General features: G+C 42.4%; 3 protein-coding genes across 10 annotated transcripts; 1 reads left to right on the forward strand and 2 right to left on the reverse strand.

Moving 5' to 3' along the window:
* Window positions 1–2,209: 2,209 nt before the first annotated feature.
* GSX1 (GS homeobox 1) lies at window positions 2,210–4,097 on the reverse strand. The gene is made up of 2 exons (XM_086884194.1): window positions 3,659–4,097; window positions 2,210–3,224 (listed from the first exon to the last, which is right to left on the reverse strand). The coding sequence occupies exons 1-2, from the start codon at window positions 4,044–4,046 to the stop codon at window positions 2,869–2,871; spliced, it is 744 nt and encodes a 247-aa protein (XP_086740320.1). The 5' UTR covers window positions 4,047–4,097; the 3' UTR covers window positions 2,210–2,868.
* Window positions 4,098–42,824: 38,727 nt separating this feature from the next.
* LOC111923261 (protein POLR1D) lies at window positions 42,825–59,458 on the reverse strand. 2 transcript variants are annotated; one of them, XM_086881699.1, is made up of 3 exons: window positions 59,057–59,458; window positions 52,203–52,277; window positions 42,825–44,156 (listed from the first exon to the last, which is right to left on the reverse strand). In XM_086881699.1, the coding sequence occupies exons 1-3, from the start codon at window positions 59,080–59,082 to the stop codon at window positions 43,871–43,873; spliced, it is 387 nt and encodes a 128-aa protein (XP_086737825.1). In that variant the 5' UTR covers window positions 59,083–59,458; the 3' UTR covers window positions 42,825–43,870. The 2 variants fall into 2 exon arrangements, with proteins under 2 accessions (XP_086737825.1, XP_086737826.1); XM_086881700.1 differs by having other exon boundaries at window positions 52,203–52,273; window positions 59,057–59,164.
* A 173-nt stretch (window positions 59,459–59,631) lies between these two features.
* Window positions 59,632–119,300, forward strand: LNX2 (ligand of numb-protein X 2). Of its 7 annotated transcripts, none has more exons than XM_086881695.1 (11): window positions 59,656–59,852; window positions 66,799–66,946; window positions 92,415–92,928; window positions 100,766–101,004; window positions 102,041–102,240; window positions 105,810–106,181; window positions 107,676–107,822; window positions 110,039–110,216; window positions 111,949–112,180; window positions 113,913–114,071; window positions 116,895–119,300. In XM_086881695.1, exons 3-11 carry the CDS (start codon window positions 92,528–92,530, stop codon window positions 117,028–117,030), a joined length of 2,064 nt encoding a protein of 687 aa, XP_086737821.1. In that variant the 5' UTR covers window positions 59,656–59,852; window positions 66,799–66,946; window positions 92,415–92,527; the 3' UTR covers window positions 117,031–119,300. The 7 variants fall into 7 exon arrangements, with proteins under 7 accessions (XP_086737820.1, XP_086737821.1, XP_086737824.1 ...); XM_086881698.1 differs by having other exon boundaries at window positions 59,660–59,852; window positions 66,799–66,905; XM_086881696.1 differs by lacking the exon at window positions 59,656–59,852 and adding an exon at window positions 59,972–63,460.
* The last annotated feature ends 2,596 nt before the right edge of the window (window positions 119,301–121,896 follow it).

The following is a 121,896-nucleotide window of genomic DNA, read 5'->3' on the forward strand; positions in this document are numbered from 1 at the left end:
GGTGAGCAAGGCGGTGCCACTGCCTCATCACCCCTATCACTGTGATGAGAAACTCTCACCATCTGCCTCTGCTCAGCCTCAAAACAGGAGTGTGGGGAGGCACATTTTGTGCATCAGCTTGTGCCATGGAGGAAGAGTGCTGGTGGGAATGTGCTGGAAGACAGAGATGTTGAGAGCTTCAGCACCACCACCACAATACCACTCCAACAGCAACACTCAGACACTCAGTGCTGGTGCTCCTTGCATCTCACTGCCAGCCAACTGGCTCAATCCCATGCTGCTGAGCAGGCACAAGGAGCACACGCAGGCGCCTCTGCGGCTGCCGCTGACTTCAGTGCCAGTGCTCTGTAAGAGGGTGCCAGACCCCGTGCTAAACCTATGTTCGTCTGTTTCTGCCTCTATTTTGCAATGACTTTTCAAAACAAGTCTGGTAAACGTGAGCAGGATGGGATGTGAGTGCTGGAAAGTCTATGGGGCCCTGCTGTGCCAATTAGGGTCCTCTGAGGGGTCTTTTCTTTTGAAACTGGTCCACTGGGGAAGGACGGGCACACAGGGAACATTAAGGGGCCAAGCACCAGGCAAGACTGACTGACTCTTGTATCAAAGCCAGATTTTAGTCTCAAACCTGCCAAATTCATCCCCAACAGTCCAGGGAAAAAGAGACAGCAAGATGCTGCCCATGGGGTGTCCTAACTACGAGCTTGCCCTGCTATCCCACCTCAGCTGGGTAATGTGGGAAGCCAGCAGAAGAGGAAGCCAAGACAGACAGGTAAGAGGTCCAAGGATCCCAGGAGTCACTGGGTGAAGGAAAGCCACCAAGGAGCCTCAATGTTTTCTCCATGTGCCTCAGCCTTGATAATGCAGTTACCAAGTGTCACCAAATCCTTGCAGCTTCCATACAGGGTAACACAAATCAGGCCAGTCACAGCAGGGTGAGAGTACTGCCTTGTGCCTGTCCTGCACTGTCCTGTCTAATGGTTTCCCCCCACCTCACATCAGCCTGAGCGTCCTGAGAGGTCCACAGGGTGCCGTGGGCTGCAGGGGCACACTTTCCACTCATCTGCGGGCTGGAGCTGCAGCAACTGGTAGGTCTCCCAGACCCACACAAGTTGTCTTGGGAAGGCTGGAGTGTGACATGCTTGTTTTACGGACAGGATTTGGTGTTGTCCCAGCAGAGGCACTTTTACCTGCCCTGCGTTTACCCTTGCTCCCGTGCCCAGGGATCTCAAACCCACAGCTTCCCTCACCAACTTCAGCCTACGTGTGGAGCAGCACTGACCTTCTCCACGGAGATTTCCCATGAGGGACGACCTCTCCCTGGCTCTTCCCGGTGTATGTTTTGGACATGATGGGATGAAAATTGGATCCCACCCCGGTATGAGCAGGAGCCTATGGTAGCCTAGGGACCCCAGCACGTTCCCCGGATTGCAGGGCACGAAACCCGCCGTGCCAAGTGCTGCAGCCTCTGGGGGAGAGTCGGGGCATCGTTTGCCTGTGCAGGGACGGCCGCTGCAGCCGCTGAAGATCGTCCCCGAGCCCGAACGGAGCGGGAGTCTCGGCTTTTCCCTGCGGGAGCGGAGCGGCGGCCGGAGCCCCGGGCTCTGGGGGTCCCGCACCCCAGGAGATTGATGCCAGCCCGGCCCCGCGCCACCGCTTGTGGCACCCCCGGGGCTGCGGGACCCCTCGGTTGCTTCCGACGGGGCCCCCCGCCAGCCAGAGGGACGAGTCGCCGAGGGTAAAAAGCGGCAAAGCGCTGCCGGGAGCGGGGCTGCCGGAACCCGGTGGTCGTGATGGGGGAAGCCCCAGCAGGGCCGGTCCCGGCACCGGCCCCAGCCCCGGAGGGTTACCGGGAGCCTGGGACAGTCCTTCCTGCCGAGTGCCGCCGGCAGCCGGGTGTTTGTATTGACCTGCAGCCGTAGGTCTTGCGGCTGGGATGGCTGTGAAAGGTGTTCAGCCCAGCCTCACCCCGGCCCGATCTCTACCTTCTCGGGGGAGGACGGAGAGAGCCCCCGGGACAGAAGGAGGGGGTCCCGTGCTCCCCGTACCTTCAGCTCGACACGGAGAAGGGAACACTCCCCGTCATCTGCGCTCGCCGGGGCGGGCAGGTCCCTGTGCCGAGCTGCGGCGGAGAGAGGGATGGAGAGCGACGGTGCTCCCAGCGCACGCCCGCGGACGCCGAGCGGCTGCTTTCTACTCGAAGTGAAGGAAATACACCACCAACGAGCTTTTATTGTTAGCATAATCATTATTATCATTGCCATCATCGTTTCTCTGCACATAAATAAATAAATAAATATTTCCCACGGGGAGGGAGTGGGACGGAACGGTACAACCCCAGTTGTGCGCCCGGCAGCGACGAAGTCAAAACAAAATAATTCTGTAAAGGGAAAAAAAATAAAATAAAAAAAAATAAAAAAAATAAAAAAAATATAATAACCCAGCCTTCAACCCACCCCGTCCGTCAGCCCGCTTTTGGGCACCGCCAGGTTACCGGAGGGAGCCCGGGACAGCATCCCTCCAGGCGGGCGCACCGCCCGTCGCCTCGCAGCATCAGCGCACTCCGCGCCCGTCTCGCTTCCCGGGCTCGGGGCTGAGCCTGCGGGGACACAAGTGAGGGAGCACTAGAGGGGGGACGTCTGGGGTCCTAGGGAGGAGTTTATTTACAGCAGAGTGCCGGGACACCCGTCCTCATGGGCCGGGGGTCTAGAAAGGCGAGAAAGTCCTTCGTAAATTACACAAATTATACAAAACAGTATAAAATCCTTCGGCTGCATGTCAGCACCGGGGCAGGCAGGACTCCCTCCCCTGCTTTGGCCACAGTTCGGAGTGGGAGTTCACAGTGCGGAGCCGGGGTGGGTGCGCGGGTGGTTAGGGGGTGACTGCGAGACCTCTGTCGTCCTTCCCCGAGGAGGACGGAGACATGCGCAAGTCCTCGTCGTCCTCCGAGCACTTAGTGGTGGAAAGGGACGAGCATTTGCAGCTGTGGCCGCCCCCCCCGCCCCGGTGGGAGCTACTTTTGCCTTCTTTCTTGTGCTTGACCCGTCGGTTCTGGAACCAGATCTTCACCTGCTTCTCGGAGAGGTTCAGGTAGGTGGCGATCTCGATTCGCCGCAGTCGGGAGAGGTACATGTTGGAGGCGAACTCCCTCTCCAGCTCCAGGAGCTGCGTGCTGGTGAATGCGGTGCGCATCCGCTTGCTACTGGGCAGCTGGCTGGACGTGCTGTCTGGGAATGAAGAGGAGCGCACCGTCAGGACCTGCCGGGCCCGCAAAGCCGGGCACTCGCCAGTCCCCGCTGAGCCCTCCTCGCCGCCCACCCTGCGGGGCCGCAGCCCTTCCTCGTCCCCGGGGGGCCTGCGACCCAGCAAGCCTCTGCCAGGCTGGATCCGAGCCCACGAGGGTACCGCTGCACCCTCTCCCCGTACGCACAGCCTGGCTCGGAGGCTCGGCGGGCAGCAGGGGGCTTCCCCAGAGCATCGTCCGGGGCACCGACGGGGAAAGGCGCCGGGATACCCCCTCCAGCCTCCGTGCGCAGGGCAGGCACCCCCCGCTTCCCAGGTGCCTTGGGCAGGGTCCGCCGGGATCCCCATCACCTCCCCGCGGCGCCCACCGCCGTCCTGCCCGCATGCACCCCCCGCTCGCCGCCGCTGCCCGCCTTACCCACGGAGATGCAGTGGAACTGCCGGGGGTCGGGCAGTGGGTAGGCGCCCTGGTAGAGCGCCGGTGCGTGCCCGACGCTGACTGCGGAGACGGAGTGCTGCTGGCGGGCCAGGGGCGAGTGGCAGTACTGGGAGCCGAAGGGAGGGAAGGAAGCCTTGATGAGGGGGATAGCGGGCGGCGGCGGGTGCAGCTGGGAGGCGGTGACACAGAGCGGGCAGACGCAGAGCAGCCCGGCTTTGCGAGCGTGGCAGGCGCCGGCCGGCAGCCCGGGCAGCGGGTGCGAGGGGTGCACGGCGTAGGGGAAGAGCGGTGGCGGAGGGCTGCCCTCCCCCTTCTTCTCGCCCGCCTCCCGCAGCACCAGCGAGTCCACCAGGAAGGAGCGCGGCATTGCCCCGCGCAGCCCCCGCGCAGCGCCCGCCCGGCGCCGCTGGCCAGCCCGAGTGGTGCTGAACGGCGCCCGCCGCCCGCTTTAAATAGCGCCCGCGCCATGTGATGGCGGCGCCGGGCGCTCAATGGGCTTTCTGTGGCTCTTCTCTTGGCATTCACGCCGCACGCTCCCTCATTATTTCCCTTGTTAACTAAATGAACTGCATAATGTACTCTATTCTTGTCGACCCCACCCACGCCGTAGCAGGCGGCCTCTCCCCTCCTCTCTCTTTGGCGGGGTTATTTTCTCATTCTCTCGCGATTTAATATTCTTTTCTTTCTCTTTATCGCTCTCCTTCGCTTTCAGCCCAGCTTTCAGCCCGCTCCCACTTGTTTATTTTGCCGGCTGCAGCCGCGGTCTCCGCCGGCGCCAGCTTCCCCTGCCAGCCCCCCGGTGCCTTTCCCACCTGTGGCACCAGGTCGGCCCCCCGGTGCCGACGGCCTCTCTCTCTTCCCTCTCCTCCGGGATGTCTCGTCCCCACTGCCTCGTCCGCCGCCTTCCCCAGCCCCGCGTCTTTGTTCCCAGCCTGGGTCCGGGACCTGCCACTTGTCGCTGTCGCCGCCGTCGGGCGAAACCCGCGGCCGCAGAGATGTGCCAGCCGGTGCCCCACCGGCAAGGACATCCGGGCGGCCTCTGCGTGCCCGTGGGTGCCCGGGCACGGCTAACCGGGTGCGGAGAGCCACCAGCGTCTCGGCTGCGCTGCTGCGGGTACAGAAAACCCGACACGCAGATACCGCTCCGTGCCGGCGGCACCCGCGGAGGGAGAAGAGGCGCTCGGCACATTCCGCGTGTCTTTACAGCCTCTCCCCGTGCCCAGTCCCCGAGGAAACACCTGCCACCGCACCGCGACACACACGTGCGGCCGCCCCGGCCTCGGCCACCGCCAAACCGCGCTAGCCCGACCCCGCATCGCCGCGCACAAGCGCGCCGGGAAATCCCCGGGGCCGTGGGCACCACGGGGAAAAGGCTCATTTTCCCGAGATTCAACCTAAACACGGCGGCGGTGTCCGGGTGTCTCAGCACAGGGATCCGCTGAGTTCACAGCGGTGCCCAAGGCGAGCGCGCGTTGGCCGGAGCTGAAGCGCGCACCGGCGCTGCCCCGTGCAGCCGCTCCCCGCGCCGCGCAACCTGGAGCTCGCTGCTTTCGGAGCTGAATAAGAAATGCCAACAAATAAGAAAAAAAAAGAAATTCGTGAGGATACGTATTCTACACCGATTTTCCCGTTTACTATACGGGCAGTAAAAAGACAAGCGCACCCGCCGATCCCTGTCAAAACGTGGGGAGATTGCTGCCTGCAGTAATCTCCCCTCCCCGAAACCAAACGGGCTTTTTTAAAAGGGGTGGGGGGAAAGAGGGGAAAGGAAGAAAAAGCCTTGAAAGCGGTGTATCCGTGTCTCCGGGCTGTGCAGAGGTTGTTTTGCCTGTGGTCACGTTTCTTATAGTAATCCATGGGAGTTTTGCCGAGAGACTGCTGATGCCTGAGCCTAAAAATGTACTGATGTGCACAAATGAACGGCGAAAATCACAGAGCTAACAAAAACGAATGTTAATAAAAACTCGGTCCAGCAATGATATAGAAAGTATTCCCAAGTGTCCTTTCCCTGAAAGCGTTAATAGGGTTTGGATTTTTCTTTTCTATTTTTAAGGAAAAGGTATTTTAAAACATTTAAAATACCCGGAGCCGGGTCCCGGGAAGGGGCATTTTTCCCCGCTGAGAAGTGGCTCGCCACCGGGGGGTGATGGATTCAGCCTTATTCCGAGGGATTCCCGCTGCCCAGGGGCTGAACCCCGGGGCTCCGAGCCGCAGGGAGGCAAAGGGTTAACAGCTTCTGAATGCACACCAAGCCCAAAGCTACTGGGAAAGAATATCCAAAAAAATAACCAGTTTTTTTTTCCAGCCGCTGGACCTTATTGAATGTCATTGAAGAAAGTTTTGAATGCCAGATAAAGAGAGGCGAATTAAAGTGTGTGACAGCAGAGGATAAGCAAACACAAAGAGAACTCTGTCACACTTTGGGCAAAATCCGTGGGCTTTTTACCAAGCCTCTTCGCTATGATTGAATTAAGTAATAGGAAAACATTTTCTTTCAGTTTAGAGCCATTAGACAAAAACTTCAAAGCGAATAACACTTTTTAATGTGCAGCTCGACAATGGAATCTGTTTTGTGCTGAAATGTTTAAATGGTTTGTTGTGCAACTGTGGGCTGAAATAACCTAGACTGCAGCAAAATAGCATCCTTCAGGACGTTTTATGAGCGCTTGAAACTAGCAAAGACCTTTAATCCCAGCGCTTTAAACTAGCTCCCCTCCCCGTCTTTTTGCGTCCCCCTCTTTTTTTGCTTTTTGGGGTTTGTTTTGTTTTGTTTTGTTTTTTTTTAATAGAGGGACTTCTGCTCGTATATTTGCTGTCTCGAAACGATCGCCGCTGAACGAAAAGGGTTCCGAGAGAGGGGGAAAGAGATCCTCCGGCGGGGTGGGCGCTGCAGGCGGCTCGGGGGGCGCGGGGGGAGCCGCTCCCGGGGCTGCGGGCGGCTCCCCCCGGAGCCGGCGCTGCTGAGGGGGGCGGCCCCGGCCCCGCGGGGCTCCTGGCGGGACACGGCCCCCGGCGGCAGCGGCAAGTGCTCCGGACGGAGAGAACGGTACCTGCTCCCCCCGCGCCCTGCAGCGCTGTCACACCCCCGGGGAACGGGATGGGGAGAGGGAAGGGTTAGGGTGAGCATCAGCCGGGGCACCCTTGGTGAGGGGAACGGCAGGGATCGCTGTGGGGGATGAAGGAGAGCGAGGGCAGCAGCGCCGGCACCGATTGAGCCGTGCCTTCTCCCCTGGGGCTGGGTGACTTACGGCACGGCTGCCTGAGAGGGGACAAGGTGTCACACTGCCCCTGCCTGGGGCTGCGCCGACATCGGCTGAAAAGAGCTCCCTCATCACTTTGAGGGACCAGCCTTCATCGCCTTTGTGATGAGGCCCTCACTCTCCGCCGTGCTCGCCGTTTCCATCCGTCTGAGGGTAGGAGGTGCCACGCACCATCAATCCCTAAGTAAGGCGTGGAGAGGTGAGTTAGTTTGGGAGCTGCGGGGAGGTGAGGATGAAATCCCGCTGGAATGAGAAGGAATTGCTATTTCCAAGGAGACCGCGTCATTGGTAGCTGAGCAGGGCTGATGATTTGTCAGTGACTGTAATATTCCCCAGCCTAGCCCAAGTAATTATTTTCTGATGGCAAATACCAAAATGTGAATCAAGGCCAATACTGAGCCACAAGGCACACACCATGTGAAGGATTGTCCAAAGAATGTGCTTACAGTGGACAAGCACACCCAGGAACAAGCCTGTGAGATAGCTGTGAATCCCTTCAGTTAACTTGATTACAGAATGATTCTGAGTAACCTGTAATAGTTTTTAGCTTATTTGGTTTACTTCTGGACTCCAGTGATCCATAATTCAAAGGGTTCCAGAAACATAAGCTATGTCTGTGTTTCATTTCAATTTTTACAAAATAAAGCCAAAACCACAGGGGGTTTTGTTGTGTGAGTTTTTCTTTATCTCTCGTCTGTTCAATCAACTCCTCTCAAATTTATAATTGTATGAATTTTGTAGCCTATCAGCAATGGTTTTAAAAGGGGCTTTTTAAAAAGGAGAGACTATTTACAAGGACCAATATTGATAACACAAAGGGGAATGGGTTTAAACTGGAAGTGGAGAGATTTAGATTATTTGTTAGGAAGAAACTCAGAGGGTATGTGAGACACTGGAACAGGCTGTCCAGAGAAGTTGTGGATGTCCTATCCCTGGAAGTGGATGATCAGTGAAACTCAGGGCCAGACTGGAAGGGACCCTGAGAACCTACCCATGGTCAGGGGAGCTGGAATTAGATGATCTTTAAGGTCCCTTCAACGCTAAGTCATTCCATGTAGCTCTGACCTGCCCTGCCACATTTCCATGTGGTTCATCCAGTTTCATCTGTTTTCCATCACAAGCTATCAAGACAATAGCTTATCTTGCCAGTAAAACCTGTGCCACAGGACCAAATCAAAGCTGCTTGTTTCTGTGACCTTTATTTTCAATTTCCATGGCAGATACCTAATGTAGAGTTTTGCTTTTAGATCTTCTTCAGTCTCATTTGTTCCTAACAGGGTTGGTTTATAAGAGATTCTTGCGCTCATCTTCTAAGCAGACAGTTTGTTGCTCTGTTTCTCCTCCTTTATTTGACCTTTCACTGAGGAGGCTGTTTCAAAGAAGTAGCTGGACATAAATAATAACAATAAAAGTGGGAATATGCAAAACCAAACAATTTAAAACAACCTTTTCTTTCATAGTGAGACCACATGTCAAATTGCTGGTGACATGGTAGGACAGAAGTATTCAAAGGATGGAGAAGTGCTTGAGAGTGATGAGGACAAGGAAATGCAAAAGTGCAGTTGGATATTAATTATTTAGATGTTGTTAAAATACAAAATTGTTAGAAACGCCATCCTTCAACCTCAGAATCCACCCTATTTCTCAGCCCTTTTTTATTGCCATCTTCTCCTTTCTCCAAACTTCTCACCTTTATGTATTTCAAGTCCTCTACAAAGTGAAAGTTTTAGAGTTTGTCAAACTGCTCTTTGAGAATGTACAAGGGGAAAGTCTGTCATCTTGTTTGGTAAGAAACTGTATCGTATTTGTTGTTTATATGAAGCATTTGAACAATTTCCCATAGCTGATGTACTTCTTTTCAGGTTTGAATCACACTAATGTGGATGGTATCATCAAACCATATTGATCTGCAGCACGAGTACTTGAGGCTGTGGGTACGCTGGTTTCAGTGCTGGCTTCTTGTCCCCTTCTTGGCAGATTTGGAGGGTCTTTTAGTGGGTGTAGTTACTGCTGAATGAGACATCTGGTAAGTGCATTCTCTGATGGAAGAGAGAGAACTAAAGGTCTATTAGATTCACTGGCAAAGATCTTCGATGTCTAAGCCAAGTTCTACAGGAAGACAACAGGAAAAAAAGCAGATTTTTTCCTATAATTTTAAAGAGAATACCAGAGAGCTGAAGATACTAAAGCCAATAAAGCCTACAAGCTCCCAGGTAGAGTCCCTCAACACACAGAAGGCATTTCCAGTTGCAGAACCGTGTAGCTTGGTTCCTTCTTTGATGCTGGCAAATACATGTTCCTCAAGTGTTTATCACACATGAACATGAAATGATTATCTCAAATGATTGTTCAGCTTGTGTAAAGCAGACCTCACCAAGGTATGTTAACTCATTTAACTTGCCAGTCCTGGAAGTAGACTAAGAAAAGGAGCACTCTGAACTGACAAAATAGTTTTCTTATTTTCATTACATTTTTGAGGACTTTAACACCCCTTTTGAACACAGTAGAGTATCCAGAACATATTAGGTTAGGTGTTTGTGTCTGTATGTCTGGACATGAACTGATATATATATATATATAGATATAGATATAGATATAGATATAGATATAGATATAGATATAGATATAGATATAGATATAGATATAGATATACTTTTTAATATATTTATATAAATTTATATATAAACATATCTAGTATGTATGATGGATGGCTACAGCGGTACACAACTGCACTGTGGCAACTGTATGAGAAATAATTTCCTGGAAACTGAGCCATCTGTTGAACTCCTTATATTTGCATGCAAATCTTCTAGTTTTCAGCAGATTGTTTTTTAGAGAAGCAAAACAACCACTACTTAACAAAAATGACATCAGGGATATCCAAGCCAGTACTTGACAAACATGTGTAATGGCACTGCATTTTTTTATTTTTTTTTTTTTTTTTTTCTATTTCAAATGCAAGTAAAGCCTGTGAATTTCTTCCTTCTGATTGTTTGTTTTGGTAAGTATAGTGACCTAACACTTCCAACATCCAAAGCTTGGATTTGTAGTTGTTATAGGCTGGCCTACATTAGTAACAGACCTGTGAAGTTTCCTGCTCAAAATGTGAGTATCACAAATCTGACTTCACGCCCTTTTGCTGTTAGATCTTCATCTTCCACCTTTGGAGAGTGGTCTCAAAGACTCTCCTGTCCTATGCCCCTGTGTACCTGGTGCGTAGAATCACTGCTGAGCTACTGCTGGGGACGTGCATGAGCAAACAGGCTCAAGGTTTCTCTCCAAAGAGCTCAGTTTTTGTCTTATATTTTGGGAAGATAGCCTAAAGCTGAGTGCTTTGAGATGAAAAAGATTATCCCAAAATATGGGCCTCATGCCAGTGAAGTGCAATGGGAAGGCAGCATACTCCAAAGTACAAGTTGTATTTCCTGGACTTCTGGGATCCCTCAGGCTTGTCAGACCCTTGAACTTCAACTCTTGCAGTTTGTGAGGAATACTTAATCATGAAAGCATAAATTCATGGCTGTATAAATGCTGATCATCAGCCATTCAAAATACTGTTTCTCCCCTATAGGAAACAAAAGAAACTAAGCCAACTTTTATTTTTTGTGTAGTTGTACTGTGGCTACATAAACTTTACTCAGTGTGTTACCTGCCACTGCACCTATTACAGACATACAGGGAATGCACTATTTTAAGAGGAGTCTGCATAAGAGCTGGTCTCCCTTTGTGGTCAGTGGGAGGAAACATGTACATGCACAGAAGGATTCATTTAACCTATAGCAGAAACCTTCAAAGTTAAAAAAAAAAATATAAATATCCCACCAGAAATACTTTCCAGGTGCTATAAAGGATCCCTAAATGCCTACCCCAAATGCACGTGCCCAGGTGAAGCCACAGGTGTTCTGTCTCTGTACTGCTCTGCCTCAGCTGTTGCCTTCTCTCAAGGATGCAGGCTGAGACTCCTTGGAGCATGAACTCTCCAGAAGCCATGGAGCTGCACAGCATGAGCTGTGTGGAGCCTCTCTACTCCCACTTTTGAATCACTGAATCTGACAAGGAATCATTGTTTTTCTGACACCTCTTGCAGCTTGTATAGACAAGGTCAGAGCCTTTTAACTCTACTTCTGTCCCAGAGTATGGAAACTAATTAGAACCCTGTGTGGGTTTGGTGTTCCTGTCCCAGGAGACCAGATCAATCCATTAGATTTTAGGCAGGCATTGCCCCTTTACCCTGTGTCTTCTAACTTTTCCCTCCAGTTTTTCAACTTCAGTCCTTCCTTGGATGATGTTCTTACTTTTCCTTCTCTTCTCCATAGTGTCTATAATTTTTTTCCATCACCATCTTCCCTTGTTGTCTTTCTTTTCTCCTCTTCAGCCATATCAGTCTCTCAGTAAATGGAACAAGTCTTCTAATAGCTTTTCATCCAGAAGTGTGAGAGAAAAGTTTTGAATCTGAAGTTTTCCAATTATCTCCTCCAAAAGATAGAACTAGAAGGATTGATAGAGTCTTTTCCAAATTTTTCACATTGCCCAGATGCAGGGCTAGAAAAAAAACAACAACAAAAAAACAAAACCAAAAATAAACCAACAAAACCCCCACATAGATGAGGAGACTGCTGTCTTGGTCACAGGCACATAAAAAGAAGCAGTAGGTTAAGCTCACCATAAAGAACAGGCTGGGAAGAAAGGAATGTGGTAATCAGGAAAGAGAAGGAGATAAATTCAGAAATTTCAGTAGATGTCAGGAGACTAATTGTTCTCAGTGGTGAATAAATATTTAGATCAAATCTTCAGTACCAACTGAAAAAGCTCAGCAATTGCACAAATTGTCCATTCTTCTCAAGAGATTTTCACCAAACTTCCACTTGGTCTCTTTTGACGGATGAGATATTCTGTACCAAGATAAAGCAGACTGAAGTGTGCCTGCCATGATTTTCCATCTCACCTGTCCTATGGACACCCTCTGTCTCTTACTTCATCAAATCCCTTCCAGCAGTATAATCAACCTCACATCAGGGAAACTCCTTCTCCCTTCAAAAGGGAGATTTTTTTCTATCACTGGTGGTCCCCAAAACTACATCTTCCTTTTTGGAACTGAGGCAGAGAATGAAGACTCCTGCTTCTGTGTTGCTGCATGCATCAGCAAGGCTTCTCTGCTTCTTCACAGAGCAACATGACTTAGATCAATGGTGAAAATCTCCCTTTGAAGGGAAAAACCTTCAGGGGGCATTACAGTAGTGGTTGCATGTGATGGTCAAAAAGAGCATGAGAGTATGTGTGTGTTGTGCCTGTTTGTTCAGGACCTGTCTGTAGCTGAGATGTTCCTTCGAGACATGTTTGCAAATCTAAGTCAGATGCCAAAAATACTTTGCAGACATGACAAAAAATCCCTGCCCAGAAGTAAGCTGAATACCCAGTGAAGGGTGCTACTATGGAGTCAAAATCATGACAAGTGTTTTCCACTCTCTGAAAACTGAAGAAATAACAAAAATGCCAGTAAAGCCTTTAAAAAATGATTGTCCAAACCACAAACACAAGCACAAAGATGCAAGCCCGAGTCTGAAAATCACCATTGTGGCCTCCATGAAGCCTTACCAGCATGCAGAATTTGATTCAGCTGTTTGTTAGCTCAGGTTATTTGCCAGGGACCAAAACAACACTGTAATGCTCATTCTACAGACCCCTGGTCACTCCAGTGTGAATCATCACAGGTCTTGTCACATCTCTGTCACAGCTTGGAGACTCTGTTTGAGGGTTAAAGAATAGTTTCTTGTATGTTTGGATCATATTTCATCTGGTTGTATGGGCTTCTTCAACCCAGGCAATGTGGGAAAAGCTGTACAAGTTCAACATTCCTTGTACATGTCCCTTTGGTGGCCCCTTCAGTTATGTTTGGAAGTGAGAAATGGGAGGATGAGTTATCTCTGCTGCAGCTCCCATGAGATGGGAGGAAGGCTGCCAAGATGTGGAAGTGCACAATTGGCTCTTGGAACTGGGAACTTGGAACTGGGGCTCTACTGCCTCCAGTTCCAACAAATATTATTTTTACTGTTTAGAATTTTACAGTAAACATGAGGGAACAATCAAGAATTAAATAATAATATTTAAATTGTTATGGTAAAAATGAGGGAATAATCAAGAAAAATTTTCCCTTAGCTGTGGAAAAATGTCCCCTGCAGAGTCTAGCAGAATAGCTCAGGAGAGAGAAGCACATATTTCATTAGAATTAAAAACTAACAAAGGGCAACAACCAAAAAAACCAGCCCATTCACTTAACATATTTTTAAAATTACAAATTTAGAAAACGTTGCCATTTATGATGCATATCCCATTTACTTTTTATTTTTTGAATCAACATATCATACCTGCTCTGTCACTCTGCCCCCCTTCTGTTGTTTCACATCCTCTCCTGGGCAGCTGGGCATGGGGGATGGCTCCTGACATTTAGCCACCTCTCAGCATCCTGACAGGACCAGTGCTGAGAGACTGTAGGCCCCCACACAAGTGAAAAACTACTACATCTGTGCTTCCTTGCCTCAAATTAAACTTTATTTCTTAAGTATTATCACATCTTCAGGTTCCTGGTCAGAGGTGTTTTGAAGTCAGTGGAAGAACTGCCATTGCTTCCAATGGCTTTTGAATACCTATGACCTTGCAATATTTTCCAGGGGTTTGTTGTTGTCCCCTCTTCCATGAATTTGTTTTGTGCTGTTCTCCACACTAGCTGAGTAAAAATATTCAGCAGTCTCTGATCCTCCTTCCACTTCATGGTGTATCTTCACAAACCTCCATTTCCCATTCTGACATCAGGGAGCGCAGCCCAGCCAACCTCTTCACACCCCAGAAGTGTCAACAGCAGCCACAGAAGTTTCTGAGCTGTGCTCAAACTTTAGAGGGGCTTCAAGAGTAGATACATCCTGTGTGATTAAATCCCAGGTAGGAGCTAATGTCAGGCAATACATCTACTTATTTTTGTGTTTATGTCAGTGTTTTTATAGGGAGCAATATTTCAATTATCTTGAAAAAACCCCCTGGCCATCTCCTCATATCATACTCAGGTTTGATCAACAGAATGGTTTAACCCTACGTGTGAGTAGGGTGCCTTCTGGAAAAGAACAAAAAGGGAAGCTTTGCCCAAGAGGGATATGAAGGGGGTCCAACCCATAAATGTGGCCATGAGGACCTGAACCAGCTACCGGGCCCTGCAGATGCAGCAAAGCAGAGGCACTGTGGATATCCAAATCACGTCCAGAAGATGGCCCCTTATCTGAAAATGACCTTAGAAGAAGGTGCTGCAGATACTTCAGGCTGCACACCTGGCCCTGCTAAGCTGCACTGCTGCTGGGGGAGGTGCAGCCCCAGAAGACAAAGGTCACCCATCCATGGGGACGAGCACATTCTCTCCATAGCCATGCCCTCCAAATTCACCTTGCTGTGACTTTGTTTCTAAATTACTGAGTGGATGGAAAGCTGAGCTGCTATGGAAGAACAGTACATCTAAAACCTAAATACTGTTTATTGTATGCCTAAAAACTGTCTATGTTTTGACCACCTTATTAAAAAGATAACAAGGATCTGGGTGTTTAAACCCATCTTTCTCTGCTAGGACATCACTGACAACCATGAATGTGACTTGCACAATGTTCATATCAGTCCTGGAACAGAGGAAGCCACAGTCAATGTATGGCCTGTCCCTACCTACCTGCACAGCTGTGTTTATCTCCTGGAAGGTCACTTCTATGAAGACTCATGTCCAAAAAAAGAGTATACAGCAGAGTACATGTAGCTCACTGCAACATGCTTTGGTTTCTCCGGGAGGACAATCGCCCTGCCCAATGCCAGCACAGCAGGCTAAGTCCCAAAGAGACAGTAATAAGATGCCTGAGTCATGTTTGTTAACTCCTCATGCCTTAGGGAAGTGTGTACCCAGAAGCAGGAAAGCACTGAAGAACAAGGATGTTAGAGCCCAAAAACCACCACAGTCTCATTTTCACCTTATGCAGTGCAATACACCCACCTCACTACACAGACCTGATGAAAATAATGGTAATCTTTAACCTTTGGTAGCACTAGGAGTAGGACAAGGCTCTGAATTTACAGGTTTCACATTGGCTGATATTTTACAGGCTTTTTTATTAGTATCATTAGAATAGAATAAATATGTGAGAGACAAGGACAAAAGTGCAATGCAAATTATTGATATAATTAATAAAAGGATAATTGTCTTTCTATGGCAGAAGATGAAAACCAGACACATACATATTCTTGAACTTCTCTTCTGCAAATGTCTCAAAGGTCCCTTTGTCCACTTTCTAGATTGCTCATAGAAATGCCTTTCTCAAGCAGTGATTATTCACGGTTTCACAATGGACATGGAGGTCACTATTGGAATCAAAAAATTAAAACCTCCAAATTTTTCTTTTGCCATTAACTTCTAATATGGAACAAAAAAAGTCTTTATTTCCTTCAATAATAGATAAGGGTCAAAGGCTACACATTAAAATCCCCTCCATTAGGCACAGTCAATTGAATTTTGAAGTTGGGTTTTTTATTCTGAAGTCTTGGTTGGGAACTAAATATAAGAAAAAGTCACATTTCCTGGAAAAAAAAAAAGCCTGAGGACAAAGGGACCTGCTGATGAGTGTTCACACGACTCCAGGCTACGGCAGCACTGTGGACCAGGTTGGACTCTCAGCTCTGAGGAGGCAGTGATGGATGATGGCCCAGTGTGAAGGCTGAGCAGTGATAAATGAGGCAGCCACGCTGAGCACACTCAGGGTAGCACGGTAGTTTTACAACACTTCATAAAGCAGCACTGGCTGCTGCTTTGATGGACAAAACTCATGGAGACTGGAGAGGAAATATCAGCTGCCTGTGACAGGCCACTGGGAAGGTCTGGCTGGCAACAGAATGCAAGGAAGAGTACCTCTGCTGGTGCTTCTGCTGGGAGAGCAAGAGCAGCCATTCTGCAGGAAAAGACAGTTCATGCCTTTTCCCTGTGGATTGCCATCCACAGAGGGGCTGTAGGTCAAGATTGGTGAGCAGCACAGGCGACAAAGCCTCTGAGGTATTTTGAGCCTTGGTCTCAGACACATAGGTATGGTGGGACATTTGGAACCTTGCTCCTAGATTTTGGAAAGAGACAGATGCCAAAACTTAGTGGTAAAATTTCAAAGAGGTTAACTGAGTTCATTATTTCATCAGTCTTCTGAGTGAACCTTCCTCATTGAAGATAGATGGCCTCAATCCTGTGAGAGAGGAGGATGGCCAGCTGATACATCTACAGTCGTAGGGGACCTGTCTCTGTGACCTGCAGCTCTGCAAGAGCTCCAGCCAACCTCAGTTCCCTAGGACCGAAAACTCAGCCACACTCTGAGTCAGAGTCACTCTCTGCCCCTGGGCAGTGACTGTTACCACACTGCAGCTTCAATACCCAAGGCTGAAAACTGTCCTGCATGTGCCTGACTTTCCACGTGTGAGCACCTGGTGTAAAGAGCACGTGTGACTCAGTCGTGTCTGTGGACTCACTCTGGTGCATTTGAGGAGGAGAAGCAGCTGGAGAATGGACTGGGCAAGGGTCAGGCAGGAGGAGATGGCAGGGAGGAGTGCACTGAGCCAGCAGTGTTGCCTAGGCAGGATGGATGTGTGGTGGAGATGTGAGGACTGTGGCCTGGTACAGGAGATGGCCTGGGCACCTCAAGAGTCTGGATCAGAGAGTGGTTCTGTGAAGAAACCTGTGACAGAAACATCATCAGTGGCCTGTGAGAATGGCTGACAAGGGGCATGGAAAGAGAAAAAATGCAGGGAAAACGACTGAAATAGGAATTGTGGTGCTAAGAAGATAATGGATAGTCGGAAGGAGTCAGATGAGGCCAGAAGACATTAATGTCATACCACAGAATGGAAGTTCTGCTCCTTCATTGTTCCTAGGAACAGATAGATGGGTAAATATGCCACAAGCTCTGAGCTTGGCTTGATACGCTGGGCTCTCATGCACATCCTGCAGAGCATTCTCTGTGCAAAGCAAGGGAGAAAGAAGCACTTCAGACCCATGAGCTGCTAAATTGCAATTCAGTGCAAGTGTTGCCCTGAGGCTGCCAAAGCTGAATGCAGAGGAAAAAGAAACCTGGATTCAGTCCCAGGCAGGGCATGTTTGGTCTGATGCAAACAAACATGTTTGTACTGATGTGGACCTCAAAACACAGCAGGAAACAAAACCAGACCCCAAACACGAGGACATTAGCCCACATGACTCAGACCAAGCTGTAAGAAATGCCAGTGGGGCATTTACATTGGCAGCTTTGCAAAGCAATGGGACCTCAGAGCTACAGCTGCTGGCCACTGCCTGCACCCTGCTCTGCACCCCTCCTGCTGCAGGCCTCTTGACCTGCTCCTCTCTTTAACTCTGCAGTGTCCCACATCGAGCTGGACATTTTCCCCCAGAATCCCCAAAGACTGGCTGTGAGGTTTTCCTTTCTTTTTAACTTGTATTTGGAGAGACATTGTGGCCTTTTGTTATATGGTGCCTTTTGGTCTGTGCTGCTGTGATAAAGCCTGTACCTGCAAACTCCTTTCTTTGCATTCTGGGGAGTTAGTTCAGTTTTCCTAACAAGACAAAGTCTTTGTAGGTTCAGGATCTTGTTCAGGTTCAGAATAAGGATAGACATCCCTTCTGCATCTCCTCTCAAAGATAAGCAATATAGACAGTTCCATATCTCAGAGAGCAATGTGATTGTGATAATAAATCTCAACTTTTCTTCTTTGTTTCTGGTGTTTTCTACCCAATAGCAGCCACCTTTTCAAACTGTCCTCTGCAGTTTGGACAGTATGAAATATGGTGTTATGGCTGTTTCTTAGCCTACTTCATGTAACTCAGAACTGTACAACCAGGACTGAGGAAAATTAGAAATCAAGAGATACTCACTGCATCTGCCAAACATGGCAAATGATAACTGGTTTTTTTCGCTGCTGTCCAATTTGCTGTGCTGATCTGGAAAAAAGAAACCCATGTGGGACTATCTGTCATATTGCAGACTCCCTACACAGAACTATTTTCCTGACTCTGTGCTCCCAAGTCTTCTCCCTGCCTGCTCCTTTTCATGTGGTGCTTCCTTTCTGTTACCTTGGACACAAGGTGTGTATTTGTAGCTACTCTGTTTTTCAGCTGCAGGAAAAGTCCAATCTCCAAATATCAGTCAGCCTCTGAATTAAGTTTACTTTCTTCTCCACTTCTCTGTCTTTACCCCTTCACTTTCTCTTCCCTGCTGTGGTCTAAAAATAAAAATTAACAAAAAAAATTAAAAACAAAAGGGAAAGTTATATTTGGCTTTTGTTACATAAACCAAAAAAAATGACACATAGAAGAAAAAAGCACAGCTCTCACTACTTTCACCTTCTCAAGTGATACCACACCCAACTCCTATATTCTACTGAAAAGCAATTGAATCTGAATGGAAACTCCTGAAGATAATTTTCTATTTTTTTATATAGACATCTTTGACAAAACCAAAATGTGTCCAAGGAAGACAAGCAAGAAAGATTTACATTTAGAACTTGCAGTGGTTTATCCTGTTTTTATTATTCATTGGTATGGAATAATGGATATTATGAAATATTCCATTTTGATAAAGTCAAAACATAATGGTTTGACATTTTTATTCATTATGATGTTACTGTAGCACATATGTTTTATCATCACCTAACATTTTATTACAATGCTTTATCTTTATTAAAGTTAAATGAATTGTTAAATGAAAAGGTACTGAATTACCAAAGTAAAATACTTTTGATGAAACTTTCCTAATGAAACACAAACTCATCTACCCTCACCAAGGCCATGTGAACTGATGACATGCTCACTACAGCTTAAAGTTTGGGTTTTGTTTTAATTATATTAATTCCTCGTTAAATTTCGTTGAAATGGGATGTGCAATTAAAGCAAACAAGGGTGGTCATGAGGCCTTTTTCATGGGTTTGACTGAATGTGTTTAAACTCCTGAGCTCAGGCAAGCCTTAGCTGTGCTCTGTCACTGATGAGGCTGAACTGATATGTAGAAAGGAGATGTTTCCAGGGTCTTGTAAAGATGAAACATGAGTGGCTGAAACACATCATTCTCCCACTGCTCTGTCATGTGTTCCTCTTCTTGTCTTTCAAGTAGAAGCCTGTATAGTAAAATCCTTGTTTACATGCCCCTAAACAAAGAGCCTGCTTGTACAACACAAGGATACATTTGGGTGGTTTTCATCTGTTCTGTAAACATTTACCTGGACCAAAAGGAAAGCCAAGTATTGAGGTGTTTGGTTGGGTGGTTCACATGGAGTGGTGGAATAGTGGCAACAATTAACTAGGCCAGACTATCAAAGAATAGAGTCAAAACTCTATGGAAAACAATAGAACATTTCTGGCTTCAGTAGGATTGTGAGAAAAGATCCAAAACGTTTTGGGTTTTGTTGTTCGTAATAGTTTGTGGCTCAGTGGGAAGACATCAATGTACGGTGAACTTTGAAAAATTAATTTTCCTGCCCAAGAATTGTGTATTACTTCTCAGATCAAGACAACATTTGTACAAGTCTGACTGTATGAAGCAAAGTGAACTCATTAGCTGGTGAGATGGAAAGTCCAGGGAGGAGCCATAAGCAAATTACTATTGAATTTCTTCTTCATTAGAAGAAGAAACAGAAGAAGAAACACTTTTCAATATTCTCTGCTCCATGTGGCTTTTGAATGGAGTACAGATGATGTAAGATCTTTCCTTTTTTTCCCTCACAGCCTGTGATGCCAACCTGCCTTATGCACTTGACTTCACCTTTTAGCCCTGCACAGGTATCAATCATTTGATGAGACACTCAGATCTGCAACTTCTTCTTCCAACTTCATCCACAGTGTTGATCTCTGATTGACTTTCCTACATTTGCTCACCTCTATCTGCCTTGGCACAGAGGAAGCCAAAAAAGCTGGCTATCATAACAAAAAAACCCCATATCCTCTCCTTTCCACAACAATCATACGGTATTTCATGAAAGACTTAGCACAAAAATTCCACTGTTTTCTTTTTTTTAGTTCAGCTACCACAAACAGAAATTATTAAAACTGAGGCTTTCACTCTAGAGGTGCATTAGTGTCAGGGCTGGAACCTTCCCCAACTCCTGTTCATACTCTGGGAGCCCTGTAAGTGAGCTTTTAGTCTTTACTGTGCATTCCCTGTAGACTCAAATTGTAGAGAGAGCACCAATATTTGGCTATTCCCTTCCAAAAACCCAGAGTAGCTTCTATTCCTTTCCATGTCTCCTAGAAGCAATCCATCTACCTTAGTTACACCCTGGCCCTCAAATTTTACAGCAGAGAAGATTCACTGCCCACCAGAGCTGTCCACCCTGGAGCTTTAGCAGCAGTGCCTGGGCTCTGTGGCTGCTGTCCTTGAGCAGAGATGCTATTTATGGCACTAAAGGGAAAGGTGAAAGGATCATAGTCATCACTGTGCTCATTTCCACCAGACTTTGGTTCCACTTCCTTTAATGTAGGGTTGTGACAAGACATGAAATACTGGGCAGATGGAAGGTGTATTTCTCTCCGTTGTCCAGCTGTGACTCTCAGAGCACTTTAAATTGCTGAAGATGTTGCCTTCATGAATCTTACATTCTTCTCCTTGCTGATGGATGTGAGGATATGTATAATACCCCATTGTCTGCCATCCTACATGATACAGGCACTTGCTCTCTACTGTACTTGGGCTGGTTTGTCTCCTCATGTGTGAGTTTATTATACACACATACTGTCACCACCAGAATGAGACTTGTCTATACTCTGCATTTTTTAACTACAGAATTGTTAAAATGTTTGGGGCTCATTTTTTGTTGTTGTTTTTTTTTTTTTTTTTTATTGGAACTTAAACTTGTGAATCTAGCATTTTTGGAGAAAGCTCAGATTGTTAAGGAATCAGCAGGACACATCACCAAGCTACAATAGGTTCACTTTCATGTGGATGCTGTAGCAGGCAAGCCTTCATGGAAAAACTCTGAATGTGAATTTAGCTAGTTTTGGATAAAGACGCCTTTCAGCGTCAATAAACACCATGAATGCAGCCACGGTAGAGTTACAACTTAATGAGATGAGGGGAAGTGCACAGGGTCAGGCCTCATCTCCCGGCCTCTGTCATGCTAATCAGCTGGGCAGCCTGCAGCTGAAAAACTGCTGGAATTTTTATTTGCATTTCATTTAGTTGGAAGGAAATTGACCCAGATGGTCCACAAAGGCAATAGAAGGCTGGCAAGCAGTCTAGTGCTGCACACTTTTCCGAGGGGCTGCACTTGTCCGCCCGTCCCTCTTGGAGCCCAAAACATAAAAGATTAAAACAGCGTAAGGGAATTGATTTCATGATTTTTAGATAATTTCCCTAAGATTCCAGAAAAGACCTAAAAAACCTAATTCAATCAGCCAGGAGCTCAATAGTAATTAAAGGGAAGAAAAGCTGAGATAATGAAAGAGGTGGTGGGGATTTTTGCTGTTGCTGGTGGGAACCTTTCTTAATTAGAAAAAGTCTAAAATCTAAATGATGTTAATGACGACAAGCATGAACATTTATTGCAAGACACTGTATTCTTGGTCAGTTTAGATGATTGATTGCCAAATCTGATAAACTTCTTTAGAAAAAGATAAAATAATTTGCTACGCATTTGTCCAAGCTGAGTATTTCCATGCGCTTGCCCAAATGAAGCATATTGGTGCCACTGTTATTCCTTTAGCCAAAGCTTGGATGTTTGCATGAGTGTTGTTTGATTCTACACCATCTGCTTGTGGTTTCACTTATTTTGCTCTGAAAGCTTAGTTAAAGCTCTGACAAAAGTAAGGCCTCTTCAGATTCCACCTCGTTTTTCACTGAATTTTTAGAGATTACAACGTTTCAGAGCAAGCGCAGCAACCTTACGGGCCTGATGGCATATCCACTAAATTGGAAGATATAAAGAATAACTGTAATCATATTATATAGAGCATTTCCTAAGAGCAAACCTTCAGAGAGAAATTGTCGCTACGCCCCAGGAGAGCACGAAGCTGGAAGAAATGGCTGGGGATCCTTTATTTTCTAGTGAAGATACCACTGTACCCTGTGAAGGTTCTGCCCTTTACCTCCACCCTTCCCTGGAAAGGGGCAACTGACTGGTCTTCCATTTCCACCAGCATTACTGCAGTCCAGGTGAAGCTTCTGTCTTTGCAGATGTCTAGGTGGCCTCAGTCCACAGTGCCTCTTGTCTGGACAATCATTGGAAAGGAGTAAACAAGTCTTCCCAGTACAGGTCCTGGGCTACACCACCAAGGTGACCCAAACATAGCACCTGCTTCCTGCTACAGTCGAGACAGAGACCAGGTCTTTGTATTCCAGGGAATCAGTGACAGCCTCGAGACATCTCAAGGACTGCTCCTTCCCATCGTTAAGACAGTCACACTTGATTTTATAGTTTACACAAAGAACTTGTCCTCAGTCCTCTGTGCAAAGCATATTGGGATGATTTCCATTTCCAGCACAATCAGCAGTCCCAAACTGCTCCTAATGTCCCTGTTAACATTTCAGTATCTAAGAAACAATGGAAGAATGACAGAAGGTCATTAGCTCCTTTTGTTGATCTGGTGGTGGTCTCTCTAGTAATCTAGGGAAATTTATAGGACAAATATTTATAAGGGAGACAGGATTTATGTGGTTCTGAAGACCAAATTACCAAGATGAAACACCTTGAAATCTTACCTAAGAGCCATAAGGCAGTATGCACAGCCACTGTCCACAATGAAGGTGGCTGAAAGAGTTTCAGGCACTGCAAGTCCTTAAATTACCTCTGAAGAGATCAGTACTTTCCATGTGGCTTCCAACACCCCAGCTTGCCCTCCACTGTAGAAGGGAAGGATGCTGACTTTTTGGAATGTCTCAGGGATTGAACACGCTGCACAGGTGTTTGTTTACTTGCTTGGAAGAACAAGCTGGTTAACACTTTTATTTGCACACATCCTCCTATCCACTTAGGAACCGAGGGTAATAGGACTTGGTAGAAAATGTGGAGTCCTGGAGTATTCAGATGATGCACACTAAACCTTGAAGCACATGAGAAGCTTCTTAAAAATGTTTAAAAGAGCTCTTCCCAGTGGGGGTAGCAATGGATTCGCCACAGGATGCTCCCCTGGAAGCGGCAGTAAGCTCAGCAACGTCACAAAGTGAAAGACCTAGGAAGATCAGGTCAGAAATTCAACATCACTTGGACAAACTTACTCACAGATACTGTTGCTTTTGTCTCCTCAGAGATCTTCTCAGTGCAGATACAATCCAACTTTGCAATTGGATAGGGAGTCAGAACTGAATGGGGCAAGCCCTGGTGCACAAGCTACATTTTGACTGGTGCCTGAAATCCAGATGTAAAACCAAAATTGCCTTCTCTTCATACGGACAAGGCAGAAGCAAAAATGTCTGAGGCAAAGGCAGAGCTTTTAAATTGCAGCTGTACCACTGCTGACCCAGAGCAGTCTCACCTGCAGTGGGTGTGACACGCTCACCACCAGGCTGCCCGTCCCACGTTTCAGTGTTGCATGGAACCAGCACTCGCTGTCTGGGGTAGCTGTGGTGTGCACATGGGCTGAATTCACTGCCCCACAAACGAGGGCAGAGGCAGGCTGGGCCTCAGGAGCCACACTCATAAGCCCAGAAGGATGGCTACAGGGCACATGGTTGACTGAGCTTGCTCTCTGCCCCATCTTGCTCATGAAGCACATGCTGAAGGTGCTTGGATGAGCAGAGTAGAAATGGAAGCTAAGATATGAAAAAAGAAAAAAACCCCAAACAAACTAACGAAAAACCATCCGTAAAAGACAGTAATTTCTTTAGAAATAATTCATTATGGTTAAAGAGCTTTGCTATCACCTTGGCACATTTCAGCAGCTATCACTAAAAAGGGTAACCAGAACAGAAGCCATAGCTGCTGGAGAAAATGGAAAGATTCATTTCAATTAAGCTAAAATAAAAATAAAAGCTATCAGATAAACTAAATGCAGTTCTGGATTGATGAGTCCAGTTGTCTCTCACTGCAAGACTCTGAACTCTGCTGGTTTCTAAGTATGTCTCAAGGTGTTTCAGTATCCTTACCACATTTTCCTTAAAGACTGCAAAAGAAAATTTGTTATTTATACTGGAATCCTGAGAAGGTCTCTGGCAAAATTTTCCAAAAAAAACCAGGGAATGTTTACTCAAATATCTAGCAAGGAGAGCTCCAGACTGAGCTGGACTCTGACTCTCTCCCTCCCTGCTCAGAGGTGATTCATGCTGCACCAGGGCTCTGTCTGGGGCCTGCACACCTGTGAAGGTGCAGGCAAAATAGAGAGCCCAGTGAGGACAATAATAATAATTATGACAGTAAGTCCAGAAAGGTGACAGACAATGAAAAAACTGGAGTTTTTTCATTGCTCTAGAGTATGTTGAGGACTTTCTGACAATGTTTTTCAAGTGTCTCAAGACCTGCAGTAAAGGAACAGAATGCTCTTGCTGCCCACACAGGACAAGAAATAATCTACTTAGGGGCAGTGCAGGGCTCCCACAAGACACTTGGAACACTCACTAACAGCATGAACAGCAAGGGGCTGGAGCTGTGCTGGAGAGGTGTGTGCTGTCTAAACAGCTTGCAGAATACTACATCTAACAGGTGAGGGTGGCTGTACTAAAAGGCTCCTTGAAAACCCCTCCAGCCTTATTTTTGTAACCTTTCAGAGTGAATTAACTTTGATGACTTCAGCTCTCAGGGTATCTTTGGTTTTATTCTGTAGAGTCACCTTACACCCTATGTAAGGGTGTCTGTGAGGATTCATTCCTCTATAAAAATAATGTCAAGTATGGGTCTCTATTATGTGGGTAGAGCTCAGTTAAACACATTAGGTCTGCAAATTTTTGTCCCAAGTCTGAATTTGATTTTTGTGAACTCAATAGAAACGGTGTTATAGAACTGATAAAGGGAAATAATGGCAAAAAAACCTAAATTATTTTAACAGAAGAAAAACCACACTAAACAGCTCTGCAGTTTAACTTAAAATTCAACGGAAAGTTAATTCATTAGTAAAGTCACTCAAGCTTAACTAATAACAGCCTGAGCCAGGAAATCTAGTGATTTAAAGTAAACCCTTAGCTGCGTGCATAACTTGATGCATATGATGCCAGCTGCAGAAATTGCCATTTCAAACCTCGCTCTGGGTTGGCACAATGGGAACAAATAGCTCTCAGCTGCAGGTGAAGCCTACCAGACCTTTCTCCTCAATCTTTGTATAGTGTCAGTTCTTCTTAAAAAACAGCCATTAAATTATCGCCATTGTCTTGGGGGAATGGTGATTGATGCCTCTCCTTTTATGCTAACTGAGCTTGTCTCTCTGCTCTAAATGGCCTCGTCTTCGGCACGGATGTTGGTAGCACATCATTAGGTTTTGGAATGCTCGCTGGAAGCTCGGCAAACAGGGGTGTCAGATACACAGCTCTCAACTCTTCAGTGCAGAAAGCCACGGACTCCCACCTGTCGGGGGGTTTAGCAGGGAGTGCCCTTCCCCCCGTGAATGTGAAGGTGACAAGGTAAAACACCAGGGATCTGTGCTCCTGCTGTGTCCATGGGGTGTCATCCCAGCTGCCACAGGTGGCCTGGCAGGATGAGCACGGCAGAGTGGGAGCTACTGGAACTCCCAGGATGGCAGCGGGGACAAACCCAACCATTTCAGGTGTTAATGCTGCCCTTCAGGTGCTGTTGCGTTGCACTGAAAGCCTGAGCATCTCACAGGTGTGTTGGTCCACTGCAGAGGATGGCCTGTGCTCGTACACAGCTTGTGAAAGTGCAGGCATGCACCTTCAGGGAAGGACTGAACAGGGAGGAGAGAACAAGGAGAAAGAGAAAGCTCTAAAGGTCTGTAAGGACAAAAAGCCTGATCTGCTAAGCCCCTAGCAAACAGAGATCCTGCTGGCTGTCCCTGTGACCCTGGGTGCTTTGTGCTGTGATGGAGTCCCCGGGAAGCACGGAGAGGTTCCAGAGGTGACCCTCAGGTTCCTGCAGGCAGAGCAGGTCAGCTGCCAGGGTCAGGAGCAATCTCCCTGATGCACCTCTGTGCTGGCCTGTGCTGGGACTGGGATGGAGCTGGGAATCAGACCTGACAGCACTGCACTTTGGGATGAAGGGAGTTTTCAGTCTGAGCTATGATTGCAGCTCAAGTAAGTTGTCTTCCTACAAAGCAAGAGTAACTGTGGGACACCCATCAGGTGACTTCTGAGAGCAAATTTCTGTGGGGCGGTGGGATGTCTTGACAAGGAGATTAGGTGGGCAGGGAGGACAAAGGTAGGAGTGTTTGAAGATACTTTTATTGTGTGAAAAATCTTTCTTCTAAAACTATAAATCTTGCAATAAAAGGACCAGGATTTACATCTCTCTGGTGCCACATGCAGCATCACCCTTCACTTCACTGGTTCTTCACTGGTTCCCCCTTTTCCTCCCTTGCCGATTTTGATTGCAAGTTCTTCAAGCAGGGAAAGCTTCTTGCAACATATCTGAATCAGCATCACATGCCTCTAGTGCTGACTGCAGTTTATCAAAATAAAATGAGGCTTAAATGCTTTATTTTTTCCTTTCTGCTCCTCAAACAGCCATAGTTCGAATTAGCTGTAATCTTCACAGTTCATAGACTTCAAACATCTAAGTAAAGACAGCAAGCACTAAAATAAATAGGACACATCAAAATTTTTACTTAAATGGATGAAAAAACTTGTCCTATCAATTACACATCCTACCTGGGGAGTGTGTGAGGCTTACCTATGTTTCTGTTCTTCAGAGATCTGCAGCCTGAGCTCAGGGGATGTTTCCTGGGCTCTTATTTTTAAGCAGCCTGACTCAGGACTACGTGTGCTGCAGCCACCAGAGCATCCAGCAGATGTCACATGGACAAAATCTCTCCCACTGTGAACCTTGTTTGAACCAAAGCTGCCCAGAGGACTAGTGAGACCAGAACTAAGGCTAGTGAGATTACTATGGTAATATGGTAATATGGTTCAAGATATAAAACAACCCTCTATATAGTGCATAATGTAGTTTCCATTTATCTCATTTAGTATTCTTTTTCATTTTCTTTTTTGGAAGAAGAGAGATTGAAAACTTTATTTCTCTCATGCTTTGACTATTGGATGCAGCTCAGCTCTCTCCATCACAAGAAGGATGTAGTAAAGTCAGAAAACATAAAAAGGCAGTGAAAATGACTCTGGGGTGAGGCAGCCAGTTCATGTGGGGACACTAAAGAGGCTCCTTAGTTTAGAGGTGAGAGGGCTGAGGGGTTATGTACAAAGTTCATAACTCTGTATGTAACCCCAGAAATGTGATTGGTAAGGTAAACTTGGAACTGCTGTTCAGTAAATCCCTTCATGCAAGTGCCAGAGAGGGCTGAGGGAAACTTGGGGAGATGGGTTTAAAACAGAGATCAGTGCACGGCTGGTAGCAAATACCTGGAAATAGCGTCCATGGGAGGCTGCAAAGCTCCAAACAGGGTTCCAAACAGGACTAGACACATCTGCACACAGCAGGCTCTTTAGCTGGGGTTCAGGATCTCTGCAGGTACCTCCCACTAACATCCCATCACCCCTGAGGCTGGGGGTTTCCACAGCGAGGGATAAAAGTCCTGTGCTCTCCCTCACAGCAGTTCCTACTGCCCACAACAGAGGAGGAGTAGATGGGCAGAGGACCTCTGCCCTGACCCATTAGGGTGTGTTTCAAGCTCACCTTCTGCACTTTTCTTCCCCAAAGGATTCTTGCTCTCCCCAGAGCCTAAAGAAAGCTCTCACAGCAGAGGGACCACCTTGGACTGGCAGGAAAGGGGAGCATGCCATGGACTAGAAGGTTCTCACGTCTCTCAATGTGGTCCTGGAGCTACTTTTATTCTGCTCTGGTGGTCAGAAACAATACTCTTTTAATAGCAACACTGTTTCAGAGTGACCCTGTTTACAGCCAGCTCCAAACAGCTTTTTGCAAATGTTTTCCCAAATACAAAATAATCAGTCTTCTTTGGTGGCATTCAACTCCTTCATCATCTCATTCCTTTCCAGAGATGTGAGGGCAATATGGTTTGTTAGGGTGTTCATGGACACAGAGTCTGGCAAACATGTTCCTCCATGAAGAGTCACAGTAGGAGGGATCATCTGGTGAATCTTCAAAGCTCCAGGAATTGCCCAATTGGACATTAGAAAATAGTGTCTCTAAGATACCAGTTACGACCCAGTCACAAAACATAAAAAAAAAAAATAGAAAAATCTTGGAAATGTGCAAAGCAATAGACAAGGAATCTGCAGACAATCCAGAGACTGCCCAGTGCTGAGCAGAACGCTATGGGGGAATAATTAAGGCAAACAAAATCCCTCTACAGATAATTTTGCAAACAAGAAAATGTTAAATAAGCCAGCTCTGTTCAGGACTCTTCTAGATTTTGGAATCTTGATTTTGGACAAAGTCAGAATAATAGAAAATAATGACTCAAAGGGCTGTTTTAGATTTGGTTTGGTGGGTTTTTTCCTTAAGTTTGCATTGCTTCTTTTGAATGAACACTATGACCTTGGAAGATTTCTGTGAACCACAGAATTCAATCAACAACCGTAGAAACCTTCCTTCATATCTCCATTTCTACACCTAGCCTTTCTGTAAGATGAAGTCTTGCCTTTAGCCAACACCAAAGACTTTCCATGTGTTGTTTCTGCTTCTTCCCTTCATCTTTGAGGTGATGAAATACATAAAATCATAATTCTGTGAACTTAGAAATAGAAGCAGAGTCTACACTTTTATAGACCTACATGAAGGGGATTTAACCTGCTCCTGGACTTTCTTTTGAACATTTAAACTCATCAGTGATCCCCATATGAGCTGCTGTGTTTACTGAGTCCATTCATTTTATGGATTAGAGCACTGAGCTTGCCCTGGTTCTGCATCAGCTCAGAGCTGGATGCATTCTGCTGGAAGCTCCTGAAAAAGCATTTTAACTTCTTCAAAGCTCCTGAGAGTATTGCTTCTCCAAGGGGACCATGAAGAGCTAGCTGTGCTCAGAGGGAAAGAGGAAAAAGGGTGGGTGTTGGGATGAATAGGAATCCAAACACAGCACAGGCTAACATCTCTCTGCTCATTCTTTTTGCTGTCTTCCCCCTCTCTCATACTCAGTCCCCCATCTCCATAGGCACCCACCCCCTCAGCCTTTAAGGTGAGCAGGGACCCTCTCAGTTAGGAGCTGTCATCCCCAGCCCATGGGCCTGGTGTCTGGTCTGTGAGAGCCCTGGAAAAATCAGGTTTCTCCACCAGGTTATCTTGGTTTATTCCAATTGGATTATGGAGACTTCTGCCCCGTCATCACTGTTCCTCTGTTCTGTTTTGTGTTCACAGGGATGAGCCTTCAGTCACATAACCTAATACCTCTAGGCAGCTGAATCTCACTCCTAATGCCAATCATGAAAACAATTTCTTTCTGGAAGGCTGTGCTGCCAAATACTCGGATCTTGCATGATAACTTTTATTGACATTATAAAACCACAGATCTTCCTAAGGCAAGTTGTTTTTGAAGATCTGTGTGGCCTGCCATTTGACTAAAGTTTGTAGTTTGACTCATGTTTGTAATTTATTTTTATTTCACTCTACTCTTCCCATTGTAAATAAGCCATGAACCTCTGCCAGGCAACCAAGGTGACCAGTCCAATCCAGACTCACACAATGGCATCCCAGGGGAAAGACAGGGACCTTGGTGTCTGCTCTCGACCCCTTCCCCAGAGGGCAGGACCTGCCTCTCTGGCCAATCTGGACTGCCCCTGCCAGTTTACACTCAGTGTCCCCCTTCTCAAGCCCACAACATCATCTGGGTCAGCCACATGCAGGAACATCTCAGGGTCCTTCTTGCTAGGGCTGAGTGAAATCCCCAGGTTTCCAGTTGTTTGATGTCTGAGTCCACGTTGAAGACTAAACTGAGACTTAAACCTGTGCTTATTCTGCTTATTCTCTAAAGGCCTTTGGTTTTATGTTGTGTTTGCAGGCAGACTAAACACTAGTTGTAAAACATGATCTCCAAATGCAGAAGAAGGTTTATTTCCTAATACAGTAAAAGCTGATCACTTCCTTCTCCCCGACAGTGCAGTTGACCCTGAGCATGGCAAGAGTCTAATGTAAAGCAACAAATCCCATCCCCACCTGTCTGTGTGCTAAAGAGATTTAAATATTATTTATCTACCCCTGAACTTTGCTATGCCCTGTTGAACGGATGACTTGGGGCAAGAAAAAATGGCCAGTGGGACTGTCTGCAAGCTTCAACTTTTTTTGTCCTCGCTTGAGAGAGGGAAAGCTCTGATGAATTCCATCAAAGCTCTTGAAAAAACTGGACAAAACTGCCACTCCAGCTATAGCCCACACTTCAAATGGCCGTGAGATGGCCTTTTTCTGTATGTTACATAGTTCAAGGAGGCAGTGAAGTGCTCAGTGGAAGATTTTGTATGGGAACTTTAACTTCCCATTCCATTTGACTTTTGGTCTTTAAAATACAGGTCAAATCAATGAATTTAATGAAGGCCGTGGAACACAAAGGCTTTGCCTTGCATTTTGACCTAGATAAAGGAGAGTCAGTCCAGGTCAAAAGGCTTTAGCAGCACTTTAAGTGGTTAGTACACAAATGTGACAGAGTGTTTAGACTCTGGGAGACTTGCAAGACCCAGTGACAAGCCGTTAAAAGTATTTGAAATAGCTGCTTGAATGAACTTTGATAAGGTACCGCTATTGTCTTCCATTGTCTCTTTCTTTTCATACCAAAACACCCCCAAAAGAACAAGAGTCAATGAATGTATAATGCAGTCCCACATTTACTGGATTTGGGGCTTCTTTTGGCCCTTTGGACTTTTTTTGTGAACGGTTTATGCCATTTTCATTCATTTCCTCACATTAAGCCTTTCTCAGAAGCCAGTGATTAATGTGACTTGTCAGTGAGAGCTTTTAAAGTGCAATGATACTTTCAGAAGCTATAACATGTCAATCGAATCTAAGATTAAGAACAAATTAAGAATGAATTTACTCTTAGGGAACCTTCCTGAGAGATGGAGCTACCGTAAGTGAAGGTGGTGGTGGCACTTTCCAGCTCCTACCTCACAGATCCAGACATCTGAGGCAGAGCTAGCTCAGAGCAGCAGACCTGTGTATTAAATTCTGGATTCATACCTTCCCCCTCACTGGGATTAAACAAGTCGGTGAGACCATCAGGCACTTAACACACGTTCACACACTCTCATGCAGGCATTTAAATTGTGTGTTTGAAATTACCTTGTTGGTAAAGGTAAGTTTCTATCATCAAAAATTAGTTTATTTTAATGGTGGAAAGTGTCCTGTCAGAAAGCACAGGATCTGCCAGATCTGCCAGAAAGCAAATTCCCATTTAAATATGTAATTATTCTTCATTACCAGAAAGCATTTGTCCAAGGAAAACTGGTAAAATGTGTAACAGTTCATTATGCAGCACCAAATTTGTCTAGAAAGACCAAAACCCTAGTTAATTTGTGCAAGGCAGAAAGGTTCAGTTTTGTTTTGCTTTTCAATTTTGTTGTAAAAAGTCTGCTTCTTGAAAGCTTTCCAGGCCAGAGATCAGGTTCCCCCTTTATAATGGGAGCTATTAATGCCTGAAATGGGCCGCTCTAAAGAACCACATGTCCGTTTCACATGGTTTGATAGCTCCAAGATTTTGCTCACTGTGCTTTTGGGACTTTTCTCAGTATTCTCTATAGTGAGATTTTTATTGTATTTTACTCTTTTGTCTGGTTTTTGTGTTAGAAATTTTTCCCTTATTCATTGACCAGCAACTTTCTGTCACCCATCTTTGACTTTTCTTCTTACATCTGCATTAAAGCTGTCATTTACTTATGCTTTTTCCCCTCTCTCCATATTTGGCAGCAAAAGCCTTCATCAGCTTTTATCCCTTTTTGTTCACATTATGACATAACCTGCACAAAGTGGCACAGCTCCCCAATTCTTGTATATAAAATTTGCAACATTTTTTGAGACGGGTCAATGCCCATTTTTGGGATCCTTTTCTTTATCTGAGTACCGTGTTAAAACTTTTTGCAGATGTGAGCTATTCAGGAGCAGCCTGCGGCTGCATGCAGAGATGGGGAAAAGAAGAAAAGGCCTTCCTATTTTGTGATTGCCATAGTAACTCAAACATTGCCAGGGTGTTTGTCGGTTTGGTAGGGCACAGCCAGGGAATTTTATTTCCTGTGCAATCAAGCCCTCTACTGGAGATCATGGCTTGTATGACACAGGGTTACAGAGAGGACAGTGGGCTTGTTAGGCCTGGGATTAAGCATTTCACTTTAAAATAATACCCATTTGTATCCATTTTGTTCAACATAACAACAGCTGCTGGCCTTCGGATGACAGGCTTGCCTTTTTAACCAAAGTCTCGTATGACATTTATGAATGAGACAGACCCCATTCATTTTCGCTTTGAATTCACACTGGTTATTTTTGGGGTTTTTTTGATTCTTTCTTTCTTTAACCATGTGGTCATAGTCAACACTGTTCCTGCAATTACATTTGTGGTTCATGAGAGGGCAAAATCTAGCCTTATTCAGGGTGTCAAATTGTCACTCTCATTTGGGGGGAAACAGGTTAAAAAAGAAAGGAGAAAGAAGTGAAAAAAGCATTTTATGTCAGTATAGTGGAAGCTTTTTAAACCAATGATAGAGACAGAGAAAGAAACGTTCAGGTGCAGGAGATTTTCTTCAGATCTGTACAGGAATTGCAGACTTCAGGCAGAAAAGGTTTCTCTTTTCTGGGTCAGCAGAAAGACTTGCTGCTCCAAGAACTTCCCGTGTTTCCAGGCTGTGACAGACACCCCTACTCCCCGCATACCGTGCTTCGCATGCGCCTGCCCGTGCTGCTCTTTATCCACATCTGCTGCCACTCCAGAGCATCCCAGCGTCCACCTGACCATGGCTTAACCGAGGGGCAACAGCTCCCCAACCTCGTCTCCCAGCCACCTTCTGCAATGGATCCCAAGAGAGGACTGGAGACAGATGCACCGGTGCAGACACGGAGAGGAAAATAGCAGCTTTTGGAGAGGCTCCTACAACGTCTTGATTTCAAAGGGAGTTCTATTTTCTGCTGCTTCATGGTCATGCTTTCTGCTGACCTCAGGGCTGCAGGGAAAGGACTGACCCACCTGAGAAATTCTGATGCAGCTGAGAGACACCCTTTCTACCTCACTCCTCCAAAAAAGCCTGTTGTATTGGTTCGAATTTGTAACCTGAAGCAAGTTAAAAAGTGAGGAGCTCATTGACCCTGGCAGTAAGTTTTCCATCCAGAGAATGCAGGGGAGCTCTGCAGCTGGAGGTCTCGTGGTCTTTGGTGTGTCTTCAACCTGCTTTAAGGTCAACACAGGACATTCCCATTTCAGTCAGGCAGCAACAGCATTCCTACTCGGGCTAATGCAAAGGAGCAAGGCCAGGGTGAATCATGGCTGCCCTGAAGTCTCCGAGGAACTCAGGACATGGACACAAGTTTCTTGTTTCCACCAGCTCGTCTCCTGACTTACCTGCTCCTGCAGCAGGGCTTTGAGAGACTCACAAAATTATCTTGGCACATCTCTCCAACCTAGGGTTCTACATTCACTGCAGAATTCCAGCTCCATTTAAATATCAGCCGAAATACTTGTAATCTGGCACACAGGGAAAGCTATAAGGGAAGACTCCCTTCTATAAAGCCAGAGGTGAAATTTGACTTTCCTTTTCCTTTACATAATCCCTAGAGGAGACAGTCACCCTGGCTCATATTTACGATCTTCCCTGACCCAGGACAGCAGCAGGAAGCAGTTTGGTGCAGGCGACCTTCAGCAGAGCCTTGCAGCTGCCTGCAGAAAAAGCAGGGTGGGGTGGGAGAAGGACAAGCGTTCTTGGTGACACCAGCAAGCTCTCACCAGATCCAGCCTGAGGGAGAAAAGCTACCTTACACCACACCAGATCATTAAAAAAGCTTTTGCCCTCCTCCCCTCCTCCCTTCCCTCCCTCTTACTCTCCTCCCTTCCCACCCTGCCCTTTTCCCTCTCTCCCCCCTCCTTCCCTCCCCCATAGTGAGGTTCAAATTTTTCATTCCTGAATCATAAGAAAGGTTCCAAGCTAGGAAAGATCTCAAAGCTTCCTTCAGTGCTTGTGACGGAGGAAACAAAGAGGAAAACCACTTTGATGACTCCAGAGGGGCTAAAGTCTGACTCAGACAGATGAAGTACTTGCTTGAGCTAATGTAGAACGAATGACAAAGAAAATAATGTGCATTAAGATGATGGAGTGGCTGATCCTCTTAAGCCTCTATTTTTCACAAACTACCTGCTTTCAGATCAAAAATTTTAAGATTAATATTCAGATATTCCCCTGAAGCAAACAGGACTGTAGCCCATTGCCACTTGTTTAAATATGCTGAAAAACCTGGATCCAGATCACTCAGTCCAGAGTATCTTAGAAGCCTGAACCAGCACATGACCCGTTAATCTATGGAAGATCTTCCTCAAGGCCAGCTTTCCTCTGCATCATCCTGCTCCACTTTCTGCACTGAGGTGGCAAAGCTAATGTGGGGACTCCTGAAGAGGCTGCCCAAGAAAGAGGCTGTGCATCTTTCCTGATGTGCTACCACCTGTTGGGTGGGCTGGATGGGGCTGCAGTCCATGACCTGCCCTCTCAGTGCCCACAGCTGCACAGACCCATACTGTAACCACTAACTAGTTGTAACTAGTAACATCACACACAGTGAGGCAGGAACATTTGGAAATACCACCTCTTTGACTGGGAGTAAGATCTATCTATACTACAACCCCAATTCTGCCCTGAGATCAATCCAGTGATCTCAAAAAGGCTCATGTGCATATCTTCCTTCCCAGAGGAAGATTTTCTTCATTAACACAAAGCTGTTTACATTCTGTACTCTTGTGGCTCATCTATTTTGCCAATAAATCAAATTTCCCATTTCATCTCTTTCTTCCTCCAAACCAAAGAAACAATCCCACTGGGAGAACCACCATTAGTAAAAAAACCCAAAAAAACAAAACATTTATGCTAGCATAGTTGATGATCATAGCATTTTTTAAGTATTCTCCCATTTCCACTACCAGGAATTTTTCTTGTCTCATTAGAGCAGGTAAAAATTATTAGGGAGTTGGCATGCTTTTATGGTGTACATTACCTATGACAGTGAAATCAGTCACACTGATAAGTAAGCAGACACAAGTAAGCAGTTGATCCAATAACAAAATCATCATAACATGATGCCTGGAGATACTCATAATTCCTTGGACATATTCAGAAGTCTTCTGGGCATGGTCCTGGTCAATGAGCTTTAGGTGGCCCTGCTTGAGCAGGTGGTTTGGACCAGGTGACCTCCAGAGATGCTTTCCGACTGCAGCTCCTCTGTGATGCTAGGTTGGATGCTGAGTGTTATAATAATGCTAAAAACTCTTTATGATGTTGATAAACTAATCTAATGTAAACAGTCTTCAGAAAGGAAAGGTAATAAAAATCAGCAAAGGATATTGAACTTTAAGGATAAAAGAGACTACAAAACGGCTTCATTTCAAACTTGCACCAGCATAAATTCACAGTAACTCTGGTTTATGGATTTGCACAGATGTAAGAAAAGAATCCAGACCAAGTCCCACGGTTCTGAAATAAGGTGTCTTAAAGATAAGTGCAATAATGCATGGAAAACCATTATTGTAGAAAACTTCACTTGGAAGCCATTTCACACCTTGCCTGCTTACATTATTTGCAGAAGAATTTAACTGCTTTTCTTTTTTTTCCCAAAAGGTGCTTCATTTAGAAGTTTTACAAGCCCAAGCAACTCAAAATATTGTACCTGTAAGCAGCTGTTTCCATCATGGTCAGACCTCTAAACACAGCTCTGGTTTGGTGGGGGCATGGTCTTTCTTGCAAGCGAGTTGTGATTCACTGGGCAGCAACTTTTCCCTTCTTACAGCACAGGAATTAGGATGGTAGAGGTATACATTTGCCTTTAGGTTAGAAATACTAAAATTCAGGGAGTGGTGACCTCTGAAATAGAGAGGTAATATGCCTTTTATATGAATTCCCAAATTTACTCTCCCAAATTTAGTTGCATAAAATACCTACTCAATTCCAGAGCTAAATGATAGGAAAAACTTACTGAAATAACACAACACATGGTGTGATCTGGTTCTAGGGTGCGCACTGACGTGTCTCAGAGCTCTTTGCAAGGTACACATATCTTCTTCACTACAGTGGCCACATTAAGATTGTTATGTAACAGCTAAAATACAGGGAAAATCACTAGACTGCTATTGTAGCTCAGATATTTTGATATTTAGTAGAGCTTAGAAGCTACTTCTGTGTTTTTATCCTTTGCAGAGAGAAGCTTGCCGTGGGATTTAACTAAACCTCAGTACAATTCTTTGTTATTGCTTCACCAGGTACTTCAATGTGATAGAAGCACAATGAAAGCCAAATAAAACCTGCAGCCAACTCCTCCTCAGCAAGGTACACAGTGTACAGCTCGGTTGCTGCTGCTGATGGAAAAGGATGCACAGAGCAGATGCCTAATGGCACAGGAGATAGGAAAAGAGTCTGTGCTAGCCATGGCACGGCCGTAGTTGTCGCTGGCCCTGGAAGGGTTAAATTCTTTGTGGTGAGGTAGGACAAACTTCACTTAAACTCAATTCTGTGGCCAGTCCGATTGTTTTGACACCTGCACTATGTGAGGGATGGCATGGTCTCCTTTGTGGTGCATAATGACACATCTTCATTATTGTTCTAATACTCTGAAAAAAAAAAAAAAAAAAAAAAATCCCTAATCTTTCTGTGGTGCCAGTGACTGTAACAATGCCGGGACGTTTTATTTTCCTCCTTGCTCTCTCTTTCCCTTAACCCGCTATTGTTGCCATAGCCACGATGGTGCAGTACTGCTGGTTCAGGGAAGTTTCTGTACTGTACCGCCCTGAGCTTATTGTTTAAATCTGTATTATTCAACTGTTCTGAAGATTTACATTTTTAATGGCTCATTTATGTAATCCCATAAATAAAGTAGCAGAAAAGCATCCCACACAAATGAGTGAATTGGGGTTTGAAAAAAGCTGCTGAAGCAGGTCACTCAGGGTCTCAGCTGCGGGGCCTTGATTGGTATCAGCGATATAACCACTGTGGCAATGGACTTAAGACCACCCAGTCAGCCCCAAAATGGTGCATTACCAGGGAATAGTGGAATAGTGCTATAGTTCAATCTCCCCTATTTAACAGGGAGCAGAGTTCTGCTGCAAAAACCATTTCAGCCTCAGACTCATTTACCTTATAGCTTTGACAGCTGCACCTCTCCCGCCTTAAAGTTTAGATGATTAGCTTTTCCCTCCTTGCAGCTGATGGCGATAGGTTTCTTTTCTTAGCCAGTATATTCCTGAAGGCTGATAAATTCCCTCTGAAGAGCCTGTGAATTCAAGCACCTGTCTGACGAATTTGTTTTACAAACTGTGCACTGAGATGGAGATACATTCTAACAATTCTAAGCTTCTGCCCACTGCTCCCCTTGCTGGCTCCCTCCCCGCGCACAAATCCTTCATGAACTGTAAAACCTCTGAGCGCAGCACATCTATTTTATTAGTCGTGCTAATGAAGAGATGGGGAAGACGTTTTGTTTCCAGTCAGTTCTCACCCTTCAAAGTTGATTTTTGGTTCTTAACTCATAGAGCAGCCTCAGGGCTGCTGCGCATTTGGGGAATTCTGCCTCAGGGCATCCACCGCAGCTCCCGAAGCATCCTGCTCTCCAGGACAGATACCAGCAGCCAGCTGCATGGCTGACACCTCGCACCCTTAGTGCTGAGTCAGTAGGAGAAACCCACCAAATCCCAGGCTTGTGACCCTGGCACAGCTTTGGCTGCACCACCCAGCCCCGCCGCAGAAGGTGCCAGGCTCAGCGCGGGCAGCCTGCCTGAGGCTGCCCTGATTAAGGTACTGCAGGCAGGCAGATGTGAGGCAGCATTCCTGGGGCTGAAGGATGAACAGATGTTAACTGCAGAGAGCTGCTCCTCAGCACATGGCCTCATCACCGGGACAGCCTGGCCTTCAGAGGAGCTCAGGTCACAGCAAGACTGGATAGTTGGGCCAGGGGGACAAGCATCACAAATGGACCTGAGACCGGCACTCCTCATCACCCCAAGAGCTCTGCTGGGGATCCCAGTTGGCACAAGACATTTGGAGGACAGTTTGCTCTCCTATGCCCTCGAGGTGAACACCCCTGCAGCTGCAGCAGGGAAGCTTGGCAGAGGCACGAGCTGAGACCCTGCCACGGTGAGCACCTACCCCAGGGCCTGCCAGTGCCCACCTCCCAAATGGTACTGACAGGTAACAGTGGGCACCATCCTTCCTTTGGCGGCCAGGCCCGGTCCTCACCACGCTGCTCCCACACATTCCCTCCTCCAGGAGAGCTGTGGGAGTGCACGGCTGTGAAGACAATGCCATCCATCCTCCTGGCTCTTCCCAAGGCGTTCAGGACAGGTGCCAGCAAGGACAGACGAGCCCCACGCAGAGCGGGAGCGACATGAGCTTGTATCCAGCACCCCATCTGCAATACCTGGTCTGCTGTTAGAGACACACCAGCGCTTCCCTCCACACACACAACTATTTCAAACACAAAGAAAAGGCGTTTTCCCTAATTCCAAAGCAAAGCCGCTCTTCACAGAGAGAGAGCTCTCTGCTTCCTGCGGGAAGCTCTGCTGGCAGACAAACTGCAGCAATCCACAGGCAAGGGGCAGACAGACAACAGCCCTTCCTCAGTTTACCTGCTGGATCTTGTTCTGCCCGGCTGCATGGAGCGGAGTCAAAGGAAGCTGCTCGGAGGCAGGGAGCAGGCAAAGAAACAAAGGCAGGGAGAATACCAGCCAGCCCAAAGGAACAGTGGGGAAGCTGGTAATTGGGCCATGTGTGTTTGGCTTTCACCAGACTAGCAGGTTTGTTTTTCCCAGGCTGGAGCCTAGACTGAAAGAGACACAAAATTATTAAAGAACTCAACGTAGAAAGGAGGGGAAAAAAAAAAGGAAAAAAATGTTAGCAGCAACGGCTGGAGGTGAATCTCAAGTAATGGGAGTGCGATGGGGGCTCACTGTTCCTTTCCAAGGGCATAGATGCCTGGGAAATTATTTTCAATGGGCAAAGAAAAATGAAGTTTGGATAAAATTCATTCCAGTTGACTTTTATTGCTAGTTTAACTCACTTCTTAGCTGGGAGCTTACTGGGCAGGATGCAGAAAGGTAGAGCTGTGCCTTCCTGGTCCCTTTCTTGTCGCAAGAAGTTTCCTGCAGAGATCCAAGTCTAAATGAGACCTGTTGATGAGGCAGATGCAGAGCCACTCTCAAGGATTCCCCTGCAGTGGGGCTGATCCTCAGTCCTTTTACCAGGCAAACATTGCAAGGAGCTGTACATTTACCTGCAGGTCTCTAGCACTTCTGGCAGGCAGGACGTGTGCGGGAGCTCAGCACAGCAGAACTTCCCTGACCCACACCAGCTGAGGGTTTACTCATTGCCACACTCAGAGCCACTTCCCAAGGAGCCTATGCTTTCTTACAGAGATTTATGTAACTAGACTGACTCAGGTGTTTGACATGAAGGAGGTATTTCCAGTAGCCATGCTCCAAACAGCATGGAGGGAGGTGGAGAGCCAGGGCATGGGAAGCTTCACCTGCCTCACCTTGGGACATCCCCCAATTTAGTAAATGGATAATAGGAGAGAAAGAAGGGGTAACACTCAAACTTCTCTAGACAAAACATATTCTGTTCTCCAGGGATATAGCAAATGCTTTCTGTGCATGGAGGGGTTCAGAGAGGCACTGACAATGCAGCACTGGCTGGAGGAGTAATGCCAGGTAGAGAAAACTGTATTTGAACATAATATACAGAATCAAGACAAGGTAACAGCTCATGTAGGGCCTTGGTTTTCCTTCATGTGTTATACTCCTTCCTTAATACTCTTATTATTTAACTTAAACAACAGTTCATTACCAGCAACTGTCAGTTGTTGCTGGTCCTGATGGATTAGCTGCTTGCTGGCATTTTTCTCTGAGAAATTTTAAATGACTAGCATTAGGCAAACTTTCATCCCACGAGTGGTGCTTTAAAAGGCACAGGCAGTTCTTTTCCAGGAGAAGCTGGAGAATTCAGAAGGCATAGTCTCAAGCAGAGCAGAACGCCCACTCAAGTTTCCCAAAACCAGACTTTGGTTGTAGTTACACAATTGATATTGAGATGAGTGGTCATATTGCTGCTGTAGCACTTTCTGCAGGCAAAATTTTTAAGGCTTTCTTTTAATCAGTGCTATGTGCTCTTTAACATCTACCCTTGATTATTTCCTATTGACAGTCACTAAAACAAAGTGTACATTAATGCAGACAGGATTTTCATTCATAGATGGCGAGCTACAACAGGATTATTTGCAAAGTGCAAAGATCACTCACATGAATAAAGATTTGGTGGATCAGTGACTCCACTGGTAAAATGACTAAAATCCTTCTTCAAACACAATCCAGATATGTTTTCTTGCTACTTATCCAAGCAAGTCCACTTTTGTTTGTTCCAGCTTAATTAACTGAAAGCACATAATTATTTGTGAGAGCTTTGACAGGACTGGAGAGGAAACATGCTTTTTGGTGATCAACTCGCAGCCACAAAAAAAACACCCCAAAAACCCCAAACAAGTTCTGTGCAGGAAAAGCAACCCCCTCCTGCTACATTATTCCATTGATCTACAAACATTTACATCTCCTTTGTTAACTAGTTTTCTGCAGAAATTTCATGATCACTAAGGAACACTCTTTCAACTGCACCTCAAGAAACTCCTGGTTTAAAGTGATCCAGTCTAAAAAAGAGGGTGTGTTTTTGACTTTAAGTCATGTTATACATGAAATTTGTCAGGCTTTTCTTGGACGCTCATGATTCATTGTAAATAATTCAAAATGGATTTACAAAAGAGAAGAGGCTGTACAATGAATGTAAGAACTGCATGTTACTATCTCTCTGACAGCCAAAAGTAACAAAAGCATTTCATGAAGGCTACATAAAACGTTTTCTCCCCTTTCACATTGTTTTGTGATCTACATTCAGTACCAGATTGACGAAAGTGAAAAGTTGGAGGATTTCTATCCAACATAATAATAAAGTCTAGTGAGCAAATTTTCTGGCTATGGCAAGAGAATAATCTCACCTGAATAAACTTTATCCACATAATGTGCACTGAAACTAAACACAGACAACATTGGCAGCTCACAGATTAACAGGGAACACCTGTGAAGTATGGATGCAGCAACACTAAGGTAAGGTACATTCCCTTCCCATGGGACTAACTAGGGAACCTGAGACCAAGAACATACTTTTTATTTACGTATTTATTTAATGACAAGGCACTTTTACAACTAACAAGTGCACAGCAGTTAATAACACATTTGGAAAAGTCATGTACAAGTCTTAATTTTCAGGGTTAAATCCTATCTTTAAGTTGCCTTATAAACATGATGCTGGGGCTGCACAATATGAACAACTGCAGACAAAATACAAAACTGGCTTTGTGCACTCAAGTTCTTATTAAAAATTAAAAGTAATTAAAATTATTTATTAGTTATTAAAAATTAAATTAAAATTTAAAAAATTAAAAATTAGTTATTAAAAAGATTAAAAAGTAATCACTGCGCTCCCTTTCAAGTTTACCCATTCTGTGATTCTATAAAGAATTAAGGACAGTTAATGAGCAGGAGAGGATTTTGGTTTTACTAACTACGCTTACAAAAGACAGCATTAAAAGATGGAATTAACCAATGCAAGATTAGTAATTCCTGTGTATTCTGTAACTTAGAAAAATGTGGAGTTAAATCTGAACCTACCACCACCACTGATGAAAAGCTTTCCCCAGTTATCAGTGCAGGCCATGTCAGATCCTTTAGCTGAGCATTTCCAGTAGGCAAACATTATCAGCAATCCAGACTAATTTTGAGAGCACGCTCTAATCAATTTCCTTGCCTGAAAATCTGGCATAAATTAATACAGCATCAACAACAACCCTCATCCCAAAGTGGTGTTTGAAGGCCTGAAGAGCTGAAAGCTCTCTAGACAGCATATATCAGCACAAGGCAGACCAGCAAGAATTCAAAGCTTTTTTTTTCTGTGGAACATCTCCAGTCCAAATCCTGAACAATGGTGAGATGAATTCTCTGCTTCAAAGTCACATCCATCCAGCACTGTCACTGCAGCAGAACTCAGTCTGTATTATAGCTGCTGTCCTTCCAAAAAGGATTATTAAGGAGTGCACAACAGTGCATATAAGGACTATTGCATATAAGCAATATAAAGACTGCAAACACCATCTGTTTATTTAAACTGAAGACAATCCATATATTCTCCAAAGATACTACTTTTTAACTGATCCCACTTAAATAATTGTAAGGTTTCTGAAAGGCTGAGAGTTCTATTTTAGTGCTGTGGGTCTTGCAGGGAAATAGAGAAACTGTAACTCCTCAGGGGAAACGCCAAAGTATCCCACCTGGTTGGATATGCTGACCCTGGCAGCCTCCAGAGGGCTCAGCGCCAGTATAACTACCTTCCCACTACTCAGAGGAGCAGCACCAAATCCAGCCAGAGCAGACCTCGACTTTGTCCCTCCCATGTGGCAGCCGACACAGCTCTCCGAGAGGCAGGTAAGTGCCGAGGCGAGGTGCTCACACGTCTATAGGTGGCACTCTTGCTCTGACTCAACACGGACGGGCCATGGAGCCCCGCTCCTCCCGTCCCTTAGAGCCCCTTAACGTCTCACTTAAGACACCCATTAAAAGCATTCATTCCACAGGGCACTTTCAATGAACGTTGTCGATTTTATTGTCAACACACTCAAAAACAAACCTATGTTGAAAACAATTATTTCTGAGAACAGTAAAATACAAAATATTTCACGCACAAGTTTGTTAATGTAACACAAACAGAAGTGAGACGTAGAAGATGCCAATGCCTATCATTTGTGCTCGCAGTGACAAGTTTAGGAACTGTACCACCACAGAATTGTCACATAGGCTTGGAAGTGAGCATTTGACAGTTTAAACATCACCTCTGTATTTCTGGTATTACATATTTACTTGGAAACTTTCTAGCAGTAGACAGAAAACATGAAGATTTTGTCTTCAGGGTTTGTTTTGAAAGCACCATGACAACAGACTGTTCCGACTACTTCCTTACAGAGGGAAGTCTAAACAGAGACAATTATTGCAGTTGCAGCTTTTTAGGGGTAATGTTTATTGTTATCTATGATAGGTTTGTGAATACACATTAACAAACAAAAACAGTATTTCCCAGAAGTCGCTCCTGGAAAGCAAAACCAGCATTGCCCATTTTAAATTTGTTCTTTTTACATTAAAGGAAGCAATTTCTTATATTCTATACAAAATGCATATCCTTGGTCAGGCACCGACCAGCTTTCTCCTAAATTCTAACCCAAATAAGCAAAACTTCTTTATTGGTTAGCAGCAAAGAAGTTCTGCAGACTTCACACAATAAATATAATTCTGATTAATTTAAATTTATTTCCAAAAGAGTGACATGATTTATATCAGACAGTGACACACATATCACGCTCCATCACCAGGACCCTAAGCTTAGTCAGAAGGGGAGAAAGGAATGGAGTAAAGGGAATGTCTGTTCTAAAACAACTGAATGCTTTATGCTGTACTTTGCTTTTCTCAAAGGTCCCAAAGAAAAGTTTCTAAAGCTACCTCAAGGTTACTTCCCACACAGGCAACTTGGTTCAAAACTCAAGTTTGAACATCAGCTCTTCTTGAAAAACTGAGACACCCCTGCTTTCCTACACTTAATGACGTTCCTGACTTGTTACAACACATACTTGTCACTCATCTCTTGCTTGATCGCTTTTCATGTTTATCCTTTGTGTGCTGGCTCCTGCTCTGGTGCCTTGGAGGAGAGTAGCTGACTCTCCTTCTGGACTGAAAGCTGGGTGTATATGGGTGAATTCTGCGTTTCTTTGGTTTTTCTTCTTTCCTGCTTTTGTTTGGCTCAGACTCCTTATCATCTTCCTTTTGCTCACGCTCTTGGTCTTGTTCTTTTTGAGATGGCAACGTGTTTTTGATGGTATTAATAAGAAATCTTTTGTTTGTACCAGCAAGAGGACACTTCAACCTGTAAAGACATTTAAAAGTGATCAAAAGAGAAGGTAAAAACATCCCAAAACAAGTCTGAGATTTTAACTTCAGTGATTTTAAGACAGGTTTGTGATTTTGGCTTTCCTTGCATGCCACCTAGTGTAAACTCTCAGTACAGAAAAATAAGTTCCAGATCATCTCCATTCTCCTTTTGTCTTACTCTTTATGGGAAGAAAATAATTTTACTTTCAACACAGTGAAAATCTACATGATTTTCACAAGGTAGCGTGTATAGGGAGAAGCAAAGGATGACAATATGTTTTAGGTTAATGGTGCCTAATTTAGTTATTCAGAAATCAAACTTTTAGTAACATATTCTAAGTCAAATCAGAATGGCTTATAGAGATCAAAGCCAACATTATCTAGTGAACTGCAATATTCAGAAAGAAAGATAGACATGCATGAAGAACCCAAGCAGCTGTAGCATAAACATGTGAGACATACCAATTTAAACTTATACTTAGCAATCACCAAAGTATTTTCTTTTTCTTAAACAGTAAATATACTTATCCAACTATTTTCCTTTTTTTCTTTTCCTTTCTCTTCTCCCACCTTCAAAACTTTTGCGCATAATTAATCAGCCAGTTTTAGGAAACGAGTATGTAAATTTAATTTATCCTGTTGGTATCAGCTGTACTCTACTTACTCCTAATTTATCATCTCTTAAAGAAAGGAATAAGAAAAGACAAGTTTAAATATGTTCCTACAGAAAGAAGAAATCACTCTGAAGACTTTGTTTATAGCTGGAGTCACTGTGGTGTTTTTGAGACAAGTTATGAGACTGCTTCTAGAGATCACAGCCACTTACAGAATCAACCACAGTCATGGAATCCTAACACCACAATGTTAAGAACATCTATTCTACTTGAATATTTTGTTTAAGTGTAGAAATGATATCCTAACTACTCAAAAAAACCTTTGACACCTCTAAATCATCAGAACTATCAGAACAACAAGAAAGCTACAACAAAGATCACGTATGATTATTTAGTATACTTCATGACTTAACTGAACTTGGAATTTACCATGGTGTTTTGCTTAACGTCTGCCTACTAAGCATTCCTGTTAATTATTCTTGTCCTAAATCCTCCAAGAACTTCGGAGAGCAGTTTTAGAAATATAAGCCATACTGTTTTATTTCCATGAGGTATTTTCTGATACATTTCTATTGCATAGAATTTTAGAATGTTCTAAACTTTCTTCATATAAATTTACACTATTTTTCTCAAATCCCGGTTTAAAATAAATCTTTAATCTACTATAACTCTTTTGTAAATTAGAGAAGCTATTTATCCATTAACTGTGTTACTGAGTAAAAACATGAGGCTAATAAATGTCAGTAGAACAGGGTTTCTACTTTAAGCTACACCACCATGGTGCTGAACGAGTCATGGCACAGGTTACACTCAAGACATAACAGAAACCAGCCAATATTAAAGTCCTTTGTATGTCTTATGAGTGCATTAAACTATTGTACCTCAACATTTCCTACCAAGGAGGGCAGCCTTCTCTAGGCTGCATCCAGACAAAATATATTTCACATTTGTTCTTCCTCTTGCTTTTTCTTAAGAGCTAATGCACTGATTTAAGCACTAAGATATATAATGCTAGAATGAGACAGCCAATCTGCCCTAAATAAATCCATCTGGCTGAACCATTTCTTTTCAACATCCTGAGTGCTACCTCAGCTATACTAAGAATGAAATCTGATGAGAAATGCTGGATTTGAGAGTCAGCTAAGAGATGCCATTAGTTTACCATCATACTGTGATTAAAGTGAGCCACCAGGCTTTCATGGAGCAGCAGTAAGTCATGGTGCTGAAGAAAAACATCAGTTCTTAGTTTTATTGACTTCAGACTTCAACAAAGCAAATCCTGTCTTTAAATCTTAAAGCAAACTAGATGCATGGCATCTTGTGCTACATTATATGCATACACAGAGCACACATTTACGTATAGCCATGGTATACATGGAACTGTGCAGATTAAAAGTGAACTGCATGAATCCACTGATACCTTTGAGAGCACCTCTAATGATAATAGATAATGGAAATAGACATCTCTAAAGATCAGCCTTAGGTTTGCTGTAGGGTCTGATCCTGCAGTGCTCAATTCACAAACAAGTTTGCCCTCAGGTGAGTTCTGAAGGGCTGGGACTCAATCTCAGCCTGGGCACTGTGGAACACAATACTGTTGTGATCAGCAAACAATGCCACAGAACTGATTTGAGAAGCTTTGCTTTAAAACAAACAAACCAGCCAACCAACCAGCAAAAACCAGACAAGTTAAAAGAACATTAAAGTTCGGAATTGAAATGTGCCCCAAACAGACATGTTTGAGGCAAGCACACAAGCTGCAGTCTAGAGCTGTCCCGTCTACCAGACTCCAGCTCTGGTGCAGAGTATTCACCCATTGTAAGGTTCACTTTTTGCTCTGCATGCTCCAAAAGTTAGACCAAGCTATCCTCACCAACAGAATCCTGCCTCCCCCCACAAATAAATCTCTCATCCTCCAAAATCTCTCCACTATGCAATAACAAAGACAATGCAATGCATTGCATTTTGACAATTACCTTTTCAGAAACAAAAAATTAAATCCATCACTGTGAACACAGGTCAAATATTAACCCTATTTTTGACCCTTTAAGTCAACTTCTGTGCACTAACACAGAATTTCCAACCAGTGCCTGTCATGCAGTGCAGCAGTGCAGCTCAGCACAGAGATGTACTACACAAGTTCTTAAAAGTAAAAATATGCTGACACCATTTACGACTCGAGAGCACAGCGCCGTGTACCAGTCTTGTCTCTGCTGAGTAACTGGACACACCAAATGGGATTGGCACAGTCAGCCTTATCATACAGAGTAAAGCACATTTTTCCAGGAAAAAAGTTCACTGACAAGCACATTTCTACCATTTCCAAACTGCCATAGAAAATATCATATTTCAATAGAAAACCAACTGGAAGGGTGGGGGGGAACCATCTAGAGGTTGTTTTGCCAAACCAAGTAATTTATGCTGTTACTCTGTCACAGAGAACCTTACAAAAGAGGATGCTCAGAGGACACTGAAAGCTTTGAAATATTGTCTTGGCAGCCAGGTACAGCTGGAAGGACTTTGTAGGATCATAGAATCATCTGATTTGTAAGGGACCTTAAAGATGATCAAGTTCCAACCCCTCAGACAATGACACCTTTCACTAGACCAGGTTGCTCAGAGCTCCATCCAACCTGGTCTTAAACACTTCCAGAGATGAGGCATCCAGAGCTTCTCTGGGCAATCTGTTCCACTGACGACTTAGGATGTGCCCTGATTACAAGATTTCAACATATTTACTATTCAAATTCTATCTGTACCCTGTCCCTGCTCCTCCCCTCCTCATATTCAAATGAAAGCTGAGGGGAATCACATTGCAGTGTTTCTGCACAGTCAGACAACACCCATTCAAAGATGCAACACAGCACTTCACAGTTACAGTACCCTCATCATCATGATCATTTTGCATTCTGCTGCACTTCTAACAGATTTGGTATTGAACAGAAAGCTATCTATAGGAATGAAAGTAATTTTAGGATTGCTTTACAAAAAATAGAATTAAAAATAATTTTGTGCTTACAAATTTTTTCTTTTTTTGTTGTAATTTCATCTGCTCTTACAATGCAGAGTTGAACAAACCATTCAAAAATATCCTGTTTTCCAGTTCTTACTTTACATAAGCTTTTCAAGTAAGATGAGAAGCCACATTTGATTTAGCTTTAGCTCATGTTATCAGCATCTTTGAAGATCAGACCTATACACTGGAAAAAAACACATCTAGAACATTTTTCACACAGTAACTTTTGTGGCATTTTAACTGCCTTTCTTAAAGTAGAACAACTGCTTAAAATGGGACCTAACTTCACTGCTATAAAGAAGCTTATGAATTATGTACATAGAACCAAGAGAAAAACTTCAGGGAAGCTGAACTTCTGGTTTTATTTTAACTAGGCACAATGGAAACCCCCAAATATCCTATTTCATCTATGTCTAATAGCCTCTGATGAAACAAATTTATCTAACCACTTCAAATGTTCTTACACTATTTGTTCACAACTTCTCACTCTGGATCCAACTGATCCTTCAAATGTTAGCTTCCAGACAGCTGCTCTGATGACTTTCTCATCTCAGAAGCATCACAGCACCATCACTAGGATTCAGCGAGATTCTGCTCTGTTCTGATTAACATTTCCAGGATTAAGACACCTTCTTCAGAGTTCTTCCTTACCCTTCTCTCACACATTTCCTTATTTGTGATTAGCTGTACTAATGCCTGAGCCAGACACATTAGCAGCAGGATCTACATCATGTGTAAGGATTCAGGAGATTCAGGATAAGGATTCAGGAGACACCCCCCAACAATAATCACCATGGCCACAGAGGACATACAAAAGGAACACTGCAGGAACTAGAAACACTACATTGCTGAATGAAATCTACAAATAAGAATATCCACCATTTCCTGGATAAATTTACCATGGATCTACATACTGCCTGAGCAGTTCTGAGAGTATGGAGGCCAGTGACCAGAGAATCTTAACCAACTATGAGATCATGCAGCCCTCTGGCAATACTGACAGTTGCTCCATGTCCAGAGGGTCTCAGATAATTTCCCTTCACACACGAACTCTTGGCCAATGCCATTGCCAACCTCCCTGCTGGTTACTTGTTCCAAACAGGCACAAGACTTTCCTCCACTAGCCTCTAAGGTTGCAGCACCTTCCCATGTCACCCACATTAAACTTGTAAGACAATGTAAAACCAGAAAAACATTCCCAAACTGGAAGAAATACTAAAAATACTGTCCCATATTTCAAGGCTCAGTCTTTGTATGAGAGACTGGGCCGTAGGTCGATTGCTTTGTACATTTTTTCTGTACCTGTCAGGTAAGCTGGCTTGGATACTTTTATTTTAAGCTCCAGCAACAGCTGATATCCATCTCAAATTATGAGACAGCAAAAGGCCAGGCATGGGCGCTTGGGGAACTTTTTCAAACAGCGTTTGAGCTATGGCAAACTAATCACTCTGGACAATAACAGAGCAATGGCTTGAACCTGAAAGCAGTCCCAAAACAGTTCTGAGAGGTTTTCTGGCCAAGGTTTTGCTGCCATCAACATCCACCAGGAGACACTAGTCCTTGGTAATGGTATGCACAATACAGTCACCCCACCCAGGAATGCCACTTCTCCATATATCTCCCTTTCACCAACTTCTGTCAAATGCCACTGATTCCAGAAATGTATTTCTCAGTATTCAACAGCTGCTCAAGAGCAACATAAACTGGAATCAGTGAAGTATGAGCAGTAGTAGCCTCTGCTTCTCCTTACCCAAAGACAGATAGCAGAACAAATCTTTTCTTCATAGGTTGAGCTGCTTCAACTTTCCAGTGCCAATGCAGGACTGATGGCCTTACACTAGATGTCTCCAGGATTTGTGCATCTCTTCCCCAGGACTCCTCTGACAAAGGGCTAAGGAATCCCAGAAGTCCTCATGAAACACACCTGTAAGCATTTTGAGTTTGGCAAGGAAGGAAGGTTTTGTGTTTTACCTGTTAACACTGTGCTTTTAGACAAGTTGGTGATGACCTTGTCTTTGCTTCTATCAGTTATGATTTCCTCGATCTGGTCTACCAACAAACATTTTCACGAACTAACTTTTCTGCTCATTTCATTTGCTATCCACACAGCTTGGAGCAGAAGTTACTTTCCTCTCAGTAGTTTACACCTAGTAAGGTTACAGGTCAGTCCTGGATGTAATCTCTCAAGCCCTTCAGGATCAGTTACATTTGACAGCATTTTGCTGGTGTGATACTCAACTGAGCATAGTCAAGTCTTCTTCCAAATACCTTTTCCATTATATCTCCCATGTCTTTATGCAATACCTAGCTGTTGGGCCAGTTTAAAAGCACCAGAACAGGATAACAGGGCCAGTATATTTGAATAAAAAATATTAAAGAGGTGACAGCAGTGGCAGCTTCCAGCTGCTATTCTGTCTACTGTGCTGCAGAACTAGACAGCAAAAACTTTTGGAGAGTTTGCCTTTGGAAGGCTTTACACTTTCCTTACAGCCACACATGCCAGCCATACACTAGCTTATGCCAAACCCTACAGCAGTAGATTTGTCACAAATGGGATTGCTACCAGTCTCTCTAAAGATGAATTCAGTGAGGTAAAAATCCCTGGAAATGCATTACATACAAAGAAATCATCTCTAAGAGCATGATATCCCGAGCTGCAGAAGAAGTACCTTGAAGAAGGTAGTAGTGAGCCTATTCAAAGATATTCAGCAAAGCACTTCCTAGGCACCAAGTATGGGCCACTGATGGACACAGGGCACTGCAGAGATGGATCCTTAGTTTGACCCAGTACAGCTGTTCACATGTACCTCTGTAGATGAAAGTACTTCAACAGCCTCAGCTCAGGATATCACCATGCCAACCCCTATGTCAACAGTCCTCCCTCTGCCTGAAGCCTTCTTGACAGTCCTCTTCTCCTACAATGGACTGGCCAGACACTATTAACCTGTGACTGCTCTGAAGAACAGGTCACTCTTGCCTATCCCATTTCCCTGGCAGGCCTCAGGCACCAGGCTTTAGCAAACTGCATCCTGAGCCAATCATCACAGCCAGCTGAACAGGACCCACTACCCTCTTACAAACAAGGAATAAGAAGGAGCCACAATCAGGAGCAGATGCCCATACACTCTACTGGCAGGTATTCCAGACTGCACAAGTGGCAGCAAAATTGTACAGGGACACCTGATTATCTCCCTGCAGAAATCTTTAGTTTCCATATCTAGAATCAGCTTGCAAATTCACAGTAACTCGATGCATATATCACTTCATGGTGCTAATTATGTGCACTGGGTTATCAGGCCACATGGCTAGGCTGACAGAGTCAAAGCAGGGTGGGTCAGTACAGCCATCAGTATAGCCACTCTAGGGGATTAAACCAATTAAGCTATTTTAACAGGTAAGTTATGACCTGCATCCCTAGAAGAAATACTGAGTAAAACATACAGAAAACCCCAAACCTGTTTGAAAACATAAAGGAATAACTTTATTTTCAGCAAGACACTATTTTAATCTCTTCAGAGTTACTAAAACAAACAGATAGCTGAGCTGAGGACTTCATGAACAGTGCAGGCTTATCTCTTGCTAATTGTTGATGGAGGAAGCCAAACCTTATCTACAAGTGCATTTAGTGCAGTCAACTGGTGCACTACTTGTGTGAACATGCCTAAATTAAATAGCTTCTTATCAAAGCCATATACAATATTTTATGATGAATGACTCTCCTCTGCATGTTATTACTTCTCTAATTATAATTACATGCATTACATTCCATGACAATCTAGCTATAAAATCTGGAATACTGCATTGAAGAATTAATGCTGGGTTTCATTTAAGATTTAAATACTGTGATTTTTTTCCCCCAGTTACTATACAAATTAGCTCCTGGGTTTTAGGGTTTTTTAGTATTAAAAAGTAACCCTCTTCCATGACTGGATTATACTTTTGAGCTCACTGAGTCCTTTTTTTGGCTACAATTTACACATGAATTATCTACTGAAGGATAATTTGTTGTTTTTTTAATATAAGGCTTTAGGTTTCTTTATCAGGTTATTTTCACTTAAAACAGAGTCCAACCCAGTAACATGTAGCTAGTATGTAAGTACATGCACAGTGAAGACCGCATTTTAAAGATTCATGAGATTACAACCCAAATTTTGCAATTCCATCTATCATAAGAACATATCCCAAATTTTCCAATTGCTATGTCTTCAACACATTCAGACGAGCAATTTCACGGAGACAGAATTTACCTGACCTTCTTTCTTATTTAGACTGGGATTTTTGCCAAAATTAGTATGTGGAAGAAAACAAATTATTTAAACATGAAACATGTAGAAAGATAGAGACTTCCGTCACACATTAAAGATAAGATTGATTTTGGTATCAGCATTCATTTCCTCTTGGCATGACTTACCAACCCATAGCTCCCATTGTTTCAGCTCTGGTTCTCCCACGTTTTGCTTCTTTAAGTAACTCTTCCACAGCCTTCCTAAGTAAGAGAAAAAGAAAAAGGTCACCGCTTGTGGAATACAAGAACTTGCCACTTTATGCACTTAGGCAAATAAAACAGATAGCTTTATTCACTGTAGTGAATTAAGGAATAAAGTAGCTACCAAAATCACCTTGACTTAAAGATAATTCAAATTCCTATGCACCACGATTAAGAGAAACATTCTGAAATATTAAAACCAACTAAAGCTGTTGCAAATACAAAAATTCTAACACTGAATGAAGGACCAGGCTTGGGGCAATTCAAATCCTTTTTAAGCAAACTTCTGCCTGTGAAGACAAGTTATGTATCCCGTCACACCACAGGCACTCATGGAAAAGGAGTAACTCCCAGGTAAGTCATCATCTGTCAGAGATACCTTCTCCAACATGCCAAGTACAGCGTCAGCAACCTCACCAGCTACTGCTGCCTTCCCAGGTAAGAGAATTGATGGGTGTGGGATGGCTATTTGCAAGAACACCAGAAAAAGGGTGCAAAACACAGGCTGTAACACTGAAATGTGAGAGGTGTTGCATACACAGGTCTTTGTGAAATTACAGAAAAATTTGTTTTTTCTCCAGACCCAAAATTTTCAGTCTGAGCATCCTGAGCTAGGTTATAGTGATGATGGCAGGAACGTGTGGCTTTTACAGAAGCTTTCCCTGAGACTTCTAACATCAATGTCAGACATAGGTGAGCAAAGAGGGGAAGAAAGTGTCTGACTTTTAATTACCAGTTACCAAACTTAGTGATTCTCTTTTTAAGAAACTTGACTAAAAGATTAAAAGCCTGTCATTATTATTGTAACAATTTATAATTGAAATATAAATCTAATAATTAAAATTTAAATATAAATTTATAATCTGTAACAATTTATAATTGAAATAAGAAACCAAAAAATCTGAGCTACAGAGTACTAATAAAACACACATATAGGTATTTTAAACAGCTATGATTCAGTTTTAGGGAAAACATCATAATAAATTATAATGGTGACACCAATTCTATTAACTTAGGTAGGAATTACATGCCTTCAAGTATCTGAGACTTTCTTTTTTGTTATATCTAAACTCAGATTGACTTGGTATCCAATTTAGCAGCCTTCTAGGTCCACACCTTCATTATCAAACATTGTTTCCTAATACTGGTCTTTCAACATTGCCCTTATTCACCACACCTTTACAAAGCCCTTTCAGCTTGCCCAGACAAATGAAACACAATGCCCAGATCCTCTCTGAAATAATGTTTCCACTCACTTAACTTATATCCTCTACACAAGCCAAAAGCTACTCAAACAAGTTTTTTAAATTTGCTTTTAGAGGCCTCACGGGACTCCACATTCCTTGCTCTCTTCATTTTTACAGTTTGGTTACAATACAAACAGTTCTGCGGCTGCCAGCTTCAGTTCTAAGGGCAGTAGCATGAGCAAAGGGAATGCAGAATGCAACTTTCACATGAGAACTATCCAAACTGGGGGACTGATATGAGGGAAAATTAGGAACAGGGGCACATTTAAGAACTCTTGTCATCATTCTGACATCTTTTATAGCAAGCACCACTTAAAACTTGCTGTGGCAATTATTTTTGGGCAATCAAGTTGCAGAGTTACAGTAACATGAAGGTACAAGCAGTGATATTTTTATCTTCAAGAGTATGGTACAAGACCTATTTACATTTCTGAGGGATTAGACTTTTTCCCTCTATATATTCCAAGGTTACAGGCAAAGCTCCCATTTCATCTATCTTAATAACCCGTATCACAAATGCATGTGCCAAAAATATAAAATAATGTTAAAGGCTCCTAGTCAGGCAAAATGAGAAGCATTTTCTATTCCTCACTCAGGGGAAGAGCTTCATCATTTTTTTCCAAAAGGTCAAATGAATAGACTGAAAAAATGAGTAATTGGTAATAAAGAGGTATGTCTGATAGTTAAAGGCAATGAAAACACCATGTTATTACAGAGACCACCCATGATTTGTGATTACAGATGACTGTCAGGAGAAGACGTATGACGCTGCATCTGACAGCCGAGAGGCCAGGCAGTCACAGCTCCATGTCCAGGTCTAACCAGTAGCAAGGCTGAAAATCGGCTCCTAGGAGGCAGATGCACACACCAGGAACTTACACTGCTGGCCACATCCATCACAGACTGACACACAGCATGCTCACACCAACAGCTTCATCCTGCTCTTCTTTCCAGTTGTGGGAGCCCTCAGAACTTCAGCCCAGCTGCACTGTCGGTACAGACCATCACACAGGAGTGACTGGCACATCCTGGTCGCCCAATACCCAACCCCACTTCAGTCTTGCCTGTAGAGACACACAGGCACACATACACATCTTGCCCCTGACCCTACAGTCTCACCAGCAGATGGCCAGGACTCCCTGGTGGCCCCAACAGCTCACTCCTCCTGGCTCTTGGAGATACAAGCTCATGCTCCAGCTCTCTCCTTATTCTCCCACTTGCCAGCTATTCCAGCTTGATCTTCACCAGCAGCCACATGGTCCCTCATACGCCCTTACTTGCTCCAGTACTACGACACAGATAAACACATGGCCCCAACCCCATTTCAGGGGCTAACATTTGGTTTTACTCACCCTACAAAGTGTCCCCAGCTGCCAGCACCCAAGCCTCCAGCCCAGGGTCCAAGCCCGGCTGCTGGCATCCAAACCTTCACATGCTCCAGTTGTGGGCACCAAGGACACATGGTTCCTCCAACCCACAGTCTGACTGTAGCTGCTAGCAGTGAGGCGTACAGCCTCTCCCTTCAAACAGAGTCCTTCACCCAAGCCAGAGTTAGAAAGGAATTTAACAGGAAGACAGGACAGACTGTGACGACTAGGCGCAGGGCACAGCCAGACAACAGTACCAACCAGCAGCCTATACACACATGACCAGACCTTTTTATCCCCTCGTTCCTTAAGCCTACTTCCTGAGGCACTCTAGGTCCTGACTGCAAGCCACAAACTCAGGAAAAAACAATTAGCAATTTTAAAAATCAATTTTCTCAATTAAGTTTAATGCTAACTATACAACTTATTTTTAACTCTGCATAGGACTAGAAATAGAAGTGAATGCTGGTATTCCAACTACAGTTGAATAATGAATATCAGGACCTTCAGTCAAACAAGTGGCTGAAGACACTGACAGTGTTACTTAAAATTAAATCTCATGAGCTGGTCCTATCTGCTGACCTTTACTAAGAAAGCTGATAAAAATGAAAGTCAGGAATAAAGCCTAGGCCACAACTACAAGAGCAAGAATGAAAAGAAGCACAATACACCACAAGCTTCCTGACATTTGTTCAAAGGCAAAGACATTTCACATCAGGGATGTGAATACTCTCATTCTTTGCTGATCAGGTTTTGTACTTATTTAGGTATTCTACTTGTCAGTCTTGTGAGTGCTATTTGCAGTACATTTCTGTGTTGATATTCTCACCAGCCTGCGTAGTGAGTGTACCACTCCATTCCAAACACCAATCCTAGCTGCAGACCACTTTTATTTTTTTTTTTTTTTTTTGCCAAGAGTATGGAATACTGAATCCTGGCACTTGACTTCAACTGTTAAAATCAATAGTAAGAACCATCAGTTTTCTCCAAGGCAAAAAGCTTGCTGGTTAAAAAGTGTAGTTGGGCTGCCCGTGCAGCAAAAATATTAGATTATTGATTTGTAACTCAACTACAGGCCTCTTGTTACAGAATTATAGCATTCTTTGTGATTCAGAGCAGGATCTCCTTAGGAAACACTTAATCCCAAGTAAATGATGCTCTAAACAAGCTTAGCAGGCACTTCTAATAAAGTATGATATCCAAGGTTGTGAAATATTTGTAGCTACTGAAAGACAGAATGGATTATGGAAGGATTTAGACACACAGTATAACAAAGCCACTTCCTCTGTATTTGAAGAGAAATTATGCATCTTCTGCACTTCAAACACAGAACCACCAAGACAATAGTTTAGGAAGCAGAATGGGAAGAAATTTTTAATTTTTTAGATAGGAATGAAATAATATATAATATCTCAATGTATATTTAGTTGAAATAAACTAGGAAAAGCACTCAGGTGCTTGCAGAGGAAAAACTGAACACTCCTACTAGCTGACTTGCAACATTTTCCACCTCCTTCTTGGGTCATAACTTCACAATACCATTAATTATATGCTAACATAATTTAGAATTTTCTTAAGAGTCACATGGAACCTCAAGGCTCAGAGTCCTCAGGGTCTTCACTGATGTACCAGCAAATCCACAGGGGAAAATAACAGTTCATACTTCCATCAAAAGTTATTGGGTGAGACGGAGCTGATGTAGTTCAGTAGAATGTAGCAAATATTACTGCTTTACACTTCTGTTACAGCTCTTAGAGTTTTAAAATCCACAGAATGCAACAGTCAGACAGGAACTTACAAGTTAGTACTCAGCTTTCTAGGCAAACTTCACTTCATATTAAAGTGAGGAAAACATCAAAAGCAAGATCAAGTGAGAGTCAGACATGGTAAAATTGAAAAATATTATCAGGAAATGTGGCAGTACGGATAAAAGAAAAGAATCTAGATGAAGAGACTTCTCCTAAGATAGTAACAAAAATAGGGCGACTGACTTAACAGATCACTTTTTGGAATACTGGGACACAAAATTAATTTCTGACCTGAAAAAGCATGCACAAAAATATTACACTTCTTTTTCCCTCATGATAAGTTAAATAAAAACCACATGTACAAAAACCTTAAGTTTTTATTCAAGACTTGTGCATTGCAAGACAAGTCTGAATTCAGAGACAGACTGTTCAAAATATTCCAAATAAACCCATTTTTAAACATTAAAAATCCACCTAAAGTAGTTAACGCTGTGGCTACAGAACATAAATGCTTTTATTTGTATACTAAAGCCATACTATAAAACCCTGAAAAATTATAACCCTAGACTACCATTGCTACACTATTCACAGGAGAATATGATCAATAAGTTATTGAATATCAATCTAAGGCATAATGTCTGTAACACAAAGGATAAAGAAAGGTCTGTATTGGACTGGAAGGGCTCTGTACTCAAGACTGTACAGGGAAGCACTGTTTAGAGTAATACCAAAGGACACCCTCTAAATGCACACAGCACAAGCTGAATTCAGGGTGCTACTACCAAATTGAGCTGTTACCAAAACTTAAGGTATGAAAAAGTAACTAATGATAGATGGATCCAGGATAGAAAGAGCTAATCATCAAGTACACTAAATTGCAGTAATAATGTGTTTGGGGCTGACTAAAGACACTCTGACGTGAGCAGCGGCATGGATTGGTGACACCAGACAGCTAAACCTTACTGTGTACCCTTTGATAAGTGACACTGAGTTTCATCCTCATTGTCTACCACGCTGCCACGGAACAGGAATAGCAAATCCCAACTTGGACTGAACCTTTGAGGAAGAGTAAAACTTGGAGTGTAGTTCCTGGGAAGAAGAGCATCAGTCAGGAGATGACTGTGGAGTCACTGGCTATAGCTGGTGAGCTCAGCTATGCCCTGCAGTGCCCAGAGAACCCCAGGTCCCCAGCATGGCAACAACAACCATGAAGCAGCATGCAAGAACGGTGGCATAGCTTCGACTTGCCATGAATGAAAAAGGTTTAAGTTTGGAATGGCACCAGTAAAAATAACATTCATGCATACACAGAAAGAAGAAATAAAGAAAGAAGCTTTAATTATTAAACTGATGATCTGAGAGCAGCAGTAGCTTAGCAAGAATTAAAAGCCTCTTAGAAAGCATTATGCTCTCTAGGCCTTCCACTGTCTCAGTGCTATTGCTTTTGGCACATTTCAAATACATGCCAGATATAAACAGAAAAAAGTTATTTTCTATAAGCATGCCCAGATACAGTTTCTTAATGGAGAAAACCATGAGAAGAACAATTCAGAAAGCTTCTGGTCATTGCTTCACTGTAACAGTTTTTTTTAAACAGCCATAGAGAAAGCGAACAACCCAGAAACAAGCTTGCCAAAAAAAAAAAAAAATTAAAAAAATAATCCAATCCAACAAGTAGGACTATTTTGCAAAACATTTGTGATATAAACAACAAAAGTCTACTCCTAAAACAAAGGTAAGAGGGGTGTACTTTGAGTATACAAATATAAAAATCAATGTTTTATTAGTCAGTGTTTGCTTGGGAGCACTGCAATCAAAATGAGCAGCAACACGAATCCACTAGTCCAAATGAAATGCCAAGTGGAAAACAATTTTATTTTGTCACAAAATAACTGCCAAGCATTTTGTATTTTTTTGATACAAGAACACAATCCTAACAACTGGTCAACGGGCACATACCCAGCACCGAAAACTGAAATTCCTAACAACAGAAAGTGTTTTGGGATTTTAAAAATTTATTTCACCAAGCACACGACTCATCAAATTGTAACTGATGAGGGGTGAACCTCTCAATACCTTCTAATCTTGTTTCTAAGCGACATCAGCGCGCACCCAAAGTTCAGTGCGGAAGACAGAAGCAGCCCCAGGCCGCGCTCCCCTCGGGGCGCACCCTGACCGCACAGCCACAGGAGGGGCTGTCTGGGGCCAGCGGGCAGAGCCCGGCGGAGCCCGGGGCCCGCTCAGCACCGCGGAGCGCTCGGGCCGGGAGGAGCCGCCCCACGGCCGCCGCCGGCCCCAGCCCAGCGCTGCCCGGGCCTCGCGGCGCGGGAGGCGCTGCCGGGCCCCGAGCGGCGCAGCAGCCCCGCAGAGGCCGCTCGCTCTCGGGCGAGCTGCCCCCGCTGTCACTCGCCCCTCACCTCTCCAGCTCCGGGTCCTCCTCCATGGCTCCCCCACCGTCCCCCGCCGCGGCTCCTCAGGCGCAGGCCGGCGCCATCACCCGCTGTCGGCCGGGCGGGGCGGGGCAGCGGGGCGGGCGCAGGGGACGGCGAGGACCCCGGCGGGAGGGGCCGGGGCGGTGCGAGCCGGGCCCCGCCACACCCCGCCGGCACCTGCAGCACCGGTGGTTGAGCTCCCAGCCAAAAGGAGAGCGGGGGCGGTGGGCTCCCTAAGCGGGCAGGACCCCCGTGAACCTCCGACAGGGCGGGGGAAGCAGGCGCGGGCGGTGACTGAGTGTGGGGAGGGTGGGAGCGCCTCTGGGGCTTTTAGTCACGGAGCCGCCGGGGGTTTGCTCCTCGGGCACGGCCGCAGGGCTCGGGCAGGCGGGGACAGGTCCGCGGGCAGCCCCGGGCGGGCAGCGCCCCACGCGGCCCCTCCTCCGCGCCAGCCCCGCCCGCGCTCCCCAGCGCTCCGGGCTCCGCACAGCCGATCAGGCGAGCGGCGGGGACACCCCGGCCCGGGGCTCCGCCGCGTCCCGCCCCGGCCCCGCTGCCATAGGCTGCGGTTCGCCCGGCCCCGCGCCCGGGGCCGCCGCCGGAGTGGCGGAGCGCCGCTGTCACTTGGGCCGCGCCGCTGCCCGCGGCGGGGGGTGGAGGCGGGAGCACCGGCCCGGCCCGGCCCGGCGAGACACGTTCTCCAAGTGCGGCTGCCCGGAGTTTGCTTCCCCTGAGGCGGGGCGGGCGCAGCCGGCGCGGCTGAGGAGGAGAGCGCGGCGCGGTGAGTAACTTCCCTGCCCCGCGCGGTGCCGGGCGGCTCAGCCTCCCTCAGGGGCAGCGGCGCCGGGGGTCCCCGCGGGGGCGGCGGGGCCGGGCTGAGCGGCTCTGCGCGGGCAACAAGTACGGGAGAGGGGCCGGGCCCCGGAGCGTCCGTGCGGGGCTGAGGTGGGAGCTTGGGAGCAGCGTCCCCGCCCTGGAGCCCCCGGCTCGGCGGCGGGGCTGAGCTCGGCGGCGCCGGCTCCTGCATCGCGTCTCTGCGAGGCTGAGCCGTGGGCTCGGGTGCTGGAGACCCACTCGGAAAGCGCCTGGTTCTTGGTCCCCCGATACACCTATGCTGCTCTCGTGTGGCTTCATTAAAGAAGCTCCTTCCTGGAAAAGAGTCAGATTACTGCGTGCGGGGGAGGCAGAGGAACAGCTGCGAGCGAACCCCTGCTGCAGGAGCGGGTTTCAGGTTGTGTGTTTTACAGCTGCGCCAGAGGAACTCGGGGCTGGCTGCGAAATGCCGCTGGAGTCCGTGTGGTTGGCAGCTATTTTCAAACGTTCACTCTAGCCCTCGGAGCTCTCACCCACACTCCCTGGTTTCCCCCTTCATTTGTTAGCTCTTCGCACTGAAAATGTGGTTCGAAAACTTTTCGTCTTCTATACTTTTAACAAGGCGTATTTTAAAATTATCATTGCTCTTGACGGAATCATGGTACTTAGTCAACTAACTGAGAAAACCGTTCCTGGAGCTCTGGTAGGAGTGAATCTGGTAGTCCCTGCTGACTTTTCTTACCGTGTTCATGATGCATAGAGCTGATTGATTACGTCTCAAAAAATCTATTAAGTACTTCTGAGCTTCCTTTAATTCCTTTTTTAATTACACGATATTAAGGGTTTGGGTTTTGTCTGTTGTGCAAAGTAAAAAATGTCTGGGAGGGATTAGCTTTGGACTACATTTGATAGTCTGTGGAAATAAATTTCCAGTCACAAATACTTTTGAACTTCTGTTCAAAATAGGACTGGTCTGAGCTGCACTCTCATTAAATAAGCACTTTGATTTACTGATTTTAATTTTTTATTCCTCTACCCACTTTTTCTGGCTTTGTAATGCTTTATTCTAAGCTGCAATCCAGCAGCAGATCAAGGAGGCTTAGGAAGAAACATCAGATGGTTTTGGTTAGTGTCCCTACTACCACTTGGAAAATAAACATGCTAGTACCATATGCTGCCCCGACTTTATTAAAACAAATTTCCTCAAAATGGAAACAAGTGTTTCCATATCAGTGTACTTGCTAGAACTGTAAGACTTAAGAGGAGTCCTTTATAATTACTCTTGGTTTTGTTTTTTTTTCTAATTATCAGATCACTGAGTAAGAAATCCTCTCTCTTGAACACAGTACAATAGAAAAATATTAACTCCAGAGTCAGCAGGCTGCAAGAACACTATTGTGCCCCAGTAGATTTTTTAAATAAAAAGGTTGTAATATTATGTTTTAAAATGCTTGTACTGCTGCAATTCTAAAATCTGTGGATATTAAAAAAGCTCATAATTTTGCAGTGTGTTTTCAGTACTGAATTTCTGTTTTCACCCTTAACTTTGCTTGATGACTTCAGCAAGAGGGAGCCCAGGGCCTTGGACTCGTGTCTGAGATTTGCAAACACAGGATCTTTTTGTAACACTGCACCTGAATTTTCTGCTATCAAAACAACAAAAAATTGTGGCAGTTTAGGGACAAAACTTTGACAGAGGAATGTAAGCCAGTGATTGGGTGGAAAAATACTGTTCTCCTGAGATAGGTTAAAAGGTGAGCTTACTAAAACCTGTCCTGCCAAAAATGGTGGCTTTGACATTGCAACATTTGGCATTTGTTTGTTGTGCGCTCTCATGGAGGCACTGATCACCTCGGTTAAAGTTTCTTTTTTTGTAAGCCTTTACCCATACTGAGTGGTCTCAATCTTAGTATATATTTATGAGCCCGTATTACTAAAAAAACCCCAGAAATTTGTTAAGTACTAGTTTAAACTGTATACTTGAAAATATGCCAAAATATCCCCTCTTCTTTCATCTCATTTTTCTGTACTTCTAAAAAATGTTAACATATTTGAAGGCAACTGGCAAGAAGTTATACCAACAATATCGAAGATAAATGTGTAAAGACATGATGTGTACTAGACATTAAATTAATATAAATCATTGCCTTACATCAGCAAAATGTTGCTTGTTTAAAGAGCTACTAGACATTAAGAGCTGTAATTAATAAGAAAACAACATTCATTGGGTGTTAAAATTCTCCCTGGTGTACAAGGCACCAGAGGATGGTTGCCTGTTGATATGGCAGTGTCTCTGATATTTGAAAACTCTTCGTTGATTTGCTCTGCAGAAGCATTTTTAATGTGACACCACTGAATTCCATGCTGTTTAATTGCTTTATTAGGTCAGTGAAGCTTGTTCTTTAGAAATTGTAGTGCCTTTTGGAGATGAAAATGCTTTTAAATATTAGTATTAACTTATATAATTGGTAGGTCAAAGTTTCTATGGAGCAATAAAAATTAGTGATATTGTGGAGTGTGCTTTTTGTGATTTTTTTTTTTTTTTTTTGGTCCTAGTTCTATAGATGTTTGTGCTTGCATATGCTTAATTTAAACATCTAAGTATTCCTTTTGGAATTAGAGGGCCTGTTCTTAGGCTTAATGATAAACCTGCCTGTAAATGTTTTCAGGGTTGGGATTTATGTTCGCAAAATTCATGGGCTGAACCTGTCATGTGTTTTCCCACTGACTGCTCTGTATTCTGCATGAGATAGTGGAGGTGGCTGATAGGACTGGTCTGCACCTTGACACGTGTGGAGATGCCCCCAGCTCCACTGTTGTGTTACAGGGGATATCAGTGCTGTACCCGACCTGACTTCATCCTTGCAACGTGCTCTGCGATACTATAGGCGTGTCTTTTATGTCTGAAGCACTTTGGTGGTACCAGAGATGTCAGTCCTTTATGTTCTCATAAATGCTTATTTCAACTGATGTCAGTTTAGCAAGTAATTTGCGGGCTGGAACAGGGGCGGAATCTCTTGCAGAGTCTCTCCTGCTGAGCTGTGTGTTAGGTGGTGAACACAAAAGCCAAAGTATGCAGCTGTTTGATATAAAGTCAGATAACTTGTGAACATACAAGATTTCAAACTGCTTTGCATTTTTTCCATTCAAATAGTGGGAACTATTTTTGGCTAGAAACTTGGGGTAGCATAGCTCAATATTTGCAGTCTCATTTTTGCTTCAAATAAACAAGTTGATATTGCTCTGGAGTTGTGGCATGTTGTTAAGAATGTCTAGAATTTTCTCTGTCATCACAATAAACCAGACCAAATAGGGTAGGAAAGTAATTGTTAGATTATAAATGAGTCAGATCAATGTTATATGGAAGGTAATTTTTACCCAGGAATAGTTGCTTCCCTTTGGGATGGAGTGGTGTTGTATTTTGCCTGGCTGTTTTTCCTTCATTCCACAGAGAGGAATCACTGAGTCATCACAGAATGGTTTGGGTAGAAATGGACCTTACAGATCATCCTTTTTCAATCCCCCTGGGAAGAGACACCTGCCACTAGACCAAGTTGCACAAAGCCTCATTTTGGAGTAGGTGATCTTTGAATATTAACCAGTTTCTTTGGGCTCCTCTTCCCTCAAGGACATTATGATCCCATGATGCTCAACTGAGCAGAAGAGGCCAGTCCACTCTCTTGAAGCCCAGGGTACTGACCCTGCTATGCTCCTTGCTCGCTGCCCTAAGGTTCTCGAACCCCACTATTCCAAGTGACTTTAGGAGGCTCCACCGTCACTGCAGCCAAGGCTTCCTCCTGGCTAGCTTCACATTTCGTACCAGACCTTCTTTGTTGGTGAGAACAAGTTTCAGCATAGCACCTCTTCTTGCTGGCACTTCTGTCACTTAGAAGAGGAAGTGTTTTTGTATTTCATTGGAGAGATTTGACACACTTAACCACTGCTAGATGGGCTTTACAGAAGAACTGTTGTTCTACAAACAAAATACAATTTGCTCAAGTAGCATATCCAATATATGAACTAATCTATTTTTAAAATGCTGTAAATGGTAGTAATAAGTAGTTCTAGATAATGAAACAGAAGGAACTATGTCTTATTTATCCTTTTTCTAGCAATAGAGCACAATGGAAAGTGGTCCATATTAAAAGAGAACCCATATGTGCCAAAGGGACAAAGGGAGGCACCCAGTAGTTGCAGAAAGGCAATCCAGGACTTTTGGATCGTGTTGCACAGAGTGGTGTAGTGCTGTCAGATATGATTCTGCACTGTGGGGAAAAATGAGCTACATGCTTCCTGCTTCTGCTTTGTACATTCCTTGCAGTGGGAGTGATTTTGAAGTGTGATACAGGCTGTATTCCCCAGCTCCCAAGATCACACTACCACTGCGTGTTCCCATGACCTTCTCTGAAGAGGTTGCACAAGCCCAGTGGAAGATGTCAGGATGCCTGTGTTGTGCATTCCCAGGGGCTGGCTCTTTAGAAGACAATTGGGAGTAAGCACAGTTTATTATTGGGTTCCAGTCAGTGTTCTTAAATGCTGACACTTTTATCGACTCTTGCAGTTGTATGCATTGTGCATATTTTTATGTTCTTCACATGCAATTTTTGCTTGAATCTGAGCTCTCTGCCACAGACAACCCTCTCTTACTGCAGTGTCGTTGTCAAAAACTTTGGCCTTAAAAGACCAGAGAATACTGGTAATGGAGGATTTTAAGCTCTTACCTTCCTGTGGCTTTCTTTGTTCTTCACATTGGTGCTAATCCTTGTTTCAGAGCTCATACATAGGAAGAAGAAAGCTGGTGCAGCAGAGGTTTCTTGGCAAAACAGAAGAAAATTGAAATTCAACCAAAGCTGATAGAGGCTGCCTTGTGTACCAAAATCGATTTGCATAGAGTCATTTTTTGTGGTTGCTGTCTTCTGCTCGGACAAGCTGTAGTGTTCTGCCACAGGAATGTTATGTTTGCTTTGAAACGACCAACCCAGGACACTTTTATTATGATACAAAGTAACATTTCAGAACCCACGTGTCCTGATTTTTCTGGCCATCGAGTTTTGGTCGGCATTCCTGAGTGAGGTCTTAATATTGAAAAACAAACAAAAAAAGCTTGGCTGGTATCAGTGAGCCACCTTTGTTTGTGCATTTTACTTTGTCATAAGTGAAAGTGCTTTTTGTCTCCATACCTTGCAGTCCCCAGATGAAATAGGCTGTATTGTAATGGCAGTAGAATAGAGCCTCTGGTGGGGATTTCTGTGGTTATGTTATCCAAATAATTCCTCTAACTGACCAGCAAAACCAGAACACCAAGAAGAAAGCCCATAACCCCTATAAGCTAACCACGTTCTGACTTCAACACAGCTGGTTCTTCCACTGCTATCAGTAACAGCTTGTGCAGAACAGTACATTAGAAGTCCATCCTGCAGCCAAGTAGCCTCCTTCTAGAGCAAGTCCCATTTCAAGGAGGATGCTATAAACATTAATGTCTGGATGTGCCTCATGGATAGTGCACTGAATGTCTGTGATAGATTAAATACTTAAGTATGCATCTTACTAAGTTGCCTCTATGTGTTTGGAGGTTAAAAGTTACAGGAAAAAATCCAAACTAGTTCCTGCTATTGCCACTTCATGCAGAGGAGAATTCCTTATTGTTTCTTCCAAGTTCATGAATTCATTTACCAGTGGTACACACTTCTTTGACTCTTGCCTCTTCTTACTGGATCTATTGCCCTTCACACGTAATTTTCTCTTACATTGCTTTTTTTAAATCGAGTTGTTAAACACGTGTTTATAAACAGAATGAATTAACTGTAAGTGGAAGTTGATCAATGCATCACAAGACCACATAGATCCTGATGTGTTGTGTGAGTGTTCTGATGATGTTGAAGAGTTTCCTGTAAACCCTCTCCTGATGGAGCAGCTCTAAGGACCCTTGGCACAGTGTGTTTGCACCACAGCTCTCAGCCAAACCCACACTGTGTCCTCCTGGGGGCTGTCCCAACCCTGAATTGAAGTAACTTGCTTTTTTTAACTTGAAAAACTTTTTCAGTCAAGCTTCTTCCAGAGCAGGTTGATGATGGTTTCCTTCTGTATGGCCTCTTTTTCCTGTTTCTTTTTTAATGTCTTGTTTGTTCTAGAGAAGTTTTCTCAGCCTTTTATTGTTATTGACAGAAGCTAATGAAGGCTCACCTGGTGAATTAATAAAATAGTTCTTTCCTGCCTTTACGTTAATTAAAAATTAGTACCAGTCAATTCTTGGATTATTTTTACAATTAGTCCATAGTTTAACTGTAATTTCTGCTTCAAATGAAGATTGAAGGTTTAAAATTCACAGGGTTTCCTGCCTAGTATTAAACCAGTATTGAATGCCTTCAGATTTTAGGTGTGCTTCTTAACTATTTTAATTCCTTTTAGATGTTAAAGATAAATCTAGACTCATTCAGATTCAATATTCTAAAAATACAGATATGTTTGTGTACTTGTGGATCTGTCATGCATTTCATGCAAATGTCTTAAAACTGTGTGTAAGTTAGGTCTGTACGTACACATAAGAGCTCCCTAAGAATTCAGTGACAGCTGCCAAATGTTCCTTTATTTGAAATAACTAGTAAAGAAGGTAACTTTCTACTTTGGCAAAGTCACTACTCTTCTTTCCAGTTATCATGGGGTGGCTCAACATGTCTGTTCAGCACTGATACTTTTATATTCTATAGCTGGAAGGGACACGAGCTGAATCGGGCTTGACCACGTGTGTAGCAGCAAATACACCTGTCATGGTGTATTTATACAGTGTAGGAATGATCCTGCATAAATAATCCTTAAGGTTTTAGTTGTGAAGAGGGGGTTTTTCCCACTTTGAAATCCATTTTGACTGTAGCTGCTAACTTTCTATTGAATGTGGCTCTCCTGCTTTTTTGCAGGGAAAATAACTTTGCGGTGAAGCAGAAGTGAAGGTGATTCAGTGGTGGTAAAAAGGAGAATCAGCAGCACAGCTTGTCTGAGCACTTGACCTGAGCTGTCTTGCCGTGTAAGCAGAAAAAGAGAATCTGTGGGAAAATTAACACTAAAGTGAGTGGTAATACAAGATTTTAGGTTACTGGAGTGTGAAATGAAAACTGTTAACAGGCCTTTCTTCTGCAGTAAGGGATGTATGCCATTGACCAGAGAAACACTGTAGAAGTGTAATGTTTTCCTAGCTCATATTTTTAAAAGTTTGGCAAGCTGTGAAGCCAGGAAATGTTCCTAAGTGTTATACTGTTATGAAGTCAAAGATACTTGACTAGGAATTTTTGGGTACAGCTTGACTTGTTGCCTTCTACAATCAGATGTGAGTTTCACAACAGGTGAAGCCTTTAACTAAACCTCAAGTTCAGTGAAGGCAACTTATTTCACACAGTAACATCTGCATTGTGCTAAGATTTTTATATTTGCCTCAAATTGACAAAGAGGAGAGAGTTATGTTTTAGCTGATACTGACTTTGAGGATAAAGAAAATGGTTTGTTTTAAAGTGTTCCTATAGGTGAGTCTGTCTATGCCTAATAACCTGCTAAGCAGGTTAAGTTGATATGCAGGAGAGAAGGGACTTCACCACAATGCACACATGTGTGTTAGGAGCAATTGCTATCCTGTATATATAATTTTTCAGGTGATGTATCGCATGTTGAGTCCTATTTTGGCATCCCTGTAGCTTGACAGTACAATTGAATCCACAGTAGTGACTCCATAGGGTCCTTTATGGGCGTGAGAGTCCTTTTGCCTGCTCCCAAGGAAGTCACTGAATTCAGCACAGTTATGATGATATGGTTACAACAAGGCATGCCTGATGGGCTTTCTGTTCTAAGCCTCAACTCTGTACAAGTTGCTTGTACAGATCTGGTTAACATTCTGCTTGTGATTGAACTTTACATGTCTATATATAAAATATATAAAATTAATTTCTGTAAGAAGTAAAACAGTGTAAAAAGGGGAAAACAAACCCTGAACTTTGCTTGCTTTCTTTTTCTCCTTTCAGATCTTAGAAATCCTGCCAGATTTAGCTCTAACATTAAGTATTTTTATGGAAGAATGGAGTAGAAATGCAGTAGTGAAAGAAATTATAGAAATATGATCCAGGATGTTTTTAACAATTTAACTGTTGTTCAGTTTTGTAGGTTTCATTTTTTAGTTGTGAAGTAAATACTCTTCTGATGCTGTCAGCAGTTACAGCAGTGAGGAGCTTCAATCATACACTGTTTAAATAGAAGAGCAGTACTGTTAATTGTCAACACTGATTATAGAAAGTGCCATGAGCAGTTTATGGGTTTCATTGTGAGGATTTTTCACATAAATCTCCACACCAAAGCTTCGGAACACAGTAAATGGGTGATGGAAATATAGGAACCTTTGTAAGGTAAAAGGAGTTATTTTCTTAATTTTCCAGCTGATGAGTAAACATGAAAGGAAAGACATCAAATTGCTTTTACTATCATGATATATTTTTCTTAGTACACAGATTCTTCTGTCCTTATTTAATATTATACTTAGTTTTCTGGCATAAAATTGTTCTGCCTCTCAAATTTGAAATAAATTGGAAGCAATTAATAAATGGAATAATCAAGCAATCATTTAATCAGAGTTAAAACTGCATGTAAATTTATTTAAGTATTCATCTATAAAATTGCATTTTAGTATCTTGATAACGGTCTTTATTAGAAAAAGTGCTCTAATTTAACATGAATTGACAAGGATTAGGATTTAATAATGAATTAATTACTGTTTCCTGTTTGAGGGGGAAGATGTTTTCCCCAAAGATTTTGCTTTTAATACTGCCATCTTTTTTCGCAGATGTTTTTGAATACATTCTGCATTGTTTTAAAACAACTCTAATCTTTAATGCGATTATCTGTAAATTTCCTTTGTTTGCTGAGGGATTTTTTCAGATTATCAAATCATTTTATATACAAATCCTTCTTTCCTTGGTGCATACCATAGCTCCCCATTGCACGCCCAAGGCAGTGCCCCAAATGAAACCAAGTGACATCAATTATTGATGATTACTCTGCCTGCTGGGAAGTGAAATCGAGTCTCCAGTCTCAGTTGGAGGTTTGTTTCAAACACGAGGTAATGAGAGCAGGTGCAGGGAGACACTGGAGAGTGTGCATTGATTTGCAGTGTAAGCATAGGCAGGTGACTTACGAGTACACAGGATTGAGAAGAGAAAATAGGTACAGCCAGAGATGTCATTGCTTCTGAAGATCTTGGGTGGTTGTGTTTTCCTGGTACCAACACACCAAAATGAGAGAAGCTTTTTTCTCATCATGGTGGCAATGTTTCATTACACTGGGACATGTGATAGCATTTAACAGGAGGGGAGAGTCTCTCTGTCCCAGTTCTCCATCTCACCTAAAAGGGCCTTGATTTGATTTGCTCTGACTCCATTAGGCTTCACAAGCTGAAACTGTACTCCCTATTTCTCATGCACCAATAACTGTCTTTCAGTAGGTTTTCCTAAGTGAAATCAAGCAACCTAACAGCGGAGGTATGCTTAAGCATCCCTTATGCCACTCCCTTTTTTGTCTGTCCTTTGTGTGGGATTGGGTTGCAGGGGAAAAAAAGCTTCCGAACAGAAACCAGCAACTGAGTTACAACATAGATTCAGGAGAAGTGAGAGAAAATTGAAAGGCAGTGAATGAGCTAAAACATGGCATTTCTTAGTTTTGTAAGTTAGCTCCATGTAATTGTAGGCACTGCTACGTGTCATTTTTAAACATCGTCATTTTAATGGAACAGTTGCAGCAGCTACATCATTAGTAAAATCCTTGTTGCTTATGAGGTTTAGAAGGAGCTGGCAATACTGCCTGAGCTACAAGACAGCTTAGAGACAGCTGAAAACTTTATTATCCTTTTGGGGAAAATAAGTCTGCTTGATTTTTTTTCTGGAAAACAAAATCATGAGTGAGGATTTGGGTCCAGCCAGATTTCCCACATTGCAACTTCTTTCCAATGCTGGCGGCCCCTTATGGGCCTGCCTGCCTGCCTGGGTTTCCCTGTTAGGCATTCACTCTTGCATGTTGTTTTGGTAAGCTGTTTTCAGGCTTTCAGAACAACAGATAAAAGAAGGGAAATGCACGTTGTTTTCAAAACCCAGTGTGGAATTTCTTGGGACAGAGCAAGCTGTGCAGAAACATCAGCATTTTTCATGTTTGAGGTTGTCAGAATCTGTTGCAGGGAAAAAGTTCAGATACAAATACAAGAGTCTGATGTTTCCCCATCAGGACTGTCCCTCCATTCTCTGGATTCAGGAGTTCCAATTCCAATGTTATGTGGGAGTAAGAAGTAAGTGAAAGAGGATGCATCCTCAAAGGACAAAGCAGTGCAGTGAGAGCTTCCCTTGTTGGCAAAAGCCTGAGTAAGCAGGTGGGGCTGGCAGAATGCCCTGAAGGTTAATGCAGTCGGTCACCAAGCTGGCGGGGAAGGTGAAGCCCTCCCTTCTGCCCAGCTTCTCAAGAAAGGTGCTCTGAGCAGGCTTCTGGCTGCTGCCTCTCATTTCACCTTGGGTGCCGGGAGAATGAAATGGTAGCTAGGACCAAGACAATGCAAGGCTAAAAAAAGCCAACCAAAAAAATCAATGTATATAGTATTGATGGCATTTAGAACCGTGTTGGTTTCTTTCTTTGGTGAGCTCCAAGCATCAGCAGGGCCAGTGTTTCCTTTCTTCTGCAGCTGAGCTGCCCCAGTGGGCTGAGAGGCTGCTGTTGGTCCACCCAACTGCCCCAGCTGCCTGCTGTGCTTCCTGGGGTTTCATGATGTCTCTGAGGCTATGTCTGGATGACAGGACTATATTAGAGAAATACTGACAAATTTTTTTTAGTGCTAATGCAGGAGCTGTCTAGCTGAGCACAGACAGTGGTATTGTTAATTTTCCAGGCTGTTGCTATCTTACTCTCAGCCGTCCCTAGACATCCTTACCATTTTATGTTTCCTCTCTAATGGCATGAGCCAGGATGTCATAATATTCAAAATCAAATGTACCAGAAAATATAATAAATTAGAGTTGGGCTAGCAGAGTAATTGAAGAATAAACTGAATTTAAAGCGAACAGGATTGTGTTATGGACTGATTGCTATTCACAAAATGCACCAGAGGAGTATGATTTCATCTAGATTTACTATTGATGGCAGCATTTCCTAGATGGCTATTGGCAATAAAGAAATGAAAACGGTGTGAACTTTTGGGTTAGTACCAGAACATAATAATGCGGTAAAGGAAAAGTACCATTCTCGTTACACTGCAAAGTGATTCTGGAAGAAAAATTTTCTTGTGTTTTATTTATTCATTTAAGATGTTTAGGTGTATTTAGAAATCCTTGAGTTTATAAAAAGGGAATGCAGGCCTTGGCATAGAAAGAACTGAATTTTCCCTCAACTCTTAATGTAATTCTTCTGTAAGAAACTACTTAGGAAATGTAACAGTAGAGTGGATTCCCCTCAATTCAGAAATTTGAGGTTAAGGACATTTGATGTCCTTAAGGAATTTTACAGTTGTTTACCCAGACAGTTTTACAGCAGGTAGTCTGAATATTTTTCTTTGAGTAGAATTCTCTATTTTTTATTTCATTAAAACCAGGTAGTGTGCATACGCAAGACATTTTAAAAATCACCCTCCAGCTGTGATGTTAGTAGAGATGTAGAGAGATGGCATAAGATCTGAATTTGTGAGCTACAGGTTACCTGAACTGAGCCCTGTGTTCTGTTCTCTTGAAATGTGAAATGAGATTGAGCTAGTGAAAGGCACCAGTGAAGGTTGCTCATACAACCAGAAGCCAAGGGAAAGCCTGTGGAAATGGAAGCAGTCAGCAGCAGGTACTTGCTAAAAGATAGTAAGTGTTGTTTGAGCTGCTGGGTTGAGGAATCTGCGTGGGTTGTACGAGAGCAGGCCCTGTGCTGAGCAGGGCTGTTGATGTTAAGGTAGTCAAACTCCTGGTGTGCAGAGAAACTGAAAAACCATGCTGGATAATACTTTATTTTCTATTTATTCTTATTTTGAGAATGCAAAAGAAATTTTATAAGGATGAAATTTTTGGAGGCAATGATCCAAGCTCAAGGCAAGGCTCTGATGCGTTCAAAATTATGTGCTGTGGTGGAGTACCAGCAAATGTAAGGGCTTTTCAGTGGTAGAAATCAAACAAGCATTTGGTGGCAGTAGGGACAGACAGAAAAAGAGCAATATTACTTCACCAAAAGAATTAATTTTGTAAGAATAAGCAATATGATTTGTTTAATGGAGCTGTTTTAGATTTAAAGGTTTAAGTTGTATTTAAATGTGAAATGGTATTATTTTGATTATTGCTGTAAAATTTAAATAAGGTTCTCTACAACAAATGGTAATGAAATTCATTTGATTTTTAAACTAATACTACAGAATGATAAAAGCAGCTCTTGAGAGTTAAATACTTGAGTATATACAGTAAGGTTTAGCATTATTAAACTAATTCAAAATGCTGTTAAATCCCTTGATTTAAATTACTTCACTGTGCTATGACCTGATGGAATTAGAAATTAATCTAGAAGATGCAATTAATAGACTACTTATATCCCTCATGTAATACTTAAAATGAATTATTTTTCTGTGTGTATTTTGATCAGTTAGTAACGTATCTCCTTGCATCCTTCCCACATCCTATAGAAGTAGGCTGAGGGATCACCCTGGGAGGGAGGACAGCCCACTGCTGCCTGTCTTTCTGGGCTGACTGGGGATATAGTGGGGGCCAGTTTTATAAACAAGCTGCTGACCACCTTGGTACTCTCTTCAAACTTGTGTAAGAGAGAACTTGGGAGAATGCTGTTACAAAGGAAAAAGCAATCTTCCTAACAGTAGGGGGGAAATAGGCAGCATTTAACCCACTTAAAAAGGAACAGGCAGTTCAAGAATTCCTTCAGGAAGGTTTTGAGGGAGGTAGCCTTCAAGATCTGGTATTTTTGCTTGCTGCAATGGGAAGTTATGGTATTTTGTGAAAAATTAAGAGCTCTTCTGTACTAGTGAGGACTCCCTGTTACTTTCCATCTGTCCTGCATCCCAGGTGACTTTTGGTGAATTACAAAACACTGTTTATCTTTGAGAGTTTTCCCCAATGGAGCACAACACTTGTAATGAGTATTGTATGATTAAGTTTTTTTTCCAGTTGTGGTCAGTCTCTTTCCTAATGCTTCTTACCTCGCTAACTTAGTACATGGAATCTGTGTACTGTGGCTGGGCTCTTACTGCAGGTCAGACCACTGGAGAAACTTTGAGTGCAGTTGTTAGGGAGAAATATGATGGGTAATTGGTAAATGGAGTTGTTTCAGAGGCTTGTGGAGCATGATTTTCTTTCAAAATATGTTTGTGGCATGGGAGAAGGTAACTTTTTCTTATAAAGTTCATTTCAGTAGTAAACATTAGAAACAACTCAGTTTGAGTGTCTGGATTGTTTTGGAAGATGCAGGCAGTTGAATGATGTATGAGAATTTAAGCAGTATATTTTCTATAACATATAGAAGCAGAAAATATAAACCATTTTCACAGGGTGAATGCATCCTAGAAACATGCAGCAGTTACCATGATGAACCACTGGAAAACACTTCTGTGCTCAGTCCTGTAGTAATGTGCCTGAAAGTCCTTTGAGGACCAAAGGAAGTAGTAACAAGGAACCCAAAGGTGCTTTTGCTGGGGTGTGGGGCACAGGTGGTACCTGGGACCTGCCAGTTTCTGATGTGAATGCTTTCAGTTAACACATGAAAGCTGGAAGGACTTTGAAAGGAAAAATACTTAGAAAAAGATATTAGATTATGCTTTATGGTATTTATTCAAGAACTCCTTTTTCTTGATCTGATTGGTAAGTGATAGTGCATAAATGTAATGGGAGCTTTCATCATATATATCTGGTGGAATTGCTGATGGGCAGCCTATCCAGTTAGGTATGCCTGGTAACTGTTTGCTACAAACTGAGTAAATATCATAAACACCTAATAATGGGAAGCCCTCAGGAGCAGTCAACATGACCAGCTAATACCACTAAATAAAGATTTCAGTCTTGGATCCAGAATTACATAAATCTGTATTTAATGTGTACACATGAACTAATCCAGGTAGTTCCATTGTGCAGTGATGCTGTTGGGAGCAGCATTTAGTGCTGCAATTTCTATTGAGGAATGCTTTTCCTGTATTAGGTGTGCAGGGAGATAATGTTAAGTCATTGATGTCATTGCATGGCAGCTGATAAGGGGGACAAGTGGGATGAGATCTGAGACTGATGTACAAGGCAGCAAATCTGTGTACAAGCCAACCTGCTGCTGTGGTGGTGTTGGATTGCTGAGGATCATTGTATGATATGTTGTTGAATCCTGTGAAGAAAGCCTTTTAAAAGTCTGGCAAGTCAGCTTTGCCATGGAGAGTTTTATGCCTGAAGAATCTCTTCAGTCTGTTATTTTAAATTATGTATGCCCCAAAGCAAGTATAAATCAGAAATTACCAGGAAGGGACCTCAAGGATCATCTGGTCCAACTTTTTTTGACAAAAGTACAGCCTAGACAAGATGGTGAAGCACCATCTCCAGATAAATCTTGAAAATGTCCAGCATTTGGGAATCCACCATTTCCCTGGGGATGTTATTCCAATGGCTGATTGTTCTCATTGTGAAAAAATATTCCTTTTGCATCCAGTCAGAATCTTCACAAAGGTACTTGTACCCATTACCCCTCCTATTTTCCATGTATCTCCTTGTGAAATAGGAGTCTCCAGCCACCCTCTAAATACTGGAACATATTGATCAAGTCTCCCCTAAGCCTTTCCTGAAGGCTGAAGAGCCCCAGTTCTCTCAGCCTCTCCTCACATGGCAGAATTTCCAGTCCTTTGATCATCTTTCCCCTCTCTGGGCCTTCTCCAGTTTCTCCACATCTCTTTTGAACACTTCTAGTGTGTCCATTAGATAGGGAGATGAACAGCTCATAAATTCAGATGTTGCTCTGTTTCATGTTCAGTCAAATAGACTTTGATGGTTGTAATGTAGCACAAAGGCATTTTGAATTTTGTGAATGCAAAAAGGAATATTAATTCCAGCTTTATCCCTGAAAAGTTCAGTGAAAAAGCCAGGGAAGAGCCTTTCACGTGTTTTGCTACATTCTTTTCCTACTTTGGTAAGAGCTGCTTCTCTTTAGCCTTTACAAAGGATGTGGTAGCTGAAAGGAAGCTTTTTTCATGTGAAAGAAAAGAAAGTGAGAAAATGAGTTTAGAAGAAACAGCAGAAATATTTCATGGGGCTTACAGAGGATCTCTTTGTACGAATATGGGAGAACTACAGATATGAACTAAGTCCCTAAATGAGGCAATAGTTTGTTTGAAGTAGCACACCAGTAAAATTTGGGTTTTTTTCCATCTCAGCTCTTCCATATTTCTGAAGAGGGCATGGAAAAAGCCCATCAGAAAAGTTTACAAAGGTTAAAACCTTTATGATTGTCGGTGACGTAGAGATTATTGGGTAAAGGCATTAAATAAGTGGAGTGTACAGTGGCTGTATCATGGGCAGTATGTTGTTCTGTTACACCTTACAAAGTTAAAATGTCGTGAGTTGAAAATGTGTTTCCTCATATTTATGCACAACATAGACCAGCACAATTGCTCAGCTAAATAAACAGGACATTTTCAATTATAAGGTGCCATTACCTTTGTGTGTTCTTGTCATTTATGAAATCAGTGGGTGGTTAATTAAATTGCTCCTTTGGACTCTCCTGAAGGCTGTGTATTAATTATATTTTAGTGGTGGTGTGCACATTTCTCAACTTTTTAATGAGGGTAAAAGTTGTTTACCTCTTCCTTTATAAATGCTTTTTTTTTTTTTTAGGTTAGTATAATATGGGGCTTTGTGGTAGGTTTTCCCTTCTTTCCCATAAGTCTCATTATTCAGCTACTCTTTGCAATCATGTGGCATGCCTTAGTTTAAATGAAATCTTAAAATGTTATATTTTGTATTGCAAAATAGCATTGAAGCTGCAGAATCTATGCATTAAACCCCACATTGTTGCAGGGAACAGGTTCAACATCCAGGAGGCTTCCTTGAGCCACTCAGGTCTTTTGAAGACATGGCTTCTGAAGGCAGTTCTGGGGCTCACACCCAGAATTCTTGTTCAGCCCGTTGGCTGAGCAGGCAGATTTCAGCTGTCCTCCTCTGCTTTCATCAGTAGAAGGAGCAGCGCTGATGCTTGTGAGTTCAGAGAGAGGGCTGGGTTGGGGAGCAGCTTTCGTGTGGCAGGGTGAGGGCTGTGCTTACACCCCCTTCCTCTGCTGCGTGGTGTTTCACCACGCCATTCCATACGGCTGAGACCCTCACGGTGAAAGTTGTGCTATTTTAGCAAATGCCATTTCCAGCTATGACTTTAATTAATGACACGTGTGCTGAAGGAAGCCCATGTAGGTGTAGTACTGGTGTGCTCACAGAGGAATACAGTAGCTGGGATTGGTTTGTGTTGGTTCTTCAGCTGAAATGGGGCATTACAAGTAGATGTAAAATCTCAAAGAAAATACGGCTAGCCTAGCATAAATATTACTGACATTGTTGTTTTAATGCTGTTGGAAATGTCTCTAGCAGAGGTCAAAAGTTTTCTTAGTGCTATGTCTTTGAAGTACCATCACAGGTTTTATCTCATGGGAAGCAGCAGAATGGACCTCACTTCTGACTGGACAATTTATTTAACTGGTCTGATGGTCTCACCAGGGGTGATGTCTCATCTAGGCCATGTAGCTCTTCCGTGAACCAGAACGACATCAGTCCTCTTCATTATGCTGTTTATCCAAGCCTGTTTGTTTAAAGCCATACCAAGCCAAGAAGAGGCATGAAAAACAGTTTTGCTGCTTTTTCATGAGGATGGTTTACTTTGCAGTCATGTTTTCATAAGTGGAGGGTATTATAAAAGCCACCCTGAAGTCTTCTGAAGCATCCACTGAGACCTCAAACTGAGCCCTTTGCTGCTGGAGAACACTCTTCTAGTGCTCATTTATAATGGTATTTGTAGATTTGGGGTTTTTTTTCCTTCATGGAACTAAGTGAAGGAAGAGGACAGTTGTGCTGGTTTTGCATTAATTGACATTTGATGAGGAGGGAAGAAGCCACAGTCCCTGGTTTAGGATTGAGCTTGAGGGATATGGTGGTTCATTTAGCTGGTCGTTGACTCCCCTGTGTGTAATTCATATTATGTCCAGTACAAGGAAAAAATAATGCTAAAGTATTCAATTTGCAAGTGAAGTTACTAGACTTTATAAAAGCTGATGTGGAAGATAGTTGTTTGTAGTTTGTGAGTCTGCAAATAAGCACGATTTTATAGTATTCAAAAAGCCAGAAACTTAGGTAATTTGAAAGAAAGTAATAATAATTTTTTCCCTTTCTTTTTTATTCAACAAAAGTAAAGCAATTTCAGGATGTAAAGTGGACTTTCTGCATTGAAAACACCTCTAGTATTGTGATACTGAATTATAAAGCTATACAGAAATTGAGACTTTTTCAGAAAGCATGTGCAGTTTTGAGAACAGTTTTAATGTTTCACTTTAATTTTCTTCTTTAAAAAAACAGAATTTTCTTAAATAGAGGAGTGTAAGAAATAAAAAGAATATTACATAATCTGCTTTGTTGTTTTTCTTGCAAACATTGCATTGCTTTACATAATATTTATAGCATATAGCACGACTCAAAATGTTCTTTCTGCGTTTTAAAGCCACCGTCCGCAAGGAGCTACTGCAAGGATTCCTGCATGGGTCATCCCTGCACACCACCAGGATGTACTGTGATGTGCTATGTGGAGTAGGAATGTTTCATTATGCATTCAAGAGAAATTGCTGGTGACATTTTAGCCCACAGTTAATTTTAATGTTAAGTTTAGGTTTTGAAAAGGACACGGTGTAAGAGAGTGCCTGCAGATCTTTTACTCTGGCTCCTGCTCCGGTTAGTGTTTGCTGAGACACAGCTGTTAGGGCTTCACTCATACTCCTGTGAGGTTAGGTGATTAATTTACTGCTTTAAGGAAATCAAACCCCAAGAGCTGCTTAGTGGCTTTAGGAGGAACTGGTCCTGTTTTAATTACCCATTGGTGAATTAATTTGTGTATACCAGCATGCCAACAACCTTTTTCCTTGGAATTCCCTGTTGTCATGTGATACCCCCTCCTCCAGGAGACCAACAGTATATTCTTATTTTCCTGTTGGGCAGGTGTTCTGTGTTGCCTTCTTGCCTCTGCTGGGATGGAAGGCTAAGAAATGTAGTCTAAAAAGGTGATGAAGGGAAGGTGCTGTCGTGCTCCGTGTTGCAGGTTTTGTAACAGATCCTGGGTTCTGGCTGCCAAGGAATCATACCAGGGTGTTTCCAGGGCTCGGCTCGGCGTTCTAAGGATGCTTCTCTTCAGAGGCTGGGTGCCGAGTCCTTAACTGCAGGTTAGACCCTGTGATGAGAATTACAAACAAGAAATGAGGGGGATGCTTTTGATTTAGCTTGCTTAAAATGCATAGGCTATTCATACATGAAGTGTAAAGTGAGTCTTTTTTAAAATTAGCTGTTTTGTGCTTTTTGTTTATTTTTTTTTTATTTCTCTTTCCTAGGCTTTTTCCTAAATTAAATGGTTCTCTGGTATGTTGTTTTGGTTTTTTTTTCAGCAGACTGATGCTTTGCAAAATGTTGTGGTCAGGAATCTGGATTTCACTTGACTAAATACAAAGGCTCTTTCTGGTGATTTGTATGTACGTGCGTGAATTTTTAAAGATTAAAAAAATTATAGCTTTGCGCAGTTGTAAAATTCAATTTTCAAAACATTTCATGAATTACATGAGATAATCTTACAGAGTATCTTTCTAGTCAAAATGTGAGAAGAAGTGAAACAAAATGAAACATTTATGCAAATACAAGCAGAGGTCTGTGTACCTTCTGCCTGAAATTAAACTAACGTCCTCTTTTCTCATGGCTATTTGTATTATTTATAATTGCATGAGATGTGTATCCAGAGGGTGGCTGGGAAATAAGCTTTTAAATGTGAAAGCTCTTTGGTCTCCTAGGATACGTATGTAGTAATAGTTGTACAGTTATCCATAAGGTTTTCCAGTAGAAACCCTGTAAACTTCCAGGTAGCCTTTATTAACCACCTTGCAAAAAAAAAGGTTGCTCATTTCACTGGGCACTGTGCAGAGCATACACATTTAAGTAACACAAGTCCTTTGATTAAGACTTTTTTTTTAAAACCAGGAAGGGATGATATGCTTCTGAAAAACAGAATGAGAAACTGGAGGTCAGTCAGGCATTTTTATCTTCTGTTTTCTCTAAATCTGTCTGCCTTCAGGATTTGTTGGTGTAGGAATTTTGAAATAACTGCACTTGATGTTTCCAAGTAAAAATGTTTGTCCCGAAGAATAATTTCGCTGATTTTTTGGGATTTGAGGAGGGGAAGGAAGGGGAGGAAAGAAATGGGAGAGCAAGTGGGTTGTCAGGTCTGGCTGTCAGGAATTGTCTTTTTTAATTGAGATTGAAAGTTGGTGAGGTTGAGTGGTTTTGTTGGTGTGTTTTCTTACCCTAAGCATACTGTGTATTGATGTTAACAATAATTATTTTAGATAAGGTTTTATAGCTACTTCATTGCACACCTTGGTCCCCAGTTCTCCACTAGCTAGGAATCTCTAAGCCAAAGCACTTGATTGCATTTGCAAGCTTGAAGGGAGTCAGGAGAGCCAGTGGAAAACAGGGGTCTTCAGCAAGACAGAGCCTCAGCAGATGTGCTGTTCTCCAAATTCATCATCTAGGAAAAAACCATACCTTTTATTATATGTGGGAAAGCTGCAGTGATTTATTTTCATGTAGTCAGTGGGAAAAAAAAAGAGTCTTTGTAAATTCTGGTTTAGATTCCATTTAGTAATAAGGATTGGCTAAAGCTAAAGCAACACAATGTGCTTTACCAGCAAAGTATCAGTTCAAAATTTAACTTTATTGAAACTTAATATTCAGTTAAACTGGTCTGTGTCTACAAGCACTAAATCTGAGTTCCTACATTTCTAGTCCTGAAGTTTACAAAGGGAAATGTATGCAAATTACTCCCTTCAGCCAAAGTATGGTATATTATTGCAGTAGCTTTCCAGTGTAACTTCTTAGTTCCATGAGCAGTTTTATCTTTTCCATCTTAAAATTCTTCAGCTGGGATGGCTTTTTCATGACTCCATCCCCACTGTATCTTTTATTTACAGTGTCAAGTTGCTTGGGATATTATGTATTGTTTCTGTTTTCTCATCCCATATGACTGATATTAAGAGGTAGTGTTGCTTGGAGTTGAGTCTCCTGCTTTTACAGCAAGTTGTCTCCTTTGAATGAAACTCTCATCATGTTCTTGTCTGGACTCCTGGTTTTCAGATTGCACACAGAAAGGACAGGATACAGGCTTTTAATTACCCTGTTTGCCCTCCTCTTGGTTCATTAAATTGAAATTACTAAGTTTTTCACTCTGAAAATCAGTGAAAATCAAGACTATTTTCTTACTGCAGTAGTAAACAGTTCTTTACTGATGTGTGAAAAGTTGGGTTTCTGACCTAAACGTCTGTGTCTAGGTGGAAACTGGTAACTGTAAAGCAGATTGTTTGGGGGTTTTTGTGTGGGTTCCCTCATACTTCCCTGTATTAGAAGCTTGATGCAGAAGGGATCCTTCTTAGGATAGAGCACACTTGTTTTCTGGGTATTTCTTAGCTTTTTTTAGTGACTGCCAAATGAAGATGACTTGTGGCATTGTCCGTTTGACTCACTGGCCCCTGTTCCTCGGAGTCACTGCACTACTCTAAACTTGATGGTAAATTTGAGTTACTTCTTAAAAGATCTGGATTTTACAAGCAGGCAGTTTGCAGGTGAACTTCCGAGTAACTCCTTGAATCCTTGTTGCTGCTGTTAGGAGCAAAAAAGCTTGGAAGTCTGCTATTTCCAAATAATCTAATGCATGAAGATGTCCTGGCCTTATGAACACAGCAGCTACTGCTGCTGCCACCTCTGTAGAAAGGCTAGGCAGGTGTCTACAGCCCCTCTGGTCCTTTTGTTGCATTTCTGGCATCCTACAGTCTGTGCACAGCACTGCTCCATTTTTGTGTGAAAGGAAATGCATTCCATGGGAATGTGCATCCTTATCTTGGAGGCACCATAATATTTTGGGATCGCTTGCACAGCTCCCAGTGGAGCAGGCGTGCTGTCTGGGGTGGTTTCTGGCTGTTAGACAATGTAGCAATTAAAAAAAAAAAAAAATTTTTAAAGTTTAAAAAAAATGTTTCATATAAGCATCTGGCATAAAACATGTGAAAGTGTTTAGTATGAGTTGGGAGTAAAAAAAAAAGTATGGAAATAAAAGGTGGTTTGAATTTTTTATGTCTGTGAACCTAGCCTAACTTGTTGAGAAGTGCTTGGTTTGGGAAAATGAGAATTGTGGTTAGGGAGTGCAAAGAAGATGGATACTCCAGAGGGTGAGTTGTCTGCCTCTTAAAGACCTTTTACCACAAGCACTGCTAATGAAGTAATATCCTTCAAAGCAAGACTGGTATTTTAAAAGCTAGCTCTTAAGGGTTGAATACATAGAATAAATGAGGAAGCAAAAATTGTATCATCCCCCACAGATGCAAAATTTCAGCCTGCTGAGAAGAGATTGGACAGGGAGGGGGAGGAGAAGGTTGGCTCCTTCCCGATGTAGCATGTTTTTGTCAGCCTCTGTTGCTGCATCCATTTTGACCATGGATACAGAAAAGTGGTGCCTGAAGTTAAGAGTCTGAACTGGTATGACTCTTACCACACCGCTCCTTTACTGCTGTCTTTCCCAAAACGTGGTGAATCAGAATTCCTTGGTGATGTGAGTAAATGTCTTGTATATATTTTTCAAATTCACTGTTAACTATCTTAAGAACTGAAATGCATTTTTCTTTCCTAATTGTGTGCCTTTGGTTTTTTTAACAACTTGGGCTTTGTTTGCTATATGAGTGTAGCAGTTGGGAATCCTGATGCCTCCTCACCTTAGCAAACTTCTGAGCTTCCCCCCTGTTTGCTTGTAGCCTTCTGTGAGGACTTTACTCTTTTATTGAGCAATTTTATTCTGGTTTACTTCTTGATTTGTAGTTCTATTAATGTATCTCTTCTGTATAATTTCTGCATGTTGCTGCCAGTTTGATGTTTTACATAGATGCTGCCACTTACCTGTTTTTAGTGTCATTTTTTTTCTTTAGTTTGAACTTTTGCTACTTATTTAGATTGTAATTATTTTATATTTTTGCCTTTTGTTAAGGAATGTTACCTTTTAAGGAGAACGAGACTGCCGAGGAAAGTGGACAGAAATGCTGTAACAGCAGTTCAGCTTTCCCTCTTCCACATTATTCATTCTGCAAGGGGGAGTTAGGAGATTGCTGTTTAATATTTAGCCCCTGTCACTCACGTGAGAGTACGTAGCAGGGCCTGCTGTGTGTGTGCTACTATGCAGCTTTGCTAACATTTCTCACTTGAATCTTAAAGAGCCATTTTTCAACAGTGTTACCACTGAAGTAGTTTCTTTCTGAGGACACTAACAGGATTCAGAGAACTTGCTAAAGCAGCCAAACTTTGCACCAGACAGGTGAAGAGCTGCACCATAGAAACCTCCCATGTAATAGCAAGTGAAATTCTACTTTTTAACATACGTGTGTGTGTCTGTATATATAATGTGCAGTCAGCCAAGGTAATGGGGAATGTGAAATCAACAGCTGGCAAACATGGTTAGGGGATAGAGAAGTGTTTTGTAAAAAAATGTCTGTTTTTTAAAATTTTTTTATTCAATAACTGTCTCTACTTTTTCTTGATGGCTGTGTAGTTACAAGGGCTGAGGTAGAGAATATATGATCCCTACAGGATCATATATTCTCTACAGGATCATATATTTGTTTTTAGCAGGACTAAAAACAAATGCAGTCTTTGCTTCCATATTTTTTGTGTCTGTCAAATATGTATAACCAGGCTGGATTTTACATAGTCAACTCAATGTCCACTTCCTTTTCTGAATCCTGTCTGGAGGCCTCAGATCAAGCACTAGTCTACTGTGTATGTAAAGACCTGTTTACATACAAAGTATTTAAATGGGTTTTATTTAAGATAATATTTGTATATTTTAAGACTACAACTTCTAGATCTGACATGTTCTTATTATGTAAATTTTGCTGATGTGTTTTATTTTCTGTATCTGTACAGTTGTTGCAATATGACAGGTAGCTTAACTAGAAGGTCTCAGTGCAAAGCTTTTAATTTCTGAAAAACATCATACAAAATAATACGGCGGTATTTTGCACAAGTCGTGTTCTGCCTTTTTTGTGTGCCCAAAGCTGGGTCAGGCAGCTGGCTCTGAAAGGAACATTTTTACTTGCATCAGAAGAAAAGTTCCTCCTGGAAATTAACTGGAAATTAAGTGATGTACAGCAGCAAAGTGAAATGTCTTCAGCCAGCTTAATAGGGAAAGGCACAGCCATCATCCTAAAGTGTTAAGAATCAAAGAACTTGCTTTTATTGTGGAGTTAATTCAAGTGATGGCTAGTGCATGGCATCCTAACGTAATTCCCAGGCATGAGTAGAGACTGCTCAGGCATGACAGTACTTTTGGAATGAGTCACCTACTTGCCAAAGGAGCCAGAGCCAGCCTAACTTTCCCTGATCCCTGGTTGTGCTGGGCTGCAGACCAATTGGGGCAGTTGGTGGGGAGTTGCATGTAAAACCCCTGCTCACGGGCAAGTCGTAATTTGGCCTGCATGTAAGTAGCCTCAGTTAAATACTCCTGATTATGGGCTCAAGAAGGGTCTTATTTTTCTCTTTTCTTTGAGAGTTCTGATGTGGTGATACTTGTTTTATTTCACTAGGGAGAAATAAGCAATCTCTAGGCAGGGCAGACTGGTTTAGGGGGTTGTCTTAGCTCAACAATTGATGTTCCTTAGCTGCTGGGGTTTGGCAGGTTGAGGCTGAAAATTGAAGCTGCAAGCTTCAGACCAAGTCTAGACCCTTCTCTGTGCTCTTTCTGCTGTACTTTCAAGCTTCTTTCTCTGGCCATGAGTTGTCATCGGTTCTTTGTGGGCCACAGGCACTCACTCCTGCAGAGGACTCTGCCTCCTTTCCTGCAGGAGGAGGACAGTGTGTGGCTTATCATGTACTTGAGCTGTCTCTTAGCCATGTCCTCTTGGCTCTGTCTTGCACAGATCTTAGAAGTGCTTGTTTTCAGAGAGATTGGAGGTTTTTGTTAGCTTAGGAGGTAGTTTCATGGTTTTTTACACTAAGCTAAAAAACTGCTTAGTAACAGCATAGTTTACCTTTGAAAATAGCTTTCACCATCACTCAAGTTATGATTGATGGGGGAAACCAGCTGTAACAAGTTATGCAAGGTGGCATACGCCTGAAGGGAGAGATGGGATGGTGTTTCTCCCTGAAAATAGTTAAGTCCTACAATTTAACTATTCAGAAAGTTCTTTTATCCTTTCCACCCCTCCACCCCCAGCTTCTCTCTGTCATCAAAGCCATTTCATGATTAATCCCAGTGCTCTCTCCCTGAATTTCCTCCATGCACACCCGTAGGGATGGGGGCTGGTTGTAAAGAAGTGCAGAAAAAGGGAGCATAGCTCTCTGATTCCTTTATTTTCTTTGAATCACTACTGCTCCTTAAAATTTGAATTAATCAAATGAAATTCTCTCTGTACATATCCAGGAATGAGCTACATTTAATCTAGTTAAGTGTATTCTGTTCATCCACAAAGTCCCCTTTTCAGGGCAAAGTGCGTAGGGGAGGGCTTTCCAGAAGGTTTAGCATCTTGATGGACAGCTTTCTGCTGCCTTCATCTCTCCCAGCAGAAAGGGTGGCACATATGGCAAGGGCTGGTGGACAGATTGCACGGCAGAAAATATCCATGGCGGATAAGCAAATGTTTTATTCTTTCTTGCTCTTCTCTTCTACTCCATCAGCAAGAAGAAAGCCTCACTAATTGTCTCCTTGTCATGGGTTTTTGGCTGTTGGGGTACTTTTTTCACTTTCCACTGGATATAAAAGTCCACCTGTTACAGCAGCAGTAATTAAATACTGCTTTCCTTATTCTTTTTGTGCTAGGAAAGAAATTTGTCATTTGGTCTCCTGGCAGGTAAGTCTGTGTTTCTTCACTTCTATTTAATTGTGTTTCTTTCTATTTACCTTTTCACTGCTGCAAAAAATCCAGAAATAAATTAAGGAACTTGAAGGTTTCTTGCAGATTTTTTTAATATACTTAAGCCTGAAAGTTGCATACCTTCTTGATTGTTCAGAGTCCTGGGAGTATCTTGAACTCCCCAGGTGCTTGTCCTGTGTTTGGGGGTTCCTGCCATAGGGTGATATCTGACACAAAGCAGGGTTAGCCCCCAGAAACAGCGACTTCACTTTATTTCCACTTAAGAGAAATTTTAATGTACCTACAGAAAATAGATCATCTTGCAAATTGTAAGGGCAGCTCCCACCTCACTTATGAAACATGACGGCAGAGAAAGGCAAATACTTGAGTAACACTTTGATATGGTGGGCAGCAGTGCCTGCAGAAGGGAGGGTGCAAGTTCAAGTTCTTTCGTGGGGTTTGTGCTTCCTGCAGACCAGGACATCTGACTGGCCATTCAAACCTGGGTGACTCTAATCTAGCTTGGTTTGTGTATCATATTTCCTCCTTTTTCAGAGTTACTCTTGTTCAGTACGACTGCAAAATTTAATCTGTAAATGTGTAGCTCTTTGTTCATACTTGTCTCCTTTTCTTCTATTCTGAGATGATTTATCAGATGTAGCTCTGTATTTGCTATAAAGAGTGGCTATTTCATTGCAGGGACCTCCGTACAGTCACAGTCCTTATCTTTCCTGTCTCATACGAGACCAATTTGACTAAAGTAAAGCTATTTTAATCTCCTGGTCCCAAAATAGAAGCCATTCCATTTGTGCCATAGAAGATGGCTGCAAGCAGGATCTTTGCCTGTTTGAGCAAAACCTGCTGCCCGTTTGTTTTATCTCTGGGCACCGAGTCCCTCTTTGCTCCTGTTGTCCCCTGATGTCAAGCATCCCTGGCTTTGAGGTGGTGGTTTTGGGAGGTGGGCATCATCTGTCATCTCTGACATCGAAGGATGGTCAGTCTAGTGTTTCCCCATTCCAGACATCTCTTTGCTCTCTGGTGTTCTTGTTGCTGAGATCCCCTCGAGCTCTGCAGGCAGCTGTGTGGCAGAGAGGGGAGCACAGGCGCTGTTCCTGCGGTCCCCCTGCCTGGCGGCATCTCACACCCTGTGCAGCAGGGACCCTTAACGTTGCGATGGTAATTAAAGCCCATAGCCCCCAGTTGCCACGGAAACGCAGCACTCCACAAATACAAAACACAACTTACAGTCCCCTTAATTTTCCCAAATGCTCCTTATTTGTCAGATTTAAGCAGGGTTTCATGTTGTATTCTTGAAAAATGCTGGACTGTGAAAATACCTGGCAAGGGAGTGCGTGTGCACTTTTTTTTGAGGAATTGCATATAAAAACCCTCACCCCTGGGATGGGAAGGGAAAACCGTCACCTGTGACCTGTTGCCTTTGCAGGGATGATGCCACATCAACACCTGCTCTAGGGCTGACTCCTTGTCTGTGAGGGCTTTCCTTTGATGGAACAAAAAGACTAGCACACAGGCAAAAAAGAATCTCTGGAGAGGTGGTTTTACTGCAAGCCCAGCGTTGCCAGGTTGTGGTTCAGTGGAACAAAGTCACCATTCAGGCACTATATTATTTAGTTTGAATATAAAAATTCCAGTCATTCTGCTGAACCACTTAAAAATATGGAAGAGGTTGCTCATCAGCACAAAAAAATAGGTGTATTGGGTAATTGGCATGCAGTGACAGTGGAGCTGCAGCTTTAGCAGAAAGTGTCCCAGGCTAATTGCTGTGCCCTGTCCATCTCTTGTAGATTTTTGACTTGGAGATGCCATGTGTCATGTTCTGACAAAACTTTCATTTGTTTGCATTTTCAAAAGAGGAGGAGTCCAGCAGAATTATTGCCTTATCACCTCAGTGTTTCAAGGCAGTGTAGCCCTTGGATATCAGTATAATTAACATGGATATTGTAAAGTCAATACATGTTGCTACTACTGCTTCACTTGTTTGCTATATGGCTTTAATATTAAAGTAGAGATTGCATCTATGAGCTAGGTCATGCTTACTGGGAGATGGGAAATAACACTTTTCCCCTATGGTGATGTTTGCTAGCTATTTATTCTCATTATGTTTTTTATTAATTTCTTCTGTCTTTTATTCTTTCACTTAAGCTAGGGTCTGCTTTGAGAGTAGTTGCAAGTCATCAGCCTGATGCTGTAATACCTGTGAAGAATACTGGACTGGGAACTAAGAGCTAATGTTTAATTAATGTTATGATGTGGTTTTAAGCAATGGTTTTAACCACTGTCTAGTTTTTCTTTCCTGGGGCTTTTGTCAATCCACTCCTGACTGCTCAGAGATACTGTTCACAGCTGTGGCATTTGAATAAAGCAGGGGAATTTGGGAATTATGAGACCCTTCCTAGCTAGCTTAGGCAGTCAGGGACTATTGTCCATGGAGAACAAATTGTGGAAATCCTGTGACACTTTAAAATTAAGCCAACCTTTCCTGAAATCCAGGGTGACGACCGTGCTGTTGTTCAGAGTTATTGATTGGTGTGTGTTATGTATTGCCTTGCAAGGTCAAATCTGCCTGGCCAGGACAGGACCGCCTGAATTTAGGGTCACATGAAACCTTTGCCATAGCTCTTACAATTTTTTCCATATGCTCCCTTGCCACACTGGAGAGGGAGAAGGAAGAACTAAGGCATTGCTGTGATGCCAGCAGGCAGCAAAATTTTGGTATCTCTTCTCCCCTGGGATGAAGAGAAGAAGCAGCCGATACCCAGTGGCCTTTAATCAAGGGAAAATACAGGTGGACAGTTTTTCACTTGCAGCTGGTTTAAACTACACAGAAGAAATTAATCATTGTTTCAATATTAGATAGATCTCGGTGCAAATACATCCCTCTGGTTAGAGACTTCTTAGGTGCAGAACTGAGATTTGCATCCCAGCCATTTTGGGATACAGGGACAGTGGAGTCCTCCAAAGGAACAGGGGTGTCATTCATCTCAGGGTGTTCTTTTGACATTTGCTTTTGGTTGAGAAAATTGCATGGACAGTTGTAAGCAAAATAGAATATAGAAAATATTAAAGATAATTTTTAGGGAGATTAGTTGGTAATATGGATATTTTTCATTGTTGTTTACTACTGGGGTGTACTTTTTCTATAAAATTTTGAATGGTTGGTTAACGGGCTGTAAATCTCTAGGATCTTAATAAGATAACTTAGAAGTAGATTGAAGCAATCTCTGAGGGCATTAATTGCACAATGCACGTTTCCATTAACTTCAAACTGGAACTAGTGTTAATTATTTGTGACTTGTGTAAAGGCAACTACAGTTAAAAGGTTAACTTCTTGCTACAATTCCAGTTTGCTTGTGGTTTTCTTTTCTTTTTTTTAATAGTGCCCATTCAGACAGAAGGAATAAACATTGTGAAATCTGATGTAGGTATAAAGCCTGACATCTAATGCTTTTGTAAAAATGTGTTGAGCTTCTCCAGAGAATGTTTATTCAATCAATAAATCAGAACTAGAAGAGACCTAAGGATAAGGCTGTCTTTCTCAGTCTAGAATCGCTCTTGCGCATACTTCACTTAAAGAACTAAAATAAAAATTTGCACAGTTGGATGTCCAGTCTTGCCCAGTTCCCAAGTGGATTGTAATTTAAAACTGAAAACAGGGAACCACCTGCACTATTTGACTGTTTTAATGAAGTCCTGGGAAAATTATTTTCTAGGGAATTATATGACTTGAATAACAGGCCTGGCTGGCTCTTTTACCCACTTCATATTTTTTATAATTCTAGTTATTTTTCTTGTTTGCAGCTTTCCTGGGCTGTTATCATCCTGTGGAGCTGGTGATCTGCTATGATAAGAGATACAGAAAATAATATAAGGGATACAGTAAGAGGGTTGAAGTAGGGTAGTATAAATGGCAGTGCTCTGTTATTGTGGATTTCAGGGATATAGTACTTTGCATCAGGGAAATTTAGACCTGACCCGTCATCCCAGCTGTTGCTCAGTCCACAAACTCTGTTTGTGAACTCTGTAAATAAACTGATATTTTGCACTGGGAACAGACGGTAAAATGTCTTGAAATCAATAACTGGCAGCCACAGTATATGCTCAATAAAAATCCTGATGATTGTTTCCTTGGTTATGGAATGGGCTTGCCCAAAGTACAGTGCAGCAGTGTGAAAGTAAAGAAACCTTGATTTTTATTTAATTTTATTTTTTGGGGGGTGGAGGTAGAGTCTTTATTTATTTATTTATTTATTTTTGTTGGTTTAGTGGGGTTTGTTTTTTTTTGGTTGTTTTTTTTTTTTTTTTTGTGGTGGCAGTGAGATTCTGTTTTTCTTTTGAATCTTCATTCTGTAATCTCTTTCTTCCACAGCTCTGCTGGCAGAGAGGTGGTAGAAGGGTGGTCATGTCAGCTGCAGAAGAGCTGTTTGGCTTAATTTATACAGCATTTATTGATGGTTTAAGTTACCAGGGCAGCGGCGGCACGGAGGCAATGTCAGCTGCCACCAGGAACAGCTTAGCCTGTCTCTGGCCCAGGATAGCACCTCTGCAGCAAAGCACAGCCCAGAGCATTTGTCCCTGCACCAACAGCATTCAGACACTGGGATGGGTCAGCCATAGGAGCAGGTGTATCTGCTCACCTCCTGCAGTGGTGGGCAAGCTCTTGTGATCACTGTAAAGAGAGCCTGGCTCAGGGTATACCTTTCCTAAGAGAGAAGGCTTGTCATTATACTTTTTTACATGGCAGTGAATGCCTGATTGCTCAGTAACTTCTCTGGTTTTACATGAAAGGAACTGGTTAAAACAGACAAAAGGATTTAATTACAGCCTCCTAAAAGAGAGGTGTGGATATCTTTGACTATAGCCAGTTATTGAGGTCGAAGTATCTCATGGGTATATTTACTGTATGACACTGACTCATGCTCTGTCACAGGCTGCCACATGAGTTACACAGACTTCAAAGGATAGAAATGCTAGAAGCCTTCAAGGAGGTGAATTTGGGATGGTCAGATGGTCACACTCAGGAATGAGTCCTAACTGGATCTCCATTACAGTAGTGCACAGAATGGTGTTGTGTTTTTCCATAGCCTCACTGATGGTCTTCAACATGCTCATGGTGGGAAGTGGAAGAGCAAGTTTCAATATTCACACTCCTCATGACCAGTGACAGGGCTCAAGGAAATAGCATGAAGCTGAGGCAGGGGAGGTTTAGGCTGGATATCAGGAAAAAGTTTCTTGCCCAGAGGATGGTTGGGCATTAGAATGGTATCCCCAGGGAAGTTGTCAGTGTACTAGCCTAACATAGTTCAGGAAGTGTTTGAACAATGCTCTCTGGCACATGGTGTGATGCTGGGGGTGTCCTGTGCAGGGCCAGGAGTTGGACTTGATGATCCTGATGGATCCCTTCCAACTCAGAATATTTTATGATTCTGCGTATTAGACTCAGTCCTTTTTTGAGTTTTTGGTTGCTTGGAGAAGGAGAAAGAGTCCTGGTTGTAGCCAGTGGTAGGAACAGATCTAGAGTTTGGGCAGCACAGCTGTACAGTGGTTTTTGCTGCTGATTCTGTGTGTTACTTTGCTCTGCAGGGCCTGTTGGTGTTGCAGGTACCACCAAGTACAATACAGCTCGTGCCATATATTCCTCCCCTGGTGCCTTGACTGACAAAGTGATTTGGTAAAGTCACAAATCAATGCTGTGTTTTTCTAGAACATTTATCTGGTTTATTTTGCATTACATAAAGACCAGCCATTAGATGGGTCTCATCCCTTCTGCGTTAATCCAGCAGCATGAATGCAGAGCGAGAGAGCTGTGGTTTGAGGACGAGGGCCCTGTACACTGCTCTCCTTATCTGCTCTCCAATCTTTGAGCTCTTACATAATATGTTTAAGGCTGTTTTTTTGACTAATCTCTTTTGGTGTCTCATTTTGCGTTCTTAGGCTCCAGCAACAAAGAACTGCTATGCTCTTCTCTTGTGAAATCCTTTCCAGAAGGTGCACATTATCTACTACAAGACAGGGCAATGATGAGCATCAATTTCCACAGCAGAATAGAAGCCTGGATTACAAATTACTATTTAATCCTTTTTGCGTCAAAGGATATAATAATCCTTGTAAAATGTGCTCTAAGTCTTGTGCTTGGCTGTGTGAGGTTAAGGGGCAAAAATCAAAATAGCGAATCTCGTAAAAAGTAAGACATGGGGAAACGTATGTGTTCCACATGAATTTCAGAATATATGTTTAGAACTGCATTTCTCTGTATGTTTTCTATTGCTTTGCTAGAAAACAGTCTCTGTCATGAGTGTTGCTTGCTGAATTGCAATAGTGAATTTAGGTACAAAGTAAGCATTGCTCTAACTTGATTTTTTTTCTCCCCCCACAAGTGAGAATGTTTACCAAAATTAACAAATATGGAGGTGTCTTAAGACTGTGAGGAAACTTGTTTTATTTTCTAAATCATCACGTTATGTGTGTCAAGCAGTGTGATTCTGTAAGGGAGATAAGGGTAAATAAGGTTGGGAGGGATAAGGATTTAGTGTTTGAAATTGCAGACTGATGGCTGCACAACTTCGTGCCCAAGCAGCTATTTTAATAGGGGCAAAGTTTAATAACATAAAAAGTTTAGAAAATAAATCACATGGTGATAGACCTAGAGTCCTTTCTTGCCACACTGAGTGTGCTGTTCGTTAGGTAAAAAGCAAAACAAGTAAGTTGTTTGAAACCAGTAGTTTCATATGAATAGTTTATTCCATATTTTTTCTACTGGCCTCTGTACTAAATCGGATGGGGCATATTGGATAGAATCTGTCCTTCTTACTGTGTAGCAATCCACAGAGAAAACCTAGAAGTGAGTGTTGATATATCTGCAATATTACTAATGGAATGAACTGGGGTAAGCCGTTCGCTGTTATTTTCATTGCAGTGTATTTAGAACATTACTAATAACCTAATATTCTGTATAGTCAAAATCCTAAAAACAAGAGTAGGACCAGATTAAAATTGTTATCTCTCATTAAAGAACACATTTCATTATTTGATCATATAACCATCATTCCACAATAGGGTATTTTGTGCCAGATGCTAACTGCATGCTTCTAGTGTGACAGTACATAATGCGATGCCCTTGCTGTCACAGAATGGTCCTCTCGCAGGTGAAGCCTGTGCACTGCACCAGCCCTCATGAAGCCATAAAATGTTTGTAAATGTTGTAAAAGGATTTGTATTTATAACTGTTTTGTTGTTCTTTTCGATGACAAACTTTCAGAAAAGAGGAATATTCCCCTGATCTATCTTGCTGTTGTATTTTGATAAACCCAGAAGTCAAATGTTTTGAAGAGAACTTCCATATGTCCTGCAAAACGTATAATTTCTATTTATTTGTTTCAGCAAATGACTGAAGAATACATATAAGCCACCCTGGAAGAAGTAGCTTTGCTGTGAGCATCCCCATCCTATGAGAAGGAAGAGGAGAAGGATCCGTCAGCCTTCTTAGGTGTAAAATGGGGACTACAGGTGATGACATGGCTGCAGTGGAGCAGAATGCCTCCTTGAACCCTCTGTGCTTTGAGTGTGGCCAGCAGCACTGGACAAGGGAGAACCATCTCTACAACTACCAGAACGAAGTGGATGATGACTTGGTCTGCCACATTTGCCTTCAGCCCTTGTTGCAGCCGTTGGACACTCCCTGTGGACACACTTTCTGCTACAAGTGCCTAAGGAACTTTCTGCAGGAGAAGGATTTCTGCCCACTGGATCGAAAAAGACTCCATTTTAAGCTCTGCAAAAAATCCAGTATCCTTGTTCATAAACTGTTAGACAAGCTCTTTGTTTTGTGCCCTTTCTCTTCTGTGTGTCAGGAAGTGATGCAGCGATGTGACCTGGCAGCACATCTCAAGAACAGGTGAGTGCTGCAGGTGCTTGCATTGCATTTTCCCTAAAGACTTGTTTGTGGGAAGTTTGTGTACCAGTAGAAATTGTGGGCAGGAATGGGGGAGAGAGTTGGTGGTGGCTTTTAAATTTGCAGTAGAAATGGAAAGTCATTGTCATTGTCTGTAATTGTGCACAGGCAATGCACTGGATTACCCTTTTTTTGTACATCACACCAGAAAATAGCGGACATTGCTTGGTGATAGCCATAAGGAGAATGACACAGATCATTAGAGGTCTGAATAAAATTATTTATCAAAAAAAAAATAAAATACAGTGGCAGTTGATTACAGTAAGGGGGAAAAAAGGCTGAGGAAGTGGGAAAATTAAAGATGCGCAAACTCTGTCTGCAGAGAGGAGAGAACCTGGTGCATTAGGAACAAAGAAGATCAAGTTCAGATTTTAGGGGAAAAAGTTTTATAATGGTCGGGCACCGGCATAGATTGGTTAGGTGCTAATTGTCTATTCCCCATTTTCAGAAGGGTTTATGAACATGTTAAACAAACTTTCATCAGGAATAGTTACATCAGAATTGATTCTGCTTTGAGGTAGGCAGATGGACACGGTATCTCTCAGGACTGGTGGGCCTTCTCTGCCTGCCCTCAGTCCAGTCCAGGGACACTGGTGACCACCCAGACAGAAAGGTTCAATTGAGAGGTGCATAGACCTGCTCCATGGACTTCTTTCCAAGTCTTGGTCTTTGTCCATTTGGAGCCTCTTGGAGACCATCTTCAGGTGGAGAGTGATGTTACAGAGGAGCTGGGGAGCATGTGTGTGGTACAGGTGTGCCACACCTGCTGGTAGGTGCTCTGCAGAGAAGGGGAAAAGGGCAGCTTTCACCTGCCTTTCATTTGTTCACATTCATATTTCCATGTGCCCTCTTTTTCCACATGTCGTGAGGGCTTCTGGGGGTTCAGAGTTTGGGAGGACCCTGGGAATGCAGAACATGCAGCAGCCCTGTGGACTGTGATGAACATGTAGCTACCTGGGTATTTTTGGTTGTTGTGGTATGGTGTCCATGTCAGGGAGGTACAGGGACTAATTAGGAGCCTTTCTCTTTAGGTTTTTATCTTTTCTTTTTTTTTTTTTTTAATTCTTCACGTTGCTTCCATGTTAGCTTAAGCACTTGCTTGTTCACTTGTGGCAAGTAATTTCTGATCTATATGATGACTTGGAGGTGGTGAAGAGGCCTAACTGTTTTATGATTTATAATTCTGATATTTAATTGATTTGATTTTAATGAAAGGCAAAATGCTAGCAAGACTATTACTAAATCTTCATCTTCTGCTTTCCCACTGTCATATCCCTCACCTCTTCAGTCCTTTTTCCTTGGTTGACATTATTTTGAACATTAGGGCTGTTTACAACAGGGTCATGTAACTTATTTGTACAAAGAACACTGTGTATGCACTCTTTAAGTATACATGAAATATCCATTTACTTAATGCACAAGGTTATCATGGAATCCAAGTGAGCTGAGTCACAGGCTTTTCCCGTTTGTCGGCTGGGAAAAAGCTTTCAGTTGCAGAAGGCTGCTCATTTTCAATTCCTTCTGTTGCCTCGGTTATCTTGGCTGATACACATTTTGAGTATACGGTGATTTACAGTTTTCAATTAAGTTTATTTGCAAACATCTGAACACCCATAAATTATCATTGCTGACATAAATGGTGGCAGCAACTGCATAGTTTGAATTTAATTCTATATGGATTAGTGAATCCAGTAAACTTCTACTACTGATCATTACATTTAGGAAAGAAATAGAAAATTCAGCATTATTGTAATTGTCACAATTGATTAATACAAACCAGTTTCAACAAGCCTTTACATGAGCTGGTTTCTGTTTCTAAAGAAAGCTGTATGGTTGGTTAATTTTCACTGTCTAAAAACCTTCACACTGGGGTTTTCCAGTGTTTTTTATTGGCTACATTTGAGTATAAAAGCTGGAAGAAAATGTCATTGTATCCACCAGGTGCCTCAGAGTGTAAGGAGCATTACTGCAAGATGCTCCCACAAGGAGACGAGAGGCATCAGACGCAAACCTGATTACTTCACAGTCGCTAATTGCACTCCATGATACCTCACTGCACACAGAAAATAGTCTTGATTTCTCAGACTCTTGAGTTTCATTACATTCACTTGCAAACTTGTTTTTTTAAAGTTAAATACGGTGCATGTAATACAGTTTAAAGGGAAGAACCATATGAGTCATGTTGACATGTTTTTCAGTCACTCAGTATAGAAAATTTGTTAATGTTTGGTAAAGTGTCAGTTTTATTCCCTGGAGTTCTTTTAAGGAAAGACTGGATATGGCTCTCAATGCCATGGTCTAGTTGACATGGTGATGTTTGGTCATGGATTGGATTCTGTGGTCTCAAAGGTTTTTTCCAACCTAATTGATGCTGTGATTCTGTAATTTCTAAATATCAAAGGTACATTTATGAGAAGAAAATCTGAAAAAAAGTTAATGAGATTTTCTGTGTATGATTTTAATTGAGTTAATTCTTACAGCTTTTTCGGAAGTGAAAGAAGTCTGTTGTACAAAAACATACTATAAAATTCTTACACTATATGATGAGGGGGTTGAGTAGAGTGTTTATTGCTTTGAGTTGGGCTTCAGCTTTCGTCTCCTGTATTTCCCTATGGTAGCTTAAGTTACCATTTTGGATGGAGACATTTTTCCAACTGGGTAACATTGCAGGTAATTTTATGTCAAATTAAGTTTGAACCTTGGATAGGATTGCATTTTTTGGAATTGAAGAAACAGTTGAGCTATTGTCCACAGCATGCCTTATATATGGATTTAGAGTAACAAAATCCATGGGAAGACAAGTTGTAAAGGTACAGATTTTTGTCATTCAAAATCATGGCAATCCCACTTATTTTGGCATTTATGACAGTGCTGGTGAGCCCTGTTCTTCCCACTCTTTCCCATGTTAGCTGCAGGTACTGTCCCTGTCTGGCACTTTGGAGCACCAGAAGTGAAGAAGATCTATGGGATTTAACCCTGCTTTGAATAAGTGGATAGGCAACAGATTCATAGTTTTTGCATTCCCTATGGACTCTACCCCTTGCTGGAAAGGTACACAATCGGTGGTTGTTCTCTTCTCTGAAGCCACTTGACTCCTTCTCACCTTGTTGGGTGGGAGAGAGAAGTATGTAACAAAATCACTCTTGTTTTATTTTTCCTTAGTCTTCTCTGATTCCCAAACCTAGATAATTGCTGGTGCCTCATTTTCCCCACTTCCTTATTTTTTTGCTTTTTTTTTTTTTTTTTCCTGTCAAAAGAGAAAAACTAAGACCCAGATACTCAACTTTCCAAAGCAGGACCAGGTTTTACTTTGAATTGCAGCTGTAAATCTTGCCAGAATTACTGCTTAAGGTCACTTTGCTTGCAAAGTTTTATGAGCAATAGCAAAGGCACTTGGTTTGCTTCTTTGCAGTCTTTGCTCAAACACAGCTCCTGCTTGGAAAATGATTTAGTGCAACTGCTTGGAGGTTATTTAGTGTGTTTGCTTTTATCAAACCACTAGGCTGGGCAGAAGCTGATGGCGTAGGTTACAATGAATTCTTTCTTTTCAGCAGTCAGTGAGCAAATGTGCTTTTCAAACTCCTACTGTTATTCCACAGAAATACCCTGTAAACTACATCTTAATTTTGTATGAAAGCTCTTTTTATCAGTGAAGAGGGATTGCTGATAGTGTTCCAAGAAGTCAGCTTTTAAATGAGAAATCCAGCAGACTTGGCTGTAAAAAAAATACAACAAAAACCCACCAAACAAAAAGACCCATTTTTCTTCTTTGTCTGATATGAATTAAGAGAAATTGAAGGTAAAAGCTATGCTTTGTCACCTTCCAGAAGTGAGCAGAAGCAGGTGCTGAAGAGGGTAGAGGAAAAAATTGAATATAAGCAGAAGCTAATTCTGCATCTCTAGAATAACTGCCCTTCAATCTTCCCATTAACATCACTTGGTTGCTTTAGCTGGGTAGTTTTACTATCATAGAATAGTTTGAGCTGGAATCTTACTCGTGAGTGTCCTGATTTATGAAAAAAATGAAAGAATTTCTAAAAATTCTTAAAGCAGTCCTGCCTTTGTTCTTGCTCCTAGACAAGATACTCTGGCTTAGTATTTAGGTATGAAATACCATTTCTCGAAGTTTGAATTCAACCCTTATTTATACTATTCGTTTTATGAGAGTGTTTTTATGAGTAAAGGAATCCAGTCTTCAAAGCTTGTTTTGATCATGAGATGCCTATCTGTGTACATAACTTGTTACAAGGTTTAGACCAAAATGCTCTTTATCCCAGATACTTGGTATTAGTGAAAGTGTGCATCTCTAGAGATTTATTGGTGCTTAATTGTTACAATTGCTGTATGGTTTTGCTGTTTGTGAATAATACATTCTTACTGCCAATGAAAATCTTTTTTTGTTGCAAGCGGAAAGAAAAAAATCTCCATATAGCTGTGCTTGAATGCCAAGACAGGGCTTTGCTGCTTGGTAGGTGGCTGTGTTTAAAGACCTAGGAACTGGACGTGAATTAATGTCTCCACTAGACTGCTACTTTCTTGACAATGCAGTTGCACTGTACTGGACTGAAATTCAGAGTCTTTAACAATTACTGGTTAATGTGGGGAAGAATCTGTGGAGTTTTGCCCTTTTTTGCCTCATACAGTGCTGCATGAAAGGGATTCCACTGAACTGAGTAGGTGTACTCAGGACCCTGTTTACATTTCTTGTACTAGCTTTTGAAATGATAATTAAATATCATTGGCCAAAATAAACCTCAAATCTATTTCTATTTTGTGTGATGACTTTCATCAGCTGCCAGGTAATGATGGGAGAATGTGCTCTGTGAAGGAGGGTGGAGGAGGACCTGGCTGTGGTTTTGGAGGCTTTGACAGAAATAGGATGCTTCCAGGGATGAGTTTCATGCTGTCCTGGTTTGACACAGTTTACAAAAACCCCAAAACTCTAAGGTGTGCTTTGCCACCTCGAGCAGGTCCTTTGGGCTCCTCAGGCCTTGTGAGATGGCTGAGTCTGAGTCAACAGCAGTACAGTGGTTTGTAGGAGGTATCTAAGAAAGTGTTTGGCTCACAGAAATAGTCCACTAAGGCTGGACTGTGCTGTCAGGCTCAGAGGGATTGAAGCATGTTCTCTGACAAGTGTTGGTTTTGAACTGTTTATTAACCTCTTTGCTGAGAAATCACCAGTTCTATAGCACAGCAGTTCAGGGACAGCAAGGACATGCAGCTTGGTATGGTTTTGTCCTAAATTCTTGTGAATCAGTGTGGGAGAGCATGTCTGTCAGAGCTCCCAGCAGACAAAAGTTTTTCTCTGCAAAAGCATTTACCCCTTGCTGTGTTGCTGCAGAAGTGAGTGATGTTGAAGATTGTTCCTTTTTTTTTTTTTTTTTTCCCTGTTGCCAATTTTAAGATTTGAGGGAGCAATGAGGCTAACCCATCAAGTTAAAGTATGTTAGAAATACTGAGGGAAGTGACAGCATCTTTCCATTTCTTGGCCTCTTGGGACTGTTGTTTTGAGGTTTGCATTGTGAAATGGTCAATGATAGAAATTTCCTGCTGATTTTCACTTGTAATTGTGTCTCTGGCCACCACACAGATATATTGGCCAATCACTCCCACTATACCAGTGGTTTTCTGTAGTAAATACTGTCTGGGCAAAGCCAAGAAAAAGGGTTGTGCTCTGTCGTTAAAACAAGAGAAACATTTTCACAAAGCAAAACCTTTCAAATAATTTTCTTTACTTCTGCTTACACTTTCTTAACTTGGAAGAACAAAGTTACCCGCAGTTGTTTTGGGAAAAGCCCCAAGGAATTATTGCTGAAATGCATCATGTCGTAATATGAACTGTCTCCAACATATGTTTTTATGCATCTTTCACGGAATATTTGGGTTACCTTTCTCTAGTTTTTTAAACACGGAGAACACAAATCTCTGGGGAGGCCTTATAGCACCTTTCAGTACCTAAAAGGGATACAAGAGATCTGGAGAGGGATTTTTTGTAAGGGCATGTAGTGCTAGGTAGGTTAAGGGGAATGGCTTTAAACTGAAAAAGGGTAAATTTAGGTTAAATAATAGGATGAATTTCTGTATTGTGAGGGTGGAAGTATTTCTTAGAAAAGCTGCAGATGCCCCATCACTAAAAGTGTTCAAGGGCAGGCAGGATGGGGCTCTGAGAAGCCTGGTCTAGTAGAAGATGCTTCCTGCCTGTGGGAGGGGGGGTTTAAACTAGATGATCTCTAGGATCCCTTCCAACCACAGTGACTCTATCATTCTATGTATATAATTAAAAGAAAAAAAAAGGTATCTTCAGGTATGTGTGTATATATATATATATATATATATATATATATAATGTTACATATGTATAACATGTCTGGGGGTCACAGAAGCTTTAACAACATTCTTTGGATCTGAAAACTTTGTTAGCAGGTTATCTTCAAAATCCATGCTGAAATAGTCTAACCATATAATTACTAAATCCCTTTTACAGAATGTCAGAACAGAATCATGGTTCTCAAAACATTCTGCTTTAATAAGTTAGGATGTCATTAGGCTTCTGCTGTCTTTTGCTCTGTTAACACATTTCTTCTCTTGCAAGAATAAATAATTTCTTTTTTTGTTACAAAGATCTGCCAAGTTCCCAAACACTGAATCCTTTCAAGAATGTGGTTCCTTTTTTTCTGACTGCTACAGTATGAGCATTTTTAGGTGGTCAGCAGCTTCAGAAGCAGGAGCTTTAAGGGCATCAAATACTGTAAGAAATGATTTATCAGACACTGGCAAAACTGTCACAGAGGCAGATGTGAGATTGATGTCCACATCTAATTACGTGCATGAAAGTGCAAGACGATTTGATAAATGAAGGCTTTCCATAAATTTGCATCTGACAGCCCTTTTTTGCAATAAGCTATTGTAGGCTGTTAAACATAAGCAAAAAAAAATACTGCATTAAGAGTAATGGAAACTTACAAAGCTGAGTTTGTAGTGAAAAGCATCAAATGCTGAAGGAGCATTGTTGCATAAGGAGAACAAAAATTACACCTGCTATGTGAAGTCAGAAAGAAAAAACAGGAGACAGTAGGGAGATGAGAACACCTTCTATTGGCCCAAGAGATGATGATGAACAGAGCTGTTACTTTTGCTAGACCTCTCATTCAGACTGCTAGAGAAGCAGAATTTTCTTTCACTATTTTAACACTTAGATTGCAATATAGATAAAATTTTCATCTCTTTCCTCCTTTGAATGAGCCCAGGAAAATAGGATGCTTAGTTCTTTTGGCTTACTAAGGTGAAAGGTGATCACTTCAGTGAGTCTCCAGTTGTGTCTTGGAACAGGGCTTCTCTTACGTGGATTTTTTTTTTTATAATCCTGTTTAATTTTTCCAGAAAGTTATCTTCCAGAAACTGAAATGTACTAAATCCACCTTCTAGTGGAAGGTGTCCCGTCCATGGCAGAAGGGTTGGAACTAGACAATAAACATTAAGGCCCTTTCCAACCCAAACCATTCTGTAGTAACAGAGTAAGTCCACATTCAGAAGTTGTTACAGCACATTGAGTTCATGGCCACAATACTACCTAGTAGAAGTTTTGTGAAGAAAGCAGTATTGGGATTTTGTCCACTAAAACATATTTTGGCCTTAAAATTCAGTGTGTTTGGTATTTTTTTATGCTGTGTTTAAAGCTGTGGCTTTGGTTTGACTGATTTAACTCGATGAAATATTTGAGTGTTTTGGGCTACAAACAGGGCTGCAGGTTTGAAGCATGATATCACTGTTGTCTTTACAGGTGTCCTGGAGCTTCTCATCGGAGAGTTGCTCTGGAGAGAAGGAAAACGAGCAAGCTACAGGCTGAAGCAGAGGGTGAGAGTGGTCTTGGCGGGCCAGAGCAGCCCGGCAGTTTATCTCCGGACGCTGATCAGGGAATAGTGCCAGCTGAGCCGAGCTTTACCTCGCCCGCCCTGCCCGCCTGGGCAGACGAGCCTGGCATCGACAATCCACCTTTTGAGGAGAACGCAGTAACAGACAGTATGTCATCACTTATCTTCTCAAGTCTCTTTTATCAGATGTGGAAACATTTGTGGTGTCAGAGCTTGTCTCTTACCAACTGTGAATGTGCATCTTCATCTTTGGCTCTTTTCCTTTGCAGTTTCTGGAGAAATATTAGTGGGTTTTGATTATGTGCAAGTTTACAACTGAGATAAAGTCACAGGAAGGAAAGAAATATCTCAGAGTGTATGCCAGCTACTGTGGTGCTGTATCATCATTTATTGTGTCATGGTGCAGTAGTTCATGTTAATCTGTTAGTGGGACTGGCCTTACAAGTGAGATGGAAGGAGTGTAGTTCCTCTAAAATTCCAAAAGTTGTTTTCTAAGATGAGATTTGTTTTTCCCTCTTTACCATTTCTCCCCAACTGGAGCAGCAGCCTTCTTACATAGAGTGCTGTCCTGCTCAAGCAAAAAGGCAGCTGAGGTACTCCTGCACCCATCTGCACCAAATGAGCAGCAACACCTTTAGTATCTGGGATTTTAGAGAGGAAGTGCTGAGCCTTACCACAGAGGAAGCTGGTCCCATCCCCTTTCTTCTCCTCTATATTTGCGATCCTTTATCAATCTCCTTTTTCCTCTCCATGTTTGCTTCAGAAATGGGCTTCAGTTGACCAGGTAACTCAATAGCAGCTCCTCATGCAGTTGCAAGACAAAGAGCTTATCATGGGATAACCCCTAAAATACATTTTTATCATCACCAAGTGCAAATCCCCAGGTCACCCAGTGAAGCATATGAAATTTATTATAATGGACGGGATCCAAAGGGTTCAGAATATCCTGTTCCAATTCAAATGACCTCATTTCAGGAAACATGGATTCTACTAAGTTGTCAGTTCCTTTCTAACAAGCTAGGGGTTTCAACAAGTAGTAGAACGGATCCATTTGCACTGCTTTAGTTTTTTGTGAAATTGCTGCTTTGTGGCCTGTCTACATTATCTTTTGGTGATTTATTTTATTGGAAGTGAATGAGGTAGAAAATATATTAATTGTCTTTCTTTTTAAAAATAATTGGCAGCAAATCAACAGCCACCTACCTTGCCTGAAGGAGAGATCACTACTATTGAAATTCATCGGTCCAATCCTTATATTGAATTAGGAATTAGCATAGTGGGTGGCAATGAAACACCTTTGATCAACATTGTCATTCAAGAGGTTTATCGAGATGGGATCATTGCCAGAGATGGAAGACTTCTTGCTGGAGACCAAATACTTCAAGTATGGAACCTAATTACATATTCTGTCTGCTTGCTTTCTATTCACTCCTTGCAGAATTGTTGTTAAAATGAGATGGAAGATTTTCCTTGTCAGACTATGTTGTGTCAATGTTAGCTTTGCAATTATCAGTTGGAAAGCAAATTAATATTCAGAGCAGAGCCTGTTGTTCTAACACTTTTGGCTATCATGCTTTGTGTTGTTTGTCGGACCAGTCACTGGAATTAGCTCTCCTCCCTGGCATCTGTTGTCAACATTTAAAATACAAGTTTATTTTTCTGTTTTTAAATGTTGTGGGACTTGGTCCTTATTTCAACTTTGTGCATGCATTCCGAAGGAGCCCAAGGTTATTTCTGGCTAGCAAGTTGGCGTAACTTGTCCTATGTAAAAAGCAATTTGTGGATTGCAAGGCTGGTTTCATCTAAACTGTTATTTTAATCTGACTTCAATGGTGCCTTCCAAAAGCTGAGGCAGTTGACCGACATCTTTCAGTATGTATAAAAGACTCAATGATAGGTTTCAATGGAAGGATTTGAAGCAAGGTGCTCTAAGTATTTAAAGAAAAAAAAAATAAACAAAATGTAAGTTGGTTTTGACTGTGTATTTTTGTTTTGGTTTTAAGTAATTAGCCACAGGCAGTATAAAAAGATCAAATTCTATTAATTTTGAAATTTTAGCTTTTACATTATAGGAAGGGGTTGTTTATACAACACTTAAGAGTGGCAGTAACTGAGTGCTACATAAACAGAACAGTCATCCAATTTCTATTTTTAATCATTCCACCTGAAACAAATACATTATTGTCAATTCAAAGTTACTTCAGTAAGAATGTTTGCTTTTGATCTGGCAGCCTAAGATCAGTCCAAATGTAGTTGTAAGCCTTCTTCACTTCACTTCACTGTTTTGAAATCAAGCCAATAGAAGTAGCATAAATACAGTAGTTACCCTTGGAATAAAATTAGTTTGCACTTCAGAAAATAAAGTCCCTTTTGAGAAATGTGCCTTTTTCCTCTCTTGGAGTGTAAGCATAGTGGCTGGCCAAGAAAACAACCCAAGAGGTTTCCAAGATGTTGCCTTTTTAACAAGTAATTGCAGACACTGATTGAATGCTGCCTCATTTATTTTTATACTAAGGGCTCTACTGTTTGACAGAATAGGGAGCTTGAGTTCCAGTGAAGCTTTGGAAATTCCTGCTGTTTGGGCAGGTGTCAGTTACAGTTTCCAAAGCCATAAATGGCAGTGAATTGACTGTAAACAGGAATTTACTAGCTGCAGTGAGTCTTCCCTATCAACAGCCTGGCAGTGGGGCTGTCAGATGCTAAGTGGGTGTCCAAGCAAGTCCTTCTCTCATGCCAAGGGAGAGGTACAGATGGTAAAACCTAAATTTTGGGGGGAGGTAGAATATCTTTATTTCTTTGAATTTACCTGTGCAGATGCTGAGCTGTTGTATTAAAATGATAAGGTTCAATCTCTGCCATCTATAATTAGGTGAACTTAGGTGCAGCTCAGCATGCAGACTTTGGTTAGATATTTCTGAAAATGTCTTCCAGGGCTTTTATGAGCTGTAAAGGTCTAAAAGACAGAACCAGAAAGGACTGTGAGATGAAATTCAGCATTTTCTTGCCCAGTCAAACAAGAAGTATTACCCTTTTAAGAGCTGTGGGAACAGCATTTAGTAACAGCTACATAAAAGCTTGTGTTGTCTGCAAGGTACAGATAGGAGCCTAACATTTTCAAAGTGCTCTACAAATTGTCTCTTTTTTTGTGCTGGACTGTGACTGTAATTCATGTGAAGCATGTCCTAATGAGAATCTCTTTCCCCAAGAAGTGCTAAGGCTGTTTTATTCTGAAATTTTAAACTGCCTTATAGAAAGAAGAATAACATTTTATTGCATATATTCTTCTGTGCCCCTTGAGTGCTCCCATACTTTATGTATTTACTTTAGCTAGCTATAGTTAAAAATAAAAATGGATTTAATTTAAGGGCTCTGATGGATAGGTCCTAGTGGTTTTTGTGGGAGGCAGCTCTAAATGTTATTTCTCCTAGCTGTGCCTCTTTTCCCTCTGCACAAGGTTACAGCCTGTCCCAGGGCAGCAGCAGAGCAGGACACCAGCATGGTTCTGTCTGAGCTCATGGTGCTGCCAGGAACAGTGTCTTTGTGCTGGGTTTTGGGCTGGAGGTGTCTCAGGGAGGGCGCAGTCCTCCTTTCACTGTCGGAAGCCACCACAGCCAAATGGTTCAGCAGAGACTTCTGGGATCCCCTCAGTTCAGATGTGTGGTGTAAATGTGGCAGCTGTTGTACATAAATTATTTTGTATATTTTTTTCATTTTAATATTGCTGTTAGATGGTGAGAAGCTGCATGTTTGCTTAGGTTGCAATGGGGAGTATTAAAAGGCTTAGGTAAGGCACATCAATCAGTATAGACCATTTGGTGTTAGTTTCTATCTGCTGAAATCGTGGGGCAGAGATTTCTCCACCAAGGCCAAGGATGAGATTCTAATGTTAACTTTGAATGCTTTCTTACAAAACAAGGCAAACACAGCTTTTGTGCTGCATTTTTTTTCATACTACTCTTTTCTGCCCAATTTCATTGTACTGTCAGTTCTTATTTTTACAGTTGCAAGAAATGACTGAAGATTACTGATCTTTGTATCATCTATATGGGCCATATAACAAACAATTTTTAGTTCTAGGTAGAGAAAGTATAATCTGTTTTTAATTTACAGCTGAATTTTGGGTGATACAGGTTACAAGTCTGAAACTCTGGCCTAGTTGAAATCTGTGAAAAATCTAAGTTCGTGCCAAGACTTGACAATTAGTACAACTACCTTTTTTCTACTGTATTAAATGAACCAATTTCATTATTCTTGACTTCAGTTTTTTTATTTTTTCACATAATTAAGGTGCTGCATATTGTAAGACACAAGCTTGCTTCAGAGATTTGGATGCATTCTTTTTATAGCTATTATTTTGCAATTTCAAGTGATGCTGGGCTTGACCTTGAAAGCACATGCCATGTTTTTCTCCTGGAGAACAAACAATGTAGAGATCTAAGGAAGACAAGTATAGACCAAGAGGACAAAAACCTTGGCCTGTGATGGCAGAGAGTGTTCATTTTTGGGGACATGTTGTCACCTTTGTGGGAAAACACCTGAAGTAGTGCCTAGGGGAAGCTTAGATTGGATATTAGGAAAAGATTCTTCACAAAAGGGTTGTTAAGCACTGGAACAGGCTGCCCAGGAAAGTGGTGCAGTCACCATCCCTGGGGCCGTTTAAAAGGCATGTAGATGTGGAACTTGGAGACATGGTTTAGTGGTGGAGTTGACAGTGCTGGGTTAACACCTGTACTTGATAATGTTGAGGATCTTTTCCAACCTGAAAATAGGTTTGTAGACTGAAAACCCAATGTGAATTTGCAAGAAAGAATGGAAGGACAAGAGAGGAAGCCTAGTAAGATCAGATGCATAGGTTGCTCCAAGCTGGTTTTGCAGCGAAGGAATTTACTTTGGAAAGGACTTAACTAAACATATGAAAACACCATTGTGACTTCTTTTGCTGTTGTTTTGCAGGTCAATAGCTTTGACATAAGCAACGTGTCCCACAACCACGCTCGAGCCGTGCTGTCGCAGCCGTGCTCGGTGCTGCACCTGACGGTGCTGCGGGAGCGGCGCTTCGGCAGCCGCACGCACAACCACGCGGACGCGCCGGGCTCCGGGCGGGAGGACAGCTTCCAGGTGACGCTGCACAAGCGTGACTCCAGCGAGCAGCTCGGCATCAAGCTGGTGCGCAGAACGGATGAGCCGGGGGTTTTTATCCTCGACCTCTTGGAAGGGGGTTTGGCTGCTCAGGACGGCAGGCTCTGCAGTAATGACCGCGTGCTGGCCATCAATGGACACGACTTGAAGCACGGCACACCGGAGCTTGCTGCTCAGGTTATACAGGTAATTTGCTTTCCCTACCTGAGCCCTTAGCTCAGCTTTATTTCTAGAGTCTGTTCCCAGACTGAGCAGCTTGTGTGAGGCCTAAAAGCCTGGGTCAGTGTAACTTACAGTGATTTATGTTCTGAAAATCATAGTTAAGAACAGGATCTGCTTTGGCACCTACCAGATGAACTTCACCTCCTCAGAAGTGAAAAATACATTAGCCTTCCCTGGAATGCCGCCTAAAGCTTAGAAGGCGGCTCATGTGAGCAAGGAGAGTAGCCTATTGTAGCCTATTGCTTAGCAGCAAAAAAAAAAAAAGGATGATTATTATTATTATTTTATGTATGTATTGTATTTTAATCTTTCAGTAAACTCTATAGAAGTGGACTTTGATTTTTATTGATTTGCCTGTGCATGGAATTGAGTTAAAACAAGGAAGTAATTTGTCAGATGTTAGAGTCAGCACGTAGCAGCTGGGAAGTCAAATAGATGTTTTCCATGAGTTCTGCATGGTACAACTCATTTTCTGAGTGTTCAGAAAAGGGCTGTTTCCAGTGTCTGGTTATGTTTTGGACACTAATATTACCCAAAGCTTGTTGTAGTGTGGCATATGACCCTTCTATGCCCCCGCAGGAAAACCTTTACTCCATGCCTTTCTCCCAGCCCGCAAGGAAACAGATGTAGCACTTTGCTACTTCCTGCTGATGGGGTGTTCGTGAAAATGGCTCTGTTTTTAGGAAAGCTGGATTATACCATTAGTATGTTTCTGCAGTCTGGTGCAGTTATCTTTGCTTAAAGCACCACACAGAGAACTCTGATACAAATGAGTAGTGAATACTTGTTTCAGGAATAATTTCAAGAGTTCTTGCAGTGAAATTAAAATAGTCATCTTGGGAATTGTAATTTCAGTTTCCCAATCTTTGTATACAGTGATTGGAATTTAGCATTTGGCAACTTTTACCTTTTGAGGTGCAGCTTTGCAGCAATAAAAAGAGTTGATGCTTTATTGACATCTGATAACTGGGTCTCCTAGTAATCCCCAAAATCCAGAATATGATGGTACGCTCATGTTTAACATCTTTCTTGCAAGTATCTTTGAGAAGTACCAGAGGTGTTCAGAGCTTCTGGTCAAAAGCTGCAGATCTTGGAGCTATCACATAGGCATTTCTTCCATTTATTGTTTTGTGTTGCTGGAGTTCACAGAGGCTGCAAATGGAATGGGATGAATTTTAACATTTGAAGCTTTGAAACACAAAGTGAAAAATGGTCCTTCTGATGGAGGATTTTTAGCTGATGTAAAGGTAACATCAGAGGTGAAGGAGGAATGTTGTTTTCCTCTCCATTCTGGGGGTAATTGCAAAAAGAAGCAAGTAAGGGAGTGTGCAGTCTAAGAAGGAATTGGAAAACAAGGTCTGCTGTTGTCTTGTTTCACATTCTTATGTTTTTCTCCCTTCCTAATAATCAATATCCTGTCAAACTTGGTGACTTTTGATGACCTAATGTATTCAACAGGCGAGCGGGGAGAGAGTGAACTTGATCATCTCTAGACCCCTGAAGTCACAGACAGTCAGCATTATCCGAGACACCGGGACTCACAACAGCAACTCACACCAGCACCAGTCCCAGCAGCTGTTCCACAGCAGACCTAGCTCACATAAGGTTGGTGCTTCTCCTTCTGAAAGAAAAAACCACTGGTTTACTTATGTGGTGGTGTGTGTAGCAAGGCAAAGCTGGAAGGAAGGATTTTTTTTTTTTTAACTAATTAATAAAAAAGTGGTGATGACTTCTAGGTACTCAAGTCCTGCATCATGTCTGGAGTAGGAGCAAAAGATACACAAGTTTTCAGTATGTTTTTGGATTTGCTGACTACAGTGAAAGAAGCAAGTTCTGTGAGCTCATGCAGCTGTAGTTGTTAGACTTCATCTAAGACAGTGGCTGGTACTCCTGCATGGAAGGGCTGTCATTCAAGACTGTTACAGTTTTTGTTGCTGTTGTGCTGGCTGCAGCCAGGAAAGAGGTGTGGTGCCCACCATCCAGCACATAAAGGCCATGTTGGAGGGATGTGTCATCTCCTTAGTGAGTCAACAGTCCTGGCTGCAAGGCTGCTGAGTACTGCAGGATCTCCAGAAGGGAGAGGAAGGAAAAATGAAGGGACTTTTGTGAAACTAGTATCAAATTATTTGGAAGACATGCAAAAATAGAGCTTGTGCTTGAGATGTTCTTCTAATTAGAAAAATACAAATCCTAACTCTTAAGAAGTTAACTTTGTGAAATAATTAGGTTGACCATGTCAACAAACCCACCTTTCCACCTGTCCACTCTATTTGCTTTACTATTTAGTATACTTCTGTTGGGATAACTTACATGCATTGATAGTGTTTTCTTTTAAAAGTGGGGATCATTTCAGAGAAGAACAAATGAGGGTCTAGGAAGGTTGTTTTCCTCATGATGGGCAAAGGTGAGGCTCCTGAATACCATGGCTGTGGGTACTCACCACAGCACTGGGCCGTACCCACACAATTAGTTTGTTGATGTCAGAGCTTGGAGCAAGTTTGCACATGCCAGCATGAGCTATGCTCTTACCACAGTTACAAAGCTGATCCAAAGTTTGATAAGTGGACTTCCCTCATGGATTAGTGCTATCTGTGGGCTCTTTTAAAATTGGAAGTCACATGTAACAGCAAGTGGACATTTCTCATGTTTTGTATCATTTATCTTTCTCTCATTAACATGTAGTTGGCTTTGAAGCTTTGTGGCTTAAAATATGTTTATATGATTGTGTGGCAGCAGCCAGTCCTGAAGCCTGAAGCCTTAGAAATTGTCTTTGTAAGCTATGATGTGTTTACATATAGCTACTTCCATGATTAATGTGATTCCATGATTATGTGAGGACAGCCAGTCAGAAGAAACACAAGGTATTGGAGGTCAAAGAAGACAATGTTGTCATTTTCCAAGAGAAGGCAGGAGAATATATACACATATATACTTTGAAGAATATCCCAGGTTATTTCTTTCATTATTTTGGATTCCTTGCAAGTATTCTGTCAATTTAAGATGCTACCACAGGTGTATGTGGTTTGAATCTTTTACTTAATAGCCTGAGGGAAAGGCTTCAGCAAATAAAATTTACTTTGATTTAGATTTAGTTCTTTTTTTATTGGGCAGAACTAAATACAGGCTGAACTTCATCATTTGGTTGCTGGAAAATTTAATACAGGATCTCTTCTTGTTTCAAGCTTGAGTCTTCATTATAATCATTAGAGAGACTACCCAAGGTACCCATTACAAGCCATTAGCATCAATTGGCCTTAGTTTGTGCTCTAGGAGGTTCTACATACCAGCTGCAAAAGAGAACATGATGCATAAGGACTTTAAAGGGTCCCTTACTGTCATCATGAAAACATGTTTTCATGTCTTAGGAGCTTCTTTGTAATTCTGAAGCATATGCTACTGACAAATGAAGTAATGCTGATGTTCATGAAGACATCAAAAGATTTGTATCTGGTTTGTCTCCAGACTTTTGACCATATAGTTTTGTAGCGCAGTCCTGAAATTGAGCCTCTTCCAGCGTAAGATGTTAAGAAAAACTAGGGTAAGATTTCAAGATGGGCCTTTATAAGCTTTCTATCTATGTTTAAGTATCCACACCCATAGGGTTTTTGTTGGTGATTTGGGGGTTTTTTTGAGGTAGCATGGATCTGACCTACAAGAAATCCAGCCAAAGCTGGCTTCCGCTACTTAGTGCTTTTAAACTGTTCCATTAAAGTGTCAGTGTGGCTTTGGGGTGTATTTAGTTGGTTTTGTTCTGGTTTTCGGTTTTGGGTTGCTTGTTCTTTTCCTTAGTTTTAACAATGTTATTCATCCTTATTAAACAGGATCTCTCCCAGTGTGTTACATGCCAAGAAAAGCACATTACTGTGAAAAAAGAGCCACATGAATCTCTGGGAATGACAGTGGCAGGAGGCAGAGGCAGCAAAAGTGGTGAACTGCCCATCTTTGTGACAAGCGTGCAGCCTCACGGGTGTTTGGCAAGAGACGGCAGGATTAAACGAGGTGGGGTTTGGCTTCCCTGGTGGCATGGCTACCTCTGGTTGCTTTTTGACCGCAGCATTCTCGAGTCTCAATGTCAAAAAGTCCTCTCACAGATGTAGGAAAAAGCTTATGGATGTTTTTCTTCATGATTTAATAATGGAAATACAGTATTTAGTGTTGCACTTTCACCTTTTATGGGAAGGGGATGTTTACAGCATGATGGCAGAGGAAATGGATAAGATCAGGAAATGTATGGTTAAATTCTTTAAAGCTGATGGTAATCCCCTGAGCTGAGGGTCACTGTGATGCAGACACATCCTGTTTTTGTGTTTTAGTGAGTTGTACCACATCTCTGTCCAAGGAATCTCTGCTCCCCAGTATAATATCTGAACAGTAGAGAAGCTCTGATGACAGGCCACAGCTCACCCACACAAAATTTTCCCCAAAAGCTACATCAGTGTTAATCCTGGTTCCCAAAAGCTTTCTTATCCTCTGGGACAGCAAGAGTTTGCTGGTCTTCAGGGGTGCTGTAACACTTCTCCTTGTTCCTTGGCTTTGTAGAAGGGAAAGAGGTGGTGGAGGTTAGGCTCAGCATAGGTGAAGGCAGTCCTGCATAATTGATAGCAAAGCATTTGATGATTAAAACATATTGTGTCATATGTGAATCAGAGACTGCCTATGGGATCTCTGTGATTCACAGTTCACAGAATTACAGAATGTTTCAGGAAAGAAATTTAGGAAAAAACTTCACAGATTGTACATTTAAAAGAACAGTGTGGGAGCATCCTTCTATGCTGAGAAAGGGAGATTTACACCCACACACCAGCAGGTATGCTTTCTTTTTCTGTACTACTATGAAAAACATACTTGATAGAAGAATCACTATTGTTCTTTCATTGTTTAACATTAAATAGCCACAGAAGCTACTGGAAGGAAAAACCTTTTGAAAACTGAGTCTCATATCAAATGTGACCCAGGTGTTTGCACTGTTGCTCTGGTTTTTCTGGCTTTCATTGGTGAGACATTGTGTGGAAAAGGAGTCTGCCTCTGGATAGTTAATAACATTCTTGTTTTCATCCTGGGGCTTTTAAAAAACATAAAACTAAAATTGTGGCAATCTTTCTCTGTCTTTGACTCTTTCCAGATTATCTTTGTAGAGATGCTCCATTTCTTTCTTTGAATTAACTGAGTTTTGTGTGAAACTTCCCACATCCCAGTAGTTCTTGAATTCCATTTTCTTCTCCCAAGTAACAAGTTAGTAAAATCACATGCATTGAAGCACTTTAAATGCATTAAAGATGCATTAAAAGTGGAACCTCACCTGTCTACATTAATTGGCTACTTTGAGGTGCCTGCATTGTTCCTGCCATCATTCTTCCTTCACTTTTAAAGCTAGGGTGAACCCAAGATCCACATCTGGAAACAGTTGTGTCATGGCATCTGCAGTAGCAGTTGCAGCCAAGCTGGTGAGGTACTTAAGTAATTTGTATTCCTGATTTTTCAGGGCAGTACACATAAGAGTCACGGTGTTCGGTGTGTTAATGTGGAAATAAATTACACTGATCCAACTTGATACAAGCTCTATACATTAAAGTTTCAAGCTGACAATATAAAGGCTTCAGAGCTATTAGTCTGTTAGTTCAGACTGTCTCAGGTCCAAAGACTCCAGTATGGAATGAAGCCCTGGCACGGGAGGTGCTGTAGGTGGGCAGGACTGTCAGACTGATGTGCTCTCCCTCGTTGTTTGGAACAGGTGATGTGCTGCTGAACATCAATGGCATTGATCTGACCAACCTGAGTCACAGTGAGGCCGTGGCCATGCTGAAGGCTAGTGCTGCCTCGTCAGTAGTTGCCCTGAAAGCCCTGGAAGTCCAGATTGTAGAAGAGCAGCCCCAGGTTAATGAAGAACAATTGAGTACCATCAGTGAAAACGAATACGATGCCAGCTGGTCACCGTCCTGGGTCATGTGGCTGGGACTTCCAAGGTACAGAATTAATCGATTAAGTACTTACTTAGCTGTTTTAAGCTAATTCCTTCAAGAGACATAAAGAAGCAGAGACCTCCTTAGTTGCAGCACATCTGCCCTTATTTCTGCCTGGCCATCTCAGCTGTATTCAGTTGGCAGTGTGCTTAGGAAGTGGGCTGTGAACAGGAGCAATGTTTCCTTAGGAAACTCAAAGATGAATAGATTTGATTTATCCCTTCACAAACCATAGTAACTACCCATGTGGAATCTTCTGTTCAGGCACAATTCATCTTTTTTATTGCTTTATTGTACTGTAACTTTCTATAGGATATCTAATACCAGAGCAATTGCCAATAAAACCACAAAGTATATATCCATCTGTCTCTTTGCTAATCTGCTACCTAAGTTTATGAGGCCAAATGCTTAACTTCAGAATATTACATCAGATTCTGGCTATTCTGACAGACTCCTGACTTGTCCTGTGCCAAGACCGTAGCTGTGTAACTATAGGCTCACATCGTTTTTTTTCAAGAATTCGCTACCATCTCTGCCAAACACAAAAACTCTTCGAGGTTTGCAGCAAGCTTCCTCCCCTTAACTAATCTGCAATCTGCTGGACATCATTTGTACTCCTCACTCTCTTGAGGCTGCAGCTATAATCTCATTCTGGCATCACTTGTTATCAAGAAGAGCTCCAACTGCAGCTAGTAGAGTTGTTAACTTCAGTCAGGGCATGCAGGTTAATTCATTTACCTCTGATGTATTTACCAGGTCTGTACTTACAGTGTAAAACCACAACACAAACCAAACAGACTGGGAGCAGAAGGCAACTGCAGATAACACAACCACACATTGGCCCTCCAGAGGTTTCACTTTTTCTGAGTTTAACTGTCAATTAATTCATCTTCTGTTAAAGTATTAACAAGTAATCTCAATAAATGGCTCCCAGTTTTGGTAAATACACTTCCTTTTCATGCTTTAGCAGCAGTTTATTTCTTACCTAGTGGTTTATTTCTTTCATGCTACAGATGCCTCTGTATGGCCCCTAATACTATGTCATGCATTGTGCTTTAAAGCACTGTCAAACAACGGTAAAGAACTTGGCATCTTTTTCCTGAATAGCTAATTTCTATATCTGTTTGTTTTTTAAATTACAATCATTGCCAACTTCACTCACAAGAATTAATTTTCACTAGGGCTGATAACATATAGCAGTAGAGTGTGATCTGAATTATTTACATTCTGTGTAATAAAATGGTTAGTCATTTATATTTTCATTAGTGGTGATGAATCAGTACAGAGGTAATGAAGATTGTGCATGGATTTTTAATTTTTAAAATTCTACTTAAAGTAGAAAAAGCTTAAACTAGCTGGGGGTGGAAGACAAATGCTCTGCATTTTTGACTTGCGAACTGAACACATCAGGTATTGATTTTCCACCCACATTGTTGCCACCTGTGAAATCCCTAAAATGCAGTTCTACTACTGTCAGTTTGCAGAGTTAACTGTATTTAAGTAATTACTCTACCACTGCATTACTTTTGTTAAAACACTTCTCTGTCTCAAGATTGCAGGGGATTTTTGGTAATTGGTTTGAATATAGCAAAATTTCTCTGGGAACAGAGGTCTAATCACCATCCCTCCCCTTCTTTTCCACACTAAGTGCAGTGGTAATGAATAGCAGCTGTTGTGCCTACTGTAAAACCGTACATGGCCTTTTCTCTTGGTATCCTGTGTTTCTGTTCCACAGCTGCCTGCACAGCTGCCATGACGTGGTGCTGCGGCGGAGCAATTTAGGGAGCTGGGGCTTCAGCATCGTTGGTGGCTACGAGGAGAACCACACAAACCAGCCTTTCTTCATTAAAACCATTGTTCTTGGAACTCCTGCCTACTTTGATGGAAGATTAAAGTAAGCCAAAGTAACAAGGGGAGAAATAATAATAATAGCAATAACATCAACAGTTAATGAACCACTTTAAAATAGTTATGTACAACTAATTGCTTAAGGAAATATACTGTAGCATCTTGTGCTGCTGGATCATGCAGCCCTGTAGTCCTTTGCCTCCCTGGTGAGTGGTGTGCAGACCAATAACAGGGTGTTCCTGCTGGGGAAGGAGCATCTCAGAGGTGATTGCATCTCCTGTACCCTTCCCCAGCTGTGCTGCTGATGTCACCTGCTGTCTCCCTGTTGAACTCCACTTCAGGCCAAGAGACAATGTGCACTGTATGTGTGTAGAACTAGCTAGTTTTTGTCTTCCTCTAGAACAGCTAAAAGTTAGAACTTCTGCAAAGTGGGAAAAACTGCTTTATGCTTTCACGTAGCCTTCTAAAGCCACTGCTGAAAAAAAACTGATACTGAAGATGGGTGCTGCTGCTTTAATAGAAGGGCAAGAAAGTAGATGATAAAGATTTCTGAAAAGATTGTTAGGGAACCAAGTCCCCATGGCATTACCTTGTCATTAGCAGGCAGGAAAGGCACTGATAAATGAAGGAAGTTCAGCAGAAGCCCCTGAGACGGTGGAGATGGAGCGCTTGCCCCACAAGGAGAAGGCTTCAGGGGCAGCTAGCAGTCCCTTCCAGTATTTACCTGGACATTATTGAGGAGACAGAGCCAGGCTTTTCGGTGGTGCAGGGTGAAAGGATGAGTGACAACAGGCACATATAGAACAAAAGAGCTTGTGACTGGTTATGAGGAGAAACCATTTCCCTATGAGCATGGTCACGCAGTAGTGTAAGTTGCATGGTCTCTGCCCTTGGAGGTTTCTGAGACTTCTGGGTAAAGCCCTGAGAGTCCTGGTCAGAGCTTACAACTGACCTTGCTTGCAGTAGAAGGTTGGGCTGTAGACCTCCTGAGGTCCCTTCTGACCTTAAAGATTATATGATTTTACTTGAATGTTACATTTGGATGCAGCCCCCAGGTTTAATATCCAGATATACATGCTAGCCTCATGTAGGATTAGTTCAGAGCTAGGACTTGAAATATTCCCATTAAGGGTGCTCTTGTTCATAAACTTGATTTTTGGTGAAGGTGGCAGTCAAGAATATGCAACTTGAAGTTTAATGGTATGATTTTTACATGCAGATTTTTGTACAAAGTGACTTAGGAAAAGAATGTACTTATGCCTAGAGCCTTGACAGTAATTGATTTTTCAGTTCAGTGACTAAATAAATAAATGAAAAAAGAACTTGGCTGAACACAAAATTACTTTTTTTTTTTTCAACTGTGGAACAGTTTGGATTAAATTAAAGATCTCAGTTCAACTCAAATTAAATAATTTCAGGTTGGGGACTTAACAACTAGAAGTCTTCACACAAATGGCAATTCAAGCATCATTCCTAAAAAGAGTGGAAGAATCACCATGGTCAAATTTACCTCCTTGTAACATCTGGAAAATACACTCTTGTGTGATAATGTGACATAGTACTCTCTTTTCAAATGTACTGTTCCACTGAAAATACAGACTTAAAAATGGGCCATCAGCAAGGGAGAGCCCCTTAGAACCTGTACCTTGAGTTACTGTGGGGCAGGTCTCTTCTAAACCTGTTCTGTTTTGTTTAAATTATATAAATGTTGGGCTGAAGAGGAAGGGAGTAAATAACTTCACAGTTCAATAGTTTAGGCAGTTTTCTGCTTACATGATCTGTCTGGTGTGTTTTTATAGAAGGCAAAATTACTTCCTTGGAAAGGCTGTGGGAGTGAGATGTCATTCAGTGAATTGCAGCACTTTGGTTTGGGTGATGGGGTTCCTTGGTTCAGGCAGAGAAGGACTTTTGAGTGCACATTTCACTGGTGTTGATAGCTTTGCTTCTTCTGCTCTTCCCTAAGGAAAGCTCGGGAGAGCATCTTTTTGCCCACATTTTGGTGACATCAGTTCTGAAATGGATCAGTTTCAGGAAGAGTCCTGTTTGATCTCCAAGTCACATTTGACTACTTTGGGGAAATGACATGCACTCAAGTTGCAGAGTTGTCTAGAGAAGGAATATGCTCAATAAAGAATGAAATTAGGTGCATTTTTGTAGTTTCTCTTAAGGTTTTAAAAACCAGAACTTAACCCTTCAAGGTCAATTTTCTCAGGGCCAGGAAATGGCACCCTCGCAAATTTGTTACCAATTTCAAAATGCAGAGATGCTGCAATTGAACCATCTGCTGAGGGAGATTTCAAGCCAAATGGTTATATTTGACAAAATCATAAGCCACTGAAAACAAGGTTCTTAGTTGGAATGTGGTTGGTTGGTAACCATAAGTATCTTTACTTACACCTCCCACAGTAAAGGCATGTTTGGTATAAATGTGTTATAATCCACACAAACAAACAGAAATGCTTCTGTCATGCACATGCTCTCTCATCTTCTCTTGACTCCATTAGGTCTTTCCAAATGTCTCTTCTCATGTTTCTGTACAGGTCACCTCTTAATGCAGAACTATCTTGATACTAGAATTGAAATAGAGTGATTTGAGAATTTCCCAGATGAGTTTTGGATTAATCCTAGAATAGCTGGAAGTTGGAAGGGACCTTTTTAAAAGTTTTCTAGTCCAGCGCTCTTACAATGAGCAGGGACATCTTTCAATAGTAGGACAGACTTCAAATTGAACTGCTTTGGGAATTTTAGCGACACTTTCCAGCCTGATGCAAACCTACCACCCCAGCAGTGACATGCTGTTTGTTGGTGTCTGCTAATTACTGCAGAGCAGGCCTCCTAATGTGTTCTTTTTTCTTCTTGTGTTTTTCAGGTGTGGTGATATGATTGTTGCTGTAAATGGACTATCCACTGTTGGAATGAGTCATTCTGCACTCGTTCCCATGCTGAAGGAGCAGAGGAACAAAGTGACTTTAACCGTGATTTGCTGGCCTGGAAGCCTCATATAGAGTTGTGAATCACTTCGGTTCAAGCAGCGTCTTTCTCTAGATAGCTGGCACAAATCTCCTCTATCTTTTTTTCCCTATTGATACAGCTGGTTAAAAACAGGGCCAAAACTGCTGTATTTTCCTTTTTTACAGGCCTCTCAGACTTACGCTACCTGTTTTGCCATCCTGAAATAGCTATTTCTGTTTGCTATGTCTATTGCTGACACAAATGCAAATATACTCAAGCTCACAGAGAAACCCCCACTCCAGTATGGCTATCATTGAGCTTTTCCCCATTAGGCTTGTAGGGTCAGCAGAAGAACTTAGGGGTTCTTTGGGTTTCTCTGCAAAGTCCTCAAGTTGTATTGTGATACATAAATGTAACATTCGTGTGTCCGCTCTTCCCGGCAAAGAGAACGTGTGTCAGTTCCAGAAGGACACATCTGTCTGCTGCTATGAGCCAAAACGTGTTTCCAAAGGTTACATCTCTTCATTTCGTAAACCTTTCCATTTTTGATTCCATATTTCGGACTGATTCAAGTATTCCATCTTACTCATCAGAAATTGCTTGGTCCCCCAGATTTTTCTTGCAGAGCATCAATGTTCATAGAAAAGTAGGACAAAAGCCTGATACTAGTAGAATTTTTATAAAGTGCAATAATTGGACTCTTTGTTAGGAAACTTTAATATATTACAGAGTTTGTACCCTATAATGACAAGAAATATGGAAGTAATTCCCGTTGCAATGCTGGCAAGGATTCATGTGCCCAAGGTCGCCTTTGAGTGAATGGCTTGCAGTATTAGACTTTACTTTACAAATGAATGTTTTGCTATGTCAAAGAATTTTGATGAACATTTTTATGAAGATCATTTTTACCGTTTCTATTGTAGTTGTCAGCTCTCTTTATTCAAGTGTGGAAACAAAACTCTGACTTGTACTTTCTAAATGAGAGAATTATTTCCAGGGAAAAAAGTAAGCTATTAAGAAACCGTATGTTATGGTTTACAGGTGAGCAGACTAGAAGGAAAGCTCTTTGATTTCAAGTCCAACTGCAAAGTAAGCTGCAAAGTTCACTCTTACTGTCACCTCCTGACAAATGTGCAAATGCCTTGATATCAAATGCTGAAAAGATCGCTTTTGCATTTCAGGATTTTTTATTTTTTTTCCCTTTAGAGAGCACCTGCTATTAAGTTGTCAGTAACACTGTTTGTCTTGGATTGCATTTAGTATTTTTACAAATCAACCTGTAACTTCTAGACTTTGCCTTTCCATGTGTACAGGCTAAGAACCCACTTGTTTAAGAAAAGACAGGTGGAGCACAGAAAGAAATGTGCTGACCTGGAGCTAACCCTGTGTGTTGTCAGTGTTCTCAATATTTGAAAAGAGCTTCATTTATAAACCAGGTTCCCAACCTGAACTGATTTTATGAATGACCTCTGTATTGTATTATTAATTACCAGAGAATGTATTTGAGAGTCACAGCATATTTCAATTGTGAAGCATGAACTTTGTTTTCAGACTTAGCTGGTATAATATCAGGGCATATTATCGCATGTCATTAATTCCAGTAGCTTTGTTTTCAAAAGAAATAAAGTTACTCTTTTGCAAAAAAAAAAAAAAAAAAAAAAAAAGAAAAAAGTTAAAAATATCATATGAATGGTTTTATTCCTCTCTGTAATGTATATTATTGGTTTGATTTCATAATATTATAATACAAAAGAATGTCCTTTCCAGTATATTACTGTAGTGAAAATCCTTGTTTCTGAAGCAAACACCAAATTTATTTGATACTCTAACTGATTTAAGAACCAGTTTTCTCCCATCCCCAGATGGTGTTTAACTGTATGCTTTGCCCTTAATGCAGACTTTTTTGTGAAGTACATCTTAGTGCGTAGGCTTTAGGGAAGTTTTTGACATATGTACTAGATTTAGTGTTTTTTATTTTAAAAATCACACTTTTCATTCAAAATCCTGCAAAAAATATTTTTAGATCTTTTTTCCCTTTTATATGTTAAGTGTAATAAAAGCATGGGTTAGTTTAAACTGTGCAGTTCTGTTTCTGTGTGCTGTAGCTTTTGATCAGAATATCTAAGCGATAAAACTTTTCGGAATAAATTCGCTTCCTGAATAATTTTTTACCCTTTCTCTTGTAGCAGCATAGTTGGGTTTGGTTTTCTGTGCCTTCTGTTTTAAATTATTTCAAGATTATTTTTTTTCCAAATATTGCTATCTAATTGTATGGTATTAATGAAGGATGAATGAAAATAAAAGTTCATTCTACACATTGTAATAACTCCAAAGTATCGTCTCACTCTTTGCAAAAGATACGGGGAGCTTGGTACAAACTCAGTTTAAAGATAATTTTTTTTCTCTTGTGATTTATCATAAATTACAATTAGTGAATGTTACCATAAGGGTCTGAGGGTATGCTCAGCCTGCCAGGGTGACCTACCAGCTGTTTAACCATTAATCCCAGCACTGAGAAGTCTTTCTAAAGTGGAGATAAGATCTGTGCTTTATGGTACTTTGCCACAAGTAGTGCTTCCTCTTTTCCCCTCCATGCCAGCTGGTACTGATCAGCTGGAGGATGTTTTCACAGCAGAGACTTGATGCAAGAAGACAGTCTTGCTGGAAACATCAGTTTTACAACTGAAACTTGAGCCTCGTGGTTATCAGCTCCCATCTCCATCTCCTGCAGGCAAGGATGCTCTATCCTTAGATGTCTGCAATGCTAGAATGAATCTAAAAGCAATTTCTTAGTCATTTGCAGTAAAGTTGCCCAGACTCTGTATTGCTGCTCCTTGCAGTAGTTATGAATAGTTGAGTTCCTTTAAAATAGAACCACGCCTGTGTAGAGAAATGCAGAAGAAATCTGCCATGCCTGCCGGTAGATTATGAGGCCTTGTATTTCTTGTAAGGTAGGAGCCAGACCATCAGAGTTCTGATTTACAGACAGATGAAGGAGTTAATTGCTGCAGGGGGAGATACACAGAGCTTTGTGTAAGGTGGTGAACTTGGTCATCTGCATGTTGGAGCTTCATGGGAGGAACACCTTTTTCAAACAACCCTAGGGATCTCTGGTTAAGAATGTAAAAGCGTTTATTCTGCGTCACAGCGTGCCAGTAAAGTGAAATGTAGGAAGCTCGTTTGCCACGCTAAACTTTCTCTTTACAGTCATGAACAACCAAGGGGAAAATCAATGTTGCAGAAGAATTAAAAATATGTATTAAGAATATATTTCTAAATTCTATAATAGGTCTGGGGTGGATATGATTAAAATCTCTGATTCTGGTTCTCAGAATGTGACCCAGACAACATCAGAAGCAAGGCAAGTTCCTTTTTTAAAAGAAACTTGACCGTTTACTTCTGAGCCAATTTCAATGGATCATAAACGTTTATTAACAAACTGAGGTAGGAGATCCTGATGGCTTAAAAGTTATGTGTATGCCAGGCAGGACAGCAGCAATGGCAAACACTGGATGAAGGCAATACATGCAACGTGACCCGAGAAAAAAGGTGGCATAATGCCAAGGAAGGTCAGTGAACACCCTCTTCCCAGGTGTCTCAGACAACTTCCAGGTGTCAGGGTGTGACATTGGTGGCTTGGTTCTGTTCCCCAGGACCGAGACTGATGAGAGAGAGAGAGAGAGACTTGTTTTCTTGTGTTTGGGCTCAGTTGTTTATTCTTTTATCGTTATTACATATTTACAAAGAGCGATGTACACTAAGGAAGCAAGGTGCAAAATGGAGAATGAAGAATCTCTCCAAGGTCTTTTATGTGTTTATTTGTCCAACAATCAAGTGCCAAGTAAATTATTTATTTTAGCGACCCAATGACCCAACACCTGTGTGCTGCACTGCAGATTTCTTTATCCAGTATCTCATTATTACCCAAAAACCCTTAGAAGAAGAAAGAAGGAGAAAGGGACAACACCCTAAATCCTCCATGTTGTCTCTTATGCACTAATGTAGCTTAAACCCTAAACTCTAACTTTCTCACCCAGTGACTTAAGAAAACTCTAACTTATATTATCAGTTTAACTTGGCTTTAAAAGCTGTCTCCGTGGTTTTAGGCTAAACTCAGCACTCTCTTGGGTGTCAGAACCAGGCACCACAGATAAGGGCCTATTTTCTGTGTCTCTGACCCCAACATCTAGGTGAGCTTACTTATCTAAAAGTGGTTCTTTGTAGACACATGGAGAGGGACATTGTCTCACCTGAAATAAATCTCTCTCACTAGTGAAGAACTAGCTTAAATCACTTGCTGCTCAGAAGATTAGAAGGGTTTAGACTTTATACTTCTGGGACAATTCAAATAACATTATATGGATAGGAGAGCTTATTCTTCACTAAATGTTGATGTTGTCCTTCTGTTTGTTGGATGAGTCTCCTGAGTATCAGCAGAGCAGTATGGATGCAATACCCATGTCAGTGATGCACTGCAGCTGATACAGCGGTGATGGAATCCCGTCTGTAGAGTCGCACAGGAAACTCAGAAATCAAACTGGCTCAAGAGTCTGGTTACAGGCAGCCTGCTCAGCATCAGCTGTGGCATCCACTGGGCCTGAAGCTGGTTAGAAGGAGAAGGAATGTGTTTGGGCTTGGGGGTTGTTTTTGTTGTTGAGCTATTCTGGTAAAGGCTGGCTGGGGAATTCCGTGGGTTGCAAGCAGAGCCAAACCAACAGCATGCTCCTTAGTGGGGAAAGCCAAGTTTGTTTGCACAAGGAGGGGTGAGGGCCAAGTGCTCCCATCACAGGCTGGGGAGGAATTGGGCATGAAATAGCAGGGCAGAGCCTGTGGGGCTGCCCCTCTTTGTTCTCCCCTTTGTTCTCTCCTTGCTTAGCAACAGCAACCAGGTGTAGAGACCCAGTAGAGACCATGGCTCA

This window comes from Cyanistes caeruleus, chromosome 3 (assembly GCF_971803275.1).
Source record: "Cyanistes caeruleus chromosome 3, bCyaCae1.hap1.1, whole genome shotgun sequence".
Classification (NCBI taxonomy): Eukaryota; Metazoa; Chordata; class Aves; order Passeriformes; family Paridae; genus Cyanistes; species Cyanistes caeruleus.

What these genes read in the sequence shown, in the direction of transcription:
- GSX1 (XM_086884194.1), bottom strand. Translation starts at nt 4,046, where the DNA reads ATGCCGCGCTCCTTCCTGGTGGACTCGCTGGTGCTGCGGGAGGCGGGC. An exon ending in GTTCCACTGCATCTCCGTGG is followed by an intron (nt 3,225 to 3,658) that starts GTAAGGCGGGCA and finishes CTTCATTCCCAG; the next exon opens with ACAGCACGTCCAGCCAGCTG.
- LOC111923261 (XM_086881699.1), bottom strand. Translation starts at nt 59,082, where the DNA reads ATGGAGGAGGACCCGGAGCTGGAGAG. An exon ending in GAGGACCCGGAGCTGGAGAG is followed by an intron (nt 52,278 to 59,056) that starts GTGAGGGGCGAG and finishes TCTCTTACTTAG; the next exon opens with GAAGGCTGTGGAAGAGTTAC. An exon ending in ACAATGGGAGCTATGGGTTG is followed by an intron (nt 44,157 to 52,202) that starts GTAAGTCATGCC and finishes ATGTCTTTACAG; the next exon opens with GTTGAAGTGTCCTCTTGCTG.
- LNX2 (XM_086881694.1), top strand. Translation starts at nt 92,528, where the DNA reads ATGGGGACTACAGGTGATGACATGGCTGCAGTGGAGCAGAATGCCTCC. An exon ending in GCAGACCTAGCTCACATAAG is followed by an intron (nt 107,823 to 110,038) that starts GTTGGTGCTTCT and finishes CTTATTAAACAG; the next exon opens with GATCTCTCCCAGTGTGTTAC. An exon ending in TACTTTGATGGAAGATTAAA is followed by an intron (nt 114,072 to 116,894) that starts GTAAGCCAAAGT and finishes TGTGTTTTTCAG; the next exon opens with GTGTGGTGATATGATTGTTG.